The sequence below is a fragment of the Hemiscyllium ocellatum genome, chromosome 21 (genome assembly GCF_020745735.1).
Source record: "Hemiscyllium ocellatum isolate sHemOce1 chromosome 21, sHemOce1.pat.X.cur, whole genome shotgun sequence".
In the NCBI taxonomy this organism is placed as follows: Eukaryota; Metazoa; Chordata; class Chondrichthyes; order Orectolobiformes; family Hemiscylliidae; genus Hemiscyllium; species Hemiscyllium ocellatum.
Genome location: NC_083421.1, coordinates 18,263,989 through 18,389,500, shown reverse-complemented (window position 1 = coordinate 18,389,500; position 125,512 = coordinate 18,263,989). Strand labels below are relative to the sequence as shown.

The 125,512-nt window shown below is 46.8% G+C and overlaps 4 protein-coding genes across 4 annotated transcripts; 3 read left to right on the top strand and 1 right to left on the bottom strand.

The window, feature by feature from the left end:
• The first annotated feature begins 24,892 nt into the window (after positions 1-24,892).
• On the top strand, positions 24,893-40,372 carry ppil3 (peptidylprolyl isomerase (cyclophilin)-like 3). Its single transcript, XM_060841725.1, has 6 exons — positions 24,893-25,009; positions 25,215-25,289; positions 32,161-32,254; positions 32,607-32,674; positions 32,898-33,016; positions 39,091-40,372. The coding sequence occupies exons 1-6, from the start codon at positions 25,007-25,009 to the stop codon at positions 39,215-39,217; spliced, it is 486 nt and encodes a 161-aa protein (XP_060697708.1). The 5' UTR covers positions 24,893-25,006; the 3' UTR covers positions 39,218-40,372.
• Positions 40,373-50,503: 10,131 nt separating this feature from the next.
• zgc:101858 (uncharacterized protein LOC449555 homolog) lies at positions 50,504-64,282 on the top strand. Its single transcript, XM_060841723.1, has 8 exons — positions 50,504-50,874; positions 51,740-51,910; positions 53,061-53,239; positions 54,633-54,726; positions 56,070-56,139; positions 59,546-59,582; positions 61,874-61,937; positions 63,885-64,282. The coding sequence occupies exons 1-8, from the start codon at positions 50,842-50,844 to the stop codon at positions 64,041-64,043; spliced, it is 807 nt and encodes a 268-aa protein (XP_060697706.1). The 5' UTR covers positions 50,504-50,841; the 3' UTR covers positions 64,044-64,282.
• A 9,247-nt stretch (positions 64,283-73,529) lies between these two features.
• coq4 (coenzyme Q4 homolog (S. cerevisiae)) lies at positions 73,530-92,538 on the top strand. Its single transcript, XM_060841245.1, has 7 exons — positions 73,530-73,748; positions 73,832-73,951; positions 76,347-76,443; positions 79,468-79,570; positions 89,268-89,397; positions 91,360-91,453; positions 92,067-92,538. Exons 1-7 carry the CDS (start codon positions 73,541-73,543, stop codon positions 92,227-92,229), a joined length of 915 nt encoding a protein of 304 aa, XP_060697228.1. The 5' UTR covers positions 73,530-73,540; the 3' UTR covers positions 92,230-92,538.
• trub2 (TruB pseudouridine (psi) synthase family member 2) lies at positions 92,238-104,920 on the bottom strand. Its single transcript, XM_060841244.1, has 8 exons — positions 104,775-104,920; positions 104,106-104,237; positions 102,196-102,270; positions 101,890-101,951; positions 96,295-96,376; positions 95,540-95,612; positions 94,494-94,630; positions 92,238-93,527 (listed from the first exon to the last, which is right to left on the bottom strand). Exons 1-8 carry the CDS (start codon positions 104,890-104,892, stop codon positions 93,208-93,210), a joined length of 999 nt encoding a protein of 332 aa, XP_060697227.1. The 5' UTR covers positions 104,893-104,920; the 3' UTR covers positions 92,238-93,207.
• Positions 104,921-125,512: the final 20,592 nt, after the last annotated feature.

Below are 125,512 nucleotides of genomic sequence, written 5' to 3'. Positions count from 1 at the left end.
GGGACCTGTTAACAAAGCTTTCATTGTACTTACGTACATGTGACTCAGAACCTGCGCAGCGACCCAGTGCATCTTTTTGTCCCAGAAGAAGTCGACCAACGTTCTCTGGATGTCAGCGACAAAGCCAGGGGGACGGACCAAAGTGACCAGCCGGTACCACAGCATGGTGGTCACCAGCTGGTTTATGACCAGCACTCGGCTCCTGTAAGATGGCACTCGGAGCAGTCCTGTCCAGCGGCCTAGGCGAGCCGAGACTTTGGCCTCCAGCTCCTGCCAGTTGGCTGGCCAGGATTCCTCGGTCGGGCTGAGGTAGACCCCCAGGTAGAGGAGATGGGTGGTACTCCAGCTGAACCCCCGAAACTCCTCCGGCAGGGAGTCCACCCGCCACAGACCCACCAGTAGTCCGGAACATTTGGCCCAGTTGACCCTGGCAGAAGACGCTGCCGAGTACACGGCCTGGCACTCGCACATCCTCCACAGGTCAGCCGGGTCGGTGAAAGTGAGGAGCACGTCGTCGGCGTACGCCGAGAGGGACCACCCCCGTGCCCGCGCCGCGCAGAACCAGCCCCGACAACCTCCTCCGCAAGAGGCGCAGGAAAGGCTCCATGCACAGGGAATACAGCTGGCCGGACAGGGGGCAGCCTTGACGCACTCCTCTCCCAGAGTGAGGGGGCACTGTCAGGGACCTGTTAACAAAGCTTTCATTGTACTTACGTACATGTGACTACAATAAATCAAATCAAATCAAATCATTTACTTGGCATCATCTTAGGTACAAAGTCCCCAGTTACAGACCTTGGTGACTAAAATAGATTAGGTACAAAAACAGAGAAAGAAAGAAAAAAGCCAGAAGTTTGAGATAATAATTCTTCATCATATTAACTGGAAAAATAAACAAATACACACAGCCTGCAGTGTTTCACACAGGGGGCTTTCCATGAACGCGGTCTCACTCACCCCTGCGCTGGGCCCACACGAACTAGGCTTGCAAGCCACCCTGCTCCAGGCCCCACTGACCACCAACCACCCTACTCCAGGACACACTGACCTCCAGCCGCCCTGCCCCAGGCCTTCCTGACCACCAGCTATCCTGAACCGCATCTGCTGACTGCTGGCTGTTTACTCCAGGCCCTGAGGAGCTGCAACACTGTGATGCCATCACCACCCTCTCTCCCTAATCATCTCGTTAACATCTTGTTGCCGAACCTCATTCCTCGTCCTCACGGTGTTATTGGTGCCAATGTGAACCACAACCTCTGACTGTTCAATCTCCCCATGTAGGATGCCCTATAGCCATTCACTGACTTCCTTCACCCTGACACCAGGGTGTCAGCACACCGTTCTGATAACATCTCCGGAGCTGCAGAAATGCCTGTCTGTATCCTTTCACACTGACTCTCCTACCACAATGGCCCTTTCTGCTCCCCCCTCTCTGTGGCAGAGCTCTGGCTGCACTCCCCAATACAGTGAGTGAGGTGCCCTATGGGGCTTTCCTGACTGCCTGCCTAACTGGTTAGTGTGGGCTTGTTGGGCCAAAGGGCCTGTTTCCACACGGTAGGCATTCTAAGATTCTAACTGCTTCGTCCTGACTGATGGTCACCCGTTCCCTTTCTGAGTACCACTTTTCGGTGGTGGTGGCTGATTCCTGAAGAAGGGCTTATGCCTGAAACATCGACTCTCCTGCTCCTTGGATGCTGCCTGACCTGCTGCACTTTTCCAGCAACACATTTGCAGCTGAGTACCACTTTTGCAAGCTGCAGAATGACCATATCTAAAGAAGTTAGAATCCCTACAGTGTGGAAATCCAACAAGTCCATAGCTACTCTCCGAAGAGTAACCCACCCAGACCCTACCCTATTATCTGATATTTATCCCTGACTAATGCACCTAATCTACACATCTCTGAACACTATGGGCAATTTCAGTATGGCCAATCTCATTTTTGGATTATGGGAGGAAACCAGAGCACCCGGAGGAAACACATGCAGACACGGGGAGAATTCCTGAACAAGAGCTCATGCCCGAAACGTCGATTCCCGTGCTCCTTGGATGCTGCCTGACCTGCTGCGCTTTTCCAGCAACACATATTCAGCCCTGATCTCCAGCATCTGCAGTCCTCATTCACTTCACGGGGAGAATGTGCAAACTCCGCACAGGCAGACGCCCGACACTGGAATCGAATGCAGATCCCTAGCTTTGTGAGGCAGCAGTGCTAACCACTGAGCCACTGTGTAATTCCCAGCCATTGCTGTCCCTCCAGCTCTGGAACTGTGCTCAAAGCTGGTCAAACCTGTGGCACCTTCTGGAGATGTGGACATCCAGACTGCCCAGAGCACCTAACACTTCTGACCTACCCCAGGCCATGCAACACACTGGTCTGAGTTCCCCTGCCATACGTTACATGGAGCTTATCCTTAAACAAATAATTCAGCCAAGTTTAAAAAGAAGTTTCTTTGACTATAAACTCTAAAATATAGAGAACAGATTTTCTGGCCCTTCGAGAATGGTGAGGCTGTGGAATTCCCTGCCACGGAAAAAGCAGTTGAAGCCAAAACACAGAATGCTTTCAAGAAGGAGTTAGTTTGTAGGGCTAAAGGGATCAAAGGGTATGGGGAGAAAATGGGAATGGGGACAGAGTTCGATCATCATCCATGGTCACATTGAATGGCAAAGCAGATTTGTAATTCAGAATGGCACGGTCCCATTTTTCTATGCTTCTATGACTAATCAGCTTCCCTCTTGTGAAAATATTTTCTTACTTGTCCTGTGACCAGTCAACTTCTGTCTGCAGAGTAAGGAGTAGAGAGACGGGTTTCCCTGTGTAAAATACTTCCTGACACACCACAGAGCTTACACTGAGACCAATCCAAAGATGTGCAGGTCAGGGTGAATTGGCCATGCTAAACTGCCCATAGTGTTGGGTGCATTAGTCAGGAGTAAATACCGGAGAAGGGCATAGGTCTGGGTGGGTTACTTTTCGGAGGGTCGGTGTGGACTTGTTGGGCCGAAGGGCCTGTTTCCACACTGTAGGGAATCTGATCTAATCAATCCGATTCTATTCTGCATGCTGCTGTTTTGTAGGCTTTATAAATGTGAATGGTTGGGATGTACAAACACCACTCAGAATCCCTAGGACCTGACTTACAGGTGAATCAAATGTGATGCTTTAAAAAAGTCAATTATTACCTGAGATTGGTGAAACAGGTCAAATGTGTGAGAGAGCTTCCCAGTGCAATGCAAACAACTTCAGTAACCAGTGGACAAGAGGTATAAACTGCTGAATGAAGGTCAGTTCAACAAGAGAGAACCACAACCCCCCCTGACTGTTCTATCTCCCCATGTAGGATGCCCTACAGCCATTCACTGAACTTCCTCCACCCTGACACCAGGGTGTCAGCACACCATTCTGATAACATCTCCGTCGCAATCAGAGAGAGAACAAACAGCACCCAGCAAAGGGGTGGGCTGGGAGTTGAGAAAGACATGGAACCACCAAAACTCATATTTATAAAACCTAACCTCAAAAGGTGTTTCACAGAAAAAGGTGAATGCAGATGCCCTGGAGGGTTGGGGAGTATTATAGAGATAGGGAGAAATACAACTTAAACCAAGACTTTGAAAAGCAAGTTGTTGTTTAACTTGGAACAGTGTAAGCCAATAAGCACAGGGTGACCGGGATTTGTCATGAGTTACATGAGCGTTTTGAATGAGCTCATGTTTACAAAAGTCAGAAAGTGGGAGAACAGCCAAGAGAATGCTGGAATAGTCAAATGTACAGGTCTTAGAGTCTGCAGTTCACAAAGACACAAATTCAATGGTTTCCTTGGAGATAACAGTGCCAACCTTTAATTTGGTTTGACTGCCAGGTCTTGGCTGGCTGCTCTGTGATTCTGTGTACAATGGCAGCGAAAAGGAAACAAACTTTGAACCCTGGCTTCCCACACAAGGCAAGGCTGTCTGTTCCAATTAGGGCGACTTTAGAGCTTTAAAATGGGGAGCCCCGAATTCCCGCTCGAGACAGCAATCCAGCTGCTGAACATGAGGGCTCGGCTGTGAGAGCCCCCTTCCCTGCCCCATTCTCTGACAAAGTCACAACAGCTCAGCCTCCCCAGCTCTGCCCGGGGCCAATCAATGAAACAGTCAAGAAGCTTAGGTCTTGGATTACTTCCAAAAAGTGGGGACAAAGATTGCAATGTGTAATTAACCCAAACCCAGTGAAATGCAGGTAGCAGACCAGCTTTGGCGGTCTGTTTCTGAGTGCAGTCAGCACTGCCCTCTCTGTTCATCAGCTGCATGTGTCAGTAGAGGACCCAATATTATGAGTACTCAGTTTTCCTGAAAGCCAGTCTGCTCTCCTTATAGCTGTTGGAAATCCTTCTCCAAGTAAAACCAACATCAGGAAAGAGTAAAGAATGGTAGGGCTCAGATACAGTTTGGGAATGAGTAGGTTAGATGCTTTAGTCAAGGGAATGTAGAGCGATGGGGTAGGGGAATGGGTTTGGGTGGGATACTCCTCAGAGGGTCAGTGTGGACTTGTTGGGCCAAATGGCCTGTTTCCACCCTATAGGGATTCTATGATAACACGGTTTTTCAGAGGTTGTGCTGCATGTCTCGGTGGAAAGGTGGATCATTAGACAGATGCCCTGCATCTTCAGGGGAACACTGAGGAGGCAGTGGAAGTAGAATGCCATAGAAGTCAATGCCAAGACAGCACCACCCAAAACTTGGCTGCAGTAGCACAAAAAAGTTTAATAATCCATTTGTTAGGCATGGTAGCTCAGTGGTTAGCACTGCTGCCTCACCATGCCAGGGACCCGGGTTCGATTCCAGCCTCGGGCGACTGTCTGTGTGGAGTTTGCACGTTCTCCCCGTGTCTGCGTGGGTTTCCTCCGGGTGCTCCGGTTTCCTCCCACAGTCCAAAGATGTGAGGGTCAGGTGAATTGGCTGTGGGAAATTACTCGTGGTGTTAATGCATTAGTCAGAGGGAAATGGGTCTGGGTGGGTTACTCTTTGGAGGGTCAGTGTGGACTGGTTGGGCTGAAGGGCCTGTTTCCACACTGTCGGGAATCTAATCTAATCTGGGTCAGTGAATGTAAGTTCAAATGCCACCAATTGTGCCATAAGCAGTTAGTCAGTTCTTTGATCCCTACCCTGGCACCAACTCTGCAGACGTCGGTGTTTTTGCAGGATCAGTGGGAAGCTTTGGTCTGTCAAATATAGTTAGGTGACAAAACAGATGGTTTGTCAAATATAGTTAGGTGCACTTACTCTGGTCTGAAAGCTGTGAAGAGAAACAGTCCCCAACTGAAACGGTAACAAAAACTAAGATGTCAGATTGCAGGGAATCAGGCTGTGGCCACGGGAGTTGAGGTAAAACCAGACCAAAGACAGAACCATGAAACACTCTCAGCAGTCCCGGTGAGCTGAGAAGAGAAACGACGATGGAACTGGAAAAGAAGATCAAGACGGTAGAATCTGCTCACAGAACTAAAGACCAATCTGGAAAGGTGTGCCTTCAGTGCAGATTAAGTAGCTGTGGAATTCACGCTACGTTTATTTTAATTTCTGAAGGACTATTGCTGAAAGATTTTGTTGAAAGTTTTTAAATGACCCTCATTGGAATAATTCACAAGAATACCAATTCAAGAAGGGAAAACAACAGTTATACCACACACTGTTGAAGAAGGGCGGAAAGGACAAGCCAGGGAACTATAGACCGGTGAGCCTGAATTCGGTGGTGGGCAAGTTGTTGGAGGGAATCCTGAGGGACAGGATGTACATGCATTTGGAAAGGCAAGGACTGATTCAGGATAGTCAACATGGCTTTGTGCGCGGGAAATCATGTCTCACAAACTTGATTGAGTTTTTTGAATAAGTAACAAAGAAGATTGATGAGGGCAGAGCAGTAGATGTGATCTATATGGACTTCAGTAAGACGTTCTACAAGGTTCCCCATGGGAGACTGGTTAGCAAGGTTAGATCTCATGGAATACAGGGAGAACTAGCCATTTGGATACAGAACTGGCTCAAAGCTAGAAGACAGAAGGTGGTGATGGAGGGTTGTTTTTCAGACTGGAGGCCTGTGACCAGTGGAGCGCCACAAGGATTGGTGCTGGGCCCACTACTTTTTGTCATTATCATAAATGATTTGGATGTGAGCATAAGAGGTATAGTTAGTAAGTTTGCAGATGACACCAAAATTGGAGGTGTAGTGGACAGCGAAGAGGGTTACCTCAGATTACAACAGGATCTGGACCAGATGGGCCAATGGGCTGAGAAGTGGCAGATGGAGTTTAATTCAGATAAATGTGAGGTGCTGCATTTTGGGAAAGCAAATCTTAGCAGGACTTATACATTTAATGGTAAGGTCCTAGGGAGTGTTGCTGAACAAAGAGACCTTGGAGTGCAGGTTCATAGCTCCTTGATAGTGGAGTCTCAGGTAGATAGGATAGTGGAGAAGATGTTTGGTATGCTTTCCTTTCTTGGTCAGAGTATTAAGTACAGGAGTTGGAAGGTCATGTTGAGGCTGTACAGGACATTGGTTAGGCCACTGTTGGAATATTGCATGCAATTCTGGTCTCCTTCCTATCAGAAAGATGTTGTGAAACTTGAAAGGGTTCAGAAAAGATTTACAAAGATGTTGCCAGGGTTGGAGGATCTGAGCTACAGGGAGAGGCTGAACAGGCTGGGGCTGTTTTCCCTGGAGCGTCGGAGGCTGAGGGGTAATCTTATAGAGGTTTACAAAATTATGAGGGGCGTGGATAGGATAAATAGACAAAGTCTTTTCCCTGGGATTGGGGAGTCCAGAGCTAGAGGGCATAGGTTTAGGGTGAGAGGGGAAAGATATAAAAGAGACCTAAGGGATGACTTTTTCACACAGAGGGTGGTACGTGTATGGAATGAGCTGCCAGAGGAAGTGGTGGAGGCTGGTACAATTGCAACATTTAAGAGGCATTTGGATGGGTATATGAATAGGAAGGGTTTGGAGGGATATGGGCCGGGCGCTGGCAGGTGGGACTAGATTGGGTTGGGATATCTGGTCGGCATGGACAGGTTGGACTGAAGGGTCTGTGTCCATGGTGTACATCTCTATGACTCTATAAGTGGAAAGTGCTAGTTGATTGGCAAGAGGGCTCTAATTGATGGAAACATTGGCATTGAAGATCAGGAATGATGACTGACAGTTATATGCCAGACTTTGACTAAATTTTATACTGAGTAGGTTGACTCTGATTGGTCTAGGCATTGCCCTGAGAAATGAACCAACAAATGGCTGTCTTTGTTGAGTTGCAAAAGTCATAGTGTAATTGATGTAATATATAATTTATTTCTATCTGCAGTACAAATATTGGTTTCCACTTGAATTGTTATTCTTGTGAATTGTCCTGATATGCAGAAGATCAAAAACTTCCCTATAATAGAGCAGCATGGTGGCACAGTGGTTAGCACTGCTGCCTCGCAGCACCAGGGCCCCAGGTTCAATTCCTGCCTCGGGCGACTGTCTGTGTGGAGTTTGCACATTCTCCCCGTGTCGGCATGGGTTTGGTCTAGTTTCCCCCCACGATGTACAGGTCAGGTGAATTGGCCATGCTAAATTGCCCACTAGTGTTAGTGTTAGGAGGGAAATGGTTCGGGGTGGGATACCCTCCAGAGGACTGGTTGGGCCGAAGTGCCTACTTCCATAGTGTAAGAAATCGAATCTAATATGTCTCTTTCAATGATACTCAAGTTCTTTACCACAAAATGGTTATTTTTGTTTGATTCTTAAACTTACAAGAAATGAAATCTTGTCCATTGTCTTTCTCAGTGGGGTTGTTCAGTAAGTTTTGTTTTTTTTAGTTTGCTGGTCTCCATGGGGATCATAACAGAACTAGGATCATCTGAGACTGGCACTGCATTACTCTGTGAAACTGGTTCACTAGAATTTTCCAGAAGGCAAGCAAACAAGATTTCACATTTCCCTGGGCTCTAGTCATTGGGGAGTGAATGCCAGGTGCTCAGGTCTTTGTACAGAGAGAGGATTTGTCTCTCAATGCCTTGAGACTGTTGTCAAATATAGTTTGAAAGCTGCAGCAGAGGAAATGGGGATATGCCGAAAAGTAAAAGCTCAGAAATCAGAGATGGTTGAAAAATTCTCTCAGCATTTGAAGCTGAAGGAGGAAAAGGACATTTTTCAGAGCGATCAACTAGAATGAGTCTGACCTCAAATAGATATGAAAAAAAAAGGAGTTATGAGAGGACAGTGAGTGAAAAGTGTTAAAAAAAAGGAAGAAAAAGAGGCAACTTATAAACAGAATAATTAGAATGGAAAGAGACAAGCTCAGAAAAGTTGCATTGGAGGTGAACGATGAGAATGATTCAGAGCAACTCTGTCATAGTTTTGATTGGACGAAGAATATTCCCTTGGTATCCAAGTCCATGAGAATCCCTATAAGTGTGTTTTGTAACATTTTAGAAAATTGCGACAATGGCCACAGCAAAACTGAAGTGTGCCCCTTCCGAATACTTGTAGGAAATCCTTTGGAGATGCACTCACCTCTTTCAGAATAGCAATTAGGTCTCCATGGCAGAGTAAAGAATGCTGCTAAAAATGTACCAGAGGCTCACCAGAAAACAGTTGTAATTGTATGTAGGACACCGTTGTGGAATTTGATAGAGAAAAGGAAATGATGTGACAGGAGGGTAGATCAATGAAGGTTTCAGGGGACATTGAGAGCCTCAGGGAAGAGATTGTAATGGAAAAAATTCAAAACTAGCTTCCCCACCAGGAAAAAAGTCCCAACTGTAAGAAAGTAAATTTAAATTTTGGAAAACAAAGTAGGCCGCAGGAGTGACAGATAATAACAAATTGTCCAATGAGCAAACTATTAATAACAGGAGAAAGTGAGGACTGCAGATCAGAGCTGAAAATGTGTTGCTGGAAAAGCGCAGCAGGTCAGGCAGCATCCAAGGAGGAGGAGAATCGACGTTTCGGGCATGAGCCTGAAGATTCCTGAAGAAGGGCTCATGCCCGAAACGTCGATTCTCCTGCTCCTTGGCTGCTGCCTCACCTGCTGCGCTTTTCCAGCAACACATTTTCAGCTATTATTAATAACAGACCCACATTTGGAAACTTTAAGAGAAACTGGAAAGATAGAAATGAAAAGGCATCTGGCCTCATCAAGGAAGATGACAAAGATGAAGGCTCCTCAGCTTATTAAAGAGACGCTGGGTTTGGTTTAAGGTGGGGGGGGTCGAGAGTATGATGCTGGAAATGCAGGTCAGGCAGCATCAAAGGAGCAGGGAAATCAACATTTCGGGCAGAAGCGCTTCATCAGGAATGAGGGTTTAAGATGACTAACTTTCTATTCTTGTCATAAAAAGAACATGCAGGGGCTGATTATTGGAAATGAAATGTGTTCTGACACAGATCCCAGAGCAAGGTCTGCCAGATTATTACAGTTCCAGATGGGTTACCCTAAATGATCAAGTTCCTGGGTGGAAAGGAATGAACTGGCTCCCCTTCTTAATTCACCTGTCCCCTCAAATTGGTCACAACAAGATCTCTTTACAAAGGGTCCCTTCCTTATGAATATCCTTCTGCCAGACCCAAAGTCATTTGTTTTAAAGGGAACCAGTTTAACCAGGCTTTCTTGAGATTAGAAAAGAGTGAGTTTACTATTTATTAAACACAAAAAGAAATAATCTCACAATATCACAAATTAGAAATGGTAAGTGAGCCCAAAAGAAGATAAAAGTTAAAGACTTGTGAGTCAGTCACTATGGGTCATTTGATTAGATTCGATTAGATTACTTACAGTGTGGAAACAGGCCCTTCGGCCCAACAAGTCCACACCGACCCGCCGAAGCACAACCTACCCATACCCCTACATTTACCCCCTACCTAACACTACGGGCAATTTAGCATTGCCAATTCACCTGACCCGCACATCTTTGGACTGTGGGAGGAAACCGGAGCACCCGAAGGAAACCCACGCAGACACGGGGTGAACGTGCAAACTTCACACAGTCAGTCGCCTGAGTCGGGAATTGAACCCGGGTCTCAGGCGCTGTGAGGCAGCAGTGCTAACCACTGTGCCACCGAAGGTCAAAAGTTAGATGAAATAGAATGTTGGCTTTTATAGCTAAAGGAATAGAATATAAAGGTAAGAAAGTATTATTGCAGCTATACACGCATTGGTCAGACCGCACCTGGAGTATTGTGCACAGTTTTGGTCCCTATATTTGAAGAAATATGTAGTGGCATTGGAGGCAGCTCACAGGAGGTTCAGTAGATTGATCCCAGAGATGAGGGCTTTGTCGTAAGAAGAGAGATTGAACGGTTTAAGCCAATGGAATTTAGAAGAATGAGGGGAGATCAAATATTCAAGATGATAAAAGGTGTAGATTAAATTGATGGAGCAGATACTGTCTCTTGTGGAGCATTCTGGGACGAGAGGTCATGGTCTTAGAATAAGGGGGAGCAAATTAAAACAGAGTTAAGGAGAAACCACTTCTCCCAAAGGGTTATGAATCTGGGGAATTCGCTTCCCTGAATTGTATTGGATGCTGTGATAGTGAGTAAATTTAAGGAGGAGTTAGAGTTTTAATTGGTAATGGGTTGAAGGGATATGGAAAGAAGGCAGGAAAATGGGGGTGAGGAGCATATCAGTCATGATCGAATGGCGGAGCGGACTCGATGGGCCAAATGGCCTAATTCTGCTCCTATATTTTATGAACTATGACAGCAGGTTATAGTGCCATCACGTTTATTTGAAATCACAAGCTTTCAGAGTGTCGTCCCTTTGTCAGGTCAAGTCTTCACCTGATGAAGGGGCAGCACTCCAAAAGCTTGTGATTTCAAATAAATCAGTTGGTCTATAACCTGGTGTCAGCTGACTCCTGACCTTGTCCACCCCAGTACAACACCGGGACCTCCACATCATTAGTGAAGAGTGGATAGTTACACATTGCGGCCATTGCAATGGATGTTACTGATGGTGCTGACATTAGTAGTTGAATAGTTAGTTTTGAAGTCTAGGCTTTGTAGGTTGATTTATCCTGTTTCCAATATTGTCTGGCTGTCAGTGTTCACACTGAGAGAGATCCTTTTCTCCTTTTTAAGCTGTTGTAACCGTCACTGCGTACTGGGCCACACAGGGGCACATCAGGCCACTATTACATGGGGACCAGGATTGAAACTCACTTTTAACCCCTGTCGTTGTGCATTCTTCAAAGGGGAAAATATAAAATATGTCTCTTAACCAGACAGCAGTCGTTTCTCCAATCATGTTCATAGTCTGAGATATTCCCAGGGGATTACAGTTCAGCTTGTAATGCATTTCGCCCATTGAAGCTTGACACTTGCATGTGTGACATTCCAGGGTTCCTCTCCAGACTGCTGCTGGATTTACCTCGACAGCCACTTCCGCTGTGTTAGTCATCATTTTCACATTTAAAAATTTGATATGTCGATTGGTGATCCACGGCTATGATCCGTTGTCATCAGATATTCCCCACAGAGCAAATGAAATGAGATTAATTTTTATTTCATTACAGAAAAGGAGAAAAATGAGAATGAGAACATAAATAACGGCGATTGGTCAAGTCTAGGTTCTCGAAATGACATCTGCAATCACATTTCACTTCTGATAATCTCGGGTGGTTTTGAAGTGTTATGGTTGAAGGAACAAACTCCAACGGAATAACTTGCTTTGGAGATGCCGGTGTTGGACTGGGGTGGACAAAGTTAAAAACCATACAACACCAGGTTATAGTCCAACAGGTTTAATTGGAAGCACACTAGCTTTTGGAGAGACGCTCCTTCATCAGGTGATTGTGATGAAGGAATGGCGCTTCAAAAGCTAGTGTGCTTCCAATTAAACCTGTTGGACTATAACCTGGTGTTGTGTGGTTTTTAACTGAATATTTGCTGGTGTGATCATTTTTCTGCGTTGGTCGTAGGGGCTTGATGTGGGCCACACCCAGGTCTCAGTCCAGTCTATTCCCTTTGCTACTTCCACCTTCTAGTTCAGTGATAATGGGACAGGCATTATCTATTTGACTCCTTTCTCAACAATGGTATTGCTATCACCCCATCAACCTCCGGATACATCGTATCATCCGTCGTCATTTCCGCCACCTCCAAACGGACCCCACCACCAAAGATATATTTCCCTCCCCTCCCCTATCAGCGTTCCGGAAAGACCACTCCCTCTGCGACTTCCTTGTCAGGTCCACACCCCCCACCTACCCAACCTCCACTCCCGGCACCTTCCCCTGCAACCGCAAGAAATGCCCACACCTCCTCCCTTACTTCCCTCCAAGGCCCCAAGGGATCCTTCCATATCCGTCACAAATTCACCTGCACCTCCACACACATCAATTACTGCATCCATTACTCCCGATGTGGCCTTCTCCATATTGGGGAGACAGGGAAACTTGCAGAACGTTTCAGAGAACACCTCTGGGACACCCGGACCAACCAACCCAACCACCCTGTGACTCAACACTTCAACTCCCCCTCCCACTCCACCAAGGACATGCAGGTCCTTGGACTCCTCCATCGCCAGACCATAACAACATGACGGCTGGAGGAAGAGCGCCTCATCTTCCACCTAAGAACCCTCCAACCATAAGGGATGAACTCAGATTTCTCCAGTTTCCTCACTTCCCCTCCCCTCCCCCCACCTTGTCTCAGTCAGATCTCTCAAACTCAGCACTGCCTTCCTAACCTGCAATCTTCTTCCTGACCTCTCCGCCCCCACCCCACTCCGGCCTATCACCCTCACCTTGACCTCCTTCCACCTATCGCATTTCCATATGCCCCTCCCCCCAAATCCCTCCTCCCTACCTTTTAACTTAGCCTGCTGGACACACTTTCCTTATTCCTGAAGAAGGGCTCATGCCCGAAACGTCGATTCTCCTGTTCCTTGGATGCTGCCTGACCTGCTGCTCTTTTCCAGCAACACATTTTCAGCAGTGGTATTGCTTTATCAAGATGACACAGCCTTTGTTTTTTTCCACAATCTGGGACGTCTGTCAGATAAGTTTCTTCCTCTTGGTTACTCGGTATGGACCACCTTGTATTGTAGCCGCACTAACTAAAGCAATAATAGTCTCCTGGCTGAAAGATTCACATCCGGGAACATTTGTCTCCCTGTTTTTTTCATGATATGGAGATGCTGGTGTTGGACTGGGGTGTACAAAGTTAAAAATCGCACAACACCAGGTTATAGTCCAACAGGTTTAATTGGAAGCACACTAGCTTTCGGAGCGACGCTCCTTCATCAGGTGATAGTGGAGGGCTCGATCCTAACACAGAATTTATAGCAAACATTTGCAGTGTGATGTAACTGAAATTATACATTGAAAAATTGATTGTCTGTTAAGCCTTTCATCTGTTAGAATACAGTGATAGTTTCACTTCTTTCATGTGTAAATCACAAAACCTAAAAAGTGAGATAACAGAGTTTTACATAAATTCATGCAGTTAACTCTTGAGCTCAAAAACTGCATGAATTTATGTAAAACTCCGTTATCTCACTTTTTAGATTAGAATCAATCTAACATCAGGTCATAGACAGAGAATACAGGGGTGCAAATGTGTTGCTGGTCAAAGCACAGCAGGTTAGGCAGCATCTCAGGAATAGAGAATTCGACGTTTCGAGCATAAGCCCTTCATCAGGAATGCTCGAAACGTCGAATTCTCTATTCCTGAGATGCTGCCTAACCTGCTGTGCTTTGACCAGCAACACATTTGCAGCTGTGATCTCCAGCATCTGCAGACCTCATTTTTTACTAGAGAACACAGGGGGCCAACACCTTCAACATATTGTCTAGCTATCACCATTGTTAACAGCTAACCCGAGAATGCAACTTTAAAAAGAAGGGTTTTGTGATTTACACATGAAAGAAGTGAAACTATCACTGTATTCTAACAGATGAAAGGCTTAACAGACAATCAATTTTTCAATGTATAATTTCAGTTACATCACACTGCAAATGTTTGCTATAAATTCTGTGTTATGATCGAGCCCTCCACAATCACCTGATGAAGGAGCGTCGCTCCGAAAGCTAGTGTGCTCCCAATTAAACCTGTTGGACTATAACCTGGTGTTGTGGGATTTTTAACTTTGCTTTTTTCATGACGTTCTGGGAGATTGTCAAACTATTCTCAGGCTTGTGAGAGTCACTCCTGCATTTCTGCTACGTTGTCTCACACGGAGACTCTCTCTTCTAAACTAAAAACTCGATGAGTTTCAGAGGCCCTCCCACTGGATGTCTCCAAATTTATTCAACTGCAATAAAACCCAACGGACCCATTGGTGGCAATCAGAAGGAACTCCTTCATCCCAGTCGGGGGGCAGTTGTGGCAAAGTGCCCTCATCTTTGTTTTTAAAGGGTCTGGGGGTAATGCTCAAATCTCCATGACTTTCTGGAATATTTCAGAGGCAAGGTGAGAGCCCAGATCTGATCGGAAGACCGTATTGGGTGAAGAATTGGCTCAACTTCCTCCCACTGTCTTGGCAACATGGATCTCAGGGAAAAGCCTCTGGGAAACAGGTGGTCCTGTCAATGATTGGTTAGATTAGATTACTTACAGTGTGGAAACAGGCCCAAGTCCACACCGACCTGCCCCCCACCCAGACTCATTCCCCTACCTTTACCCCTTCGCCTAACACTATGGGCAATTTAGCATGGCACATCTTTGGACTGTGGGAGGAAATCCACGCAGACACGGGGAGAATATGCAAACTCCACACAGTCAGTCGCCTGAGGTGGGATTTGAACCCAGGTCTCTGGTGCTGTGAGGCAGCAGTGCTAACCATTGTGCCACCGTGCTGCCCACAATGGTGGGGATATGTTGGTGAGCCTCTTTTGTTTGGAGCAGGGGTCCCACACAGCCCACTGCCACCCTGCTGAATGGCTCCCCAAAAGCTGAGAGTCAGAGGGGCAGGTCTTATTGAGGGTTGGGGTTTCCCCACAACCTGGCAGATGTCACCGGTTTTGCAAAGCCTCACCACATCCTGTGGAGCTTTGCCGGTACAAATGTTGGTTGGTGTGATTTGGGAGTTTAACATACAGCAGCATTCTCAGCCATCAGAATTTTGTAAACTATCCGCAACATTTCCTCCCAGCTCCTCAGCAGCGGTACTACCCAGTGGATCACTATCCACTTCTCACTTCCTCACCAACTGCGTGTGTTTCAGACAGTTGTTTTCAAACTGCTCCTACCTCAGCCACAGTCTGAGCCGGGTTTCGGATAAATGAAGCAAAGGGCTTTCTGGTCACAGTGCCACCCCTCCCTCCACCAGCTGAACATGTCTGATTAAAGATTGAGAGATTACACAGTCAGGCAAAATGGCAAGCACTTCCCCCTGCAGCTGCTCTGTCCCCCTTGTTTCTCAGAGACCACTGCGGGTGCTATTACCTTGGAACCTTCCAGGTCATTGCCAAGGAGCTGGTCAATCTCATCCACAAGTCAAGTGGGCACAACTCTCATAGTCACTGGTTCCAAGCCAAACTCATGCTCCAGATGCACCTGGGAAAGAGGGACGGGCATATCCCCTCTTTCATTCGTTTTTACTAGCCCCTTAGTTACTACACACTCTGGTGATAAGATACTGCCTTTTCCCAGCAGTAGTGTGTCTGGCCCTGTGTCTTTCAGTACCACTCCAGGTCCTGTCACCTCACCTGCAGTAAAATGGGGCTGCCCTTTCAATAGACAATAGACAATAGGTGCAGGAGTAGGCCATTCTGCCCTTCGAGCCTGCACCGCCATTCAATATGATCATGGCTGATCATTCCTAATCAGTATCCTCTTCCTGCCTTATCTCCATAACCCTTGATTCCACTACGCTTGAGAGCTCTATCCAACTCTTTCTTAAATGAATCCAGAGACTGGGCCTCCACTGCCCTCCGGGGCAGAGCATTCCACACAGCCACCACTCTCTGGGTGAAGAGGTTTCTCCTCATCTCTGTCCTAAATGGTCTACCCCGTATTTTTAAGCTGTGTCCTCTGGTTCGGCACTCACCCATCAGCGGAAACATGTTTCCTGCTGCCAGAGTGTCCAATCCTTTCATAATCTTATATGACTCAACCAGATCCCCTCTCAGCCTTCTAAACTCAAGGGTATACAAGCCCAGTCACTCCAGTCTTTCAGCGTAAGACAGTCCCACCATTCCAGGAATTGACCTCGTGAACCTACGCTGCACTCCCTCAATAGCCAGAATGTCTTTCCTCAAATTTGGCGACCAGAACTGCACACAGTACTCCAGGTGTGGTCTCACCAGGGCCCTGTACAGCTGCAGAAGAACCTCTTTGCTTCTATACTCAATCCCTCTTATTATGAAGGCCAGCATGCTATTAGCTTTCTTCACTACCTGCTGTACCTGCATGCTTGCCTTCATTGACTGGTGTACAAGAACACCCAGATCTCTTTGTACTGCCCCTTTACCGAACTTGACTCCATTTAGGTAGTAATCTGCCTTCCTGTTCTTGCCACCAAAGTGGATAACCATACATTTATCCACATTAAACTGCATCTGCCATGCATCTGACCACTCACCTAACTTGTCCAGGTCACCCTGTAATCTCCTAACATCCTCATCACATTCCACCCTGCCACCCAGCTTTGTATCATCAGCAAATTTGCTGATGTTATTACTAATACCATCTTCTATATCATTACCATATATTGTAAAAAGCTGCGGCCCCAGCACTGATCCCTGCGGTACCCCACTGGTCACTGCCTGCCATTCCGAAAGGAGTCGTTTATCACTACTCTTTGTTTCCTATAAGCCAACCAACTTTCAATCCAAGTTAGTACTTTGCCCCCAATACCATGCGCCCTAATTTTACTCACTAACCTCCTATGTGGGACTTTTATCAAAAGCTTTCCGAAAGTCCAGGTACACTACATCTACTGGAACTCCCTCGTCCATCTTCAGAGTTACATCCTCAAAAAATTCCAGAAGATTAGTCAAGCATGATTTCCCCTTCATAAATCCATGCTGACTCTGACCTATCCTGTTACTGCTATCCAGATGTGTCGTAATTTCATCCTTTAAATTAGACTCCAGCATCTTTCCCACCACTGAGGTCAGACTAACTGGTCTATAATTTCCTGTTTTCTCTCTCCCACCTTTCTTAAAAAGTGGTACAACATTAGCCACCCTCCAATCTGCAGGAACTGATCCCGAATCTATCAAACTCTAGAAAATAATCACCAACGCATCCACGATTTCTCGAGCCACCTCCTTCAGTACCCTGGGATATAGACCATCAGGTCCCGGGGACTTATCAACCTTCAGACCTAACAGTCTCTCCAACACCAATTCCTGGCAAATATAAATTCCCTTCAGTTCAGGTCCTTCAGCCACTGTTACCTCAGGGAGATTGCTTGTGTCTTCCCCAGTGAACACAGATCTGAAGTACCAATTCAATTCTTCTGCCATTTCTTTGTTCCCAGAAATACATTCCCCTGTTTCTGTCTCCAATTTTAGTCTTAACCATTTTTTTGCCTTTCACATACCTTAGGGACAGTCCATATCACAAGAGGTGTTGGATGTATTAGAATGTATGAAGATGGATAAATCTCCTGGTCCAGACCAGATATATCCAAGAGCACTGCAAGAGGCTAGAGAAGAAATTGCGGGGGCCCTGGCTGATAATTTTGCATCATCTTTAGCCACAGGTGAGGTCACAGAACATTGGGGGGTGGCAAATGTTGTGCCTTTATTCAGGAAGGGCTACAACGATAAACCTGGGAACTATAGACCAGTAAGCTCAACATCTGTGGTGGGTAAGTTACTTGAGAAGATTCTGAGAGATAAGATATACATGCATTTGAAAAGACAGGGTTTGATTAGCATGACTCTGTGTGTGGGAGATCATACCTCATAAAGGAAGAGTTCTTTGATGAAGTGACCAGGAAGGTTAACGAGGGCAGGGCAGTAGATATGGACTTCAGTAAGGCCTTTGATAAGGTTCCACATGGAAGGCTGCTTTGGAAGGTTAGATCGCATGGAATCCTGGGGGAACTAGCAAGTTAGATACACAATTGGCTTGATGGTAGGAAACAGAGGGTAATGGTGGAAGGATGCTTGTCGGAGTGGAGGCCTGTGACTAGTGGAGTGGCTCAGGGTGGGTGCTGGGCCCATTACTGTTTATTATCTGTATCAATGATTTGGATGAGAATGTCCAAGGCATGATTAGTAAGTTTGGTGATGACACTAAAATAGGTGATACCATGGACAGTGAGGAAGGTTATCAGAAATTGCAGCAGGACTTTGACCAGCTGGGGAAGTGGGCTGGGAAATGGCAAATGGAGTTTAATAGAGATAAGTGTGAGGTCTTGCATTTTGGAAAGTCAAATCAAGGTAGGAGTTTCATGGTGAATGGTAGTGGAACAGAGGGACCTTGGAGGTCAGGTGCACGATTCTCTGAAAGTGGAGTCCCAGGTAGACAGGGCAGTGAAGAAGGCTTTTTGCACACTGGCCTTCATCAGTCAGAGCATTGAGTATAGAAGTTGGGAAGTTATGTTGCAGTTATACAGGACATTAGTGAGGCCGCATTTGGAGTATTGTGTTCAGTTTTGGCCACCTTGCTATAGGAAGGATGTTATTAAACTGGAAAGAGTGCAGAAGCAAGTTGCCTGGACTCAATGGTCTGAGTTATATGGAAAGGTTGGACAATCTAGGGCTTTTTACTAGAGCATAGGAGACTGAGGAGGGGGGTAGGTTATAGAAGTGTATAAGATCACGAGAGGACTGAATAAGGTGAATGCTCTCAGTCTTATTCCCAGGGTTGGGGATTTGAGTCCTAGAGGGCAACAGTTTAAGGTTAGAGGGGAAAGAATAAAAGGGAACCCGAGGGGCAACTTTTATACACAGAGGGTGGTATGCCGATGGAATGAACCGCCAGAGGAAGTGGTTGAGGGGGGTACATTAACAACATTTAAAAGGCATTTGGACAAATACATGGATAGGAAAGGATTAGAAGGAGATGGGCCAAGTGCAGGGAAATGGGGTTAGCGTGGATGTTGGGGCAGTGGTTAGCACTGCTGCCTCACAGCGCCAGAGACCTGGGTTCAATTCCCGCCTCAGGCACATGTCTGCGTGGAGTTTACGCATTCTCCCCGTGTCTGTGTGGGTTTGCTCCGGTTTCCTCCTACAGTCCAGAGATGTACAGGTTGGGTGAATTGGCCATGCTAAATTGCCTGTAGTGTTAGGTGAAGGGGTAAATGTAGGGGAATGGGTCTGGGTGGTTGCTCTTCGGAGGGTCAGTGTGAACTTGTTGGGCCGAAGGGCCTGTTTCCACACTGTTAGTAATCTAATCTATATTTTGGTTGGCATGGACCAAGTTGAGTCAAAGGGCTTGTCTCCGTGCTGTAGGACTCTGTGACATCTTGAAAATGTCCCCTTCTCCCAACTGTCTGTCTTCTATGAGTTAGATAATCCATTATCCATGCTGTAGACTACCACAAACATCACAAGCTCTTACCTTATTACGGAGCCTAATTAGCAAATGCTTTATACAAATTCAAATTTGTTACAAGCACTACTTCTCCTTTATGTACCCTGCTAGTTACCACATCAAAGAATTCTAATACATTTGTTTGGCATAATTTCCCCTTCGTGAAGCCATGTTGACTCTGCTTGATAATGTATTTTTAAATACACTGCTGTTACATCCTTTACAACAGGATCGAACACTTTTCCAACTACAGATGTTAAGCTAACTCATCTATAGGTACCTTGTGTTTTTGCCTCACTGCCTTTTTATAAATGTATTACATTGGCAGATTACCAATCCTCTGGGAGTTTTCCAAGAGGTACAGTTAGTAAGTTTGCAGATGACACTAAAATTGGAGGTATAGTGGACAGCGAAGAAGGTTATCTCAGATTACAACAGGATCTTGACCAGATGGGCCAATGAGCTGAGTGGCAGATGGAGTTTAATTCAGATAAATGCTGCATTTTGGGAAAGCAAATCTTAGCAGGATTATAAACTTATTGGTAAGGTCCGAGGGAGTGTTGCTGAACAAAGAGACCTTGGAGTGCAAGTTCATAGCTCCTTGAAAGTGGAGTCTCAGGTAGATAGGAAGATGTTTGGTATGCTTTCCTTTATTGGTCAGAGTATTGAGTACAGGAGTTGGGAGGTCATGTCGCGGCTGTACAGGACATTGGTTAGGCCACTGTTGGAATATTGCATGCAATTCTGGTCTCCTTCCTATCAGAAAGATGTTGTGAAACTTGAAAGGGTTCAGAAAAGATTTACAAGGATGTTGCCAGGGTTGGAGGATCTGAGCTACAGAGAGAGGCTGAACAGGCTGGGGCTGTTTTCCCTGGAGTGTCAGAGGCTGAGGGGTGACCTTATAGAGGTTTACAAAATTATGAGGGACATGGATAGGATAAATAAACAAAGTCTTTTCCCTGGGGTGGGGGAGTCCAGAACTAGAGGGCATAGGGTTAGGGTGAGAGGGAAAAAATATAAAAGGGACCTAAGAGGCAACATTTTCACGCAGAGGGTGGTACGTGTATGGAATGACCTGCCAGAGGATGTGGTGGAGGCTGATACAATTGCAACATTTCAGAGGCATTTGGATGGGTATATGAATAGGAAGGGTTTGGAGGGATGTGGGCCGGGTGCTGGCAGGTGGGACTAGATTGGGTTGGGATATCTAGGCAAAGGTGAGGACTGCAGATGCTGGAAGTCAGAGTCTAGATTAGATTGGTACTGGAAAAGCACAGCAGGTCAGGCAGCATCTGAGGAGCAGGAAAATCTGCTCCTCGGATGCTGCCTGACCTGCTGTGCTTTTCCAGCACCACTCTAATCTGGATTGGGATATCTGGTCGGCATGGACGGGTTGGACCGAAGGGTTTGTTTCCGTGCTGTACATCGCTATGACTCGATCTAAGGAGTTGTGGAAGATGCGGACCAGCGAATCCACCAACTCTGCAGTTACTTCTTTTAAATCCTAGACTACACCCTATCAGGGCCAGGAGACTTATAGGTCTTTAACTCCATTAGTTTCCCTAGCATTCTTTCTCTAGTGATAGCTATTGTATTTATTACCCTGATGTCTTTTCCCCTGAAATATGTAATAATTTTAACAATGTGTCTTAGAATTTTAGAATTAGTGTTTTCTACTATGAAGACTGATGGAAAGTATTTATTAAATTCCTCTGCTGTTTCCCAGCTCCCATTACTACTTCCCCAATCCATTCTCTAAGCTGACTGTATCCTTACAGAGCTGAAAATGTGTTGCTGGAAAAGCGCAGCAGGTCAGGCAGCATCCAAGGAGCAGGAGAATCGAAGTTTCGGGCATGAGCCCTTCTCCAGGAATGAGGAAGGGCTCATGCCCGAAATGTCGATTCTCCTGCTCCTTGGATGCTGCCTGACCTGCTGCGCTTTTCCAGCAACACATTTTCAGCTCTGATCTCCAGCATTTGCAGTCCTCACTTTCTCCTATATCCTTACAGATACAGGACGAATGTCCCTGATGTTAATATGAATATGCGGTACATCCACGTAGTTCAATGAATGCAGAGGTAACTGTGGAGGGGATTGGTGGAAATTCTTTACCAGTTCCCACATAAAGGGTTAAGTTAAAATGCAATCTTATCCTGTTAACATAGGTTAGATTCCTGCATTCTTAATTTGTTTATTAAAATGTGAACTTTTGACTAGGAAATGACTTGGCTGGGTTAAGGCATTGGCATTTGCAGTGGTTTGAAGAAAACCTGAAGCTCTTTATGTTTTACACAAGTCAGTGAGAATACAAGGTAAAAACAATAACTGCAGATACTGGAAACCAGATTCTGGATCAGTGGTGCCGGAAGAGCACAGCAGTTCAGGCAGCATCCAAGGAGCAGCGAAATCGACGTTTCGGGCAAAAGCCCTTCATCAGGAATAAAGGCAGAGAGCCTGAAGCGTGGAGAGATAAGCTAGAGGAGGGTGGGGGTGGAGAGAGAGTAGCATAGAGTACAATGGGTGAGTGGGGGAGGAGATGAAGGTGATAGGTCAGGGAGGAGAGGGTGGAGTGGATAGGTGGAAAAGAAGATAGGCAGGTAGGACAAGTCCGGACAAGTCATGGGGACAGTGCTGAGCTGGAAGTTTGGAACTCGGGTGAGGTGGGGGAAGGGGAAATGAGGAAGCTGTTGAAGTCCACATTGATGCCCTGGGGTTGAAGTGTTCCGAGGCGGAAGATGAGGCGTTCTTCCTCCAGGCGTCTGGTGGTGAGGGAGCGGCGGTGAAGGAGGCCCAGGATCTCCATGTCCTCGGCAGAGTGGGAGGGGGAGTTGAAATGTTGGGCCACGGGGCGGTGTGGTTGATTGGTGTGGGTGTCCCGGAGATGTTCCCTAAAGCGCTCTGCTAGGAGGTGCCCAGTCTCCCCAATGTAGAGGAGACCGCATCGGGAGCAACGGATACAATAAATGATACTCGTGGATGTGCAGGTAAAACTTTGATGGATGTGGAAGGCTCCTTTAGGGCCTTGGATAGAGGTGAGGGAGGAGGTGTGGGCGCAGGTTTTACAGTTCCTGCGGTAGCAGGGGAAGGTGCCAGGATGGGAGGGTGGGTTGTGGGGGGGGGGGGGGGGGGGCGTGGACCTGACCAGGTAGTCACGGAGGGAACTGTCTTTGCGGAAGGCGGAAAGAGGTGGGGAGGGAAATATATCCCTGGTGGTGGGGTCTGTTTGGAGGTGGCAGAAATGTCGGCGGATGATTTGGTTTATGCGAAGGTTTGTAGGGTGGAAGGTGAGCACCAGGGGCGTTCTGTCCTTGTTAGAATACACCTGACCGAGACCTGGATGAAGTGGGATAGCAAATTAGATTTATATGGGAACACAGTTCACAGGCAAAAGTGATGCCCTAAAGAAAGTTGCTTAACTGCCCTCTGAACAATAAATGCCAGTGACACCCTCACCTTGTGAATGAATAAAACTAACTTTAATAACTTGAAGTCCTCTTTATGAATAAAACAAAACAAAACAAAGGTGGTGTGTTTGGCATGCTTGCCTTCACCTCTCAGAGCATCGAATACAGGAGTTAGGATGCCATGTTACCACTGTACAAGAAATGATTCAAGTCACAATTCTGGTTGCTATGCTATAGGAAGGTTATTATTAAACTGGAAAGGATGTAAAAAAGATGTACAAGGATGTTACTGGAAGGCTTCAGTTATAAGGGGAGGCTGGATAATCAGAAACATTTTTCCGTGTTACATAGGATGCTGAGGGGTGACCTTTCATAAAATCAAGAAGGGCCAAAATCTTTCCTCCAGGAGAGAGGAGTCCAAACCAGATGACACAGTTTTAAGGTGATTGGGGAAAGAATTAAAAGGGGCCTGAGGGGCAATTTTTGCACACAGATAGTGTTGAGTGTGTGAAATGAGCTGCCAGAGGATGTGATTGAGGTGAGTACAATTACAATATTTAAAAGACATCTGTACAGGTATATAGGTAGGAAAGGTTTAGAAAGATATGGGCCAAGTGCTGGCAGATGGGACCTATTCAGTTTAGGAAACCAGGTCAGCATGGACGAGTTGGGCCGAAAAGTCTGTTTCCATAATAAATGAGTTTATAACTGTGAGAACTGGACATCTGAAACAAAAACAGAAAGTGCTGACAAAACTCAGCAGGTCCGACAGCTTCTGTGGGGAGAAAGAGCTCACGTTTTGATTTTGACGGCACGGTGGCACAGTGGTTAGCACTGCTGTCTCACAGCGCCTGAGACCCGGGTTCAATTCCCGCCTCAGGCGACTGACTGTGTGGAGTTTGCACGTTCTCCCCGTGTCTGCATGGGTTTCCTCCGGGTGCTCCGGTTTCCTCCCACAGTCCAAAGATGTGCGGGTCAGGTGAATTGGCCATGCTAAATTGCCCGTAGCGTTAGATAAGGGGTAAATGTAGGGGAATGGGTGGGTTGCGCTTAGGCGGGTCGGTGTGGACTTGTTGGGCCGAAGGGCCTGTTTCCACACTGTAAGTAATCTAACTCTTTATGAATCTGTTGCCAAGATAAATCACCCCAGTAAAGATGTGACAGAAGAACTAGAAACTAATTCCTGTTAACTTAAAGGAAACCTTACAGTATCAAACCTGAGAGAAAACAATACTGACCAGTTGGGATACCTTAAAATAACTTGAATTGGAAACGCAGCAAAAGCACAAACAAAACGTGGCAAAGCAAATGATGAAAAATGATAGGAACAGGTTTTTAAATAGATTAAGAGAACACTTTAATACTAAAGGGCTGTGGTGCCCACATGTTGTACATATATATTGTAATGGTGTATATCTGACCGGGTGAGGGTGGTGTGTGGGACACTCCAGGTCAGGGAACCACACCCAGGAGACAACACTCAGTGAGACAGCTCTCCCTGTGGGGAGCCTGGGACACAGAGTGGAGCTCAATGTGTGCAAGGTTCACAGGGGCCCAGTCAGGCATGTTGACCTGGTTGGCCCCAGAGTGACCCTGACCGGCAGCGAGCCGTCAGCAACGTCACCGCCCAGTCCCTGCCTCGTCACCGCCCTTGTCCCTGTCCCCGCCCTTGTCCCTGTCCCCGCCCCCTGCCTCGTCACCGCCCTTGTCCCTGTCCCCGCCCCCTGCCTCGTCATCGCTCTTGTCCCTGTCACCGCCCTTGTCCCTGTCCCCGCCCCCTGTCTCGTCATCGCTCTTGTCCCTGTCCCCGCCCCCTGCCTCGTCACCGCCCTTGTCCCTGTCCCCGCCCCCTGTCTCGTCACCGCCCTTGTCCCTGTCCCCGCCCCCTGCCTCGTCATCGCTCTTGTCCTTGTCCCCGCCCCCTGCCTCGTCACCGCCCTTGTCCCTGTCCCCGCCCCCTGTCTCGTCACCGCCCTTGTCCCTGTCCCCGCCCCCGTCTCGTCATCGCTCTTGTCCTTGTCCCCGCCCCCTGCCTCGTCACCGCCCCTGTCCCTCTCTCTTTCCCTTCCTACCAGCGGCCGAGTCGGGCGGACCGGATGTGACGTCGGCCGGACGGTTTCGGGTGAAGTGGAGTGTTCGCGCGATGGTGAGTGAGGGAGGGTCCGGGACCCCCCGGGGTGGGGGGTGAGTGAGGGCCTGTGTCCCCCCCCGAGTGTGAGTGTCCGTGTCCCCCCCCGAGTGTGAGTGTCCGTGTCCCCCCCCGAGTGTGAGTGTCCGTGTCCCCGTCCCCCCGAGTGTGAGTGTGTCCATGGCTGGGTATGGTGGTCACTCTGTCTCCCTGTGTCCTGCAGGCGCTGACCATCCGCACGGAGCTCGGGGACCTGAAGCTGGAGCTGTTCTGTGAGAAGGCGACCAGGGCCTGTGAGGTCAGTGAGGCGGGGGGCTGTGAGGGGGGGGAGAGCTGGGGTGGGGGGCTGTGGGGGGGGTGGAGAGCTGGGGTGGGGGGCTGTGGGGGGGGAGAGAGCTGGGGTGGGGGGCTGTGAGGGGGGGAGAGAGCTGGGGTGGGGGGCTGTGGGGGGGGTGGAGAGCTGGGGTGGGGGGCTGTGGGGGGGGGAGAGAGCTGGGGTGGGGGGCTGTGAGGGGTGGAGAGAGCTGGGGTGGGGGGCTGTGAGGGGGGGGAGAGAGCTGGGGTGGGGGGCTGTGAGGGGGGTGGAGAGCTGGGGTGGGGGGCTGTGGGGGGGTGGAGAGCTGGGGTGGGGGGCTGTGAGGGGGGGTGGAGAGCTGGGGTGGGGGGCTGTGAGGGGGGGTGGAGAGCTGGGGTGGGGGGCTGTGAGGGGGGGGAGAGAGCTGGGGTGGGGGGCTGTGAGGGGGGGAGAGAGCTGGGGTGGGGGGCTGTGGGGGGGGAGAGAGCTGGGGTGGGGGGCTGTGGGGGGGGAGAGCTGGGGTGGGGGGCTGTGAGGGGGGGTGGAGAGCTGGGGTGGGGGGCTGTGAGGGGGGTGGAGAGCTGGGGTGGGGGGCTGTGAGGGGGGGGAGAGAGCTGGGGTGGGGGGCTGTGAGGGGGGTGGAGAGCTGGGGTGGGGGGCTGTGAGGGGGGTGGAGAGCTGGGGTGGGGGGCTGTGGGGGGGGTGGAGAGCTGGGGTGGGGGGCTGTGAGGGGGGGAGAGCTGGGGTGGGGGGCTGTGAGGGGGGTGGAGAGCTGGGGTGGGGGGCTGTGGGGGGGGTGGAGAGCTGGGGTGGGGGGCTGTGGGGGGGGGGAGAGAGCTGGGGTGGGGAGCTGTGAGGGGGGAGTGCTGGGGTGGGGGGCTGTGAGGCGGGAGAGCTGCGGGGTAGGTTGGAGATCGTTGGGGTGAGGATGGAGGTAAAGCAGCTGGTGAAGGGGGTCAGTGGGGTAGGGGAGAGAGGACAGGGAACTCGTGGGGATTGCAGAGAGAGGGGACTGGGAACTGGAGTTGTTGTGTGAAAAGGTAGTCTGGAGGAAATGTCAGGGATGGCGATAGTGATAGTGAGTGTCGGTGCTGATTGCTGTCTACAGTGGCGGTGACTGAGGAATGATAGCTTGAATAAAACTGCTTAGCTAGTTAGTTAGTTAGTACCGGTGCTGGGTAGTACCAGTTGCTGCTGTTTGCTCACCTATTAGTTCCACACTGAAGCTGCTTGGTTTGCACAGAACTCTTATTTCAAGGGGTAAACCCTCTTGCTTAAATATTTTCTGTGTTGATGGTTTTAATTTATTCTGTGCAGTAATCTGTAAAAATTCAAGTGGCCAAGAACTATTTAAAATAAAAATTAACAATCTTATTTCTTAAAGTACAATGGAGAATAATTTACTAACAATTATTCACAAGTCCTTACTCTAACCTATGTTTTACCTTCCCTTCTATAATACTTCAAAATTCCAATTAAGATTCAGGGTCATAGAGTCATAGAGATGTAGAGCACGGAAACAGACCCTTCAGTCCAACCCGTCCATGCCGACCAGATATCTCAACCCAATCTAGTCCCACCTGCCAGCACCCGGCCCGTATCCCTCCAAACCCTTCCTATTCAAACCCATCCAAATGCCTCTTAAATGTTGCAATTGTACCAGCTTTCACCACATCCTCTGGCAGCTCATTCCATACACGTACCACCCTCTGCGTGAAAAAGTTGCCCCTTAGGTCTCTTTTATATCTGACCCCAGGGAAAAGACTTTGCGTATTTACCTTATCCATGCCCCTCATAATTTTGTAAGCGTCTATAACGTCACCCCTCAGCCTCCGACGCTTCAGGGAAAACAGCCCCAGCCTGTTCAGCCTCTCCCTGTAGCTCAGATCTTCCAACCCTGGCAACATCCTTGTAAATCTTTTCTGAACCGTTTCAAGTTTCACAACATCTTTCCGATAGGAAAGAGACCAGAACTGCACGCAATATTCCAACAGTGGCCTAACCAATGTCCTGTACAGCTGCAACAGTATCCTGTACTTGATACTCTGACCAATAAAGGAAAGCATACCAAATGCCGCCTTCACTATCCTATCTACCTGCGACTTCACTTTCAAGGAGCTATGAACCTGCACCCCAAGGTCTCTTTGTTCAGCAACACTCCCTAGGACCTTACCATTAAGTGTATAAGTCCTGCTAAGATTTGCTTTTCCCCAAAATGCAGCACCTCACATTTATCTGAATTAAACTCCATCTGCCACTCAGCCCATTGGCCCATCTGGTCAAGATCCTGTTGTAATCTGAGTTAACCTTCTTTGCTGTCCACTACACTTCCAATTTTGGAGTCATCTGCAAACTTACTAACTGTACATCTTATGCTCGCTTCCAAATCATTTATGTAAATGACAAAAAGTAGTGACCCAGCACCGATCATTGTGGCACTCCACTGGTCACAGGCCTCCAGTCTGAAAAACAACCCTCCACCACCACCCTCTGGCTTCTACCTTTCAGCCAGTTCTGTATCCAATTGGCTAGTTATCTCTGTATTCTGTGAGATCTAACCTTGCTAATCAGTCTCCCATGGGGAACCTTGTCGAACGCCTTACTGAAGTCCATATAGATCACATCTACCACTCTGCCCTCATCAATCCTCTTTGTTACTTCTTCAAAAAACTCAAGCAAATTTGTGAGACATGATTTCCCACGCACAAAGCCATGTTGACTATCCCGAATCAGTCCTTGCCTTCCCAAATATATGTACATCCTGTCCCTCAGGATTCCCTCCAATAACTTGCCCACCACCAAGGTCAGGCTCACCGGTCTATAGTTCCCTGGCTTGTCCTTACCGCCCTTCTTAAACAGTGGCACCACGTTTGCCAACCTCCAGTCTTCCGGCACCTCACCTGTGACTATTGATGATACAAATATCTCAGCAAGGAGCCCAGCATCACTTCTCTAGCTTCCCACAGAGCTGTAGGATACACCTGATCAGGTCCTGGGGATTTTTCCACTTTTAACCGTTTCAAGACATCCAGCACTTCCTCCTTATTTACAAAACAAAACTTCTTATCTCAAAACCAGGCAGCATACGGTTCTTATATTTGGATCTTCCTGTGTCATCGCCGTCTTAGGGATTCTGGTTACTGATTGATAACATACCTTTTAAGAGTTATTTTTCAGGCAGTCTGTTTACATGCTGGGCCTTGGCAGTTCTCCACTCAACTGTTTAATTTTTTCCTGGTCTTATGCCCCAGAGCATTGGATTGTGTCATTGGCTTTTGAGATTGTCAAAATACTCAACTCAAACTTGATTGGAGTTTGATATTTTCGGAGTAAAATTTAAACTGGCTGAACTCGAACCAGTTTTTTTTTCGTTTCCAGGCAACCAGCTACTCCAGTGCTGGAGCACATTACATTGTGTGTTATCGAGAACACTTAGTGCTGTCACTACTAGCTTTTAACTCTCTTAAAAGGTATAATTCACCCACATCTTCATAACACTATCCTCATCACACTGTCACCTAGGCAGCCATACGATGGATCAGATAATGGGGGAGAGGAGGTGGGAGTGTCATTGAATGGATATTTCCAGATGGGAGTGGAATACACGCTGGGGGTCATCAGTGTTAGGACTGTGATTGTTATTTTCTTGGAAACATATGGGAGGGACCTGGTTGAAGGAAATAATATTCTAAGGTCAACAAATATGGCCAAATAGAAAGTAGGATTGGTGGCAACATATTTCAGCAGGATATCGGTCAGTATGAAATGGTGAAATTTAGAAGGAAAAGATGTACTGAATTAAAATAATGATGTTAATAAATTACCAAGCAGAAAGTTAATAAGGTATTTATGAATTCTATATTAAATACAAAAATGTGAAAGATTTGCTAAACCTTTCAAATAACAGACAAATTGTCAGTTGGTGTATTTTCAACAATTATGGAAGCCACAGTTAAGGCGAAATGTGCATTAGAATACAGAAAAATACAGGTAGGTCTATCACTCTGTAACATAGGTATAGTACTGGGGGGACAGGTCTGTCAGTGTATAACATTGGGGTACAGTACTGGGGGGCAGGTCTGTCACTGTATAACACTGGGATACAGTACTGGGGGGACAGGTCTGTCACTGTATAACACTGGGATACAGTACTGGGGGGAATAGGTCTGTCATTGTGTGTAATACTGGGGTACAGTACTGGTGGGGACAGGTCTGTTACTGTATAACACTGGGGTACAGTACAGGTGGGGACAGGTCAGTCACTGTATAACACTGGGGTACGGTACTGGTGGGGACAGGTCTGTCACTGTATAACACTGGGGTACAGTACTGGGGGGACAGGTCTGTCACTGTATAACACTGGGATACAGTACTGGGGGGAATAGGTCTGTCATTGTGTGTAATACTGGGGTACAGTACAGGTGGGGACAGGTCTGTTACTGTATAACACTGGGGTACAGTACAGGTGGGGACAGGTCAGTCACTGTATAACACTGGGGTACGGTACTGGTGGGGACAGGTCTGTCACTGTATAACACTGGGGTACAGTACTGGAGGGACAGGTCTGTCATTGTGTATAACACTGGGATACAGTACTGGTGGGGACAGGTCTGTCACTATATAACACTAGGGTACAGTACTGGTGGGGATAGGTCTGTCACTGTTTAACACTGGGGTACAGTACTGGTGGGGACAAGTCTGTCACTGTATAACACTGGGGTACAGTACTGGGGGGGCAGGTCTGTCACTGTATAACACTGGGATACAGTAATGGGGGGGGAAACAGGTCTGACCCTTTATAACACTGGGGTACATTCCTGGTGGGCTCAGGTCTGTCACTATATAACACTAGGGTACAGTACTGGTGGGGACAGGTCTGTCACTGTATAACACTGGGGTGCAGTACTGGTGGGGACAGGTCTGTTACTGTATAACACTGGGGTACAGTACAGGTGGGGACAGGTCAGTCACTGTATAACACTGGGGTACAGTACAGGTGGGGACAGGTCAGTCACTGTATAACACTGGGGTACGGTACTGGTGGGGACAGGTCTGTCACTGTATAACACTGGGGTACAGTACTGGGGGGACAGGTCTGTCACTGTATAACACTGGGATACAGTACTGGGGGGAATAGGTCTGTCATTGTGTGTAATACTGGGGTACAGTACAGGTGGGGACAGGTCTGTTACTGTATAACACTGGGGTACAGTACAGGTGGGGACAGGTCAGTCACTGTATAACACTGGGGTACGGTACTGGTGGGGACAGGTCTGTCACTGTATAACACTGGGGTACAGTACTGGAGGGACAGGTCTGTCATTGTGTATAACACTGGGATACAGTACTGGTGGGGACAGGTCTGTCACTATATAACACTAGGGTACAGTACTGGTGGGGATAGGTCTGTCACTGTTTAACACTGGGGTACAGTACTGGTGGGGACAAGTCTGTCACTGTATAACACTGGGGTACAGTACTGGGGGGCAGGTCTGTCACTGTATAACACTGGGATACAGTAATGGGGGGGGAAACAGGTCTGACCCTTTATAACACTGGGGTACATTCCTGGTGGGCTCAGGTCTGTCACTATATAACACTAGGGTACAGTACTGGTGGGGACAGGTCTGTCACTGTATAACACTGGGGTGCAGTACAGGTGGGGACAGGTCAGTCACTGTATAACACTGGGGTATAGTACTGGTGGGGACAGGTCTGTCACTGTATAACACTGGGGTACAGTACTGGAGGGACAGGTCTGTCATTGTGTATAACACTGGGATACAGTACTGGTGGGGACAGGTCTGTCACTGTATAACACTGGGGTACAGTACTGGTGGGGTCAGGTCTGTCACTGTATAACACTGGCGTACAGTACTAGTGGGGACAGGTCTGTCCCTGTATAACACTGGGGTACAGTACTGGTGGGGACAGGTCTGTCACTGTATATCACTGGGGTACAGTACAGGAGGGAGAGGTCTGTCACTGTATAACACTGGGGTATAGTACTGGTGGGGACAGGTCTGTCCCTGTATAACACTGGGGTACAGTACTGGTGGTGACAGGTCTGTCGGTGTATAACACAGGGGTACAGTACTGGGGGAAAGTGAGGACTGCAGATGCTTGAGATCAGAGCTGCAAATGTGTTGCTGTAAAAGCGCAGTAGGTCAGGCAGCATCCAAGGAGCAGGAGACTCGACGTTTCGGACATGAGCCCTTCTTCAGGAATGAGGAAAGTGTATCCAGCAGGCTAAGATAAAAGGTGGGGAGGGTACTTGGGGGACAGGTCAGTTATTGTGTATAACATTGGGATACAGTAATGGGGGGGACAGGTCTGTCACTGTATAACACTGGGTACAATACTGGTGGAGACCGATCTGTCACTGTATAACACTGGGATACAGTACTGGTGGGGACAGGTCTGTCACTGTATAACATTGGGGTACAGTACTGGTGGGGACAGGTCTGTCCCTGTATAACACTGGGGTGCAGTACTGGTGGGGGACAGGTCTGTCCCTGTATAACACTGGGGTACAGTACTGGTGGGGACGGGTCTGTCACTATATAACACTAGGGTACAGTACTGGTGGGGACAGGTCTGTCACTGTATAACCCTGGGGTACAGTACTGGTGGGGACAGGTCTGTCCCTGTATAACACTGGGGTGCAGTACTGGTGGGGGACAGGTCTGTCCCTGTATAACACTGGGGTGCAGTACTGGTGGGGGACAGGTCTGTCCCTGTATAACACTGGGGTACAGTACTGGTGGGGGCAGGTCTGTCCCTGTACAACACTACAGCATATCAGTTTCTTTGTTTATATTTTTCTACAAATGCTGGGAATTCTCTTATTTTCCCTCTTTTTTTTTCCCTGTAGAATTTCCTGGCTTTGTGTGCTAGTGATTACTACAATGGATGTTTGTTCCACCGCAACATCAAAGGGTTCATTGTGCAGACCGGCGACCCTACAGGTAACCTTATTCCTGGTGAACCTAGTTTCAGGCAGCAGGGCGCTGTGCTCTCCAATACTCTCCGTAGTCAAAGTGTGGTGTTGGAACAGCACAGCAGGTCAGGCAGCATCCGAGAAGCACAATGATCGACATTTCGGGAAAAGCCCTTCATCAACAATACTCTCCATACCCCTTGTCCTCCTTTTTAACCTATCTCTTTCTTGACAATATTGGTATCTACCCTTCAATTCCTCTGTGATTTTGTTTGAGAATCATTCCTGCCATATGGGGAATGATTTACAATATTGAAAGTTTTATGTAAATCACAAGTTATTGTTATGGTGATGGCCTGTATTGCTGTATTCTCCCACAGGCACAGGGAAAGGAGGATCCAGTATCTGGGGTGGCAGGTTTGAAGATGAGATTAATGAACATCTTAAGGTGATTCTACATGTTTCTAACTTTGTTTTGATCATCATAACCTGATACCCAATGAACGGCAGTAAAATCAGAGCGTGATCTGTTTGGGTGGGATCAGAGCAGGGGATGCCCCTCAACTCCCCGGGTGGGATCTGCGTGGGTGACTGAGACCAGCAAAGGGGGTGTCCGACTGTGATGTTTATTTGTGACTCCTTTTTCACCTTCCTGTTGTGATCTTTTTCAGCACAACGTCAGAGGAGTTGTCTCCATGGCAAACAACGGCCCTAACGCAAATGGGTCACAATTCTTCATCACGTATGGGAAGCAGCCTCAGCTCGACATGAAGTACACGGTGTTTGGAAAGTAGGTTTGTTCATATCACACTGTGGTACAGGCCATGTCTGCTGGTCCCTCTGGCCCTGCGGAGCATTCAACTTCTTGACTGTTTTTTGCAGGGTGCTCTTACCTTTGTAGGAAAGTACTCTGCCAGGACAATACAAGTGTGTGAAATTGAGGACTGCAGATGCTAGAGATTAGAGCTGAAAATGTCTTGTTGGAAAAGCGCAGCAGGTCAGGCAGCATCCAAGGAGCAGGAGAATCGACGTTTCGGACATGAAGGGCTCATGCCCAAAACGTTGACTCTCCTGCTCCTTGGATGCTGCCTGACCTGCTGCGCTTTTCCAGCAACACATTTTTCAGCAACACAAGTGTGTGGCTATCACACTAGCCTAGCCCTGTTAACAGTAATATAATTTTTTTTTAAATCTATCAGTTCATGGGATATAGGTGTTGTGGCAACCCATTCCTAATTATTTCAGTGTAGGAACATTCAAAGTGCTGATAGGAAAGGGATTCCAAGATTTTGACCTGGTGATACTGAAGAAACAAAGAACATTGAATGTTACAGCGCAGTACAGGCCCTTCGGCCCTCGTCGTTGGACAAACCTGTGAAATTAATCTGATGCCCATCTAACCTACACCATTCTATTATTATCCATATATATGGCCAATGCCCATTTAAATACCCTTAACATCGGTGAGTCTACTATTGTTGCAGACAGGCCATTCCACGCCCCTACAATTCTCCGAGTAAAGAAACTACCCCGGATATCTGTCCTAAATCTATCACCCCTCAATTTAAAACTATGTCCCCTCGTGTTAACATTCACCATCAGAGGAAAAATGCTCTCACTGTCCACCCTCTCTCACCCTCTGATTATCTTCTATGTTTCGATGAAGTCACCTCTCAACCTTCTTCTCTCTTACGAAAACCGCCTCAGTTCCCTCAGCCTTTCCTCATAAGACCTTCCTTCCATACCAGGCAACATCCTCGTAAATCTCCTCTGAACCCTTTCGAAAGCTTTCACATCCTTCCTATAATGCTGTGACCAAAACTGCACGCAATATTCCCAAGTGTGGCCTTACCAGTGTCTTGTCCAGCTGAAGTGTGACCTCGTGGCTCCAAAACTCAATCCCTCTACCAATAAACACCAACACAACATATGCCTTTTCACAACCCTATCAACCTCTGTGACAACTTTCAGGGGTTTATGCACCAGGTCACCAAGATCTCTCTGTTCATCTACATTGCCAAGAATTTTACCATTAGTCCAGTATTCTGCGTTCCTGTTACTTTTTCCAAAGTGAACTACCTCACACTTTTCCACATTGAACTCCATTTGCCACTTCTCAGCCCAGCTCTGCATCCTATATATGTCTCTCTGTAACCCACAACATCCTTCGGCACTGTCCACAACTCTGCCTGCCTTAGTGTCATCTGCAAATTTACTAACCCATCCTTCTACGCCCACATCAAGATCATTTAGAAAAATGACAAACAGCAGTGACCCCAAAACAGATCCTTGTGGCACACCACTGGTAACTAAGTTCCAGGATGAATGTTTCCCATCAACACCACCCTATGTCGTCTTTCAGCTAGCCAATTTCTGATCCAAACTACTAAATCACCCTCAATCCCATGCCTCCATGTTTTTTGCAATAACCTACCATTGGGAACCTTATCAAATGCCTTACTGAAGTCCATATACACCACATCAACTGCTTTACCTTCATCTACCTGTTTTGTCACCTTCTCGAAGAACTCAATGAAGTTAGTGAGGCACGACTTAGCCTTCACAAATACTACTCTCTCCCTACCCCCACCTTCCTCTAGCTTATCTCTCCATTCTTCCAGCTCACTGCCTTTATTCCTGATGAAGGGCTTTTGCCGGAAACGTCGATTTTGCTGCTCGTTGGATGCTGCCTGAACTGCTGTGCTCTTCCAGCACCACTGATCCAGAATCTGGTTTCCAGCATCTGCAGTCATTGTTTTTACCTTCACAAACTGTGTTGAGTATCCCTAATCAAATTATTCATTTCCAGATGATTATAAATCCTATCTCTCATAACCTTTTCCAAAACCTTACCCAGCTTCAAAGTAAGGCTCACAGGCCTATAATTACCAGGGTTGTCCTGACTCCCCTCCTTAAACAAGGGGACAACATTTGCTATCCTCCAGAATTCTGGCACTACTCCTGTCAACAACAATGACATAAAGATCGAAGCCAAAGGTTGTGCAGTCTCCTCCCTGGCTTCCCAGAGAATCTGAGGATAAATTCCAACCAGCCCTGGGTCATATCTATTATCAGATCTTCCAAAATTGCTAAAACGTCCTCTTTGTCAACCTCAATCCCATCTAATCTAGTAGCCTGTATCTCCGTATTCTCACTAACATTGCCCTTTTCCAATGTGAATACTGACTAAAAGTATTCATTAAGCACTTCCCCATGTCCTCCGATTCCACACAACTTTCCACTACTATCTTTGATTGGCCCTAATCTTACTCTAGTTATTCTTTTATTCCTGATATATCTATAGAAAGCCTTGGGGTTTTCCTTGATCCTGTCGGCTAACAACTTCTCATGTCCCCTCCTGGCTCTTCTTAGCCCTCTCTTAGTCCAGTGATATGTTTCCAAATCAGGATGGTGAGTGGTTTGAGGGGAACTTGCCTGTGGTGGTGTTCCCATGTTTCCACTATCCTTGTCCATGTAAAGTGGGTGGTGATGGTATTGGAACGTGCAAATAAAGGATTTCAGAATTTTTGCAGTGCATCTTGTAGGTGGTTAGCGTCAGCTCCTCTTGAATGTTGATGGTGGATAGAATGAGTATTGAAGGTGATGGATATAGTGCCAGTTAAGCGGGGGCTGCTTTGTCCTGGATGATATCAAGCCTCTTGAGTGTTATTGTAGCTGCACTCGTCCAGGCAAGTGGGGAGCATTCCATTACACTGTTGTGCCTTGCACGTGGTGGATAGGCTTTGTGCAGTCAGGAGGTTACTTGCGACTGAATTTCCAGCCTTTGGCCAGCTCTTGTAGCCATAGTATTAACATTGTTGGTCCATTTTTTGGTCAGTGGTAACCACAGGATATTGATAATGGGAAGGGATACAGTTTTGGCACTGCTGTTGAATGTCAAAGGGAGATAGTTAAATTCTGTCTTGTTGAAGTTAGCTATTGCCTGGCATTATTGTATTCAGAATGTTACTTGCCACTTCTCACTTCAAGCATGGGTATTATCCTGGGCTTGCTGCATACGTGTTGACTGTTTCAGTGTCTGAGAAGCCATGAAGGGAACTTTGCTTCTGTTTTTATTAGAAACATCCATGTGTCATGTTGTAAAAGTGCTGTTCCAGACATGTAATTACAGTGTCACACATTTACAGAGAAGGGTCACTTCGCAGCCTGTCTTATCTATTCTCCTACGTAGAGTGGAATTGGTCTCTTTTTTTTTAAAAGTCATCCAGGCATCACCTATTGAAATTTGGAGATGCCGGTGTTGGACTGGGGTGTACAAAGTTAAAATCCCACAACTCCAGGTTATAGTCCAACAGGTTTAATTGGAAGAACACTAGCTTTCGGAGCGATGCTCCTTCATCAGGTGATTGTGGAGGGCTTGATCGTAACACAGTATTTATAGCAAAAATTTGCAGTGTGATGTAACTGTTAAGCCTTTCAACTGTTAGAATACAGTGATAGTTTTACTACTTTCATGTGTAAATCACAAAACCTTTTTTTTGAAAGGTGCATTCTTGGGTTAGCTGTTAACAATGGTGATAGCTAGACAATATGTAGCATGCATTCATGTAGAACTCTGAGCTCAAAAACTGTATGAATTTATGTAAAACTCTTATCTCACTTTTTAGATTATAATCAATCTAAACATCAGGTCATAGAGAACACCTTCAACATATTGGGGTAAAAAATGAGGTCTGCAGATGCTGGAGATTACAGTTGAAAATGCGTTGCTGGTTAAAGCACAGCAGGTCAGGCAGCATCCAAGGAACAGGAAATTCGACGTTTCGGGCATAAGCCCTTCATCAGGAATGAGGAGAGGGTGGCAGGCAGGTTAAGATAAAAGGTAGGGAGGAGGGACTTGGGGGAGGGGCGATGGAGGTGGGATAGGTGGAAGGAGGTCAAGGTGAGGGTGATAGGCCGGAGTGGGGTGGGGGCGGAGAGGTCAGGAAGAAGATTGCAGGTTAGGAGGGCGGTGCTGAGTTGAGGGAACCGACTGAGACAAGGTGGGGGGAGGGGAAATGAGGAAACTGAAGAAATCCGAGTTCATCCCTTGTGGTTGGAGGGTTCCCAGTCGGAAGATGAGGCGTTCTTCCTCCAACCGTCGTGTTGTTATGTTTTGCCGGTGGAGGAGTCCAAGGACCTGCATGTCCTCGGTGGAGTGGGAGGCAGAGTTAAAGTGTTGAGCCACGGGTGGTTGGGTTGGTTGGTCCGGGCGTCCCTGAGGTGTTCTCTGAAGCGTTCCGCAAGTAAGCGGCCCGTCTCCCCAATGTAGAGGAGGCCACATCGGGTGCAGCGGATGCAATAGATGATGTATTTCAACATATTGTCTAGCTATCGCCATTGTTAACAGCTAACCCGAGAATGCAACTTTGTTAAAAAAAAAGGGTTTTGTGATTTACACATGAAAGAAGTGAAACTCTCACTGTATTCTAACAGATGAAAGGCTTAACAGACAATCAATTTTTCAATGTATAATTTCAGTTACATCACACTGCAAATTTTTGCTATAAATTCTGTTATGATCGAGCCCTCCACTATCACCTGATGAAGGAGCGTCGCTCCGAAAGCTAGTGTGCTTCCTATTAAACCTGTTCACCTATTGAGGATTTGCCTGTACCACCCTGTTTCCTGCCATCCATTGAACACAGAGGGTAACAGCAAGTGTCATTAGTGTCTTTCACACATCAAATTCAATGAACCTGTTACAGATCTGAGTACAGAGTATTAACGTCAGTGTATGTTGTGGGTCTGTTCGACAGGAACGAAGGGTGGTCTTATCATGAACCATTAATTAATCTTATTGGGAACTGCAGTTTGATGTTAAATTTGGGCCGATAAGTGGGAGTTTTGTGTGTAGTGACAGCTGCTGACTGAGCTGTGAATGTAGTTTTGTGTATGAGGGGCAGCTATGAAAGGAGGTACAATTACTGCTCGTGTCTGTCAGTGTGGAGTAAACACTCAGTGTAACAAAGCTGAACAGGAGTAAGACCATTTACTAACTTGAGCTTGTTCCATTATTCAGTGCTGATCATGTGACTCTTCATTGATCAAATGCTGCTTGTGGAAGAAAGAGTAAAAAATGAGGTCTGCAGATGCTGGAGATCACAGCTGCAAATGTGTTGCTGGTCAAAGCACAGCAGGTTAGGCAGCATCTCAGGAATAGAGAATTCGACGTTTCGAGCATAAGCCCTTCATCAGGAATAAGAGAGAGAGAGCCAAGCCGGCTGAGATAAAAGGTAGGGAGGAGGGACTAGGGGGAGGGGCGATGGAGGTGGGATAGGTGGAAGGAGGTAAGAGCTTCTGTGCAGAGGAGATGACCTGGGGGGTGCAGTGAGGGAGGGACTCACTGAAATCCTTGTAGAGGGAGGAAGAGAGCTTCTTCAAGGAAGGCATCCTTGTAAGAGGATTCGCAGTAGGTTAAAATCTTCGAGTAAAAAATTAGGTCTGCAGATGCTGGAGATCACAGCTGCAAATGTGTTGCTGGTCAAAGCACAGCAGGTTAGGCAGCATCTCAGGAATAGAGAATTCGACGTTTCGAGCATAAGCCCTTCATCAGGAATAAGAGAGAGAGAGCCAAGCCGGCTGAGATAAAAGGTAGGGAGGAGGGACTAGGGGGAGGGGCGATGGAGGTGGGATAGGTGGAAGGAGGTAAGAGCTTCTGTGCAGAGGAGATGACCGAACATGCCCTCCCCATGCAGAAGTGTTGCCCAATTTCACTCCTGCAAGACCTGGCTTTAAAATTTAGACTTAGTCCCAAACTCATCTTCACATCTCGAAAGCTTGAATCAAATTGGCCCTTGCTATTCTAAATTCCAGAGAAACGAGTTCCCTTTCTCATGTTGTCTTTCTCTTTTCCGCTTACAGGGTAATCGATGGGCTAGAGACTCTCGATGAACTGGAAAAGCTTCCAGTTAATGAGAAAACATTCAGACCACTGACTGATGTCCGCATCAAAGACGTTGTTATTCATGCCAATCCATTTGCACTCTGATCCCAGGTGTGGCTGTCAGACCAGAGGCATCATGTGGGACTGAGGACTGTGGTCAAGCTGCTGGGATGCTAGCAGAGACTGACAGAAGATCAAATCAATGAGAGCTACCCTCTCTATGAACCACAAAGTTTTCCACTGCTCATCTGGATGTGATCCCTGGAATCACAGGGATTGCAAGGACTGCGCGTGATGCTCCCACTGACACGCTGTCTATCTTTCCCTCCCTCTATCTCCAATCCTCCATCTTATTCTCTCTGCATTTTCTCTGCCTCTTTCTCCCCCCCCCCCCCCCTCCAATCTACATATTCATTCCATGTCTCTTGCTGTTGTACTCTGTCACTTCTGTTCTGTCTCCCACTTGTTGGTTCCTCCTCTTTCGCTTGTTACTCCTTTCTCTCTCTCTCTCTCTCTCTCTCTCCTCCACCCCTTGTATCTCACATTCTTTCACTTGCTCATCCTCTTGTTCACTTCTTGTCTCACTCTCTCCCTTGTTTATTCCTCTCTTTCCCTCCCCTGGTCAGATGAGTTCCCAGCCCAGTGCTTCCAAAACTATTTCTCACTGTGGCTCAGTTTAGAGGCTTGAAATGATTGTAACCTCTTAGTGAGAACTGAGTGGAGGGAGGAAGGAGAACACCTCGAGGGGCAGGGGATGGAGTGGGTGGAGCTCCACAATGACCATTGCTGCCTTTGAGTTCACACCCCCCGAAATTTGGCTTGCATCCCATTGGGGTGTTGCCATCCACTTTGGGAAGCCCTGGTCCCTGCCCAGTAAATGAAGGGAATTGCTAATTAAGTGATGTCAAACTGAAAGGTTGGGAGTCTGCACATCAATCTCAGAGGAGAGAATGGACATTGAAACTGCAGGTATAAATATTCTGAAATGGGATTTCTTAATACTTGATTTAGATTTCAGCTGGACTTGATTTGGGATATGGTTTGCCTGTCACTGTACTAACCCCCTCGATCTGAAGCATGGAGTTGCTGGTATCAGGCAGCAGCTAAATTGGGTCTGATCATTGTTTTCATTGCTTCGGAGAACTCCTTATATATATCTTACACAAACAAACTTGAAGTGTTTTTATAGCATTCAAAGGTGTAATTATTGAAAAGAACTTTTCACATATAGGGTGAAATATAAAGCCTGTTTTTAAGTAATTTCTGTTGTGGATGGTGATCTTTATATTGGCTGATGTAGATGCAAACAGTATTGCAGGAACTGGGTTAAGATTGTTACCCTGTGCTTTACAGTCTTGACTGTGGATCCATGGTCAGTGCCGAGAATATACCTGGCAAACTTTTAAATCTTTCAATCTGTGTCAGGGATAGGAATAAAGCGGCCAGAAATAAGGGAGTGGGTTTCACATGATCTCTAGCCATTAGCTGGGAGTTTATTGAGGTCTGTGTGGTTGGTTTGTTGGTTGTCAGTAACAGATGAAAGGAAGTCAAGTTGCAGAAAGAAATCATTGGCGTTCACAGAAATGGCATGAGGAGAGTTTGTGGCTCTGCCCCAAGCTTTCTGATTTTTCCACTGCCATTAAATGGATCTTAAGTGGGAAGTACACTCTTATATCACACCCATTTGATTCCTTGTGAATTTGATTAAAATGAATTTTCTCTTGCTTGTCCTGATACCAGTTGTGTACTTCAGTAAGGAATTGCACACCCATACTGGATTGTAACAAGGACCAACTGTGCCATTTATAGTCTGACATGCACTGAGTCATCTCCCATTGGAGAGGGGAGGACAAAGACGATTAAATAGTGGGAAGATAGAGAAGTGTTTGAAAGGAAGGGACAGAGGGATAACTTTGTTTTGGGGGTGAATTCCAACACAGTATTGAAGAGGGAGATGGCACAGGGCAGGGTGACACTTGGCACACAGACACACAAGATGGCTGCTAAGCCATCAGTTGGCCAACTTGACACACAAGATGGCCGCCGGATCACAATATGGAGAGAAACAGCAGAGCAGATACAGACACTGCCTAGGGCCACCAGAATGCAATCAAAACCCAGTTGATTAGTTTAAAAGGGGTTGGGGAGAGAATATATATGAGTAATAAACACTGCCCGCCAAAGTATCTGTGTCCAGCCAACACCTCTCATAAAAATGCGAACAGTTTAATACAGACTTGATACGAAATGCTAATAGCCAGGGCTGCACCAATCATCCTTCTCAGGAAGAGCAATTAGCGCCCATTACTACAGCAATGGATTCCTGTGCAGACATTGAAATGGGCAATGTCTACGCTGAAACTGACAATGACCACACAGAAATTAACAAAGGCTGCGCTGGAACTGACAACGACTGTATCGAAACTATCAACAATTCTGCAATGATTGCCATAAATAAACAATGTTACAAAGACAATAATCTCATCACTGACCTATTGTATCACAAGAAGTATAAAAGTTTCTTGACGTGCTCTTGAGTCCAGAGAAGACTCTCAGCTGACCACTGTGCTCCTGATGTCTTTCTGTACCGGTATTTCCTTATGCAATAAGCTCTTGGAGTCAGAGTCGGGCTTCAACTCCAAGACTGGTGTTTTTCCCCACAACACTATTGTTACTGAGAGATTGAACTCTGCTATTGGAGCTGACAGATGGGGATGGGGGCAAACAGTAAGTGAAGAGTGAGGATGCAAGAGGTGGCAGGTTCACGACATTAGGCAGGAGATATCCAATTAGATGGGATGGAGGAAGTGGGTGGAAGGGTCTAACTTCCAGAACAGTACAATGTTCAACTTTACAGGATTCTCATCTCTGCAAGAACAGTGTGAATAACTGATAACTATCGAAAAACAGCCAATCTCATCCACTTATTCTCTCAGTTGTTGCAGTGTGATACAGACACCAGCATTTTATACAGTGCACTGGACGGCACTTATGTCAACAGCGAAATCACCAACCACCCAACCAATGATAACTACACTTTCCTAACAGACTAACATTTCAAAGCTTGTCCTAGTTATTTTGTGACTTGCATTTTTCATTTTATTAATAGTGTATTCAATCAACAATCAAAAATATGGTCTTTACTCATCAAACCACTCATGAACCTACCTATGGAACCATCAGGTTGCCAAAAGTGTTAGCCTGACAACGCTGTCACTTTAAAAAGGTTACTTTGTCCTGGGTTTATTTTGAAGAGAGGTTGTAAAGGCAGAGACAATGAACTTGCTACTGAAAACATTTTAAGTAAATAACTTAGGAAACCTTAAAGTTTTTTTTTAGAAACATTAGTAACAATGGAAGGGGAGCAGTTAGTTTTCTCCGACCAGGCTTTCTTTTTGTTTTAACATTAACAGTCAGAAATTGTTTTGGGGTCCCAGAAAGAGTGAAAAGCTTCAGTCAAGGATCCTTCGCCGCTAATTTCTCTGAAATCTGAGCCAAGAGACAGCATGGAAACAGACCACTTGGTCCAACTCGTCCATGCTGACCTGATATCCTAAATTAATCTAGTCCCATTTGCCAGCACTTGGCCCGAATCTCTCTAAGCTGAAAATGTTGCTGGAAAAGCACAGGAGGTCAGGCAGCATCCATGCAGCAGGAGAGTCAACATTTTGGGCATAAGCCCTTCTTCAGGATGATGATGATGTTTTGGCTCATGCCCGAAACGTCGATTCTCCTGCTCCTTGGATGCTGCCTGACCTGCTGCGCCTTTCCAGCAACACATTTTCAGCTCTGATCTTCAGCATCTACAGTCCTCACTTTCTCCCCGAATCTCTCTAAATCCATCCTGTTTGTGGAAGATGCCTTTTAAACGTTGTAATTGTATTAGCCTCCACCACTTCCTCTGGCAGCTCATTCCATACATGCACCACTCTCTGCGTGAAAAAGTTGCCCCTTAGGTCCCTCTCACCTTAAATCTCTAGTTCTGTTCTCCCACACCCCAGTGAAAAGAACTTGTCTATTTACCCTATCCATGCCCCTATCAATTATATAGACCTCTATAAGGTCACACCTCAGCCTCTGACACTCCAGGGAAAACAGCCCCAGCCTACTTGGCCCCTCCCTATAGCTCAAACCCTCCAACCCTGGCAACATCTTTGTAAATTGTTTCTGAACCCTTCCAAGTTTCACAATGTCCTTCTGATAGGAAGGAAACTTGATGTTGTTTACTCCTGGATTGGAGAACTGCATGTGAGAATCTGTGTCTGAATTTACCTTTCTGCCAAGGGATGTGTTTGTGGGATGTTACTGTATTGGAACAGTTAATTAGGAATATCTATTATTTGGTTAAGTTTTCCAATAGTTAAATTCTAAATTCCACTTTTTTTTTTGTTTGCATTTTAACCATACTGTTTAAATAAATTGTGTTCTGCTTAACATAAGAGTAGGTAAAAACAATGACTGCAGATGCTGGAAACCAGAGTCTAGATTAGAGTGGTGCTGGAAAAGCACAGCAGGTCAGACAGCATCTGAGGAGCAGGAAAATCAATGTTTTGGGCAAAAGCCCTTCATCAGGAATACAGGCAGAGAGCCTGTATTCCTGATGAAGGGCCTTTGCCTGAAACGTCGATTTTCCTGCTCCTCGGATGCTGCCTGAACTGCTGTGCTATTCCAGCACCACTCTAATCTTAACATAAGAGTAGTTTGACCAGACGCATCACATCTGGAACAAAAACTTCATGTCGACCTTTAAAATAATAAAATGTTTGGGTCTAGGCTACTTTAAAATATTTTGAGGGGTCTGGATTGATCCATAACATTAGTCCTTTAACATAATTATCAAACATTTGCCTTTTATGTCATTAACTGTAACATCAGCTGTAGGTTCTATTGAAAACTATAGTGCATTTACCTCTTCGGCTTATGTGTAGCTCAAAAACAATTCTTTGTCTGAAGAACTCTTTTTCCAAAGTGTCTAATCCTGAGCTCTATTTGGCCCATCTCTGAAACGAAAGAAGACACCAGGATATAGGAGCAAAACTGGTCTCTTTGGCCTATTGAGGTTACTCTGCTAATCAATCATTGCTGATATGTTTCAACACTATTTTCCTGCTTTCTCTCTGTAATCTTTGATCCTCTACTAATTAGAAACCTATCTGTCTCTGAGTTAAGTACACTATATGCCTTGGTCTCCACAGCCCTCTGTGACAATGAGTTCCACAGAATAACCACTCTCTGCCTGAAGAAATTGCTTTTCATCTCAGTCCTAAAGGATGGTCCTTTCAATCTGAAGTTGTGCCCTTGGGTCTTAGTCTCTCCCGTTAGTGGAACCATCTTCTCCACAGCCACTCTATCCAAACCTCTCACTTTGCTGCTAGTTTCAATTTTTATAAGATCCCTCCTTCATTGAGTACAAATACAGAGCCCTCAACTGCTCCACATATGACAAGTTCTTTATCCCAGGATCATCCTTCCTTCAATATGGGGCCCAAAACTGCTCTCAATATTCCAAAAGTGGTCCAAACAGAGCTTTATATAGCCTCAGCAACATACACCTGCTCTTGTATTCTAACCTTTGTGAAACGAATATTAATATTGCATTTACCTTCCTGACTGTCTGCTCAGCCTGCGTGTTAACCTTGAGAGAATCCTGAACCAAGACTCCCAAGTCCTTTTGTGCCTCACATTTCAGAAGTCTTTCTCCATTTAGAAAACACTCTACGCCTCCATTTTCCCTGATATTATTTCTCCTACCATTTCTTCCTAATGTATATTTTTATTATTCTTAAAGCTTTTTAATTCTGCAACATCCTGATGTTGTTTTATTCACTTTCCCAAATAGATTCTTATTTCCTGAATGTAGCAGTGCTGAATATCAGGATCACTTTCCTTGGAAAGTCCTGTGTTTTTTTGGACAGGATTGAGGTTTCTCACTTTTATTTTTGCAAAATGGACAATTTCCCAAACTTCACTTTCTGAAAAACAACACAATCTTTTCCATGACTTTCTCAAGTAAAACCTGGTGGCTGAAACCTTAATAAACCTAGTGGGCAGCACGGTGGCACAGTGGTTAGCACTGCTGCCTTACGGCGCCAAAGACCTGGGTTCAATTCCCGACTCAGGCGACTGACTGTGTGGAGTTTGCACGTTCTCCCCGTGTCTGCGTGGGTTTCCTCCGGGTGCTCCGGTTTCCTCCCACAGTCACAAAGACGTGCAGGTCAGGTGAATTGGCCATGCTAAATTGCCCGTAGTGTTAGGTGAAGGGGTAAATGTATGGGTATGGGTGGGTTGCGGGTCGGTGTGGACTTGTTGGGCAGAAGGGCCTGTTTCCACACTGTAAGTAATCTAATCTAAAGTCAGCCGACCTGAATAAATAGAGTCACGGACCTCAACATTATCTGTTTCTCTCTCCAAAGATGCTGTGAGACCTGATGAGTTTCTCCAACATTTTCTGTTTATTTCAGACAGAGTCATACAGTGTGGAAAGAGACTGTTTGGTTCAAGTAGTCCATGCTGACCATGTTCCCAAACGAAACTTATCTCACTTGCCTGCGTTTGGTCCAAAGCTTTCCTATTCACACACTTATCCAAATGTCTTTTGAGGCAAGAAGTCAGAAATGGGAGAGCGGGAGAAACTTCTGCTTTCCTGCACTTAGCAAACATTACACATACCCTGGAGGGGTCTGCTGTGGTCACTGCCGTGTGGTAATGTAACTGTACCTGCATCCATCACTTCTCAGTTAGAGACAAAAAAAAACTGCAGAAGCTGGAATCCAAGGTAGACAAGCAGGAAGCTGGAAGAACACAGCAAACCAGGCAGCATCAAGAAGTCAAGGTTTCGGGTGTACCCTTTCTTCAGGATTGGGGGTCGGTGTAAGGGGAGCAGCAAATAAAGGGAGTGGTGGTGGGGGGTCAGGGTGAGTTGGGGATAGGTGAACACAGGTCAAGGGTACGACCTGGTTAGTTGATGGGAGGGATGAATCTGGTTGGTGGCTGAAGGAAGGGTCGATGAGAGGAACTGACATCCCAGTCCCCGCCCATTTTATTACCCCTTTCCACTCCTTTTCCAACATGACCATCCTTGGCCTCCTCCATTGCCACGATGAACTAAACCGCAAATCAGAGGAACAACACCTCATCTTCTGCCTGGGCAGCCTACAGCCCAGAGGACTCAACATTGAGTTCTCCAATTTCAAATAACCTCCATTTCCATCACCCGACCCCCTTCCCAGCCCCTCCTCATCCCTTCCACTGCTCCGTGCTGCCAACTGGATTCATACCTCCCTTCCCCCCCCCCTTCCCCCCCAAACCCCCTATATTTGCAACTCCCCTTACTCCCACCGCAAGTCCTGAGGAAGGGATACAGCCGAAATGTTGACTGTTCCACCTCTCCATGCTGCCTGGCTTGCTGTGTTGTTGCAGGCTCCTGCTTGCCTACCACTTTTTCTGGCGGTTCATTCCATATGAACCACTCTCTCTGGAAATAAAATTGTCTGTCATGTCCTTTTTAAAACATTCTCCTCTCACCTTAAAAGTATACCCCCTAGTTTTGAACTTCTCCACCCAATGGAAAGGACCCTTTCTATTCACCTTGTCTATGCCCCTCCTGCTTTTATAAACCTCTATAAGGTCACCCCTCAACCTCCTACATTTGAGGGGAAAAAGTCAACCCTCCATTCCCTGCAACATCCTGGTAAGTCTTTTTTTCTGAACCTTCTCCAATTTAATAATCTCCTTCTATAGCAGGGTGGTCAGAACTGGACACAGTACTGCACAGTCCCCTGTACACCCCCAACATGACAGTTCAACTCCTGGGATTGCCATATTCCTCAGTTACCTCAGGTTTTAGATCTCCAGCTTTGGCAGTGTTTTGTTTTTATTTAATTGTTGGATCCCCTGATTTTATCATACCTACAAAAATCTTCTTATCTATCTCCTATGATTAGATTCTATTTAGGCTTTTAAAATGCCCCTCTGTCACCTGACTTCTGGCTTTGTGACATTACTAGTGCTATGATCTACAGAAATGCTCGTTGTGAGCTGTAAGTATATCTTTTGAACGTCTAGCTTTTTCTGTCCATTGGTGACATTTTCCACTGACTCAATGGAGATTTTTAACTGTGTAAAGCTCCAATGCCTGTTCATTTCCTAGCAACCCTCTCATCAGCAGCACCGCTTCCATTGATCACTTCCCTAATGGAATCGGAGACTGCCAACTGTCACAAGCTTTGAACTCACACTGATTTCTGTGCTTCTCTCATCAGGTGGGAGGTAAAGTGTTGTACCATTAAGTGCTGTTTCTCTTCTTGACATTTCCAGTCTGTTTGTCTGCAGTCTGTTGATGAATGTGATGAATTAGAACATCGGCTGTCCTGTGCTGTACTGTTCTATCGGCCCTCGATGTTGTGCCGACCTTTTATCCTGCTCTAAGATCAGACTAATCTACATAGCCTTCATTTTACTATCAGCCCCATGCCTATCCAAGTTAAATGCCTATAATGTCTCTCACTCTACTACCACCGCTGGTAGTGCATTCCACGCACCCACCACTCTCTGAGTAAAGAAACTACCTCTGACATTTCCCCTAAACCTTCCTCCAATCACCTTAAAATTATGTCCCCTCATGATAGCCATTTCTACCCTGGGAAAATGTCTCTGACTATTCAGTCTATCTATGTCTCTCATCATCTTGTACATCTCTATCTAGTCACCTCCCATCCTTCTTCGCTCTAATCAGAAAAACCTTAGCTCCCTAAACCTTTCTTTAATTGGACGGGACCTCCAATCCAGGAAGCATCCTGGTAAATTTCCTCTGCACCCTCTCTCAAGCTTCCACATCCTTCCTTTAATGAGATGACCAGAACTGAACACAATATTCCAAGTGTGGTCTAACCAGGGCATGATAGAGCTACAGCATAATCTTGGCTCAAATTCAGTCCCCCTGCTAATGAAAACCCACATATCATGCTCCTTCTGAAAACTGTGAGGTTCAGTACTGCTCCTGGGTTCACTGGAATTTTCACTGTTAGCTTGTAATGAGCAATGTGCGCATCCCTTGATCTTTTGTGTACTGCGATGCCAACTAGTGCCAACTTGTGGTTGGGTAACTTGCTACCACTGAAGAGGGTTCCCTCAGATTACAACAGGATCTTGACTGAATGGGCCAATGGGCTGAGAAGTGGCAGATGGAGTTTAATTCAGATAAATGTGAGGTGCTGCATTTTGGGAAAGCAAATCTTAGCAGGACTTATACACTTAATGATAAGGTCCTGGGGAGTGTTGCTGAACAAAGAGACCTTGGAGTGCAGATTCATAGTTTCTTGAAAGTGGAGTCGCAGGTAGATAGGATAGTGAAGAAGGCGTTTGGTATGCTTTCCTTTATTGGTCAGAGTATTGAGTACAGGAGTTGGGAGGTCATGTCGCGGCTGTACAGGACATGGGTTAGGCCACTGTTGGAATATTGCGTGCAGTTCTGGTCTCTTTCCTATCAGAAAGATGTTGTGAATCTTGAAAGGGTTCAGAAAAGATTTACAAGGATGTTGCCAGGGTTGGAGGATCTGAGCTACAGGGAGAGGCTGAACAGGCTGGGGCTGTTTTCCCTGGAGCATCGGAGGCTGAGGGGTGACCTTATAGAGGTTTACAAAATTATGAGGGGCGTGGATAGGATAAATACGCAAAGTCTTTTCCCTGGGGTGGGGGAGTCCAGAACTAGAGGGCATAGGTTTAGGGTGAGAGGGGAAAGATATAAAAGAGACCTAAGGGGCAACATTTTCACGCAGAGGGTGGTATGTGTTTGGAATGAGCTGCCAGAGGATATGGTGGAGGCTGGTACAATTGCAACATTTAAGAAGCATTTGGACGGGTATATGAATAGGAAGGGTTTGGAGGGATATGGGCCGGGTGCTGGCAGGTGGGACTAGCTTGGGTTAGGATATCTGGTCGGCATGGGTGGGTTGGACCGAAGGGTCTGTTTCCATGCTGTACATCTCTATGACTTGAGTGGATCTAAGGGTCTAACAAGTGTGAGTCTTTATAGGAAGAATTCTGATGAAGAGTCATCAGACTTTAAAGAATAACACTGCTTTCTTCCTACAGATGCTGCCAGACCTGCTGAGTTTCTCCAGTAATTTTGATTTTTGTTAACAAATACAGGGACTTGTCTTAAAATGATATAGTTTATGATATGATGCCAAACAGACATGATTGGGCATTTGTCTACAGCATTGTAAGGTTCTGTCTTTCCCACACATAAGACCATATGATATTGTATGAAGCTTAATGCTACTGCCAATCTTTAGGAAATATTACCTTGTTGTGGTTCTGTTCGTTGAGCTGGGAATTTGTGTCCCCTGTCTCGGTGACATCCTCAGTGCTTGGGAGCCTCCTGTGAAGCGCTTCTGTGATCTTTCCTCCGGCATTTGTAGTGGTTTGTCTCTGCCGCTTCCGGTTGTCAGTTCCAGCTGTCCGCTGCAGTGGCCGGTATATTGGATCCAGGTCGATGTGCTTATTGATAGAATCTGTGGATTCCACACAGACACGGGGAGAATGTGCAAACTCCACACAGACAGTCGCCCGAGGCTGGAATTGAACCTGGGACCCTGATGCTGTGAGGCAACAGTGCTAACCACTAAGCCACCCATATGCTCAAATAAAATTCTGCACTGAGCCACATATAGAAACGTCTAAGTAAGAAAGTGGTCAAACAGATGAACATCTTAAATAAAGTGAATAAGAAAAGGTGAAGAGTAATGGGGAGAGGACTCTTCCCCGGAGGAGAGCCGTGGACAGGGACTGACTGAAATCAGGAAAGGGGCAGGAATGAGAGAGAGAGGAGAAACTTGTTGTTGCCCTGCATTTAAGGATCATCACACCCAGCCCAACGAGGGGTCAGTACACTGACATCACACTGTCCCCACCCCCTGAGGGGGATAGTACACTGACAACACACTGTCCCCACCCCCTGAGGGGATAGTACACTGACATTACACTGTCCCCATCCCCCTGAGGGGGTCATACACTGACAACAAACTGTCCCCGTCCCCCTGAGGGGGATAGTACACTGACATCACACTGTCCCCATCCCCCTGAGGGGGTCATACACTGACAACACACTGTCCCCACCCCCTGAGGGGTAGGTACACTGACAACACACTGTCCCCACCCCCTGAGGGGGTCATACACTGACATCACACTGTCCCCATCCCCCTGAGGGGGATAGTACACTGACACCACACTGTCCCCACCCCCTGAGGGGGTCATACACTGACAACACACTGTCCCCATCCCCCTGAGGGGGTCATACACTGACAACACACTGTCCCCACCCCCTGAGGGGGTCATACACTGACATCACACTGTCTCCACCCCCCTGAGGGGGATAGTACACTGACAACACACTGTCCCCACCCCCCTGAGGGGGTCAGTACACTGACATCACACTGTCCCCATCCCCCTGAGGGGGTCATACACTGACACCACACTGTCCCGCCCCCCCCGAGGGTGTCCGTACACTGACAACACACTGTCCCCACCCCCTGAGGGGGTCATACACTGACACCACACTGTCCCGCCCCCCCCGAGGGTGTCCGTACACTGACAACACACTGTCCCCACCCCCTGAGGGTGTCCGTACACTGACAACACACTGTCCCCACCCCCCTGAGGGGGTCAGTACACTGACAACACACTGTCCCCACCCCCCGGTGTCTCTCTGGGGCCGGTTCCTGGTGATAATGGCGGCGGTGCCGGTGGACGCGGTGACTCAGGTCCGTGCGGCTCCCGGGGGGGGGAGGGGCTGAGCGGCGTCCATTCGACCCCTCACTCTTCATTCTTACCCTTCACCGCATTCTGTCTCCCCCCCCCCACTCTCTCACCTGCCTATTACTCTCTCCCCCCGTCCCCCCCACTCTCCCCCTCCCCACTCTCCTCCCCCTCCCCTCTCTCCCCCACTCTCCACCCTCTCCCCCACTCTCCCCCCTCTCCCCCCCCCCCCCCCACTCCACCCTCTCTCCCCCCCACTCTCCAACCTCTCCCCCCACTCTCCCCCTCTCTCCCCCACTCTCCACCCTCTCCCCCCCACTCTCCACCCTCTCCCCCCCACTCTCCACCCCCTCTCTCCCCCCACTCTCCACCCTCTTCCCCCCCCCCCTCCCCCCCCACTCTCCACCCTCTCCCCCCCCACTCTCCACCCTCTCCCCCCCACTCTCCACCCTCTCTCCCCCCACTCTCCACCCTCTCCCCCCCCACTCTCCACCCTCTCCCCCTCCCCCCCCACTCTCCACCCTCTCCCCCCCCACTCTCCACCCTCTCCCCCCTCTCTCCACCCTCTCCCCCCCACTCTCCACCCTCTCCCCCTTCCCCCCCACTCTCCACCCTCTCTCCCCCACTCTCCACCCCACTCTCCCTCCTCTCCCCGTTCCCCCCCACTCTCCCCCCTCCCCACTTCCCCCTTCCCATCACTCTCCCCTGTTCCCCTCCACTCCCCCCCACTCTCCCCCCTCCCCCCACTCTCCCCTGCCCCCCCCCACTCTCCCCCTCCCCCCACTCTCTCATCTGCCCATTACTCTCCCCACTCTCACCCCTTCTGACCACCCCCAACCCCAGCCAGCTGATGTTTTTGTCTATTTCCAGAGACTGTCGCTCCAGGGGAAAGTGGCACTCGTCACCGGTGCCAGTTCAGGAATTGGGGCTGGCACTGCCATCCTTTTTGCCAGACTGGGAGTCAAATTGGCTCTGAATGGAAGGAATGTGGAGAACCTGACCAAAGTGGGCAAGGCATGTGAAGAGGGAGGAGGGTGCCTGGTGAGTAAACAATAATGGAAATCTGACATTTCCAGGTGTACTGCACCACTGTGAGGTGGGTGGGGGGAGGGAATGGCTTGGCAATGTTGTTGCAGCCATCCTCATGATTCACCCTGGATCTTAGTGGTTCACATCTTTTATACCCTAAAATATCCAACAATTGATTCCTTCCCCATCTCCACTGTATTAGTTTTGAACCTGTGCCACAGTGAGTTTAGACAATAGGTGCAGGAGTAGGCCATTCAGCCCTTTGAGCCAGCACCACCATTCATTATTAGATTAGATTAGATTAGATTACTTACAGTGTGGAAACAGGCCCTTCGGCCCAACAAGTCCACACCGACCCGCCGAAGCGCAACCCACCCATACCCCTACATATTACCCTTTATCTAACGCTACGGACAATTTAGCATGGCCAATTCACCTGACCCGCACATCTTTGGACTGTGGGAGGAAACCGGAGCACCCGGACGAAACCCACGCAGACACGGGGAGAACGTGCAAACTCCACACAGTCAGTCGCCTGAGTCGGGAAATGAACCCGGGTCTCAGGCGCTGTGAGGCAGCAGTGCTAACCACTGTGTCACCGTGCCGCCCACAAATGATCATGATCATGGCTGACCATCCACAATCAGTATCCTGTTCCTGTCTTATCCCCATAATCCTGGGTCTCACAGCACCAAGGTTCCAGGTTTGATTCGAGCCTCGGGCGACTGTCTGTGTAGAGTTTGCACATTCTCCCCGTGTCTGCACGGGTTTCCTCCGGGTGCTTTGGTTTCCTCCCACTGATCCAAATGATGTGCAGGTCAGGTGAATTGGCCATGCTAAATTGCCCGCAATGTTAGGTGCATTAGTCAGAGGGAAACGGGTCTGGGTGGGTTACTGTTTGGTGGGTCGGTGTGGACTGCTTGGGCTGAAGGGCCTGTTTCCACACGTAGGGAATCTAATCTAATCTAATCTAATCAAACCCTTGATTCCCCTATGACTAAGAGCACTGTCCATCTCTTTCTTGAAAGTACCCAAAGACTTGGCCTCCACTGCCTTCTGGGCCAGAGCATTCCAGAGATTACCACCAAGCTACAGGGAGAATTGAGAAATCTCTAGGTGTGTTTCGCTATAAGCCCAGTGTTTCCCTTTGTTTCCCCTTCAGCCCCTGCTGCTTCCCGGTGACCTGACCGATGAGGTGACTGTGAAGAAGGTGGTTGAAGAAACGTTGAATCACTATGGACGGTTGGATGTACTTGTAAACAGCGCAGGAATACTGCACATGGGGACTATTGAAACCACAAACATGGAACACTTTGACCAAGTTATGAATGTTAATGTCAGGTATAGCCAGCTCTTGGGCTATTTTCACTGCATCACTCCTGAGAAACAGCTCCTCTCCCCCAGTCATTACCTCCCCGTATTCACCCCCTTGCCCCACATCTTCCCCCCCAGTGTTCCCTCTTCCTCCCCCTTGCCTCCCATTTTTCCCCTTCGTCTTCCCCCCCTTTCTCTATGTCTTCCCCCCCTCTTGTCCCCTTCCTCCTCTCTCTTCTCCCCCTCTCTTTCCCCATGTCTCTTCCCCCCGCTCCCTCCTTTTTTTTGCCTCTCTCTTCCCCCTTGGAGCAATACTCTACATCTAACTTTATGCAGTATGTGTTCTGGAAGTATTTGAAGGGACAGTGTCGAGAAAACTCTACTTGCAGTTTAAAAGAGTAGAGGAAGGGCAACTCTGTATCTCGCCCCATGATGTATTTGACCTGGGGATTTTTGAGTAGTGTACATAGAGCTTTACTGAATATCTAACGTTATACTTTACCTGTCCTGGGAGTGTTTAACAGAGACATTGTAGAGCGAGCTTTTCTTTCAGTTTGAAAATAGGATTGGGGCAGTTCTACACAATATCTAACCTGGTGCTGTCCCTCGTTTGAGTATTGAGAGAGATAGTGTAGGGGAGACTTTACTTTCAATTTAAATGAGTAGATGGAGCTTTACTTTCAGTTTAAAAGAGTAGAAAAAGCTTTAGTGTGAGTTTGAAAGAATCGAGGAGCATTGCTCTGTATCTGACCCTGTGCTGGGGTGTTTGTTGGGGAAGATGAATGAAACAAGTTCAACATTATTAAGATAAATTTCTCTGAAGTATGCTACAAAACCCCTCTGTTGTCTCAGACTGTTTTAGTGAAGGTGCAGAATTCCACTAAATGCTTCTAAGGCAGTTAATAAAATTACTGAAAATTCCTAGCTAATTTGATGTTGCTGTGAGTTATCTACTCACCATTGAGATTTATCTTTATAGTCCTGATTTGATATAAACCTAGCCCCACAATGCCTTCTCTATCAATTAGTTAAAGCTGTTTACAGGATGTCATAGAGCTGTACAACATGGAAACAAGCCCTTCGGTCCAACTCGTCCATGCCAACCAGACATCCCAATCTGACCTCGTCCCATTTTCCAGCATTTGGCCCATATCCCTCCAAACCCTTCCCATTCATGTACCCATCCCGATGCCTTTTAAATGTTGTAATTGTACCAGCCTCCACCACCTCTTCTGGCAGCTCATTCCATACACATACCACCCTCTGCGTGAAAAAGTTGCCCCTTAGGTCCCTTTTAAATCTTTCTCCTCTCCTTGTAAACCTACGCCCTCTGGTTTTCGACTCCCCCACGTGTGGAAAGGCTGAGCTTTCAGGGCAATTCTCTATTCTCGGCGTTGTGTGTTTGTGTTCTGTCCAATAGGTCTGTCTACAGTCTCACCCGCCTGGCTGTGCCCCATCTCATCCAGAGCCAGGGCTCCATTGTCAATGTGTCCAGTGTCAATGGCCAGCGATCGGTAAGTGTGAAAAACAGAACTCACTGATTGTAACTCTTTATTGATTCCAGTAATGAATGGCTGGGATTGTAACATTCCCCACTGTTCTGTCATGAGTTTGAATCTATGATACTGAGAGAGTGTGGTTAATCTCCCACATTAGAGACTTGAGCATGGTCCAGGCCGAGGGAGTGCTGCAATGTCAGAGGTCTATACTGGCAACCACAGCTAAACAAAGAAGACTTGTCTGAATTCTTGGTGACATGTTAAATATTCTGAAATAGGATTTGTAAAAAGTTTTCACTGATGCATGTACAGTTCCTGCATCTGTTTCCATTCATTCACCAGGATGGGCAGCACAGTGGCTCAGTGATTAGCATTGCTGTCTCATAGCGCCAGGCATCTAGGTTCGATTCCACCCTTGGGCAACTGTCTGTGTGGAGTCTGCCCATGTCTGCGTGGGTTTCCTCTGGGTGCTCTGGTTTCCTCCCACAATCCAAAGATGTGCAGGTTAGGTGGATTGGCCATGCTAAACTGTCCATAGTGTTCAGAGATTCGCAGGCTAGGTGGATTAGCCATTGGAAATGCAGGGATAGACTAGTGGGTGGGTCTGGGTGCGATGCTCTTTGGAAGATTAGTATGGACGATGGGTTGAATGGCCTGCTTCCGCACTGTAGCATTTCTGTGATTCTATGGGAGCTACCAGGTCCTGAACATCTGTCTGCATTTGATTTTCATTTGCTATATTTAACTTTTTCGAAATTTGTACTAACCTCACTAAGTTCTTCCTTGTGACTTATTGCTCAGTTTTGTTGTCTCCTTCCTTCTCGATGAAAACAGATGTAAACTAGTGCCAGCTCCTTACCTCTTACTGTATCAGCTGTCCATGATTACTATTAGTTCAACATTCCTTACAAGTATGTGTTCGTACTTAATTTTGTACTTACTGCCTCTTACCCCCTTTGGATTTTCCTACTTATCCTTCAAACAATATCAGCTCATGATCACATTGCTGTCTGTGGGACCTTGTCATGCACAAATTGTTTTTTTTTTACATAATTTATTCATATTGAGTTAGTGTCACTGGCGAGGCCTAGTATTTATGGCTTATTCCTGGTTGCCCTTGGAAAGGTAGAGGTGTGCAGTCCTTGGAAACGCCCAGAGTGCTGTTAGGAAGGGAGCGCTAGGATTTTGTCACTGACATGAGGACCGTGATGTCACTGTTGAGCTGCTGGAGCAGTGAGAGACTGAATGACCATTTGACTTGGTTCAGGGCTGGTGGAGAAGAGTCACAGATATTCCCATAAAACTTGAACCTGTATCCAGTATTTACAGTGATTTTTTTAAATCTTCACTTTCTGTAGTTCCCTGGAGTCGTGGCCTACTGCATGTCAAAATCAGCCCTGGACCAGTTCACACGGTGTTTGGCCCTTGGTGAGTGTAATCTCTTTGGAAAATTCTGTCTATTATTGTGTTACTATCACTTCCACGGTCCTGCCTCCCCCCCCCCCCCATACTGAACCTCTCCCTCTCATGCACCACAATTATTTGCCTTCCTCACATTCTGCACTCTTTAGCATCTCCCATTTTGATTCCCCAGTTTTTGCCTGACCCCCTCAATTCGGAATTTCCTCCCCAAAATCATTTTAGCTTTCTGTTGCTTCCCCTCACCTTTTCATTGGAAAACTCCATCTTTGACTGACATTTTGTCTGTCTTAAAAGCTCCTAGCGTTCATTGTGTCACAATGTCCAGCAGAATGTTGCGTGAAACCTATGGGACATGTTACTTTGTTCAAGTCGTTAGAAAATGAGCTGTTATTACATTTTGAGCTGATCAAAATTGGAGCTCACTGTACTGAAAGTAAAGCTAACTGTACTCTTGTAAACGGAAAGAAAACCTCCCTCTATTCTGTCCCCATTAAACATTCCAAGGACACACAGTGCATTGGGGTTAGATACAGAGTAAAAAGGACAGTGTTTGGAAAAGGGTCAGGAATCTAACTTTAAGCACATTGGATAAAGGGATGACAATGAGAAGAGGGACAGGGTTGAAAGTGTACCTGAATTCATGCAGCTGAAAATGTGTTGCTGGTTAAAGCACAGCAGGTCAGGCAGCATCCAAGGAACAGGAAATTCGACGTTTCGGGCATAAGCCCTTCACCGAAACATTGAATTTCCTGTTCCTTGGATGCTGCCTGACCTGCTGTGCTTTAACCAGCAACACATTTTCAGCTGTGATCTCCAGCATCTGCAGACCTCACTTTTTACCTGAATTCATGCAGTCCTAGTAGAGGATTCTCTGAAGGTTAACTTGTAGGATGAGTCGATAGTGAGGAGGCAAATACAATGTTGGCATTTATTTCGAGCTGAGTAAAATACAAAAGCAGGAATGTACTTTTGAGGCTTTATAAGCCTCTGGTCAGATCACATTTAGAATATTGTGAGCTCCAATTTTGGGCCCCATACCTCAGGAAGGATGTACTGGCCCTGGAGTGGATCCAGAGGAGCTTCATGAGAATGATTCCAGCAATGAAAAGCCTAACATACAAGGAATGTTTGAGGACTCTGGATCTATACTCGATGGAGTTTAGAAGGTGTGTGGAGGAATCTAACTGAAACTTACAGGATACTGAGAGGCTGGGATAGAGTGGACATTGGGAAGATGTTTCTATTTGGAGGAGAGACTACAACCTGAGGGCACAGTCACAGAGTAAAGGAAAGATCCTTAAGAACGGAGATGAAGAGAAACTACTTCTGCCAGAGAGTGGTGAAATGTATTGAGCTGGATAGAAAGCTGGTTGGCAGGGAGGAATCAAAGAGTAGGAATTAATGAATCCTTTTCAATTTGTCAGGCATTAAGCAGTGGTGAGCCACAGGGACCGTTGTTAGGACCCCAGCTATTCCCAATATATGCTCACGATTTGGATGAGGAAACAAAATGTAACATCTCCAAGATTTTGAATGATACCGAGTTAGGTGAGAGGGTGCAGGGATCCTTCAGCATGATCTGGACTGGTTGGGTGAGTGGGCAGATAAATGGCAGATGCAGTATAATTTGGATAAGTGTAAGGTTATTCACTTTGGAAGCAAAAACAAGAACGCAGGTTACTAGCTGAATGGCTGTAAATTGGGAGGGAGGAGTGTGCAGTGGGACCTGGGTGTCCTTGTGCACCAGGCGCTGAAGGTAAACATGCAGGTGCAGCAGGCGGGAAAGAAGGCAAAAGGTATGTTGAGCCGAGTAGAGAGAGGTATTTAGTACAGGAGCAGGGATGTGGTTGGTGCAGTTATACAGGGCCTTGGTGAGGCAACACCTAGAATATTGTGAGCAGTTTTGGTCTCCTTTTCTGAGGAAGGATGCTCTTGCTCTCGCTGAGGGAGTACAGCGAAGGTTTACCAGGCTGCTTCCAGGGATGGTGGGACTGATGCATGAGGAGAGATTGACGAGGTTAGCATTCTTTCTTTTCATTGGAGTTCAGACTAATGAGGAGTGATCTCACAGAGACTTATCAAACTCTGACAGGACTAGACAGCGTGGATGCGGCAAGGATGTTCCCAATGGTGGGTGTGCCCAGAACTAGGGGTCACAGTCTGAGGATTCAGGGAGACCATTTATGACAGAGACGAGGAGCTATTTCTTCACCCAAAGAGTGATGAGCCTGTGGAATTCATTAACACAGGAAGGAGTTGTGACCAAAACATGTATTTAGGAAGCAGCTGGAATGTAGCATTTGGGGTGAATGGGATCAAAGATTATATGGAGAAGGCAGGTTGAGGCTATTAAGTTGGACAATCAGCCATGACGGTGATGAATGGTGGAGCAGGCTCGAAGGGCCGAATGGCCTCTTCCTGCTCCTATCTTCTATGTTTCTAATCTATGGAATGCATTGCCACAGAAGGCTGTGGAGGCCAGGTCATTGACTATGTTTAAAACAGTGGTAGATAGGTTCTTGATTGTTCAGGGGATCAAAGGTTGTAAGGACAAGGCAGGAGAATGGCATTGAGAAAATGATCAGCCATGATTGAATGGAGGAGCACACTTGGGCTGAATGGACTCATTTCTGCTTCTATGGCTTATGGTCTAAAGTCCCTTCTACTCTTTTAAACTTAAAGTACATCTCCACCTGCACTGTCCCCATCAAACAGTCCAGGACAGGGAGAGCATGGCATTAGATACAGAGGAAAGCTTTCTCTACATTTTTTAAAAAACTGAAGTAATAATTCAATCTACTTTTTTAAGCTGAAAGCAAAGCTTCCTGGACACTGTCCCATTAAACACTCCAAGGACAGGGTACAGCATCTTGTCAGATACAGAGTAAAATTCTCTCTACTCTTTTAAACTGAAAACAAAGCTACCTTGACACTATCCCCATCAAACACGATAAGGACATGGAGTTAGGCATAGGGCAAAGCTCCCTTTACACCATCCAACTTTGAGACTGCATCCTGTTTTGTCTCATTATGTTGGCCTTCCATCTGTGATTTGTCTCATTGGTATTACTCTGGGCTCTGGTTTTGGTTTCACCCTTAGTTTGATTCTCTCCTAGCTGTGTATTTGCCATATTTTTATCTGAGAGCTGAGAGAGACCGGAGTTCACAGTTTTCCGAGGAAATGTGAGAGTTTCAGCTCCAAGGCTGAAATTCTGTCAGCCCATTCTGATCACATCTGTCATGATAAAGGGGGGCTTTCCCTGCTTGGTTCTGTTTCAGCCCTGCTGGACTAATCTTGTATTCTGGCCTGGAGTTTCTGAAGCCTGCAGTAGGTTGGAGGCAGTCAGGGGGTGACACTGCCAGTGGAAGGAGGAAAGGACTCCAGTGTAATACTCTGCTTCTCTCCCTCTAGATCTGGCTCCCAAAAAAGTTCGAGTGAATGCTGTGTGGTGAGTCTTGGCTATTCTCTTCCCATTTCTGATCTGTTCTGGATTATCACGTCGCTCTTGGTGTTGTCTTAACATTTTCCGTCACTGTTCCCCTGCAGTCCCTCTCTTGTCCTCTCAGTTATTCCTGCCCTCCATATGCCCATGCCATCTGCTGCCTCGCATTCCCTTTCTGCTTTGCCCTCTCCTTCCCCCTCCATCCGCCCGGCATGGTCCCTGTCCCTCCCCCTCCCTCCAACACCCTGCCCCGAGGTCTGTGTTTCCCTTCCCTAGTGGGTATCTTGCCCCCCCCAACCTCTTTCTGCTCACACCGCCCCAGATGTGACCTTCTCCTCCCTCCATCCAATGTCCCCTTTCAAGCACCCTACCTTCTGTTCTTCTTCCCCACTCCCTCACCTACTCGCTGCACACATCCACCCTCTCGCTGTCCTGTGATCTCTCCTGCCACTGGCCTCTACTTGTCTTGGGCACTCTTTCCCTCTCTCCCTTGTTCAGAGTGCACCACACCTGAGCCTAGTTCTTTGATATCATAAACAAACATCGAACAGTACAGCACAAAAACAGGCCCTTCGGCCCACCATGTCTGTGCTGACCACGATGCAATTCTAAACTAATCCCATCTGCCCGCACATACTCCATATCCCTCTAATTGCTGCCTGTCTATCCGTCTATATAAATATTGCTGTCATCTCAGTTTTTAACATCTCATCTTCCAGGCATCTACCACCCTTTGCAGAAAAAAACCCTTTTCTCATCACATTTTCTTTAAGCTTTCACCCTCTAACCTTAAAACTATGCCCTCTAGTATTTCATATGTCTACCCTGGGGAAAAAAAGATTCTGACTATCCACCTATCAATGCCTCTCATAATTTTGTTTATTTCTACCAGGTCGCCCCCTCAGCCTCTGATACTCTGGGGAAGGCAGTTCAAATTTGTCCAACCTCCCTTTATATCTAATACACTCTAACATCCTCCTCTTTGCATCCTCTGCAAAGCTTCTACATCCTTCCTATAAAGTGGTGACCAGAACTGCGCATAATACTCCAAATGAGGCCTAACTAAAGTTCTATACAGCTGCAACATAACTTAGCAACTTTTATACTCAACTGATTAGATTAGATTACTTACAGTGTGGAAACAGGCCCTTCGGCCCAACAAGTCCACACCGACCCTCCGAAGAACAACCCACCCAGACCTATTCCCCTACATTTACCCCTTCACCTAACACTACGGGCAATTTCCCATGGCCAATTCACTTAACCTGCACATCTTTGGACTATGGGAGGAAACCGGAGCACCCGGAGGAAACCCATGCAGACACGGGGAGAATGTGCAAACTCCACATAGTCGCCTGAGGCAGGAATTGAACCCGGGTCTCTGGCGCTGTGAGGCAGAAGTGCTAACCACTGTACCACCGTGCCATGATGAAGGCAAGCAGGCCGGATGCCTTCTCTACCACCCTATCCACTTGAGCTGCACTTTCAGGGAGCTACGGACTTGCACCCCGCTCCCGTCCATGCATCAGTACTCCGAATCCCGACAGTGTGGAAACAAATACACACTGACCCTCCAAAGAGTAATCCACCCAGACTCATTCCCCTACCTATTACTCTACATTTCCCCCCTCTAATATACCTAACCTACACATCCCTGAACACTATGGGCAATTTAGCCGATCCACCTAACCTACCCACCTGTCAATTTTGTCTTGCGTTTGACCTTCTAAATCACATCACCTCGCATTTGCCTGCATTAAACTGCATCTGCCATTTCTCTGCCTATGTTTCCAACTTCTCTATATCCTTCTGTATTCTTTGACAATCTTCCTCACTATCCACAACTCCACCAATTTTCATGTTGTCTGTAAACCTACTAATCAGAGCGCTTTCATTTTCAAGTAAATCATTATTATAAATTACAAACAACAGAGGTCCCAGCATAGAACCTTGTGGGATACTCCTGGTCACAGACCTTCAGTCTGAAAAAGCACAGAGATTGCTGGAGAAACTCAGCAGGACTGGCAGAATGGTAGAGAGAGAAACAAACTTAAAGTTTCAAGTTCAGTGAGACTTCTTCAGAACTCTAGTTCTCTCTCTCTCTGGCTACAATGTGCGTGGATCTTAGGTTCTCGGTACTGAGGCCCATTTCCCACCAGTTCCTGCTCCCACTGGTGAGAGTGACCAGCTCAGCACAGTGAGAGATCAGCAGCAGGTTCCCTGGTCTGAGCCGCAGTGTGTGTGCCGCCTTCTCTCTCTACTGTTGAATCTTCTCTCATTTTGCTGTCCCTTTCTAGCCCTGGAGTGATTGTGACGGACATCCATAAGCGAGCTGGCCTGAGTGAGGGCGATTACGCTGAGGTACGTTCCTGACCAGTGTCACTGGACTGTCAGCTGACTCAGTGATTGCTCACTGTAATGTTTTCATTCTGTCGTTGAGCCACCCAGTCAGTTCCAGTTTAGGATGTGAGGGATTGGGATAACTCTACACCGTGCCCAGTCTGTTACAGAGGGGCTAACCTAGAGGTACAGCACAAGGTTAGGGAGCAAACTGAAGAACCCCTTGGCACATGCAGCTTTGTAACCCTCACTGTTTCCTCAACTTCTTGAGGTTCTGACTTGAATATTTATTGTGTGAAACAGGTGACCTACTCTCATCTGCCACTACTACTCCAGGGTGAATGCAGGGATTACCTGCCTCAATACATATTTAAGACACGTTCAGCAAATTTTACAGAAGGAGGCTGTTGGCCCATCCCGTCTGTACTGGCTCCTGAAAGAGCTGTCCAGCCATTCCTATTCTCCAGCCCTATCTCCATAGCCCTCTAAATTCATCCCTTTCAAATATATATCCAGCTGTTTTTTGCAACCTCTTGTGGAATCTGCTTCCAACATTCTCCCAAGCAAGGTATTTCAAATCCCTAACAACTCTCCTCATCTCACTCCTAGCTGTCTTGCTGACCATCTTTAAACTGTGATGTAGTTATGGACATACCACTGAGTGGAAATGGAACACCCTTCTTTGCCCTGTCCAGAAGACTGAGCACCTCAGTAAGGCCACCTGTTAATCTTCTCTGCTGTAAACAGAATTAACCCGATTTGTCCAATCTCTCCTTGCAATTAAGATCCCTCGTTTCAAGTATAATTCTAGGACACATTGTGCTCCTTCCAGGATTTTAACATCCTCTCTTAAATAAGGTGCCCAGAACTGAACACAATATCCCTAATGTGGTCTGACCAATGCTTTGTAGAGTGTAGCATCTCTTCCATGCATTAACTATATACTCTATACTTCTATTTAAAAACCCGAGGATCCTAAAAACCATCTGAACAACTGTGACGCCTTGCGTGGCCACCTTCAGAGAATTGTGAGCGTGAACCCCAAGGTCCCTCTGCTCCTGTACTCCCCCCAGAATTATATCATTGAGCCTTTATTGTCTCTCCATGGTTGGTCTTCTGAAATGCAATGCCTTACAGATGGTTATTAAAGAGGAGAGAGTGAGGTCTGCAGATGCTGGGGATCAGAGCTGAAAATGTGTTGCTGGAAAAGCGCAGCAGGTCAGGCAGCATCCAAGGAACAGGAGAGTCGACGTTTTGGGCATGAGCCCTTCTTCAGGAAGAAGATGATGTTTCGGCTCATGCCCGAAACGTCGACTCTCCTGCTCCTTGGATGCTGCCTGACCTGCTGCGCTTTTCCAGCAACACATTTTCAGCTCTGATCTCCAGCATCTTCAGTCCTCACTTTCTCCTCCATATCCCTCACTCCAAACATTTCTTATTCATGTACCTATCTAAATATCTTTGAAACCTTGGAACTGTCCCCTCATCAGTTTCTGTAAAATGGCAACCTTTAGAATGTTAATAGTGGGGTTTCAGTGATGTTAGTGAACATCAAGGGGCAATGTTAGATTCGCTCGTTGGAGATGGCAAATTGCCTGGCATTCGTGTGGCATAAATGCTAATTCCACTTGTCAGCCAAAGCCTGGATATTATCCAGGTCTTGTTGAATTTGGATGTGGACTGCTTTAGTATCTGAGAGTCACAAATAGTGCTGAACGTTGTACATCAGCAAACGTCTGATGCACAGGAGGTCTAGGATGTTACCCTGAGGAACTCCTGTGGAGATGTCCTGGGGCTGAGACGGCCTTCGTAGCGAATTGGTTGCAGTATTGAGGGAGAGGGCGAAGCAGGCGGAGAGTGGCACAATTCACGGAGAAGGGGATTGCTAATTCAGGGAGAGGGGCTAGAGACACGGATGGGTACTGTGGGTGTGTGCTAGCTCTGACCTTATCTCTCATTTCCTTGCAGTTCCTGAATAAATGCAAGGTGACCCATGCCTTGGGGCGTCCTGGACAAGTGGATGAAGTGGCTCAAGCCATTGCCTTCCTGGCCTCCGACGCAGCTTCCTTCATCACTGGAGTCACGCTGCCAGTGGATGGTGGGCGCCATGCCATGTGCCCACGGTGATTGGATAAACTCCTGTATGTGCCAGGCAAGGGTCCCAAAGAGCGATGTTTATAGCGTGGTCACCAGCCACTGTGCTTGGAAACACCATCCCTGATGAGGAAATGGCTGTGTGACATTTCTGAACAGGTTTCCGGGGAAACTACAAGGTAACGGATCAAAGTGCATTGAAGTTGGATGCATTTCCACTCCACTCAGTTGCTTCAATTTTAATAAAATCTCTGTTCCTTTTGTCCCTGAAATGTCATTCATTTTATTTTCACTGCAGTAGAATTTGGTACAAACTGATTTTCACCTAATGACATTGGACACAAAGTGCTAATTCTTATTTCTCTCCCAACAGATGTTGCCACACTTGCTAAATATTTCCAGCATTTTCTGTCTTTATTTCAGACCTGCAGCTCCAAAATATTTGCTTTTATCAGTTTCAAACCCTGCTAGCCTTGTCTTGCCTGTGTCCAATTCCCAATCTGCTGAGTGCTCTCTTACCTTCCCTGGCTCCCAGTAAAGCAACACCTTGATTTTGAAAATCTTAACCTTGTTTTTAAATCCCTTCGTGGTCTCACCACTCCATTCCTCAGGAATCTCTTCCAGCCTTCTGAGATATTGGCGCTGTTTTACTTCCGGCTTTGTGAGCGTGCCTGGGTTTTTATCGCTCCACTGTTTTTGTCCACTGCTTGGGTGCTAACCTGTGGTGTTCTCTGCTGAACCCCTCCACTCTCTCCATCTATCATCAGCTGACCTTTATTGACCCAAGCTTCTGGTCACCTGCTCAGTTATCTCTTCATGTAGCTTAATGTCAAGCTTTGTCTGATAAGATTTCTGTGAAGTGCCTCAGGGTATTTTGCTTTGTTTAACGAGCTGTGTATATATAAATACATCAGCCTTAGGTACGGACATCCTACTTGACTAGACAACTCTTTACTGACTCCAGTATCAATTGCTGGAGGCCAGTGAGTTGTCGTCCACGTGCTCTGATTCAGATATTGGCAAATTCTATACTGTTCAACATTTGCTTACAGGCTAAAATTAAAAGCTGAATTTAATTACAGGATCATTAAGACACTGAAGCACTAATTCAGATGGAAGACTGAGAGTGGGGATTGGTTTATCCTAACAACCGCACTTTCCTTTTAAGAGGATGCTACCAAGAGTTGACTCATCTGAATTGAAGTTGAAAATGTGTTACTGGTTAAAGCACAGCAGGTCAGGCAGCATCCAAGGAATAGGATGCTGCCTGACCTGCTGTGCTTTAACCAGCAACACATTTTCAACTGTGATCTCCAGCATCTGCAGACCTCATTTTTTACTCATCTGAATTGAAGTCATTTCTGGGCTGTTGCGTTGTTGGTTTGGTTTCTGAAGATTTTGAGTCAACTGGTCGACAGTGCTCAATTGATACAGTCGAAGAGGACAAAGTATGCCCACAGGAGCTTTGATCCACATTGTTGGAGTCCCATCCTTTCTTTGTTGATTTCCACAAACATATCAATAATCTGATGGATGCGCGTGAATACACAATACTAAGCTAATTTTTACAGAGTAATTCTGCTTTGTTTAACACTTTATTAACCAACATACTCTTTCTTTTAGGTGGTTTTCATTATGAGGTATTTGCCCCTCCTGGTTTCCATATCATTGTGAGATTGCTGCTAATGCTCTGGGTGTCAGCAAGAGCAGCCTTTCTTTGTTAAAGTAAAGGGATTCGTGTGTGAGCCAGTCTGTCTAAAAGGCATCCACAGATTCACAACTTTAGTTTTACAACTTTCACAGATTTAGTGGAGACTAGAAATACCACCAACAGCTTTCTTTCTCACTATTTATGGGCGGCACGGTGGTACAGTGTTAGCACTGCTGCCTCACAGCGCCAGAGACCCGGGTTCAATTCTTGCCTCAGGCGACTGACTGTGTGGAGTTTGCACATTCTCCCCGTGTCTGCGCGGGTTTCCTCCGGGTGCTCCGGTTTCCTCCTACAGTCCAAAGATGTGCAGGTCAGGTGAATTGGCCATGCTAAATTGCCCGTAGGGTTAGGTAAGGGGCAAATGTAGGGGTATGGGTCGGTTGCGCTTCGGAGGGTCGGTGTGGACTTGTTGGGCTGAAGGGCCTGTTTCCACACTGTAAGTAATCTAATCTATTACTCCAACTTCTGAATTGCTGTCCATTACTCGTGTTCTGTATCCTTCAATATGTCAGACATAGAGAAACCAGGAGCAAGAGAAGGCAATTCAACTCTTCAAGTGTGCTTTGCCGTTCTGTGTGATCATGGTTAGTCCTCTTTCTCAATGCTGTATTCTTGCATTATCCTCACGCTCTTTGGTGCTTTGAAAATCTAAAACTATATCTATCTCTTCCTTGAATCTATTTGATGAGTTGGCCTCTGTTAGCGTTCTACGGTAGGGAATTCCCTAGTTCACTACCCTTTTGCGTGAAGAATATTTTCCTTATCTCAAACCTAAATGGCCTACTCTAACCCCTGGTTCTAGACTCCTCGATCAGCAAAACATCCTCACTGCATTAAGTCTGTCCAGCCCTGTTAGAATTTATTTTAATCAGATCCTCTCCTATCTTTCTAAACTCTATTGAATACAGGCCCAGTTGATCCTCATAGGGCAGTTCTGCCATCCCTGGTATTAGCTTAGTGAACCTCAGCTGCACTCGCTTAGTCACTACTGTCTAAGGTAGGGAGATGAAAACTGCACACAGTACTCCAGGTGGGATCTCAGCCAGTGTCTTGCAAACCTGTAATAAGGCATCCTTATTTCTGAACTCCAATCTTCTTGCAATGTAGGCCCATGTAACATTTACCTTCTTAATTGCTTGCTGCACCTGCATGTCTACTTTTTTGACTGGAGGACAAGGACACCCAGATCCCTTTGTACATCCACACTTCCCAATAGTTCTCTGTTTAAATAATACTCTGCCTTTTTTTTCACACCGAAGTGTATGACTTTTAATTATGTTGTACTGCATTTGCCATGTTGAAGAAACTGAGGACAGCAGATGCTGGAGATCAGAGTTGAGAGTGTGGTGCTGGAAAAGCACAGGAGGAGGCAGCATCCAAGGAACAGGAGAATCAACGTTTTGGGCAAAAGCCCTTCATCAGGAATCATGTGTTACCCACTTCCCCAACCTGTTAAATCATCTTGAAGCTTCCTTGCATCCTGTTCACAACTCAGTCCCACTCAGTTTTGTGTCACCAGCAAACCTGGAAATGTTGCATTTGGTTGACTCATCCAGGGCAGTTATGTATATATCGTGAATAGCTAGGGCTTGAGCACTGATCGTGGACTAGTTACTGTCTCCACTCAGAAAAAGATCCATTTATTCCCATTCTCTTGCCTGTTAACCAATTCTTGATCCATGCCCATGTATTTTTATGCCAATCCATTCCATTTGTTTTAACTTTGTCCACTGATCTTTTATGAGGGACCTTATCAAAAATCTTCTGAAAATCTAAGTACACCACATCCACTGGTTCTTGAATGTGGTTCCAGTCTTAATGACCAGTGCACCGTGTATTCATGTAAAAGCACAGCAGGTCAGGCAGCATCCAAGGAGCAGGAGAATCGACGTTTCGGGCATAAGCCCCTCTTCAGGAATGAAGAAGGTGTGTCCAGCAGGCTATGATAAAAGGTAGGGAGGAGGAACTTGGGGGAGGGGCGTTGGGAATGCGATAGGTGGGAGGAGGTTAAGGTGAGGGTGATAGGCCGGAGAGGGGGTGAGGGTGGAGAGGTCAGGAAGAAGATTGCAGGTTAGGAGGGCGGTGCTGAGTTTGAGGGTTGAGACTGAGACAAGGTGGGGGGAGGGGAAATGAGGAAGCTGGAGAAATCTGCATTCATCCCTTGTGGTTGGAGGGTTCCTAGGCAGAAGATGAGGCGCTCTTCCTCCAGCAGTCGTGTTGTTATGTTCTGGTGATGGAGGAGTCCAAGGACCTGCATGTCCTCGGTGGAGTGGGAGGGGAGTTGAAGTGTTGAGCCATGGGGTGGTTGGGTTGGTTGGTCGGGTGTCCCAGAGGTGTTCCCTGAAATGTTCTGCAAGTAGGTGGCCTGTCTCCCCAATATAGAGGAGGCCACATCGGATGCAGCGGATGCAGTAAACGATGTGTATGGAAGTGCAGGTGAATTTCTGACGGATATGGAAGGATCCCTTGGAGCCTTGGAGGGAAGTGAGGGGGGAGGTGTGGGCGCAGGTTTTGCATTTCTTGCGGTTGCAGGGGAAGGTGCCGGGAGTGGAGGTTGGGTTGGTGGGGGGTGTGGACCTGACGAGGGAGTCGCGGAGGGAGTGGTCTTTCCGGAACACTGATAGGGGAGGGGAGGGAAATATATCCCTAGTGGCGGAAATGGCGAAGGATGATACGATGTATCGGGAGGTTGGTGGGGTGGAAGGTGAGGACCAGTGGGGTTCTGTCCTGGTGGCGATTGGAGGAGCGGGGCTCAAGGGCGGAGGAGCGGGAAGTGGAGGAGATGTGGTGGAGAGCATCGTCAACCACGTCCGAGGAGAAATTGTGGTCTTTGAAGAAGGAGGCCATCTGGGTTGTTCAGTATTGGAATTGGTCCTCCTGGGCGGAGGCGAAGGAATTGGGAATATGGAACGGCGATTTTACAGGGAGCAGTGTGGGAGGAGGTGTAATCTAGGTAGCTGTGGGAGTTGATCGGTTTATAGTAAACGTCTATGTTGAGTTGGTTGTCCGAGATAGAAATGGAGAGGTCTAGGAAGGGGAGGGAGGATTCTGAGACGATCCAGGTAAATTTGAGGTCGGGGTGGAAGGTGTTAGTAAAGTGGATGAACTGTTCAACCTCCTCGTGGGAGCATGAGGCAGCGCCGATACAGTCATGGATGTAGCAGAGGAAAAGGTGGGGGGTGGTGCCAATGTAGCTGCGGAAAATGGACTGTTCCACACATCCGATGAAGAGGCAGGCATAGCTGAGGCCCATGCGGGTGCCCATGGCAACTCCTTTGGTTTGGAGGAAGTGGGAGGATTGGAAAGAGAAGTTGTTCAGAGTGAGGACCAGTTCAGTCATTCGAAGGAGGGTGTCAGTCGAAGGATACTGGTTGGGTTGGCGGGAAAGGGAGAAGCGGAGGGTTCTGAGGCCTTCGTGATGGGGGCTGGAGGTGTATGGGCACTGGATGTCCATGGTGAAGATAAGGCGTTGGGGGCCGGGGAAGCGAAAATCATGGAGGAGGTGGAGGGTGTGGGTGGTGTCCCGAGTGTAGGTGGGGAGTTAACCAGACCATAGCAACACAACGGCTGGAGGAACCTAGGAACCTAGGTTGCCTAGGAACCCTCCAACCACAAGGGATGAATGCAGATTTCTCCAGCTTCCTCATTTCCTCCCCTCCCCCCACCTTATCTCAGTCCCAACCCTCGGACTCAGTACCGCCTACTTGACCTGCAATCTTCTTCCCGACCTCTCCACCCCCACCCCCTCTCCGGCCTATCACCCTCAACCTCCTTCCATCTATTGCATTCCCAACGCCCCTCTCCCAAGTCCCTCCTCCCTACCTTTTATCTTAGCCTGTTGGACACACTTTCCTCATTCCTGAAGAAGGGCTTATGCCCGAAACGTCGATTCTCCTGCTCCTTGGATGCTGCTTGACCTGCTGTGCTTTTCCAGCAACACATTTTTCACCTCTGATCTCCAGCATTTGCAGTCCTCACTTTCTCTACCGTGTATTCATCCGATACTCAGCTCCTACCTGTCCACGCACTTTCCATTGAGGATCATGGGTAAGTGAATAAGACCTTCCTTAAATGATTATAGGACCTCTAATTAAATCCTTTCTGATCCGGATGCTGAAGTTTTTCTATTTTGTTGTTTTTGATTCCAAAGCCCACAGTCTTACAACAACTTCCTGCCAAAATAATTAATGGTGGATAATCCTACTGATATTTTATATAAAATTAGAAAGAGAAACCAATTTAACATTTCAATGCCCTTGTCAGGACTGGTAAAAGGTCATTAAACTGAAACATCAACTTTGATTTTCCTCTTCATAGATGTTGCCAAACTACATCCAGCATTTCTTTTTACATATACGCATATAGACAATAGACAATAGGTGCAGGAGTAGGCCATTCAGCCCTTCGAGCCTGCACCGCCATTCAATATGATCATGGCCGATCATTCCTAATCGGTATCCGCTTCCTGCCTTATCTCCATAACCCTTGATTCCACTATCCTTGAGAGCTCTATCCAACTCTTTCTTAAATGAATCCAGAGACTGGGCCTCCACTGCCCTCTGGGGCAGAGCATTCCACACAGCCACCACTCTCTGGGTGAAGAAGTTTCTCCTCATCTCTGTCCTAAATGGCCTACCCCGTATTTTTAAGCTGTGTCCTCTGGTTCGGCACTCACCCATCAGTGGAAACATGTTTCCTGCTGCCAGAGTGTCCAATCCTTTCATAATCTTATATGACTCAATCAGATCCCCTCTCAGTCTTCTAAACACAAGGGTATACAAGCCCAGTCACTCCAGTCTTCCAGTGTAAGGTAATCCCTCCATTCCAGGAATTGACCTTGTGAACCTACGCTGCACTCCCTCAATAGCTAGAATGTCTTTCCTCAAATTTGGCGACCAGAACTGCACACAGTACTCCAGGTGTGGTCTCACCAGGGCTCTGTACAGCTGTAGAAGCACCTCTTTGCTTCTATACTCAATCCCTCTTGTTATGAAGGCCAGCATGCTATTAGCCTTCTTCACTACCTGCTGTACTTGCATGCTTACCTTCATTGCCCCTTTACCTAAATTAATTCCATTTAGGTAGTAATCTGCCTTCCTGTTCTTGCCACCAAAGTGGATAACCATACATTTATCAACATTAAACTGCATCTGCCATGCATCTGCCCACTCACCTAACTTGTCCAGGTCACCCTGTAATCTCCTACCATCCTCATCACATTCCACCCTGCCACCCAGCTTTGTATCATCAGCAAATTTGCTAATGTTATTACTAATACCATCTTCTATATCATTAACATATATTGTAAAATGCTGCGGTCCCAGTACAGATCCCTGCGGTACCCCACTGGTCACTGCCTGCCATTCCGAAATGGAGCTGTTTATCACTACCCTTTGTTTCCTATCAGCCAACCAATTGTCAATCCAATCTAGTACTTTGCCCCCAATACCATGCGCCCTAAGTTTACTCACTAACCTCCAATGTAGAACTTTATCAAAAGCTTTCTGAAAGTCCAGGTACACTACATCTACTGGATCTCCCTTGTCCATCTTCAGAGTTACATCCTCAAAAAACTCCAGAAGATTAGTCAAGCACGATTTCCCCTTCATAAATCCATGCTGACTCTGTCCTATCCTGTTACTACTATCCAGACGTGCCATAATCTCATCCTTTATAATAGACTCCAGCATCTTTCCCACCACTGAGGTCAGACTAACTGGTCTATAATTTCCTGTTTTCTCTCTCCCACCTTTCTTAAAAGGTGGTATAACATTAGCCACTCTCCAATCCTCAGGTACCGATCCTGAATCTATCGAATTCTGGAAAATAATCACCAACGCATCCATGATTTCCCGAGCCACCTCCTTCAGTACCCTGAGATGTAGACCATCAGGCCCCAGGGACTTATCAACCTTCAGACCTAACAGTCTCTCCAACACCAAATCCTGGCAAATACAGATTCCCTTAAGTTCAGGTCCTTCAGTCACTGTTACCTCGAGGAGATTGCTTGTGTCTTCCCCAGTGAACACAGATCTGAAGTACCCATTTAATTCTTCTGCCATTTCTTTGTTCCCTTTAATATATTCCCCTGTTTCTGTCTTCAAGGGCCCAATTTTAGTCCTAACCATTTTTTTTGCCTTGAACATACTTGAAAAAGCTTTTACTATCCTCCTTTATATTATTGGCCAGTTTACCTTCGTACCTCATTTTTCCTCTGCGTATTTCCTTCTTAGTAATCCTCTGTTGTTCTTTAAAAGCTTCCCAGTCCTCTGTTTTCCCACTTATCTTTGCTATGTTATACTTTTTCTCTTTTAACTTTATATGTTTCTTAACTTCCCTCGTCAGCCACGACTGCCCATGCCTCCTCCTGGGATGTTTCTTCCTTTTAGGAATTAACTGATCCTGCAACTTCTGCATTATACACAGAAATATTCGCCATTGTTCCACCATGGTCATCCCTGCTAAGGTATTGCACCATTGAACTTTGGCCAGCTCCTCCCTCATAGCTCCATAGTTCCCTTTATTCAACAGAAGTACTGTCACTTCCGACTGTACCCTCTCCCTCTCAAATTGCAGATTGCAAATTGCAGATATATGCATGTACACATACTCAGACAGGGAGATGATGACATTGCTGTCTGGTATACAAAGTTAATGAAGGCATAACCATTTCCAAATAAATTTTGGCCTCTCATTTGTCCCTTCAGCTCTTGAAAAAACTTCACCCAAACCAAAACTCTGCTACCCAGAATTCTAACTTACACAGGGCCCCATTTCTCCCATGCTTGCTGTTCTACAGTGTTCAGGTTCTTTCAATATTCTCATTTTAAGATTCTTATACACATCCACGTACTTAATTATCTCCATGACCTCAGTCTTCTTCAGTCCTATAATCCTCCTCAGATATTTGTGTTCATATTAGATTAGATTACTTACAGTGTGGAAACAGGCCCTTCGGCCCAACAAGTCCACACTGACCCGCAACCCACCCATAATCTTACATTTACCCCTTTTGCCGAACACTACGGGCAATTTATCCTGGCCAATTTAACTAACTTGCACATGACTGTGGGAGGAAACCGGAGCACCCAGAGGAAACCCACGCAGACACGGGGAGAAAAGTCGGGAATTGAACCCAGGTCTCCGGGCGCTGTGAGGCAGCAGTGCTAACCACTGTGCCACCATGCCGCCCACAATATAAAACTGGTCTGATCAGTATCCCTAATTACACTCAATGTTATTGTTCAAGTATTTTGGAAGCCCATGTGAAGAGGTGTGTTTTAGATGACACGTGCTGTGTTAGTACAAGTTGATGATTGTGGATGAAGTGAACACACTTGGGCTGCACATATGTAAAACCTCAAACTCCTTCGCTGTTGTCTATTGAACATATTTTGACTTTATTCAGATTGTGGACAATTTCTGTTTTATTTGCAAACGAATTTCAGTTGGAACATAAGTCAATCTGAAGTAACTTGTGCATAAGGGGTTTTGTAGTTGAGAGGGACAGGGACAACACTGGGCTCTCAGGTAAAACACCAGCACAATGGACATAGTCCATGGCACAGGCATCGACAGTGCGCCTGCGCCGTGATCCGGGTATTGACTGTGTGCAGTGCGCCTGCGCCGTGATCCGGGTATTGACTGTGTGCAGTGCGCCTGCGCTGTGATCCGGGTATTGACTGTGTGCAGTGCGCCTGTGCTGTGATCCGGGTATTGACTGTGTGCAGTGCGCCTGCGCTGTGATCGGGTATTGACATGCGCTGTGACCTGAGTAGTGACTGTGTGCAGTGCGCCTGCGCTGTGATCGGGTATTGACATGCGCCGTGACCCGGATATTGACTGTGCAGTGCGCCTGCGCGGTGAGGCTGTGGTTGTCATGGGGACGGTGCTGAGGAGCGGGGTCCAGGGCCTGACCCTGACTCTATGTCGGGGCCTGCACGGATTGTCAGGCCGCGGCGGGAGGCTCATCCCGGGCCCGAGGCTGGGGGCAGGCTCCGTGCGGCCTGTAGCCACGGTCTCAGCCGGTAAGTGATCCCGGGCCGTGGGCCGTGGGCGGCGGCGGGACCGAGGGCCGAGGGCCGCTCTCACCGGGTTTGTGTCTTTCCAGGTCTCGGGGAGGCCGAGCCCAGCCGCCGCTATCAGAGTCACATCCCCAGCAGCCGGCTCCAGAAACTGCTGCTGGCCTCAGGATCCGCCTTGATGGCTTTGTACAACCCGTACCGGCACGGTAAGATCCCAGTGACCCCTGCACCCTGACCGCCCGACCGCCCGCCCGACCTTCCGGCACCCCCGGGGGGGGGGGGGGGGGCGCTGGAGTCACCCTGAGAGGGTCAGGGTCAGGGTCAGACCAGATCCACCGGGGAGCGTCAGAATGATCCTGGATTCACCAAGAAACGTCAGGGGCAAACCGGGGGGGGGAGGGGGATCCACCTGGGGGGGGGGGGGGAGGGGAGGGGAGGAAGATCCACCTGGGGGGGGGGGAAGGGGAGGGGAGGAAGATCCACCTGGGGGGGGGGGGGAAGGGGAGGGGAGGAAGATCCACCTGGGGGGGGGGGGGAAGGGGAGGGGAGGAAGATCCACCTGGGGGGGGGGGGGAAGGGGAGGGGAGGAAGATCCACCTGGGGGGGGGGGGGGAAGGGGAGGGGAGGAAGATCCACCTGGGGGGGGGGGGGAAGGGGAGGGGAGGAAGATCCACCTGGGGGGGGGGGGGGGAAGGGGAGGGGAGGAAGATCCACCTGGGGGGGGGGGGGGAAGGGGAGGGGAGGAAGATCCACCTGGGGGGGGGGAGGGTAGGGGAGGGGAGGAAGATCCACCGGGGGAGGGTAGGGGAGGGGAGGAAGATCCACCTGGGGGGGGGGGGGGGGAGGGGAGGGGAGGAAGATCCACCTGGGGGGGGGGGGGGAAAGGGGAGGAAGATCCACCTGGGGGGGGGGGAAGGGGAGGGGAGGAAGATCCACCTGGGGGGGGGGGGGAAAGGGGAGGGGAGGAAGATCCACCTGGGGGGGGGGGAAAGGGGAGGGGAGGAAGATCCACCTGGGGGGGGGGGGGAAAGGGGAGGAAGATCCACCTGGGGAGGGGAGGGGAGGAAGATCCACCTGGGGGGGGGGGGGGGAGGGGAGGGGAGGAAGATCCACCTGGGGGGGGGGGGGGGAAGGGGAGGAAGATCCACCTGGGGGGGGGGGGGGAAGGGGAGGGGAGGAAGATCCACCTGGGGGGGGGGGAAGGGGAGGGGAGGAAGATCCACCTGGGGGGGGGAGAAAGGGGAGGGGAGGAAGATCCACCTGGGGGGGGGGGGGAGGGGAGGGGAGGAAGATCCACCTGGGGGGGGGGGAGGAAGATCCACCTGGGGGGGGGGGGGGAAAGGGGAGGGGAGGAAGATCCACCTGGGGGGGAGGGGAGGGGAGGGAAGGAGAGGAAGATCCACCTGGGGGGGAGGGGAGGGGAGGAAGATCCACCTGGGGGGGAGGGGAGGGGAGGAAGATCCACCTGGGGGGGAGGGGAGGGGAGGGAAGGAGAGGAAGATCCACCTGGGGGGGAGGGGAGGGGAGGAAGATCCACCTGGGGGGGAGGGGAGGGGAGGAAGATCCACCTGGGGGAGGGGAGTGGAGGAAGATCCACCTGGGGGGGAGGGGGGGGAGGGGAGGAGAGGAAGATCCACCTGGGGGGGAGGGGAGGAGAGGAAGATCCACCTGGGGGGGGGGGAGGGGAGGAGAGGAAGATCCACCTGGGGGGGGGGAGGGGAGGGGAGGAAGATCCACCTGGGGGGTAGGGGAGGGGAGGAAGATCCACCTGGGGGGTAGGGGAGGGGAGGAAGATCCACCTGGGGGGGAGGGGAGGAAGATCCACCTTGGGGGGAGGGGGATCCACCTGGGGGGGGAGGAGGATCCACCTGGGGGGGGAGGAGGATCCACCTGGGGGGGGGAGGGGGAGGAAGATCCACCTGGGGGGGAAGGGGGATCCACCTGGGGGGGGGAGGGGGAGGAAGATCCACCTGGGGGGGAAGGGGGATCCACCTAGGGGGAGGAAGATCCACCTGGGGGGGGGGAGGGGGGTCCACCTGGGAGGGGGGAGGGGGAGGAAGATCCACCTGGGGGGAGGAAGATCCACCTGGGGGGGAGGGGGATCCACCTGGGGGGAGGGGGGTCCACCTGGGAGGGGGGAGGGGGAGGAAGGTCCACCTGGGGGGAGGAAGATCCAACTGGGGGGGGGGGGGGGGGGAGGAAGATCCACCTGGGGGGGAGGGGGATCCACCTGGGGGGGAGGGGGATCCACCTGGGGGAGGGGGATCCACCTGGGGGGGGGGGGTTCTGGTGTCGGGGGGCGGGGTACACATTGCGAAGGGGTGTGATTTCAGCATCACACCAGAGTGACAGGGTCACACTAAAGTCTCTGGGTCGGCTTAGGCTCATACTGGGGTGACCGGGGAGGATCAGACTGGATTCCCTTAAATGGGTGAAGATTTGCTGGGGCTGTCAGCCAGTGTTCTCGTATTCAGGCCCTGGAGTTGGACTTAGCTGAAAGGATTGCCACCTTGTAGTTTAATTATGTAGGATACATGATGTGAAGCCAGTTTGTTATGAGGGAGTGTGACTCAAATTTGCCGTGTTCTCTTTTTGTTGCAGATATGGTGGCTGTACTGGGAGAAACAACAGGGCTGCTGGCAATCCGAAAGCTACGAGACACGATGCAGAACCATCCTGAGGGATTCCAGATTCTGCAGTAAGTGTTTATACTGGAAGGGAGGTGATGATAACCGTTAAAAGGAACCAGTTACTTTAGTTCTTTTTACTTCATAAGAGATCAATTTAAAGGCAGAAGATGCTGGGAATACAGGACCAGAAGGCATGATGACATGGGCAGAGGTGCAGAGGCTATGGGGTGGATCACTAGAGGAGGCAGTGGAATGGGTAATGTCACTGGCCCAGTAATAGTGTTCGTCCATGTTTGAACCAAGGCTGTGATGAGGTCAGGAGCTGAGTGGATCTGACTGAACTGAAACTGAGCATCAGTGAGCAGACTGTTCCCTTATAAGTGCCACTTGGTAGCATTACCAACAACCTATTGTTAGTTTACTGACGATCAAGAATAGACTGATGGTGGCTCATGGTTTTCAACATTGGTTCAAAGTCCTATCACGGCAGATGAAATTTGACATTAATGCAATCTAGACTTAAATGTCAGTCCAATGGTGATAAATATATGACTGTCTGAAAAACCTATCAGGTTCTCTAATGTTCTTCAGGGAAGGAAATCTGTCATCCTTACCCAGCCTGGCTTACATGTGCTTCAGACCCACGGCAATATTCCCCACTCTACCATCTAGCCAGGGATCAACCCTAGTTCAGTGGAGAGTGCACAATGCCAGGAACAGCATTAAAATACCTAAAAGTGACGAGTTGACCTGGTGAAGCAACTTGCATGAGCAGTAAGTGATTGACAGAGCTAAATGATTCCATAATAATGGTTCAGATCTAAGCTCTGCAGTCCTGCTACACTCAGTTGTAAATGGTGCAATATATCCCCCTGACCTCAGTGAGGCACCAACCCAACACAGCAGTGCAGAAGATAAGGCTAAAGCATTTGCAACAATGGTCAGCCAGATGTACCAAGTGGATGATCCATCCCAGCCTCCTCTGGTGATTCCCATCATCTCTCGTCCCAATTTTCAGCCGATCCAATTCACTCCACGTGACAACAAGAAATGAATGGAGGCACGAGGTACTGCAAAGGCTATTGGCCCTAACAACACTTCGGCAATAGCACTGAAGACTAGTGCTTCAGAACTTGCTGTGCCTCTAGCCAAGCTGATTCAGTTCAACCGCAACATTATTATCTACCTGACCATGTGTGTAATTACAAATAATAGGATGAATTAAAGCTACCAAATACCACCCCATCAGTCTACTCTTGATCGTCAGTAAACTAACAATAGGTTGTTGGTAATGTTACCAAGTGGCACTTATAAGGGAACAGCCTGTTTACTGATGCTCAGTTTCAGTTCAGTCAGGTCCACCCAGCTCCTGACCTCATCACAGCCTTGGTTCAGAAATGGGCAAAAGAGCTGAAGGTGAGATTGCTAGCTCTTGACATCAGGGCCATATTTGACCGAATGTGGTGTCAAGGAGCCTTAGCTAAACTGGAGTCGGGAATAAGGGTCAGTCGGAGTCATATCTGGCAGGCAGGCAGAAGTGGCTGTTAGAGGTTAGTGATCTCAGCTCCAGGAGGCCCTCAGGGTAGTGTCCTGGTCCAACCACCTTCAGCTGTTCCATCAACGTCCTTCTCTCCATCATAAGGTCGGAAGTGGGAACGTTTGCTGCTGCTTGCACAATGTTCGACACCATTCCCAACTCCTCAGATCTTGAAGCAGGCCAAATGCAATAAGACCTGGACAAATCCAGGCTTGGGCTGACAAGTGGCAAGTAATGTTCGTGCCTCTCACATCAGGCAACGACCATCTCCAACAAGAATCTAACCATCGTCCTTGACATTCAATGGCATGACCATCACTGAATCCCCCACTATCAACATTCTGGGGATTACCATTGACCACAGCCTCGACTGAAATAGTCATATAAGCGGAGGAGGCGATGGCTTTGTGGGACTATCGCTAGCCTATTAATCCTGAACCTCAGCTCATGTTCTGGGGACCTGGGTTCGAATCCTGCCACAGCAGATGGTGAAATTTGAATTCAACAAAAATGTGGAATTAAGAGTCTAATGATGACCATGAAACTCATCTGATTCACTCACTTTCTTTAGGGAAAGAAACTGCCATCCTTGCCTGGTTTGACCGACATGTGACTCCAGACCCACAGCAATGTGGTTGACTCTTAACTGTCCTCAGGGTAATAAATGTTGGCCTGGACAGCGACACACACATCTCATGAATGAATAAAATAAATAAATGCAGTGGCTGCAAAACCAGATCAGAGGTTGGAGTCCCAACTGGAAGTAACTCACATCCTGCCTTACTAAAGCCTGTCCATCTACAAGGCTCAAGTCAGGAGTACGATAGAATTCTGACCACTTACCTGGATGGCTGCAGCTCCAACAACATTCAAGAAGCTTGTCAGCATCCAGGACAAAACAGCCAGCACTACATCCACAAGCAACCACTTCCTCCACCACTGATGCTCAGTAGCAGCAGTGTGTACTATCGACAAGATCCTAGTCATGGGTTTGGAAGGTGCTGTCTGCCTCGAAGGACAAGGGCAGCAGATGCATGGAACCATTCCCTGCAAGGTCCCCTTCAAGCCATTCAGCCATCCTGAGTTGGAAATATATCGCTATTCCTTCACGCACTGGGTCAAACTCCTGGAATTCTCTCCTTAAGGGCATTGTAGGTTTACTTCTCAGCTGTTCAAGAAGAAGCTCGCCACCATAGCTTGGGGAGTTTGGCAGTGAGGGCTATTGAGAAAAAAATAAGGCATGTTATGAAGCTGTGTACCTGTGACAAGAAGTTTGGGTGTTTAAGCCAGTACGTGGAGAAGGAGACAAGGTCCCGTGGTTTTCAATTCATTGAAGCAATGAGAGATGGTTTATTGTGGCTTTTATCATAGACAGGCGAGAGAACGTGTTTGACATCAGACTCGTATCTTGTAGAGAGCAGTGGGAGTTGATTAAAGTCTTACTGATTAAGAAGTGATTGAGGGGAGAGGAGGCAGGGTTCATTTTCATCATTGACTGCTGCTAACTGCATTCCCAAGGTAAGGAGTTCACTGTCCCTGGGGTCCTTGTTTCTAGGGAGAGACCTCGGATCAGCACGTCTACCATGGATTTGGTCAGCCTGAGAGAGTTACCTGATGGCACATTTGGCAGAGAGTACGTCCGTTTCCTTGATGTTAATGTGAGTGGTACTTTCCTGATTGTAACCAGGTAAAATGCGAGAGACCCGCAGTATCCTATAGCAGGCAGGCAGGCACTTGTGCATGATAACTGTCTTTACATTCACACATAGGGTGGCCCCTTTAGTCTGCTCTCATGGCTGATCCAATTATTCCACATTTCTGCCCACCTCTTCTCTTCCCCCCCCGCTTGTGTATCAAGATGCTCGCCACTTGCACCCTTAAGATTCTGCTGCCATCCTCTCTCAAGTCTGTTCCAAAGACTCCTAAACCCCTGTGAAAAACATATTCGGTCATCTCCCTCTTAACTATGCAACGGCTTAGTTTTTGACAGTGGATCCAGTTCCAGATTCTCCCGCAAGAAGAGTCCTCTCCACACCTCCCCTGTCAAGACCACTTGTTTGAATGAAGTTACCTCCTCTAAACTACAGCTGATGCAAACCTAGTCTGTCCATCGTTTCCTCGTGACACCTCAGTCCAGTTATTAGTCTTGTCAACCTTTTGTTGAATTGCTTCCAACTAGAATCTTCCTTAAAGCAAAGAGGTTTTGGTCTGGTTTTGGCCTCACTCCTGCCCTGTATAATAAAGCCATAACCTCCTGACTTGAACATTTAATTCCTCTCATAATAAATAATAACATTCTAGTATTTTTCCTGATTATTTACTATACCTGCATATAACCCCCTTATGGTTCATGTGCTACGGCATTGAGATCTCTCTACATCTTAGACCTCTACAATCTCTCATCATTTAGATAATGTGTTTCTTTATTCTTCCTGCCATAATAAGCCTTTTTCCACATTATGCTGTATCCACCAGATATCGGCCCTCCCATGTAACTTATCGCCACCCCTCAGCCTCCTCATACCCTCTTCACAGCTAACTATCTTTGTGTCATTTGCAAATTTCCCTGCCATACCATAGGATCTTTACGTCATTTATATAAATTGTAAATAGTTGAGGTTCCTGTGCTGATCCTTGTGCCACACTACTCATTTGTTACATCTTGCCAAAATGAAACTGACCTGTTGATGCCAGTCTATATGTTTTCCCCTATTCAATGAGCTTTCATTTTTCAAAATAGTCATAGAGATGTACAGCATGGAAACAGACCCTTCGGTCCAACCCGTCCATGCCGACCAGATATCCCAACCCAATCTAGTCCCACCTGCCAGCACCCGGCCCATATCCCTCCAAACCCTTCCTATTCATATACCCATCCAAATGCCTCTTAAATGTTGCAACTGTACCAACCTCCACCACTTCCTCTGGCAGCTCATTCCATACACGTACCACCCTCTGCGTGAAAAAGTTGCCCCTTAGGTCTCTTTTATATCTTTCCCCTCTCACCCTAAACCTATGCCCTCTAGTTCTAGACTCCCCGACCCCAGGGAAAAGACTTTGCCTATTTACCCTATCCATGCCCCTCATGGTTTTGTAAACCTCTATAAGGTCACCCCTCAGCCTCCGACGCTCCAGACATCAAGTCACTGCAATCTACATGGCCTTTCCAAAAAAGATAGGGAGAGTCTCACTGAAGGTTATTGCGTGTCCAGTCATTTCAGTCCTGTACACCTTAGGGTGTGTGGGAGCGGGCAGCAGTGGCTTCAGTTATAGCAACTGTTACCTTGTGAGTAAAGCGCCGTTGTCCTGGCGACTGTTACCCACCAATAACTGCTCACAACAATAGCCACCGAGGTGAACATGATTAGTATTATTGTATACCTGTCGCTCCTCTCACCCCAAACTGCTGTTACTGCCCACGTCGTATCACTCCATGAAAAGGCGCAAACATTGATAGCTTTGTCAATGGTATCCCCAGTGTCAGTGACACCTCTTTAATATAACGGTTTTACAGGACCTTGAGGTCTTGTTTGGGTAATCCGAAATTCAGATAATTGATGTTTGGATAACTAAGGTTGTTCTGTATCGGTCCCCTAATCATTTTACAGTCTGTTCTCGTATAATGCAGTCGTTGTGTTCTCGAGCAACCTCGTGTTATAGAAAATCGCGCAATAGAAATAACAGGGCCTATGGGAAAAACAGTTTTGGTGGGTCACCCCCTAACCATATCAGTAAAAATCAAACCAAAACTAGCACAAATGATAGCGCAGTCTAAGTAAATATTAATAGCATATATTTTAATGAAATAATACAATAAATTTAATGAGGGTTTCAGGGATTTCTGAGTTTGCTGAGTTACAGTACTGTATTAAGACAGGGGCTGAGGGTTATCATCAGCATCATCATTACTTTCAGGTGCAGTTCTGGATTCAGGGTTATGACAAAAGAAAATATTTAGTGTAGAGGTGGATGGCTGTGGTTTATTGTCCTCAAGACTGTTTCTTGCAGGTTGGCTTAAAGGGAACCAGTGTTTGCTGCTTTGCCATCTTTCTTCTTTCATGAAGAAGCTGTTCATAGGGTGTAAGACTTTCTGCCAGGAACTGCTATCCTGCTGTATTCTGCATTGTAGTCATTGTCTTCTAAGAGCTGCAACTGCTTCTCAACTTCCCTCAAGATAGAAGACAAAACAGAAGTGGAAATTTCTCATGGTGCTGCATCCTGGCCTACTTCATCTTGAGCTTCAGTTCCCCCTGCAGCAACAAGTTGTTGTAGATCAGTCTCAACTTGTACAAATCCAGCTTGCTTTGTAAGAGCACCACAATGTTCTTTGATTATTGGAAGCTCCTCTGATGGTTCAACGCCTTTAAAATCATGAAGAAAATCTGGGAGAAGCTTCCACCAAATTGCATGCAAGCAGGCCTTACTGATATCATCCCAGGCCTCCACAATGACAGTAATAGCATTCTTAATGTTAGAGCTCTTCCAAAATTGAAGAACACTGTTCTCATTAGCTCCCTCGGTAGTTGCAATCAACTTCCTGACTATGCACCTTAAATAATAAGCTTTAAAAGCTGCTATTGCATCCTGGTACATGGGTTGAATGAGAGAGGTTGTGTTCGGAGGTAGAAATAGCACTTTGATGTTTTCAGAAAGTTCACCAATGGTGGGAGGATGGCTTGGTGCATTGTCCAGAATGAGGAGAATCTTGAAACACAGACATTTCCTCCTGCAATAATTTCTAAAAATATCCTCAAAAACATCAACAATAAGGTCAGGAAGAATTTGCCCTGTCATCCAACCTCTTTTGCTTGACCTGAAGTAAACACCTTGAGTGGACTTAAGGTATAATAGCCAACGGGAGTTCGCATTTTAAAAAAAAATCATTCCTGGATTCACCAATCGTGTTGTAGCCAAATTGTGTTGACGAAATGTGGGTTATAGGTGAACGGCCTGTAGGAACAAACGGTATCAAGGAGGAACCAACAAGAGGTTGTCAGTAAAGCCAGGCAAAGGATAGTTGTGGGAAGTTGTGTGTGGAGTCAGAGGAGACAGGGGAAGCACTAAATGAATATTTTTCAACAGTATTCACTCTAGAAAGCGACAATGTTGTCGAGGAGATTACTGAGATACAGGCTACTAGACTAGGTGTGATTGAGGTTCACAAGGAAGAGATATTAGAAATCCTGCAGTGTGTAAAAATAGATAAGTCCCCTGGGCCGGATGGGATTTATGCTAGGATCCTCTGGGAAGCCAGGGAGGAATTACTGAGGCTTTGGCATTGATCTTTAAGTCATCATTGTCTACAGGAATAGTGCCAAAAGACTGGAGGATAGCAAATGTGGTTCCCCTGTTCAAGAAGAGGAGTAGAGACGACCCTGGTAATTATAGACCAGTGAGCCTTACTTCAGTTATTGGTAAAGTATTGGGAAAAGTGATAGGATTTATAATCATCTAGAAAAGAAATTTGATTAGGGATAGTCAGCAAGGTTTTGTGAAGGGTAGGTCGTGCCTCACAAACCTTATTGAGTTCTTTGAGAAGGTGACCAAACAGGTAGATGAGAGTAAACCGGTTGATGTGGTGTATATGGATTTCAGCAAGGCATTCGATAAGGTTCCCCACAGTAGGCTATTGTACAAAATGCGGAGGAATGGGATTGTGGGAGATATAGCAGTTTGGATCAGTAATTGGCTAGCTGAAAGAAGACAGACGGTGGTGGTTGATGGGAAATGTTCATCCTGGAGTCCAGTTACCAGTGGTGTACTGCAAGGGTCAGTGTTGGGTCCACTGCTGTTCGTCATTTTCACAAACGACCTGGATGAGTACGTAGAAGGGTGGGTTAGTAAATTTGTAGATGACAGTAAGGTTGGTGGAGTTGTGGATAGTGATGAAGGATGTTGTAGGTTACAGAGAGACATAGATAAGCTGTAGAACTGGGCTGAGAGATGGCAAATAGAGTTTAGTGCGGACAAGTGTGAGGTGATTCACTTTGGTCGGAGTAACCGGAATGCAAAGTACTGGGCTAATGGTAAGAATTCTTGGTAGTGTAGATGAGCAGAGAGATCTCGGTGTCCATGTACACAGATCCTTGAAAGTTGCCACACCGATTGACAGGGTTGTTAAGAAGGCATACAGTGTTTTAGTTTTTATTAATAGAGGGATCGAGTTCTGGAACCAGGAGGTTATGCTGCAGCTGTACAAGACTCTATTGCGGCTGCACTTGGAGTATTGTGTACAGTTCTGGTCACCGCATTATAAGAAGGATGTGGAAGCTTTGGAAAGGGTGCAGAGGAGATTTACGAGGATGTTGCCTGGTATGGAGGGAAGGTCTTATGAGGAAAGGCTGAGGGACTTGAGGCTGTTTTTGTTAGAGAGAAGGTTGAGAGGTGACTTAATAGAGACATATAAGATAATCAGAGGGTTAGATAGGGTGGACAGGGAGAGCCTTTTTCCAAGTATGGTGACGGTGAGCAAGAGGGGGCATAGCTTTAAATTAAGGGGTGATAGATATAGGACAGATGTCAGAGGTAGTTTCTTTACTCAGAGAGTAGTAACGGTATGGAATGCTTTGCCTGCAACGGTGGTAGATTCGCCAACTTTAAGTACATTTAAGTCGCCATTGGACAAGCACATGGACGTACATGGAATAGTGTAGGTTAGATGGGCTTCAGATTGGTATGACGGGTCGGCACAACATCGAGGGCTGAAGGGCCTGTACTACGCTGTAATGTTCTATGTTCAAAGATCATGGGAGATTATAACTTTTATATCAACTGGAAAAGTCTGGTGGGCAAAGGTAATGCTGGACAAGGAGGGGACAGTGTTTTTCGGATAGTTTCTCAGACAGTACTTCCTGAACCTGATCCTCCACCTAATGGCTGTCATGTGGAGGGAGAGTATTACATAGTGAGGTATCGGGGCTCAGGCCCCCCAACAATCCCCCCAATCCCCCTGTACGGTCATCCCGACTAAAACAAGTAGAATTACCGAGAGGAAAGGAAGTCTTGTGTTTTGATCGCAACATTGAAGGTGCAAACTTCTTACCAGCCGATGAAGTGTAGCCTTACAGCAGCTCATTTACACATTGCAAGATCCCACAGGCAGCAGTGTAATAACGAGCACTGTCTGTTTTAGTGATACTAGCCCAACATCAGAAAATGACTGGGAATCTCCCATAGATCTTTCTGAAATGATTCATGGATCATAGTCAGTCACCCAAGAGACGAGACAAGGAGTCCCTCTGCGCCGACCCTCCGACAGTGATAGAGAGCTGGCTGAATAAAGCAGAAGTAGAGAGTCCTATCCTTCAGTCAAGCATTCTTTAACAGCTTCATTTGCAGCCAGAGATTAGACCGTTCCAAGATGTGAACAGACCTGAGGGCTTATGCCCGAAACGTCGAATTTCCTATTCCTTGGATGCTGCCTGACCTGCTGTGCTTTAACCAGCAACACATTTTCAACTGTGATCTCCAGCATCTGCAGACCTCATTTTTTACCCGAAGATTTTAACCTACTGCGAATCCTCTTGCAAGGATGCCTTCCTTGAAGAAGACCTGAAAGTGACGCTGAGCACAAGTCAATTAATATTTTTTCCAGCACAGATCAGAGGAACCAAGCTCCCTCCACACCCTCTTCACACACCTCACACTGAGAAGTCAACTCTGGAGAGCTTGACAAGGTTTAAGAATCAATAAATCCGCTGGACTAGCTGGGTTACGTAAAGGAGTGATGAGAGAAACTGAGGAAGTACTGGGAATTATATGAGAGTGTTGAGAGACTGGGGAAAGGTTGGAATTATCTAGGAGTGCTCAGTGGGGCTGGGAAAAAGCTGGGATTTATCCAGGTGAGTGCTGAAGGAGACTGGGGAAGTGATGCAATTTATTTGGTAGCTGAGAATTTTCATGGGAGTACTGACCGACTGGGAAAGAGCTGGGATTTATCTGGGAATGCTGACCGAGATGAGGCAAGTGCTGGGGTTTATCTGGAGGGTACTGAGAGATTGGGGAAGAGCTGGGATTTATCTGTGAGTGTTGACATAGACTGGGGTAGTGATGGGATTTATGTGGGAGTGCTGAGAGAGACGGGGCAATATCTGGTATTTATCTGGGACAGCTCTGAGAAACAGATTGGTGTGGAATTAATGGAGGTTAACAGGGGAAGGATAATTTGTTGATCAAATCAAATAGGACAAAATGGGGACTGTTCCAGAGCCCAGAGATCTGACTTTGATCCCTGTAAAGTAATGGAAGTGATGAGAAGTCAGTTTGAAGATGGTTTCCGTCACTGTCACTCCATTCCTGGCAGTCAGGCTGTATGACACTGAGGAAGGTGGGACCTGACCAACCCCTTTGCCCTCTGCTAGGATGTAGCAGACTGAGTACATTTTAAAGTCCCTGCTGCAATGGTCTGCTGAGGCAGTTCAGTACCAGAAGCTGCCTATTGAATTTCTGAGTTGTAACGATACAACCCAGCCAGCTCAGCGTTTATTGCCTAGAGGGCAGATTCATTGTGAACCACATTGCTATGGGTCTGAGGTCACCTGTGGGCCAGCCCAGATGGGGATGGCAGTTTCCTTCCTTCCTTCCCGAAAGGCATTGGGGAGCCTGGGTGACATTAATGAGAGTGCCTCTCATTACAAGAATGTTACCAAGAGTTGGATTGTGAAGGGAAATTCTATAAACGAGGATTGTACATGCCTGGAGAAAGAATGCCAGTCCCAAGCCTCCAACTCGGCACCGCCCTCCGGACCTGTCTATCGTCCTTCTCATCTATCTGCTCCGACCTATCATCATCTCCTCCACCTTCACCTACCTGTCACATTCCCAGCTACCTTCCCCCAGCCCCACCCCCTCCCATTTATCTCTCATTCCCCCCACCCCCCCAAGCCTCATTCCTGATGAAGAGCTTATGCCTGAAACATCGATTCTCCTGCTCCTCGGATGCTGCCTGACTTTTTCCAGCACCACAGTCTCGACCTTATTCCAGAGGTGCTGGGTTCAAGTCCCACCTACCTTGTATCGGTAAGCAGGCTGATTAAAAGAACCAGGAGGCGTGTTGTGTTGTGTTGGTAGTGTCCGTGCCTCTGAGCCAGAAGGCCTGAGTCAAGTTTCAGAACATCCCTGAACAGGTTGATTACAATAACCAGGTCATTTGAGGTGACTGCCTACCCCTGTACATTCCCACCGAGAGAGGGAGGATGTGGTGTGGATCAGGACAGTTGAGATCACCAGTGGGCACTACCAGGGGCTTGGCTGCTGGATTCCCACCTAGAGTGATTTGTTAACGTAAATTTTGAAATGTGAACATTTTGCTTTTTTAATCCCTTTTAATTTGGTTTTATTAGTCATTCAATATAGTATAAACTGACAATTGCTCTTTAATGGGGTATTAAATTGCTTATTAATTTGGTTTATTAAAAACGTAGAAAATAATGATCGCAGTAGGCCATTTGGCCCTTTACGCCTACTTTGCCATTCACTATGATCGTTGCTGATTGCCCAACTCAGTATCCTGTTCCCAGTTTTTCCACGAACCCTTCAATCCCTTTAACTCTAAGAGCTATATCTAACTCTGTCTTGAAATCTTTCAATGTTTTGGCCTCAACCAGTTCCTGTGGCAGACCATTCCAGCGGCTCCCCACTGTCTGGGTGAAAACCGTTCTCCTCATCTCGGTCTGAAATGGTTGACCCCTTATCTTAGTCTGTGAACCCTGGTTCTGGACTCAGCAGGAATGTCTATTCTGCGTCTCTCCTGTCTAGTCCTGTTAGTGAGTGTAGTCCTAATCGATACAGTCTCTTTTTATATATAAGTCCTGCCATCCCAGGAAATTGTCTGGTAAAACCTTTGTCGCATTTGCTGTATAGCAAGAACATCATTTCTCTGATAAGACTCAAAACTGAGCTCAATCTGGTCTCCCCAAGCGTCCTGTTTCATTGCACCAGTGGCTCCCTGTTTCTTTACTGGAATCCTCTTGCCATGAAGGCCAACATAACCATTTGCTTTCTTCATGTGCTGAATCTGCATGCTGTCTCTGTGATTGGTGTACAAAGACACACTCATTGCACTCCCCAGCCTTTCCAAACAATTGCTGTTCATTCGATAATCTGCCTTCCTGTTTTTTTTATACCTCTCATTATATTTCATCTGCCAAGCATCTGCCCACTCACTCAACTTGTCCAAATTACACTGGAGAATCTGTGTACCCTCCTCACAGCTCACCCTGCCTCCCAGAGTTGTGTTGTCTGATCTAAATCATTAATACAGATTGTGAACAGCTGCAGCCCTGTAGTACTGGCTGCCACTCTGAGAAAGACTCATTTGTTCCTATTCTGTCCATATCAGTACAATACCCCAATCCCATCGCATTCATGCTAATCTGTTACATGGGAATTTCCTGAAAGTCCAAGTAAGCGGTATTCCATTAATTTCCCTCACTCCACTATTTATATCCTTGTAAACTTTCAGTCAGCTGTTCAGGCAGATTTCCCCGTTATAAATCCATGCTGACCCTGTTTTCCACAAATGCTCGGCTACTAAATCTTTTATAACGGGCTTTAGTTTAAGAGCACAAACAGTTTCTCTTTAAAGATGGTTCTATAGTTAACTAGTTAATGAGTTCATTTGATTTAGTCAAGAGTATTAAAACCAGTTTGGGGAAGATGGTGGGGTTAAATCGTAACATCACTGGACTAGAAATCCAGAAGCAAGCCTGATGGTGCGGGGAGACAGGTTCAAATCCCACCATGGCAGCTTGGGGTTACAGTGATAGTGTCTCTACCTCTGAGCCAGAGCAGCCCAGCTTCAAGTCCACCTGTTGCAGAGGTGAGCCGGATGGTACAGGTAAGTTAAATGGCGGGTGTCTTCTCCCAAAGGTGGAGGATTTCAACACTGGGGGACATATTGTGACGATGAGAGGAGAAAGATTTAAAACAGACATTGGGGCAATCTTTCACACCAGAGTGGTTTGTGTGTGGAATGAACTTCCACAGGGGGGGGTTACAATGCAGGAAGTTACACCGTTTAAAAGATGTTTGGATAAGTACGTGAATAAGAAACGTGTGGAGGAATATGGGCCGAGTGAGACTAGTTTAGTGTGGGATTATGGTCTGTGTGGATGGATGGACCAAAGGGTTTGCTTCTGTGCTGTATGACGGTATAAGAGCCAGCTGCCGCCTGCCTGGATGGGAACAGTCCGCTGCACTGACCCTGAACTGGCTACTGTGAATAAACCAATTTGGAAGACACATTGGCTTCTGCCTCTTCTTCTACCAAGTTGATGTTGACCAGATTAACAGCTCACCGGTCTGCTTCCTCCTCAGTGAAGTGTCATCACACATCTGTTCCTCCTTGCTTTACAGAAGGTCACCCCTGACAGCCGGATGCCTGTGAAATTTGTTGATGATGAGGAACTTGCCTATGTGATTCAGCGTTACCGTGAAGTACATGACTTCATGCACACACTGCTGGGCATGCCCACAAACATTCTCGGTAAGTCGGATCACTGACCAATCTGCCTGTTTCTGCTAGGATTCTTCCTCCGGTTAATTGTGTGTGTAACTGCAACAAGACCCTCCTAGCCCCTGACCTTTTCACGCTTGTAATAGTTAGCAATTACAAATGTTAGATCAGAAACTTGTACAAGTTGTCTATCTCTGTGTTGGAATGGCAACTCGGACTGATGGATTAAAAATTCCCTTTCTCTGCTGATTGCAAAGGTCCTCTGTGAACAACCAAAGCCAACCAATTGCAGAAAGTAATTCAATGATATATGATTAAAGGACTAATGAAATACCTCAAAGGTGCAGTTTAATTTCAGGTTTGCAGGACGATACATACTGGGAATTATTATGCGTGTGCTAAACAAATGAGGTGCAGTGAAAGTCAACAACAAACTGAGAGTGGAGGAAACAGGCTTCCATCTCGCAGACACGAAGGGGAGGTCGACCGGCAGCAATGGGAGCGAAGAACGTTGCAAACAGCACCCAGGAAATGTCTCCGATAACCAACAGGAAGATAGAAGCAGGATCCAAACAGATCAGACTGAGAGGGGCAGTGTTGGGAGACTAACAGGAGGTTGAATAGGCTGGGCTGTTTTCCCTGGAGTGTTTGGAGGCTGAAGGGTGACCTTTATAAAATCATGAGGGACATGGATAGGATAAATAGACAAAGTCTTCCCTGGGGTGGGGGAGTCCAGAACTAGAGGGCATAGGTTTCGGGTGAGAAGGGAAAGATATAAAAGAGACCCAAGGGGCAACTTTTTCACGCTGAGGGTGGTACATGTAGGGAATGAGCTGCCAGAGGATGTGGTGGAGGCTGGTACAATTGCAACATTTAAGAGGCATTTGGATGGGTATATGAATAGGAAGGGTTTGGAGGGATATGGGCTGGGTGCTGGCAGGTGAGACTAGCTTGGGTTGGGATATCTGGTCGGCATGGACGGGTTGGACTGAAGGGTCTGTTTCCGTGCTGTACATCTCTCTGGCTCTATGATGAATGGAAAAGTTGGAAAAACCAGTATTTGTATTGGGTAAAAACAAGGGCTGCAGATACTGAAAACCAGAGTCTAGATCAGAGTAGTGCTGGAAAAGCACAGCAGGTTAGGCAGCATCTGAGGGCAGGAAAATGAATGTTTCGGTCAAAAGCTCTTCATCAGGAATGAAGGGCTTTTGCCCGAAACGTCGATGTTCCAGTATATGTCTTGGAAAGGCGTGGGTCTTGGAGTTACAAGATAATGAAGAGAATTGATGATAAACTATCTTCGTGAGAAAAGGACCGGTTCAAACCAGCCACAGCTGGATCTAGGACTAAAATTGGCAAGTGCTTTTCCTCTCTAAGCAGTTAAGTTGGAATGTCTGATTGAGATGCAACCAAAAGCCCTGGAGCTACTTGAATCAGTTGAACAAGGCGGGGAGTGTCTCTCACTCAGTAAGTTAGTACATGTTATTCAGCCTGCCCTCATTGATTAGCAGCATGTGCAGTTTAGCACAACTTTGATCCATTTCAAAATGTCCAAGTTCTGAGGAAAACTCACTTAACCCAAAACATTAACGTTGATTTCTCTCCACAGATGCTGCCAGATGTGGTGAGCTTTTCCAACAATGTTTTTTTTTCAGCTTCTATGGTTCTTTTGTTTTTTTTTAAATGATGTACAAGGTTCAGCCTGGAGATTGTGATCACTCTGTGCCAGCATTGATCTGGAAATGAATATCAGGCTGCATCAGCAGGGGTGCAGCGTCAGAAACATTTCACCGTCTCTACCTGTTCAGGGAGTGTTGGGCTGGGCTGGCCACCAAGTGGGAAAGATGGACTTTATTCTAATTTACCATCAAGCACAAGAGTGTAACATTGACACCCTAGCGGCTTCTGGATGAGGTTGTGGGCTGTACGCCTACTGTGTGACCTGTTGCTATTCTTTCCTCTACTGATCCCGTGTCTCTCTGTATTTATCAGGTGAGGTTGCAGTCAAGTGGTTTGAGGCAGTGCAGACTGGTCTGCCTATGTGTATTCTGGGAGCTGTATTTGGTCCTCTCCACCTGTCTGCCAGGTGAGTATTGTTACTTTGTGAAAGACTGTTTTGAGTTCAGACGGAGTTTGAGCCATGCTGTCTCTCGGCAGGCTAGGTCTGGTAATTGATATCATCCTGGTCACATCCTGCTGAGGTATCACATGGTTTTACCTTAAGAAGCCCTTTCACCTTTGGCTTTGTTGTTACAGAACAGATCAGTTCTGAACTCAAGAGCACCAGGATACTTTGTGCTGGTGATCCTTACATTAAGCGACTTCCACTAGCTGTTCGAGTCAAACACATTGACTTGTGACTGGAGTATGTCACATACCAGATTAGGGAAAGCTCCTCAAAAGGATGCTACTGAACCATCAGCTTTTCATTTCCAGATTTAAATTCTGCATCTGAGCTCTCAATCTCTGTATGAATAATCCAGCCATGTAAAAGCACTATCCTGGCTAAAACCCTCTACCTGAGGGGTAGTGACACTGCCTATGGGAGGCCAGACCAGAGTCTGTTTGTTTCCTGCAACAACATTGAATATCTTTAAACGGTATAACGCCTCAGTCCCTGTACAGGACTGGGAGAATGGGCAGATGCTCCCTCACTCAATTACCTGCTGCAAACTTAAACATTCTTGTCTCCCTTACAGGAATATCCAGGTTTTAGTAACAGACTTAATCCCGTGGGCTGTACGCTGTGGCAGGACAGCTCAGTGTATGATGAACTTCTACTATGAGAATCGATGGGAACAGAGTCTAGAATCACTCAGAGAAGAGATTGGGATATTACCCTGTCCCACTGTTCAATCATAACATTGACATGTTAGGAACACAGGAGTGAATTTAATTGTGTGGAGACAGCCTTATGATACCCTCAACTCCAGACATCAGCGAAGGAGAAGGCATCGAGCAGAGATGACTGATGATGAGGTAGGGGCTGACCCCTTCCATCCCAGTTCACGTCTAACACCTTCCAGAAACACTGTAGACTCTTGATGGTGGGATGACCCGGTCCTAGCCTTGGGCTTGTTTTGTGAATAAATCATTGTTTTAGACTTAGAATAAGGATAATTAATAAATACAAGGGTAGGCCTCAAGCCTACTCTGCCATCCTAAGATTGACATTGGTTTGTGTTCCTAATTCCACATCCCCATCCACTTGAGCTAAAAAAAAAAGTCAGACTTTGTTCTTAAGGAGTGAAGGTGGTAAAAACAAAATATCCCCATTGCTATGTTAAAGACTGCTGCCAGCCCGGTTAGATGGATACAGCTCACTGCTGGTTCCCAAACAATAACACTGTGGCGGCTCAGTGGTTAGCACTGCTGCCTCAGAGCCTCAAGGACCCAAGTTCGATTCCAGCTTCGGGTGACTGTGTGGGTTTCCTCCTACATCCAAAGATGTGCAGGTTCGGTGAATTGGCTATGCTAAATTGCCCGGAGTGTTTGGGCATGTGTAGGTTAGATGCATTAGTCAGGGGTAAATGTAGAGTAATCGGGTTTGGGTGGACGTGTTGGGCCAAATGGCCTGTTTCCACACTTCAGGGATTCTGATTTTTCTGCTGCTCCCAGTATTGGCTCCTGACTGCTATCTGCAGGGTTTCCTGCATGTTGTCAGGGCCTGTCTCTTTATTCCTTCAACATTAGTATTCACAGAATTACATTAAAGGAAAAAAAAACAAGTGTTTCAAAACATTGTCCTGGATTATGGTTCCTCCTTGCACATAAATCCTGCAGTTCCCAAAATGAACACTGTGTATGCTGCAATCTCAGAGCGAGCTGTGTCAAGCTTCCTCAGTTCAGTCGCTCACTGGTGTGAGTTCCTTTCTCCAGGCCCCTGGCTTTGACCCCTGTGTATGTGCCTTCCTCAGAGGAGGCCGAGAGCCTCCAGCTGTTCTCTTGCAGCTTGCCTTTCACTTTCAGCCGGCTGGCCTGGACAGCAGCCAGGATACTGGGCAGGTCCCACTGCGTCCTGATTAACGAATCGTTCACTGTGAAAATCCCATCACGTGTGCGGCGAACGTGCGTACACACTGCCGATGACCTCAGCTCCAAACCGATCTCATGGACAAGCTTGCGCAGGTACTGCTGGGTCTCATGGAGACACTGGATCTCTGAGGAGAAAGGAGAATGTTCATCAACAGGAGTTTTTTTAGATTAGATTACTTACAGTGTGGAAACAGGCCCTTCGGCCCAACAAGTCCACACCGACCCGCCGAAGCACAATCCACCCATACCACTTACCTAACACTACGGGCAATTTAGCATGGCCAATTCACCTGACCCGCACATCTTTGGACTGTGGGAGGAAACCGGAGCACCCGGAGGAAAGCCACGCAGACATGGGGAGAACGTGCAAACTCCACACAGTCAGTCGCCTGAGGTGGGAATTGAACCCAGGTCTCTGGCGCTGTGAGGCAGCAGTGCTAACCACTGTGCCACCGTGCCGCCCACTTACTTACAGTGTGGAAACAGGCCCTTTGGCCCAACAAGTCCACACCGAGTTGGATAGCATCAGGGTACCACTGCAAGCTGATATAACTTTGGATTATGTCACTGTGGGACAGCAGTGTATTGATGGGGATTGATTCAGCAGACACAGGGCGAGGTAGAGATTTGGAAAGGCAAGGGTGAGTAGGAGGTGACAAAGAGAAATGGATGAGAGTGGTCCTGGGATCAAAACAACAGCCACTCTGTGCACTCACACATAACACACAGACAACAGGAGGGGGTCAAGATGTGTTGTAATAGAACAATGTTGCTGTTTATATGGTGGAAGCAGCAAGGTTAAGCTGAGTCTGTGCTGACACGATCAGACAGTCCGGGACAAGATGGGGGAGTGTGGCAGGAGAAGGGCAGGTAGGGTGCCAGCAGAGGGCGGGGACCTGCCTGTGCAGTGTTGGGGAATGGGCTCTGAAACTCGGAGATGAAGCTTGTGCTGACAGCTCACTGCTGAAGAATGGACTAGATCCATAATCAGGGAGTGAGGAGCACAGAGGGACATCAGGAACCTCTCTCTCTCTCTCTTCCCCCCCCCCCCCCACTCCACGGTGTGTTTCAGAAGGTACAGACATACATACCCAGCGTGAAGCTTGGAGGGGAGAAGTGTACACAGCGAATAGCGGTAATGATGGGAGGGGATTTATCCATGGGCCGTAACAGCCCCCGGGACGCGAGCTCATAGGCCTCCTGGCTTTTCAAATCAACATCTGAATACCTGTAACAAAGAACAGTGTTACTGAGATTATAGAACAGTTAATCCAGCTCAGTATACTTCCACACTCTATCAGTCTCACCAGGAACCAACCACAGTGTCTATTACTTCCTACACTTGCATACCCTGCCACAGTGAACATGGGAGTCAGCATGTTGGGTTAGGTGTTGATGCTGCTGAGTGGGGGTCTACCTACATCCCCAAAGACTGCAGCAATTCACAAGGCAGCCCACCAACACTTTCTTCAGGAGCAACTCGGGATGGGTAGCAACATCTACATCCCACATACGAATAAAATATTCACATTTATCCATTGCCCCCAGCTTTACATCCAGTGCTACATCAGCCAGGCTGTGGGGAAGGTATCGCGACCCTGGATAACCTGGGCTGGGTGGGGAGGGGGCAGACAAATAATAAGTCTGTACGATGGCCCTGACGTAGAACAGGGCCTCTCCCAGTCCCAGATTCAGAGAAAATACAAGCACAGCTTCAGTGAAATGGCGAGATGCAGAGACTGCTGTGCTTCTACCAGAAGGGATGTTCTCATCGCTCGACGACAGAGGACTCTGACAGGGTAAATCAGCAGAAAGTACTTCCACTCACACAGAGGTAAGCAGTCATCAGGGAGAACAGGTTGAAGGTGACAATCCTTTGATGCAGTGAGCTGGAATGCACTGTCAGGAGGTGGAATTTGACAAGCTACAAGGAACGAGCTGGGGAACGAGGCTATTGATCGCTTTCATTGAGCTAGCACCAGCCCAATAAGGCATTCTGTTTCATTGATTCTGGTAAGGAGGATATCCTTCACCGTGGGTGGGATAGATGATCACTTGGCCTTCTCGATAGAAGCCCAGTGAGGGGCTGATCACACAGCTCTCCCTCACTCACTACATCCCGAGCTCTCATACATACGTTAGCAGTGCTCGCTGGTGGCTGCCCTGGACCACAGCAATGATACGCTCCAGCCTGTCCTGGGTGATGTGATCTGCAACACAACATCATCCACTCAGTTCAGACTAAAGCAGAGGCTCCCACAGAGTAACATCAGCTGCACATGCTATCCCAGGAATACTGCAATGCTAGGAGCTCTGTCTCCCGTGGAATAACTAACCCCCCCCCCACTCCTCATAGTCAGGCTGCCAGAAGGAGCCAGGCGGAAGATTGCTGGTGATCCAGGATTGAGGAGGAGTTCCAGTGTCCACCGTGAGCCTGTGACAGGCTGCAGGGAGCTCGGCCCATGGCAGGGGGATTCCTGCCCGGTGACTGTTTCTCAACTGACGTGTCCTCGATCAGACACACCATCCCAAATTAAATCATTCAAAATCCAGAACAGTGGCACAGCCACAGAACAGTCCCAAAATGAGAACAGATGAAAAGGCAAAGTCAATGTTAAGGGACAGAGGAATCAAGATTGTGACTGACTGGTATAAACAGGCAGGATTCGGAAGGGGAAGAAGATCAAGGGATAAAGCAGAGTGGGGGTATGGGACTAACGAGTTGTAAACAAACTACTGGGAGGATCTGTAGCTTAGAGTCATTCATGAATGCGAGAGAAGTGAGCCCAGTATTCATGCATCTCCTGGCTGCTTCTAAACACATGGTTGATTCAGGAAACTCAGGCCCACCGACTCTCTCCTGCTGAGTTGGCACACAGTTCTAGTTCTTACCGTAAGTTGTTCTCTCGATCACTCTGCCTGTGTTTGAGAAGTCGTCGGTTGCTGTCCCAAAGCTGCCTTTCACAACGTATTCCTGAAAAATCCAAACCAGCCTGATAAGATGTAATGGACTCAACCTTCAATGGGGGCTCATTTAGTAACAAATAAATAACAAATACACAAAATTACAGAAGGGGTGACAAAATATTAGAATGCAAATACGACAAGTAATTACAAAAGCACATGGCTTTGATCTTTATGTCATCATTGTCTACAGGAATAGTGCCAGAAGACTGGAAGATAGCAAATGTGGTTCCCTTGTTCAAGAAGGGGAGTAGATAGTTATAAACTAGTAAGCCTTACTTCGGTTGTGGGTTAACTGTTGGAAAGGATTATAAGAGTTAGGATCTATAATCATCTAGAAAGGAATAAGTTGATTAGGGATAGTCAACACAGTTTTGTGAAGAGTAAGGCACACCCCTCAAACCTTACTGAGTTCTTTGAGATGATGACCAAGTAAAGTGGTTGATGTGGCGCATATCGATTTCAGTAAGGCATTTGGTAAGATTCTCCATGGTAAGTTATTGCACAAAATATAAAGGCATGGGATTGAGGGTGATTTAGTGGTTTGGATCAGAAGTTGGCAAGATGAAAGAAGGCAGAGGGTGGTGGTTGATGGGAAATGTTCATCCTGGCGGTCACTTAGTAGTGGTGTACCGCAAGGATCTGTTTTGGGGCCACCGCTGTTTGTCATTTTCATAAATGACCTGTACGAGGGTGTAGAAGGATGGGTTAGTAAATTTGTGGATGACACTAATGCTGGTGAAATTGTGGATAGTGCACAAGGATATTGTAGGTTACAGAGGGAAATAAATAAGCTGCAGAGCTGGGCTGAGAGCTAGCAAGTGCAATTTAATGCAGAAAAGTGTGAGGTGATTCACTTTGGAAGGAGTAGCAGGAATACAGAGTACTGGGCTAATGGTAAGATTGGTAGTGTAGATGAGCAGAGAGATCTCAGTGTCCATGTGCATAGATCCCTGAAAGTTGCCACTCAGGTTAATAGGGTTGTTAAGATGATATACAGTGTGTCAGCTTTTTATCGGTAGAGGGATTGAGTTTTGGAGCCACAAGGTCATGCTGCAGCTGTACAAAACTCTGGTGTAGCCACACTTGGGGTATAGCGAGCAGTTCTGGTCACTGCATTATAGGAAGAATGTGGAAACATTGGAAAGGCTGCAGAGGAGATTTGTCAGGATGTTGCCTGGTATGGAGGGAAGCAAGTTTTTATGAGGAAAGACAGAGGGTTTTGAGGCTGTTTTCGTTAGAAGGTTAAGAGGTGACTTAAGAGACATACAAGATAATCAGAGGGTTAGATAGGTGGACAGTGAGAGCCTTTTTCCTCAGATAGTGATGGCTAGCACGAGGGGACAGAGCTTTAAATTGAGGGGTGATAGATATAGGACAGATGTCAGAGGTAGTTTCTTTACTCAGAGTAGTAGGGGCATGGAATTCCCTGTCTGCAACAGTAGCAGACTTGCCAACATTAATGGCATTTAAATGGGCATTGGATAAACATATGGATGAGAATGGAATAGTGTAGGTTAGATGGGCTTCAGATTGGTTCCACAGGTCGGCCCAACTTCGAGGGCTGAACCGTGCTGTAACGTTTGATGAAAATCGGACTCTGGTGCAAGGGGAACTGAACACAAAACCAGGGACGTCTTCCCAGAGCTGTACAGGGATTGGTGAGACCTCATTTAGAGTAGTGGGTACAGTTTTGTCTCCTTGTTTAAGGAGGGATAAACATGTGTCAGATGCAGTTTTGAAAAGATAGCCTTGGCTGATTTCTGAGATGTAGGGGTGACCTTAGAAAGAAAGAGTGAGCAGGTTGGACCATCCTTATTGGGGTTTCGAAAACTGGGAGGGGATCCAGAGACAGGAACAAAGGGGCTGTTTCCCCCAGGCTGGGGAATCTAGAACAGGGGCACAATCTTAGGATGAGGAGCCAATCCTTTCAGACTGAGGTGAGGCCAAAGAATTTCACTCAAAGGGTGGCAAATCTTTGGAGTTCTTTCACCAGAGAGTTATGGATGTTCACTCTCAGCGAGCTTATTAAATAGGATTTGTCTGTATAAAGTCAGGGAGATGTACAGCACAGAAACAGATCCTTCGGTCCGACTCATCCATGCTGACCAGATATCCAAAATTAATCCAGTCTCATTTGCCAGCACCTGGCCCATATCCCTCCAAACCCTTCCTATTTATATACCTATCCAAATACCTCTTAAATGCTGTAATTGTACCAGCCTCCATCAGATCCTTTAGCAGCTCATTCCATACACGTACCACCCTCTGTGTGAAAAAGTTGCTCCTTAAATAACTTTTAAAATTTTCCCCTCTCACCTTGGACCTACACCTTCTAGTTCCAGACTCCCCCACTCCAGGGAAAAGACTTTGCGTATTTACCTTATCCATGCCCCTCATGATTTTATAAACTTCTATAATGTCACCCCTCAGCTTCCGACACTCCAGGGAAAACAGGCCCAGCCTGTTCAGCCTCTCCCTGTAGCTCAGGTCCTCCAACCCTGGCAAAAGATTTATCTTTTCTGAACCCTTCCAAGTTTTACAACATCTTTCTGATAGGAAGGAGACCAGAATTGAACGCAATATTCCAACAGTGGCCTAATCAATGTCCTGTATAGCCACAACATGACCTCCCAACTCCTGTACTCAACACTCTGACCAATAAAGGAAAGCATACCAAAAGCCTTCTTCACTATCCTATCTACCTGCGACTCCACTTTCAAGGAGCTATGAACCTGCACTCCAAGGTCTCTTTGTTCACACTCCCTAGGACCTTACCATTAAGTGTATAAGTGCTGCCCTGATTTGTTTTTCCAAAATGCAGCACCTCATACTTATCTGAATTAAACTCCATCTGCCACTTCTCAGCCCATTGGCCCATCTGGTCCAGATCCTGTTGTAATCTGAGGTAACCTTCTTCGCTGTCCACTACACCTCCAATTTTGGTGTCAACTGCAAACTTACTAACTGCACCTCTTATGCTCACATCCAAATCATTTACATAAATGACAAAAAGTAGTGGACCCAGCACAGATCCGTGTGGCACTCCACTGGTCACAGGCCTCCAGTCTGACAAACAACCCTCTACCACCCTCTGTCTTCTACCTTTGAGCCAGTTCTGTATCCAAATGGCTAGTTCTCCCTGTATTCCATGAGATCTAACCTTGCTAATCAGTCTCCCATGGGGAACCTTGTCGAACCCCTTACTGAAGTCCATATAGATCACATCTACTGCTCTGCCCTCATCAATCTTCTTTGTTACTTCCTCAAAAAACTCAATCAAGTTTGTGAGACATGATTTCCCACGCACAAAGCCATGTTGACTATCCCTAACCAGTCCTTGCCTTTCCAAATACATGTACATCCTGTCCCTCAGGATTCCCTCCAACAACTTGCCCACCACCGAGGTCAGGCTCACTGGTCTATAGTTCCCTGGCTTGTCCTTACCACCCTTCTTAAATAGTGGCACCACGTTTGCCAACCTCCAGTCTTCTGGCACCTCACCTGTGACTATTGATGATACAAATATCTCAGCAAGAGGCCCACCAATCACTTCTCTAGCTTCCCACAGAGTTCTAGGGTGCACCTGATCAGATACTGAGGATTTATCCACCTTTGTGCATTTTAAGACATCCAGCACTTCCTCCTCTGTCATATGGACATTTTTCATGAGGCCACCATCTATTTCCCCACAGTCTATATCTTCCATGTCCTCCACAGTAAACACTGATGCAAAATACTTATTTAGTATCTCCTGCAGTTCCACACAAAGGCGCCTTGCTGATCTTTGAGGGGCCCTATTCTCTCCCTAGTTACCCTTTTGCCCTTAATGTGTTTGTAAAAACCCTTTGGATTCTCCTTACTTCTATTTGCCAAAACAATCTCATGTCCCCGTTTTGCACTCCTGATTTCCCTCTTAAGTATACTCCTACTTCCTTTATACTCTTCTAAGGATTCACTCGATCTATCCTGTCTATACCTGACATATGCTTCTTTCTTTATCTTAACCAAAACCTCATTTTTTAGTCATCCAGCATTCCCTCTACCTACCAGCCTTCCCTTTCAGGAACATACTATCTCTGAAGGAATCCCATTTTGCAGCCGTCCCTTTAACTGTGAACATTCACCTTCAATCAACTGCTGAAAATTCAGCCCTGACCCTCCGATAATGTGGCCTTCCTCCAGTTTAGAACTCTAACTTTTAGATTCTGCCTATCCTTTTTCATCACTATTTTAAAACTAATAGAATTATAGTCGCTGGCCCACTTTGTTTATTAATTTTGCTCTGAAATGTATTTCCAAAATTTTGCCCATCACAGTGGTTAAACTCCAGTGGCCTGTAACTGCTGACCTTACCTTCCCCTCCTGATTTCGAACGAGGGTGTATGATTATTATTTCTCCAGTCCTCCGTCACCAGTTGAAGTTATGGAAGAAGAGGACGTTACGGTGTAATTCCCACCTTCCCTTCCTTTCCCTTAGTTTATACATCATGTTGTCCTGGTGCCTTACTGACTTTAAGGACAGATGGCTGACCCAATACCCCTTCTTCATCAACTTGCAACTGCTCTTGTATCTGACTGACCCACACATTTCAACGTGATCTTTGCTCATTTCAGCCCTGCCCAGTTATTGCTCCCTGACTGGCCACACTCCTTCCACCCCATGACCCATTTATTATAAACTTGCACAAGATCACTTTTCAATCAGTGCCACACTCTTCATAATCTTTGGTTTTCCACTTGTCCTCCCATACATCGACTTTCAGTTTAGTCCTCTGTTACCTTCTTCACCTGACACCTGTCAAGAGGACAGATGACCTGCTCCATCTCTTCCAACAGCCAGGGAGCTCTGGTGTTGCCTGATCTTCCTTCGACCTTCCTGGGCAAGGTACCTTGGCCGGACTTAGTACCTCTCCTTGTCCCAGTCCTTTCGGACATTCAAGCTAAGCCACAAGATATATCAATCACTGGCACCAAAACACTCCCTGGGCAACTGATGACACTGGTCCAACACATTCCCCAGAACCAGTTCCTTTTGATGGCTCACTTCTCAAAGTTAACAATGCAGCACTGACTGTCCGACAGTGCGGCGCTCCCTCAGCACTGACCGTCCGACAGTGCGGCGCTCCCTCAGCGCTGACCCTCCGACAGTGCGGCGTTCCCTCAGCGCTGACCCTCCGACAGTGCGGCGTTCCCTCAGCGCTGACCCTCCGACAGTGCGGCGTTCCCTCAGCACTGACCGTCCGACAGTGCGGCGCTCCCTCAGCGCTGACCCTCCGACAGCGCGGCGTTCCCTCAGCGCTGACAGTGCGGCGCTCCCTCAGCACTATTCTGGGTTGTCAGTCTGGTTTATGAGGATATGGAATGTGGTTTGAACCCATGGCCCAGTGTGATTGATTCCTGATTCCGGGTAAAGATAGGGAGTAGCTCTCGTGGGTGATGTAGAACCCTGTGAATTAGCTATTTACTGAAAAGGTTCCAGACTGCAGGGAAAATCTGATCCCAGAATCTGAGTAGCATTACCTTGGTCAGGTGGCAATGGTGGAGACTGTTTAGCTGCTTGTTTCCATTTCCAACACCCAGCACTGTTGAGATAAAACAGCAGACCATTTGTTAGTGATTTGCCTGATCCTATAAGGCTGGATCATTCTGCAGGCTGCCCTGCTACACCCATTTCAGCGGGCGCTGTGTGGGGGACAGTAGCTTACATTCCCAACCGGGCTGCTCCCGGATGCTGTCAATGTGATCACCTCAGGTCTGTTGGTTTAGCAAACCCTTTCAAATAAAACAGATCAGAAAATAAGATTCAGTGTCACAACACACACTTACCCAGCACCCCAGAGGATTGCCAATCCAGGCGGTGACCAGCCCCCACCTTCAGACCAACAAATAGCGGACCTGTCACTGGAACAGAACAACTCAGTGAGTCATTGCCAACTGCAGTGCTGCCAACCCTAGTACGCCAATTACATGGGCAAGGAAATCTCCTGCTGATGTCTATACTCTGATAAATCAGATCGGAGGGAATACGGAGTTTGGAAACAGCGCAGACATACTCTGGGTGAGGCCTTTCATTGTTCACCACCAAGAGTGGCTTGGCAGCAGCATTACTGCTCCACGTGATCGGGTCCTAGCTGCTAGACTGGGTCAGGTGGTGACGGAACCAACAAGAGAGAGAGAGAAACATACTCGACCTCATCCTTACCAAGTTGCCAGCTGCAGATACACCTGTCCATGATAGTATCGGGAAGAGCGACCACTGCTCAGTCCTTGTGGAGACCAAGTCCTGCCGTCCCATTGAGAATAAGCTCCATTGTGTTGTGTGGCACTAACACTGTGCTACATTCTGACTTCAAACTGATCTAGCAACTCCAGACTGGGCATCCATGAGGTGATGTGGGCCATCAACAGCAGTAGAACTGTCCTCCAGCACAATCTGTAACCTCATGGCCCAGCATATCCCCCATTCAACCATTACCATCAGGCCAGGGGATCAATCCTATGATGTTTTGGTTTAAATTCTGTATCTTATGATCCTGTCCCACAAGTTACCTGATGAGAAGCAACGCTCCAAAAGCTAGTACTACCAAATAAACCTGGTGTTGTATGATTTCTCACATTGTCCACCCCAGTCCAATGTTGGCACCTCCACATAATGAGGATCAAGTTACTTGCTTTGAAAAAGTAGAAGACAGGCAGGAGGCTGGAAGAACACAGCAAGGCAGGCAGCATCAGGAGGTGGAGACGTCAACCTTTCAGGTGTAACCTACATCTGAAACATTGACGTCTCCACCTCCCGACGCTGCCCGGCTTGATGCGTTCTTCCAGTCTCCTGCCTGTCTACATCTGCAGTTTCATTGTCTCTTTAAAAAAAAGTGCAGCAATCCTTCAATAATCTCTTCTACCCCCTCCCCCCCACCAAACTGTTCTATTTCCCCTTTCAGTTCACAATCAAAAAATACAGAAAGGTATCATGTTTTGTCAAGTATTGTAGGGTTTCTCTCGATTAGTAAGGCTTAGTAACAGAAGGGTTTATTATTATTGGCAAAACATTTTCAAAAATAATGAGCTTTATTAAGGTCGACCAGTATTAACAAGTTATTAATGATTAAAGGAATCGCAGGGCAGGTCCAAACTGGGAGTGAATCCTGGAATCCCCTCTCTAAGGACAATGTGTCCTCTTATAGCACATGGACGCTAACGGTTCAAGAAGGCAGCTCACCACCACCTTCACAAGGACAGTTAGCAATGGGGAATAAATGTTGGTCAGCCAGCAATGCCCATATACCCAAAATAAGTTTTTAAAATTACATACAGCAATATTCTAATTTCCAGCATGAATCTCTGTAACTCTAAGGACCTACTCTAGACCAGAATTAAGAACTGTATTTTTGCACCCACACAGTTTTAATGCCGGCATGAATGCAGGGAGAAAGTGAGGACTGCAGATGCTGGAGATCAGAGTCGAGAGTGTGGTGCTGGGAAAGCGCAGCAGGTCAGACAGCATCCAAGGAGCAGGAGAATCGGCGTTCCTGGCATAAGCGTGATGATGGGCTTATGCCCGAAACATTGATTCTCCTGCTCCTCGGATGCTGCTTGACCTGCTGTGCTTTCCCAGCACCACACTCTTGACCATGAATGCTGAATGCACTCAATCCCCCTCCCATTGATTGCAAGCCCAGAGTTGACAGCACAGTTCACTGCACTCTATACTCAGTGCCATTATCCATCTCCCTTACCTCGTGGGTGATTGGCCAGTACTGGGACTTGGGTTACAGTCAGTTGGGTTTCATGTCCGTTCTCATTGTTGATTAAACTTGGCACAAACCGGATTTGCTGCTGAATAACTGGTTGCTCCAAGGTGTTGAGTTCTGTCCCAGGATGAGAAGATACATGGTTAAGGAGATCCTCATCACTGTTCCAAGCAGATATGACAACACAGCAAACCAAAAAGATTGTCTGGGGGAGTAGGGATTAGGGGTCACAGGCTGGGGGTGAGGGCCAATGTTAGGGGTCACAGGCTGGGGTTAGGGGTCAGTGTTAGGGGTCATGGGCTGGGGGTGAGGGCCAATGTTAGGGGTCACGGGCTAGGGGTAAGGGTCAGTGTTAGGGGTCATGGGCTGGGGGTGAGGGCCAATGTTAGGGGTCACGGGCTAGGGGTAAGGGTCAGTGTTAGGGGTCATGGGCTGGGGGTGAGGGCAAATGTTAGGGGTCACGGGCTAGGGGTAAGGGTCAGTGTTAGGGGTCACAGGCTGGAGTTAAGGGTCAGTGTTAGGGGTCACGGGCTGGGGGTGAGGGTCAGTGTCAGAGGTCACGGGCTGGGGTTAAGGGTCAGTGTTAGGGGTCCCAAGTCCAGGGTAAAGCTGAGTGTCAGGGGTCAGGGGTCGCTCCTCTCTCCGCCCCCTCACCACTCAGTAGTTTACTCTCCACGGTGTCTCGAGTCCGTTTCCAGTGAATTCCGGGCGGTTTGTAAACGGCGAACACACCGTGCAACCGACTCACAGCGGAGCGGGAACACCGGGCCATCCACACCCCTCCCCCGCACACAGGGACCGCCCCTTGAATCCTGACCCCGCGACACCTGCCTACAGCCGTACGCTCATTGGTCAGGCTTCTCCGCACAGCGCCCCCTGCCGTTCCGGAGGTATCACTGAGCACACACCCTCCAACACACAGCGCCCCCTGCCGTTCCGGAGGTATCACTGAGCACACACCCTCCAACACACAGCGCCCCCTGCCGTTCCGGAGGTATCACTGAGCACACACCCTCCAACACACAGCGCCCCCTGCCGTTCCGGAGGTATCACTGAGCACACACACCCAACACACAGCGCCCTCTGCCGTTCCGGAGGTATCACTGAGCACACACACCCAACACACAGCGCCCTCTGCCGCTCCGGAGGTATCACTGAGCGCACACGCTCCAACACACAGCGCCCCCTGCCGCTCCGGAGGTATCACTGAGCGCACACGCTCCAACACACAGCGCCCCCTGCCGCTCCGGAGGTATCACTGAGCGCACACCCTCCAACACACAGCGCCCTCTGCCGCTCCGGAGGTATCACTGAGCGCACACGCTCCAACACACAGCGCCCCCTGCCGCTCTGGAGGTATCACTGTGAGTGAGTGTGAGTGTGGGGGTGGTGAGCTGACTTTACTTGCTCCTGGTAAAGTCTTCTCTTTAACTTTAAAGCTGCATTGAGGGGGGTCAGAGTTCAGCAGCATTTTAAAATAATATTAATTTTCTAGTTTAAGGACGGAGTGATGGGTTAAGGAGCGATTGTGTGTTCTCCATGGAGCCAGGGGTCAGGGGGTCAGGGGTGAGAGTGTCAGGATCCACCAGGGAGTGCGTCTCTGTCCCTGGCCCCGGGGGGGGGTGGGGGGAGCATGGCGGGGGGTGATCGGTGTGTGTCAGTGCCCACACTGGGGCAGTGTGGGGGCAGGGGACACAGCCGGCTATCTCTGACCCCGGGTGATTACCCGACCCAGGGTCACCGAGCCACTGATGGACCGGTCTGGGCAGGAGGGTCCACACTGAGGGACAACCTGGAACGCTGCGATGTCGCTGGCATCGGGCTCCAGCCTCATCGAGTCATAGAGACGTACAGCATGGACATAGACCCTTCGGTCCAACCCGTCCATGCCTCTCAACTCCAACATCCTCCAGGACGTCACGGGTAACCGGGCCTTAACCCAGTGAGAGCCTCCAGTGCATCAGCTGCAGTCACAAGACTGGTGGATCCTGACACTCTCACCCCTGACCCCCCCCCTCCCCCAGCTCCATGGAGAACACACAATCGCTCCTAAACCTCAAAACCCATCACTACGTCCTTGACCCTCAGGACCCTTTAAAAACAAAGACATTGCTCCAACTACCCCCCGACTGGGATGAAGGAGTTGCTTCTGATTGCTACCAATGGGTCTGTTGGGTTTTATTCCAGTTGAGGTATTTTGGAGACACCCACCCAATGGGAGGGCCTCTGAAATTCATCGAGGTGGGCTTCTTTAGTTCAGTAAAGGGAGGTCTCCGTGCGGAGCAGAATTGCAGGAGTGACTCTCACAAATCTGAGAATAGTTGACAATCTCCAAGAACGTCATAAAAAACACAGGGAGACAGATGTTCCAGGGCGTGAATCTTTCAGCCAGGAGACCATGCTCATTCAACATCACACAGGGAACCATTCACCACAGACTGCACTAGGCTGGTGTGAGTGAGTGAGGAGCTTGGGAAGGTGAATGATCTCCAGGTCAATGGAAGAGCAAAGGCTGTGCCTTGTCACTGTGATAAGGGAACAGTACGACTGCAAAGGGACAAGTGTCCCACTGCCACAAACCTGGATGACCACTATCTGGTCAGACCACTCGGACTCTGAAATACTCCCAGCCCTTTCCAAATGCTGTTGAACCAGATGGTGCTGGGCATGTCTCATTGTGTTGTGTAGATAGCCATCTTCCTGGTGAACAGAGACACGTGGGGAACACACTTGGAGAAACTGCAAAGTTAAAAATCACACAACACCAGGTTATAGTCCAACAGGTTTACTTGGAAGCACTAGCCTTCAGAGCGCTGCTCCATCAGGTGGATGAAAGACCACAAGATGAAGGAGCGTCACTCCGAAAGCTAGTGTGCTTCCAATTAAACTTGTTGGACTATAACGTGGTGTTGTGTGATTTTTAATTTTGCCCACCCCAGTCCAACACCGGCATCTCCAAATCAGGAGAAACTACAAGCCCCTCTTGTGGGAAACACAGTGCGCTGCCCTGGTGGCTAATCTCATAAGCAGTGAGTTCACAGAGACCTCTCTGACTTCCCTGACCACCCTGACCTCACTGACCTCCCTGACCTCACTGACCTCCCTGACCTCACTGATGTCCCTGACCTCACTGACCTCCCTGACGTCACTGATGTCCCTGACCTTACTGACCTCACTGACCTCCCTGACCTCACTGACCTCACTGACTTCCCTGACCTCACTGACCTCCCTGACCTCACTGACCTCACTGATGTCCCTGACCTCACTGACCTCCCTGACCTCACTGGGATATACAGCAGGTGAAGGACAAGTACTGTCCAAGGCCACAAAGATAGAAGCAGCAGCACAGACGCCCATTTCCACAATAAAACAAAAACCATGAATCTGACTGACCTCCAGCAGAAAATCGCAAAGCTCGTGCTGCTGGAAAAATACCACAACTGCTGTTTTCACAAACCGATAGATACTCCCACTCCTTCAATAACTCCTTTAAGGTAGCCATCGGTGTGAGTGACATTGGGAAAAGAGGTTGTTTTCCTTCAGGAAGAGATCTCCTCCAGAAAAAAACTAAACAAGCACCAGAGACATTTCCCCACAATAGGGATGGAACCCCTTGGGTTCTGACTGGCTCTCAAACCCTTACGTCTGGCTACAGAGAGACCACAATTATACTGACTGGCATTGTATCTGACTGCCATGTCAATGTGGATCGCAGCATTAACTTAGAACAACGAACATCAGTCCTCAATGTTGCACCGACCTGTGGAAACAATCTGAAGCTCATCTAACCCACACTGTTCCATTCTCGTCCATATGCCTATCCAGTGACCATTTAAATGCCCTTAAAGTTGGCGAGTTTATGACTGTTGCAGGCAGTGCATTCCCCGTCCCTGTAATTCTCTGAGTAAAGAAACTACCTTGAACATCTGTCCTATATCTATCATCCCTCAACTTAAAGCTATGTCCCCACATAGCCATCAGCATCTGAGGGAAAACCACGGGCTCCAGATGGCGTTGTTGAAGACAGACCTCAGGGTCGTGTGCAAAAGAGAAAAGAAATGAAAGGGAACACCACTGCTGTCCACAAACTATTAACTTGGTGGAAATGATTAAGATCCAGATCACCAAGTTATTCCATTGGAGTTTATTCCTTCAACCACACCCATTTAAAAATCACCCTCATCACTAGGAAATCAAATATGATTGAAGATGTCCTTTCAGCAGCACTCAGACCTGGTGAGAACAGAAAAGGTTATATTCATGAATGATAGAATGAATACGTACGTCTCTCTCGGTTGGTGTTTATATTTAATTTGTTTTCACCTACTCTCCTGGTCCCACACAGGAAATGTCATGACAACTGATCAAAATCCAAAAATACAATACACATGATTAACTTGATTAATTTCAAGATTTCTGTTAACAAGGACAACTAAGATCACGGATAAAGTCAGTGCTGTCTGGTAGATCATGAATAAAGTCAGTGCTATCTGGGAGATCATGAATAAAGTCAGTGCTGTCTGGTAGATCATGGATAAAGTCAGTGCTATCTGGTAGATCATGAATAAAGTCTGCACTATCTGGTAGATCATGGATAAAGTCACTGCTATCTGGTAGATCACGGATCAAGTCAGTGCTGTCCTGTAGATCACGGATCAAGTCAGTGCTATCTGGTAGATCACGGATAAAGTCAGTGCTATTTGGTAGATCACGGATAAAGTCAGTGCTGTCTGGTAGATCACAGATCAAGTCAGTGCTGTCTGGTAGATCATGGATAAAGTCAGTGCTATCTGGTAGATCACGGATAAAGTCAGTGCTGTCTGGTAGATCACGGATCAAGTCAGTTCTATCTGGTAGATCACGGATAAAGTCAGTGTTATCTGGTAGATCATGGATAAAGTCAGTGCTATCTGGTAGATCACGGATCAAGTCAGAGCTATCTGGTAGATCATGGATAAAGTCAGTGCTGTCTGGTAGATCACGGATCAAGTCAGTGCTATCTGGTTGATCATGGATAAAGTCAGTGCTATCTGGTAGATCACGGATCAAGTCAGTGCTATCTGGTAGATCATGGATAAAGTCAGTGCTATCTGAAAGATCACGGATAAAGTCAGTTCTATCTGGTAGATCACGGATAAAGTCAGTGCTATCTGGTAGATCATGAGCAAAGTCAGTGTTTTCTGGTAGATCACGGATAAAGTCAGTGCTGTCTGGTAGATCATGGTTACAGTCAGTGCTATCTGGTAGATCATGGATAAAGTCAGTGCTATCTGCAAGATCACGGATAAAGTCAGTGCTATCTGGTAGATCACGGATAAAGTCAGTGCTATCTGGTAGATCATGGATAAAGTCAGTGCTATCTGCAAGATCACGGATAAAGTCAGTGCTATCTGGTAGATCACAGATAAAGTCAGGGCTATCTGGTAGATCACGGATAAAGTCAGTGCTATCTGGTAGATCATGGATAAAGTCAGTGCTGTCTGGTAGATCACGGATAAAGTCAGTGATGTCTGGTAGATCACAGATACAGTCAGGGCTATCTGGTAGATCACGGATAAAGTCAGTGCTATCTGGTAGATCATGGATAAAGTCAGTGCTATGTGGTAGATCATGGATAAAGTCAGTGCTGTCTGGTAGATCACGGATAAAGTCAGTGCTGTCTGGTAGATCATGGATAAAGTCAGTGCTATCTGGTAGATCATGGATAAAGTCAGTGCTGCCTGGTAGATCATGGATAAAGTCAGTGTTATCGGGAAGATCATGAATAAAGTCAGTGCTAACTGGGTGATCTCGGATAACGTCAGTGCTACCTGGTAGATCACAGATAAAGTCAGTGCTATCTGGTAGATCATGGATAAAGTTAGTGCTAACTGGGTGATCACGGATAAAGTCAGTGCTATCTGGTAGATCATGGATAAAGGCAGTGCTATCTGGTAGATCATGGATAAAGTTAGTGCTAACTGGGTGATCACGGATAAAGTCAGTGCTATTTGGTAGATCATGGATAAAGTCAGTGCTGACTGGTAGATCACGGATAAAGTCGGTGCTATCTGGTAGATCACGGATAAAGTCAGTGCTATCTGGTAGATCACGGAAAAAGTCAGTGCTATTTGGTAGATCATGGATAAAGTCAGTGCTGACTGGTAGATCACGGATAAAGCCAGTGCTATCTGTTAGATAACATTAAAATTCAGTGCTATCTGGTAGATCATGGATAAAGTCAGTGCTATTTGGTAGATCACGGATAAAGCCAGTGCTATGTGGTAGATCACGGATAAAGCCAGTGCTATATGGTAGATCACGGGTAAAGTCAGTGCTCTCTGTTAGATCATGGATAAAGTCAGTGCTTTCTTTTAGATCATGGATAAATTCAGTGCGATCTGGAAGATCATGAACAAAGTCAGTGTTTTCTGGTAGATCATGGATAAAGTCAGTGCTATCTGGTAGATCATGGATAAAGTTAGTGCTAACTGGGTGATCACGGATAAAGTCAGTGCTATCTGGTAGATCATGGATAAAGGCAGTGCTATCTGGTAGATCATGGATAAAGTTAGTGCTAACTGGGTGATCACGGATAAAGTCAGTGCTATTTGGTAGATCATGGATAAAGTCAGTGCTGACTGGTAGATCACGGATAAAGTCGGTGCTATCTGGTAGATCACGGATAAAGTCAGTGCTATCTGGTAGATCACGGATAAAGTCAGTGCTATTTGGTAGATCATGGATAAAGTCAGTGCTGACTGGTAGATCACGGATAAAGCCAGTGCTATCTGTTAGATAACATTAAAATTCAGTGCTATCTGGTAGATCATGGATAAAGTCAGTGCTATTTGGTAGATCACGGATAAAGCCAGTGCTATGTGGTAGATCACGGATAAAGCCAGTGCTATATGGTAGATCACGGGTAAAGTCAGTGCTCTCTGTTAGATCATGGATAAAGTCAGTGCTTTCTTTTAGATCATGGATAAATTCAGTGCGATCTGGAAGATCATGAACAAAGTCAGTGTTTTCTGGTAGATCATGGATAAAGTCAGTGCTGTCTGGTAGATCACGGATAAAGTGAGTGCTATCCGGTAGATCATGGATAAAGTCAGTGCTGCCTGGTAGATCATGGATAAAGTCAGTGTTATCGGGAAGATCATGAATAAAGTCAGTGCTAACTGGGTGATCTCGGATAACGTCAGTGCTACCTGGTAGATCACAGATAAAGTCAGTGCTATCTGGTAGATCATGGATAAAGTTAGTGCTAACTGGGTGATCACGGATAAAGTCAGTGCTATCTGGTAGATCATGGATAAAGGCAGTGCTATCTGGTAGATCATGGATAAAGTTAGTGCTAACTGGGTGATCACGGATAAAGTCAGTGCTATTTGGTAGATCATGGATAAAGTCAGTGCTGACTGGTAGATCACGGATAAAGTCGGTGCTATCTGGTAGATCACGGATAAAGTCAGTGCTATCTGGTAGATCACGGAAAAAGTCAGTGCTATTTGGTAGATCATGGATAAAGTCAGTGCTGACTGGTAGATCACGGATAAAGCCAGTGCTATCTGTTAGATAACATTAAAATTCAGTGCTATCTGGTAGATCATGGATAAAGTCAGTGCTATTTGGTAGATCACGGATAAAGCCAGTGCTATGTGGTAGATCACGGATAAAGCCAGTGCTATATGGTAGATCACGGGTAAAGTCAGTGCTCTCTGTTAGATCATGGATAAAGTCAGTGCTTTCTTTTAGATCATGGATAAATTCAGTGCGATCTGGAAGATCATGAACAAAGTCAGTGTTTTCTGGTAGATCATGGATAAAGTCAGTGCTATCTGGTAGATCATGGATAAAGTTAGTGCTAACTGGGTGATCACGGATAAAGTCAGTGCTATCTGGTAGATCATGGATAAAGGCAGTGCTATCTGGTAGATCATGGATAAAGTTAGTGCTAACTGGGTGATCACGGATAAAGTCAGTGCTATTTGGTAGATCATGGATAAAGTCAGTGCTGACTGGTAGATCACGGATAAAGTCGGTGCTATCTGGTAGATCACGGATAAAGTCAGTGCTATCTGGTAGATCACGGATAAAGTCAGTGCTATTTGGTAGATCATGGATAAAGTCAGTGCTGACTGGTAGATCACGGATAAAGCCAGTGCTATCTGTTAGATAACATTAAAATTCAGTGCTATCTGGTAGATCATGGATAAAGTCAGTGCTATTTGGTAGATCACGGATAAAGCCAGTGCTATGTGGTAGATCACGGATAAAGCCAGTGCTATATGGTAGATCACGGGTAAAGTCAGTGCTCTCTGTTAGATCATGGATAAAGTCAGTGCTTTCTTTTAGATCATGGATAAATTCAGTGCGATCTGGAAGATCATGAACAAAGTCAGTGTTTTCTGGTAGATCATGGATAAAGTCAGTGCTGTCTGGTAGATCACGGATAAAGTGAGTGCTATCCGGTAGATCATGAATAAAGTCAGTGTAATCTGTAGATCAAGGATAAATTCAGTGCTATCTGGTAGATCATGGATAAAGTCAGTGCAGTCTGATAGATCACGGATAAAGTAAGTGCTACCTGGCAGATCACAGATAAAGTCAGTTCTATCAGGTAGATCATGGATAAAGTCAGTGCTATTTGGTAGATCACGGATAAAGTCAGTGCGATCTGGTAGATCACGGATAAAGTCAGTGCTGTCTGGTAGATCATGGATAAAGTCAGTGCTATCTGGTAGATCACGGATAAAGTCAGTGCTGTCTGGTAGATCACGGATAATGTCAGTGCTATCTGGTAGATCACGGATAAAGTCAGTGCTGTCTGGTAGATCACGGATAAAGTCAGTGTTATCTGGTAGATCACGGATGAATTCAGTGCTATCTGGTAGATCACGGATCTAGTCCGTGCTATCTGGTAGATCACGGATAAAGTCAGTGCTCTCTGTTAGATCATGGATAAAGTCAGTGCTGTCTGGTAGATCACGGATAAAGTCAGTGCTATCTGGTAGATCATGAATAAAGTCAGTGCTGTCTGGTAGATCATGGTTAATGACAGTGCTATCTGGTAGATCACGGATAATGTCAGTGTTATCTGGTAGATCATGGATAAAGTCAGTGCTGTCGGGTAGATCACGGATAAAGTCAGTGCTATCTGGTAGTTCACGAATAAAGTCAGTGCTGTCTGGTAGATCATGGATAAAGTCAGTGCTATCTGGTAGTTCACGGATAAAGTCAGTGCTGTCTGGAAGATCACGGATAAAGTCAGTGCTATCCGGTAGATCACAGATAAAGTCAGTGTTATCTGGTAGATCACGGATAAAGTCAGTGCTATCTGGTAGATCATGGATAAAGTCAGTGCTATCTGATAGATCACGGATGAAGTCAGTGCTGTCTGGTAGATTATGGATAAAGTCAGTGATATCAGGTAGATCATGGACAAAGTCGGTGCTATCTGGTAGATCATGGATAAAGTCAGTGCTATCTTTTAGATAACGTTTAAATTCAGTGCTATCTGGTCGATCATGGATAAAGTCAGTGCTATCTGGAAGATCACGGATAAACTCAGTGCGATCTGGTAGATCATGGATATAGTCAGTGCTATGTGGTAGATCATGAATAAAGTCAGTGCTATCTGGTAGATCACGGATAAAGTCAGTGCAATCTGGTAGATCATGGATAAAGTCATTGCTATCTGGTAGATCATGAACAAAGTCAGTGTTTTCTGGCAGATCACGGATAAAGTCAGTGCTGTCTGGTAGATCATGGTTACAGTCAGTGCTATCTGGTAGATCATGGATAAAGTCAGTGCTGTCTGGTAGATCACGGATAAAGTCAGTGCGTTCTGGTAGATCACGGATAAAGTCAGTGCTATCTGGTAGATCATGGATAAAGTTAGTGCTATGTGGTATATCAAGGATAAAGTCAGTGCTGTCTGGTAGATCACGGAAAAAGTCAGTGCTGTCTGGTAGATCACGGATAAAGTGAGTGCTGTCTGGTAGATCATGGATAAAGTCAGTGATATCTGGTAGATCATGGATAAAGTCAGTGTTGTCTGGTAGATCACGGATAAAGGCAGTGTGATCTGGTAGATCATGAAATAAGTCAGTGTTATCTGGTAGATCATGGATAAAGTCAGTGCTGTCTGGTAGATCATGGATAAAGTCAGTGCTGTCTGGTAGATCACGGATAAAGTCAGTGCGTTCTGGTAGATCACGGATAAAGTCAGTGCCATCTGGTAGATCACGGATAAAGTCAGTGCTATCTGGTAGATCGTGGATAAAGTTAGTGCTATCTGGTAGATCACGGATAAAGTCAGTCCTTTCTGGTAGATCATGGATAAAGTCAGTGCTATCTGGTAGGTCATGGATAAAGTCAGTGCTGTCTGGTAGATCATGGATAAAGTCAGTGCTGTCTGGTAGATCATGGATCAAGTCAGTGCTGTCTGGTAGATCACAGATAAAGTCAGTGCTGTCTGGTAGATCACAGATAAAGTCAATGCTATCTGGTAGATCACGGATAAAGGCAGTGCTATCTGGTAGGTCATGGATAAAGTCAGTGCTGTCTGGTAGATCATGGATAAAGTCAGTGCTGTCTGGTAGATCATGGATCAAGTCAGTGCTGTCTGGTAGATCACAGATAAAGTCAGTGCTGTCTGGTAGATCACAGATAAAGTCAATGCTATCTGGTAGATCACGGATAAAGGCAGTGCTATCTGGAAGATCATGGATAAACTCAGTGCGATCTGGTAGATCATGGATATAGTCAGTGCTATGTGGTAGATCATGAATAAAGTCAGTGCTATCTGGTAGATCACGGATAAAGTCAGTGCAATCTGGTAGATCATGGATAAAGTCATTGCTATCTGGTAGATCATGAACAAAGTCAGTGTTTTCTGGCAGATCACGGATAAAGTCAGTGCTGTCTGGTAGATCATGGTTACAGTCAGTGCTATCTGGTAGATCATGGATAAAGTCAGTGCTGTCTGGTAGATCACGGATAAAGTCAGTGCTGTGTGGTAGATCACGGATAAAGTCAGTGCTATCTGGTAGATCATGGATAAAGTTAGTGCTATGTGGTATATCAAGGATAAAGTCAGTGCTATCTGGTAGATCACGGATAAAGTCAGTGCTGTCTGGTAGATCATGGATAAAGTCAGTGCTATCTGGTAGATCATGGATAAAGTCAGTGCTATCTGGTCGATCATGGATAAAGTCAGTGCTGTCTGGTAGATCACGGATAAAGTCAGAGCTGTCTGGTAGATCACGGATACGTCAGTGTTATCAGGTAGATCATGGATCAAGTCAGTGCTGTCTGGTAGATCACAGATAAAGTCAATGCTATCTGATAGATCACGGATAAAGTCAGTGTTGTCTGGTAGATCACGGATAAAGGCAGTGTGATCTGGTAGATCATGAATAAAGTCAGTGTTATCTGGTAGATCATGGATAAAGTCAGTGCTGTCTGGTAGATCATGGTTAAAGTCAGTGCTGTCTGGTAGATCACGGATAAAGTCAGTGCTATCTGGTAGATCATGGATAAAGAAGTGCTATCTGGTAGATCATGGATAAAGTCAGTGCTATCTGGTAGATCGTGGATAAAGTTAGTGCTATCTGGTAGATCACGGATAAAGTCAGTCCTTTCTGGTAGATCATGGATAAAGTCAGTGCTATCTGGTAGGTCATGGATAAAGTCAGTGCTGTCTGGTAGATCACGGAAAAAGTCAGTGCTGTCTGGTAGATCATGGATCAAGTCAGTGCTGTCTGGTAGATCACAGATAAAGTCAGTGCTATCTGGTAGATCATGGATAAAGTCAGTGCTATGTGGTAGATCACGGATAAAGTCAGTGCTATCTGGTAGATCATGGATAAAGTCAGTGTTATCTGGTAGATCATGGATAAAGTCAGTGCTGTCTGGTAGATCACGGATAAAGTCAGTGCTGTCTGGTAGATCACGGATAAACTCAGTGCTATCTGGTAGATCATGGATAAAGTTAGTGCTATCTGGTAGATCATGAACAAAGTCAGTGCTGTCTGGTAGATCACGGATAAAGTCAGTGCTATCTGGTAGATCATGGATAAGTCAGTGTTATCAGGTAGATCATGGATCAAGTCAGTGCTGTCTGGTAGATCACAGATAAAGTCAATGCTATCTGGTAGATCACGGATAAAGTCAGTGTTGTCTGGTAGATCAAGGATAAAGGCAGTGTGATCTGGTAGATCATGAATAAAGTCAGTGTTATCTGGTAGATCACGGATAAAGTCAGTGCTGTCTGGTAGATCATGGTTAAAGTGAGTGCTGTCTGGTAGATCACGGATAAAGTCAGTGCTATCTGGTAGATCATGGATAAAGAAGTGCTATCTGGTAGATCATGGATAAAGTCAGTGCCATCTGGTCGATCACGGATAAAGTCAGTAATACCTGGTAGATCATGGATAAAGTCAGTGCTATCTGGTAGATCGTGGATAAAGTTAGTGCTATCTGGTAGATCACGGATAAAGTCAGTCCTTCCTGGTAGATCATGGATAAAGTCAGTGCTATCTGGTAGGTCATGGATAAAGTCAGTGCTGTCTGGTAGATCACGGATAAAGTCAGTGCTGTCTGGTAGATCATGGATCTAGTCAGTGCTGTCTGGTAGATCACAGATAAAGTCAATGCTATCTGGTAGATCATGGATAAAGTCAGTGCTATGTGGTAGATCACGGATAAAGTCAGTGCTATCTGGTAGATCATGGATAAAGTCAGTGTTATCTGGTAGATCATGGATAAAGTCAGTGCTGTCTGGTAGATCACGGATAAAGTCAGTGCTGTCTGGTAGATCACGGATAAACTCAGTGCTATCTGGTAGATCATGGATAAAGTTAGTGCTATCTGGTAGATCATGAACAAAGTCAGTGTTTTCTGGCAGATCACGGATAAAGTCAGTGCCGTCTGGTCGATCATGGATAAAGTCAGTGCTATCTGTTAGATCATGGATAAAGTCAGTGCTATCTGGTAGATCACGGATAAAGTCAGTGCTATCTGGTAGATCACGGATAAAGTCAGTGCTATCTGGTAGATCATGCATAAAGTCAGTGCTATCTGGTAGATCACGGATAAAGTCAGTGCTATGTGGTAGATCATGGATAAAGTCAGTGCTATCCAGTAGATCACGGATAAAATCAGTGCTATCTGGTCGATCATGGATAGAGTCAGTGTTATCTGGTCGATCATGGATAAAGTCAGTGCTATCTGGAAGATCACTGATAAAATCCTTGCTATCTGGTAGATCATGGACAAAGTCAGTGCTATCGCTTAGATCACGGATAAAGTCAGTGCTATCTGGTCGATCATGGATAAAGTCAGTGCTATCTGATAGATCTTGGATAAAGTCAGTGCTATCCGGTAGATCACGGATAAAGTCAGTGACTTCAGGTCGATCACGGATAAAGTCAGTTCTTTCCAGTAGATCACGGATAATGTCGGTGCTATCTGGTAGATCACGGATATAGTCAGTGCTATCTGGTAGACCATGGATAAAGTCAGTGCTCTCTGTTAGATCACGGATAAAGTCAGTGCTGTCTGGTAGATCACGGATAAAGTCAGTGCTATCTGGTAGATCATGGATAAAGTCAGTGCTGTCTGTTAGATCACGGATAAAGTCAGTGCTACTTGGTAGATCATGGATAAAGTCAGTGCTCTCTGTTAGATCACGGATAAAGTCAGTGTTATCTGGTAGATCACAGATAAAGTCAGTGCTACTTGGTAGATCACGGATAAAGTCAGTGCTGTCTGGTAGATCACGGATAAAGTCCATGCTATCTGATAGATCACGGATAATGTGAGCGCTATCTGGTAGATCACGTATAAAGTCAGTGCTATCTGGCAGATCACGGATAAAGTCAGTGCTATCTTGTAGATCACGGATAAAGTCAGTGTTATCCGGTAGATCACGGATATAGTCAGTGCTATCTGGTAGATCATGGATAAAGTCAGTGCTATCTGGTAGATCATGGATAAAGTCAGTGTAATCTGGTAGATCAAGGATAAAGTCAGTGCTGTCTGGTAGATCCTGGATAAAGTCAGTGCTACCTGGTAGATCACAGATAAAGTCAGTTCTATCAGGTAGATCATGGATAAAGTCAGTGCTATTTGGTAGATCACGGATAAAGTCAGTGCTGTCTGGTAGATCACGGATAAAGTCAGTGCTGTCTGGTTGATCATGGATAAAGTCAGTGCTCTCTGGTAGATCATGGATAAAGTCAGTGCTATGTGGTAGATCATGGATAAAGTCAGTGCTGTCTGGTAGCTCACGGATAAAGTCAGTGCTGTCTGGTAGATCATGGATAAAGTCTGTGCTATGTGGTAGATCACGGATAAAGTCAGTGCTATCTGGTAGATCACGGATAAAGTCAGTGCTGTCTGGTTGATCATGGATAAAGTCAGTGCTGTCTGGTAGATCACGTATAAAGTCAGTGCTATCTGGTAGATCACGGATAAAGTCAGTGCCATCAGGTTGACCACGGATATAGTCAGTGCTAACTGGTAGATCATGCATAAAGTCAGTGCTATGTGGTAGATCATGGATAAAGTCAGTGCTGTCTGGTAGATCATGGTTAAAGTCAGTGCTGTCTGGTAGATCACGGATAAAGTCAGTGCTATCTGGTAGATCATGGATAAAGTTAGTGCTATGTGGTATATCAAGGATAAAGTCAGTGCTATCTGGTAGATCACGGATAAAGTCAGTGCTGTCTGGTAGATCATGGATAAAGTCAGTGCTATCTGGTAGATCATGGATAAAGTCAGTGCTGTCTGGTAGATCATGGATAAAGTCAGTGCTGTCTGGTAGATCACGGATAAAGTCAGTGCTGTCTGGTTGATCATGGATAAAGTCAGTGCTCTCTGGTAGATCATGGATAAAGTCAGTGCTATGTGGTAGATCATGGATAAAGTCAGTGCTGTCTGGTAGCTCACGGATAAAGTCAGTGCTGTCTGGTAGATCATGGATAAAGTCTGTGCTATGTGGTAGATCACGGATAAAGTCAGTGCTATCTGGTAGATCACGGATAAAGTCAGTGCTGTCTGGTTGATCATGGATAAAGTCAGTGCTGTCTGGTAGATCACGTATAAAGTCAGTGCTATCTGGTAGATCACGGATAAAGTCAGTGCCATCAGGTTGACCACGGATATAGTCAGTGCTAACTGGTAGATCATGCATAAAGTCAGTGCTATGTGGTAGATCATGGATAAAGTCAGTGCTGTCTGGTAGATCATGGTTAAAGTCAGTGCTGTCTGGTAGATCACGGATAAAGTCAGTGCTATCTGGAAGATCATGGAAAAAGAAGTGCTATCTGGTAGATCATGGATAAAGTCAGTGCTGTCTGGTAGATCATGAACAAAGTCAGTGCTGTCTGGTAGATCACGGATAAAGTCAGTGCTATCTGGTAGATCATGGATAAGTCAGTGTTATCAGGTAGATCATGGATCAAGTCAGTGCTATCTGGTAGATCACAGATAAAGTCAATGCTATCTGGTAGATCACGGATAAAGGCAGTGTGATCTGGTAGATCATGAATAAAGTCAGTGTTATCTGGTAGATCACGGATAAAGTCAGTGCTGTCTGGTAGATCATGGTTAAAGTCAGTGCTGTCTGGTAGATCACGGATAAAGTCAGTGCTATCTGGTAGATCATGGATAAAGAAGTGCTATCTGGTAGATCATGGATAAAGTCAGTGCCATCTGGTCGATCACGGATAAAGTCAGTAATACCTGGTAGATCATGGATAAAGTCAGTGCTATCTGGTAGATCGTGGATAAAGTTAGTGCTATCTGGTAGATCACGGATAAAGTCAGTCCTTTCTGGTAGATCATGGATAAAGTCAGTGCTATCTGGTAGGTCATGGATAAAGTCAGTGCTGTCTGGTAGATCACGGATAAAGTCAGTGCTGTCTGGTAGATCATGGATCAAGTCAGTGCTGTCTGGCAGATCACAGATAAAGTCAGTGCTATCTGGTAGATCATGGATAAAGTTAGTGCTATCTGGTAGATCATGAACAAAGTCAGTGTTTTCTGGCAGATCACGGATAAAGTCAGTGCCGTCTGGTCGATCATGGATAAAGTCAGTGCTATCTGGTAGATCACGGATAAAGTCAGTGCTATCTGGTAGATCACGGATAAAGTCAGTGCTATCTGGTAGATCATGCATAAAGTCAGTGCTATCTGGTAGATCACGGATAAAGTCAGTGCTATGTGGTAGATCATGGATAAAGTCAGTGCTATCCAGTAGATCACGGATAAAATCAGTGCTATCTGGTCGATCATGGATAGAGTCAGTGTTATCTGGTCGATCATGGATAAAGTCAGTGCTATCTGGAAGATCACTGATAAAATCCTTGCTATCTGGTAGATCATGGACAAAGTCAGTGCTATCTGGTAGATCACGGATAAAGTCAGTGCTATCGCTTAGATCACGGATAAAGTCAGTGCTATCTGGTCGATCATGGATAAAGTCAGTGCTATCTGATAGATCTTGGATAAAGTCAGTGCTATCCGGTAGATCACGGATAAAGTCAGTGACTTCAGGTCGATCACGGATAAAGTCAGTTCTTTCCAGTAGATCACGGATAATGTCGGTGCTATCTGGTAGATCACGGATATAGTCAGTGCTATCTGGTAGACCATGGATAAAGTCAGTGCTCTCTGTTAGATCACGGATAAAGTCAGTGCTGTCTGGTAGATCACGGATAAAGTCAGTGCTATCTGGTAGATCACGGATAAAGTCAGTGCTATCTGGTAGATCATGGATAAAGTCAGTGCTATCTGTTAGATCGCGGATAAAGTCAGTGCTACTTGGTAGATCATGGATAAAGTCAGTGTTATCTGGTAGATCACAGATAAAGTCAGTGCTACTTGGTAGATCACGGATAAAGTCAGTGCTGTCTGGTAGATCACGGATAAAGTCCATGCTATCTGATAGATCATGGATAATGTGAGCGCTATCTGGTAGATCACGTATAAAGTCAGTGCTATCTGGCAGATCACGGATAAAGTCAGTGCTATCTTGTAGATCACGGACAAAGTCAGTGTTATCCGGTAGATCACGGATAAAGCCAGTGCTATGTGGTAGATCACGGATAAAGTCAGTTCTATATGGTAGATCACGGATAAAGTCAGTGCTCTCTGTTAGATCATGGATAAAGTCAGTGCTTTCTTTTAGATCATGGATAAATTCGGTGCGATCTGGAAGATCATGAACAAAGTCAGTGTTTTCTGGTAGATCATGGATAAAGTCAGTGTTTTCTGGTAGATCATGGATAAAGTCAGTGCTGTCTGGTAGATCACGGATAAAGTCAGTGCTATCCGGTAGATCATGAATAAAGTCAGTGTAATCTGGTAGATCAAGGATAAATTCAGTGCTATCTGGTAGATCATGGATAAAGTCAGTGCTGTCTGATAGATCACGGATAAAGTAAGTGTAATCTGGTAGATCAAGGATAAATTCAGTGCTATCTGGTAGACCGTGGTTAAAGTCAGTGCTGTCTGATAGATCACGGATAAAGTAAGTGCTACCTGGTAGATCACAGATAAAGTCAGTTCTATCAGGTAGATCATGGATAAAGTCAGTGCTATTTGGTAGATCACGGATAAAGTCAGTGCTATCTGGTAGATCACGGATAAAGTCAGTGCTATGTGGTAGATCACAGATAAAGTCAGTGCTGTCTGGTAGATCACAGATAAAGTCAGTGCTATCTGGTAGATCATGGATAAAATAAGTGTTTTCTGGTAGATCATGGTTACAGTCAGTGCTATTTGGTAGATCATGGATAAAGTCAGTGCTGTCTGGTAGATCACGGATAAAGTCAGTGCTATCTGGTCGATCATGGATAAAGTCAGTGCTGTCTGGTAGATCAGGGATAAAGTCAGTGCTATCTGGTAGATCGTGGATAAAGTTAGTGCTATGTAGTAGATCATGGATAAAGTCAGTGCTGTCTGGTAGATCACGGATAAAGTCAGTGCTGTCTGGTAGATCATGGATAAAGTCAGTGCTATCTGGTAGATCACGGATAAAGTCAGTGCTTTCTGGTAGATCATGGATAAAGTTAGTGCTATCTGGTAGATCATGAACAAAGTCAGTGTTTTCTGGCAGATCACGGATAAAGTCAGTGCCGTCTGGTCGATCATGGATAAAGTCAGTGCTATCTGGTAGATCACGGATAAAGTCAGTGCTATCTGGTAGATCACGGATAAAGTCAGTGCTATCTGGTAGATCATGCATAAAGTCAGTGCTATCTGGTAGATCACGGATAAAGTCAGTGCTATGTGGTAGATCATGGATAAAGTCAGTGCTATCCAGTAGATCACGGATAAAATCAGTGCTATCTGGTCGATCATGGATAGAGTCAGTGTTATCTGGTCGATCATGGATAAAGTCAGTGCTATCTGGAAGATCACTGATAAAATCCTTGCTATCTGGTAGATCATGGACAAAGTCAGTGCTATCTGGTAGATCACGGATAAAGTCAGTGCTATCGCTTAGATCACGGATAAAGTCAGTGCTATCTGGTCGATCATGGATAAAGTCAGTGCTATCTGATAGATCTTGGATAAAGTCAGTGCTATCCGGTAGATCACGGATAAAGTCAGTGACTTCAGGTCGATCACGGATAAAGTCAGTTCTTTCCAGTAGATCACGGATAATGTCGGTGCTATCTGGTAGATCACGGATATAGTCAGTGCTATCTGGTAGACCATGGATAAAGTCAGTGCTCTCTGTTAGATCACGGATAAAGTCAGTGCTGTCTGGTAGATCACGGATAAAGTCAGTGCTATCTGGTAGATCACGGATAAAGTCAGTGCTATCTGGTAGATCATGGATAAAGTCAGTGCTGTCTGTTAGATCACGGATAAAGTCAGTGCTACTTGGTAGATCATGGATAAAGTCAGTGCTCTCTGTTAGATCACGGATAAAGTCAGTGTTATCTGGTAGATCACAGATAAAGTCAGTGCTACTTGGTAGATCACGGATAAAGTCAGTGCTGTCTGGTAGATCACGGATAAAGTCCATGCTATCTGATAGATCACGGATAATGTGAGCGCTATCTGGTAGATCACGTATAAAGTCAGTGCTATCTGGCAGATCACGGATAAAGTCAGTGCTATCTTGTAGATCACGGACAAAGTCAGTGTTATCCGGTAGATCACGGATAAAGCCAGTGCTATGTGGTAGATCACGGATAAAGTCAGTTCTATATGGTAGATCACGGATAAAGTCAGTGCTCTCTGTTAGATCATGGATAAAGTCAGTGCTGTCTGGTAGATCACGTATAAAGTCAGTGCTATCTGGTAGATCACGGATAAAGTCAGTGCCATCAGGTTGACCACGGATATAGTCAGTGCTAACTGGTAGATCATGCATAAAGTCAGTGCTATGTGGTAGATCATGGATAAAGTCAGTGCTGTCTGGTAGATCATGGTTAAAGTCAGTGCTGTCTGGTAGATCACGGATAAAGTCAGTGCTATCTGGAAGATCATGGAAAAAGAAGTGCTATCTGGTAGATCATGGATAAAGTCAGTGCTGTCTGGTAGATCATGAACAAAGTCAGTGCTGTCTGGTAGATCACGGATAAAGTCAGTGCTATCTGGTAGATCATGGATAAGTCAGTGTTATCAGGTAGATCATGGATCAAGTCAGTGCTGTCTGGTAGATCACAGATAAAGTCAATGCTATCTGGTAGATCACGGATAAAGTCAGTGTTGTCTGGTAGATCACGGATAAAGGCAGTGTGATCTGGTAGATCATGAATAAAGTCAGTGTTATCTGGTAGATCACGGATAAAGTCAGTGCTGTCTGGTAGATCATGGTTAAAGTGAGTGCTGTCTGGTAGATCACGGATAAAGTCAGTGCTATCTGGTAGATCATGGATAAAGAAGTGCTATCTGGTAGATCATGGATAAAGTCAGTGCCATCTGGTCGATCACGGATAAAGTCAGTAATACCTGGTAGATCATGGATAAAGTCAGTGCTATCTGGTAGATCGTGGATAAAGTTAGTGCTATCTGGTAGATCACGGATAAAGTCAGTCCTTTCTGGTAGATCATGGATAAAGTCAGTGCTATCTGGTAGGTCATGGATAAAGTCAGTGCTGTCTGGTAGATCACGGATAAAGTCAGTGCTGTCTGGTAGATCATGGATCAAGTCAGTGCTGTCTGGTAGATCACAGATAAAGTCAATGCTATCTGGTAGATCATGGATAAAGTCAGTGCTATGTGGTAGATCACGGATAAAGTCAGTGCTATCTGGTAGATCATGGATAAAGTCAGTGTTATCTGGTAGATCATGGATAAAGTCAGTGCTGTCTGGTAGATCACGGATAAAGTCAGTGCTGTCTGGTAGATCACGGATAAACTCAGTGCTATCTGGTAGATCATGGATAAAGTTAGTGCTGTCTGTTAGATCACGGATAAAGTCAGTGCTACTTGGTAGATCATGGATAAAGTCAGTGCTCTCTGTTAGATCACGGATAAAGTCAGTGTTATCTGGTAGATCACAGATAAAGTCAGTGCTACTTGGTAGATCACGGATAAAGTCAGTGCTGTCTGGTAGATCACGGATAAAGTCCATGCTATCTGATAGATCACGGATAATGTGAGCGCTATCTGGTAGATCACGTATAAAGTCAGTGCTATCTGGCAGATCACGGATAAAGTCAGTGCTATCTTGTAGATCACGATAAAGTCAGTGTTATCCGGTAGATCATGAATAAAGTCAGTGCTATCCGGTAGATCACGGATATAGTCAGTGCTATCTGGTAGATCATGGATAAAGTCAGTGCTATCTGGTAGATCATGGATAAAGTCAGTGTAATCTGGTAGATCAAGGATAAATTCTGTGCTATCTGGTAGACCGTGGTTAAAGTCAGTGCTGTCTGGTAGATCATGGATAAAGTCAGTGCTGTCTGATAGATCACGGATAAAGTAAGTGCTACCCGGTAGATCACGGATAAAGTCAGTTCTATCAGGTAGATCATGGATAAAGTCAGTGCTATTTGGTAGATCACGGATAAAGTCAGTGCTATCTGGTAGATCACGGATAAAGTCAGTGCTGTCTGGTAGATCCTGGATAAAGTCAGTGCTACCTGGTAGATCACAGATAAAGTCAGTTCTATCAGGTAGATCATGGATAAAGTCAATGCTATTTGGTAGATCACGGATAAAGTCAGTGCTGTCTGGTAGATCACGGATAAAGTCAGTGCTGTCTGGTTGATCATGGATAAAGTCAGTGCTCTCTGGTAGATCATGGATAAAGTCAGTGCTATGTGGTAGATCATGGATAAAGTCAGTGCTGTCTGGTAGATCACGGATAAAGTCAGTGCTGTCTGGTAGATCATGGATAAAGTCTGTGCTATGTGGTAGATCACGGATAAAGTCAG

Coding starts and splice junctions, on each gene's coding strand:
- ppil3 (XM_060841725.1), top strand. Junction 25,290..32,160: donor AGGCGACCAGGGCCTGTGAG/GTCAGTGAGGCG, acceptor TTTTCCCTGTAG/AATTTCCTGGCTTTGTGTGC. Junction 32,255..32,606: donor GCAGACCGGCGACCCTACAG/GTAACCTTATTC, acceptor ATTCTCCCACAG/GCACAGGGAAAGGAGGATCC.
- zgc:101858 (XM_060841723.1), top strand. CDS start 50,842: ATGGCGGCGGTGCCGGTGGACGCGGTGACTCAG. Junction 53,240..54,632: donor GTTATGAATGTTAATGTCAG/GTATAGCCAGCT, acceptor TCTGTCCAATAG/GTCTGTCTACAGTCTCACCC. Junction 61,938..63,884: donor GTGAGGGCGATTACGCTGAG/GTACGTTCCTGA, acceptor ATTTCCTTGCAG/TTCCTGAATAAATGCAAGGT.
- coq4 (XM_060841245.1), top strand. CDS start 73,541: ATGCGCCGTGACCCGGATATTGACTGTGCAGTGCGCCTGCGCGGTGAG. Junction 79,571..89,267: donor TCCGTTTCCTTGATGTTAAT/GTGAGTGGTACT, acceptor CTTGCTTTACAG/AAGGTCACCCCTGACAGCCG. Junction 89,398..91,359: donor CATGCCCACAAACATTCTCG/GTAAGTCGGATC, acceptor TGTATTTATCAG/GTGAGGTTGCAGTCAAGTGG.
- trub2 (XM_060841244.1), bottom strand. CDS start 104,892: ATGGCCCGGTGTTCCCGCTCCGCTGTGAGTCGGTTGCACGGTGTGTTC. Junction 101,952..102,195: donor GCAATCCTCTGGGGTGCTGG/GTAAGTGTGTGT, acceptor TTATCTCAACAG/TGCTGGGTGTTGGAAATGGA. Junction 94,631..95,539: donor CACCAGCGAGCACTGCTAAC/GTATGTATGAGA, acceptor TCTTTGTTACAG/GTATTCAGATGTTGATTTGA.